This window comes from Marmota monax, unplaced genomic scaffold (assembly GCF_021218885.2).
Source record: "Marmota monax isolate L192 unplaced genomic scaffold, Marmota_monax_Labrador192_F-V1.1 WCK01_AAM20220418_F8-fsc00008, whole genome shotgun sequence".
NCBI lineage: Eukaryota > Metazoa > Chordata > Mammalia > Rodentia > Sciuridae > Marmota > Marmota monax.
In genome coordinates, this window is record NW_026694432.1 from 10,753,272 (window position 1) to 10,897,450 (window position 144,179).

Consider the following 144,179-nt stretch of genomic DNA (forward strand, 5'->3'; position numbering starts at 1 on the left):
ATGAAGATGTAACAGAAGGCTATGTTCTTGAGGAACTCATAATCCCAGGGCAAGTCCTTTGGAAAAGAAAGAGATAAGTTGTGACGGCTGTTAAGACAGTGACAAACTCAGAGTGCCAGAAGGGTGAACTTACTGGGCAGTTCCCTGAATTAGTATCTTTAGTTTTGTTTATAAGAATTGATAAAATATAGTTTTTCTGTCCCAGTTGCAGGTTTTTAGGTAAGAAACGAATTGGTCCATCCTGGGTCAAATATTTTCCCCTCATCTAATTACTGTGACTATTGCTGACCACACAATACACTGGCAGTATTCAGTCCTGAAGGGTGGTGTGGATAGGGGCAGCTCTCAGAGAAAGGGGCTTGTGGTGAGCTAGAAGGATCCCTGGCCTTGGCCTTTCTAGCACCCAAACTTAACCAATCCTACCACCTCCCTTCTCTTAGTTGCTCATGTCTTTGCCCTGAATCCCACAGAAATTTCAGAGGAAATTTAAAGGCTCTCTGGGCTTTATTCAGTGGGCTGGATGGACAGAGATGGTGTGGAAGAAGACTGGTTTGCTTATTCCAAAGAAATATGATCTCCTTGAAATCACAAGTCCAAGGTCAACCTCTGAATTCTGCAAGACTAGTAACACAACTCTGTTAATGTCTCAGAACTAATCTGATTTGTAGGTCCTGATTCACATGAATGAGGTTTATAAGAAAATGCTGTACAGAAGCTTGGCGTGGAGTTCTGTGCAGTGGCGTCTGTAGCGGGTTGCGCAGCAAGTCTAGTGCTGGAGGTGATCCGCAGAGGGATGCTGAGAGAAGGGGTATTGCTGCTGCCACTGGCTCATTCAGCTTCAGCCCGGAAATAGGGGACACCGGGTGTCTCCATGCAGAGTTTGCGGCGGACGGGACTGGGATCAGTTCCACCAGCCTGGGAACCTCCTACTGGCCTTGGTCAGTGAAGTGGGAGAGCTGGTGAAAAACCAGCCTCTACCTCAGAGCAAAGCCTGTCCAAGGAAGGGACATCACCTTTGTCCTTGGAAAAACCCACAGAGCACTCCTAGGCACATTCCCACCCTGCTAAGTTGTTTATCTACAAATAACAGGAGAGATCTGCTGCGCCAGGTGTCCCTGACTCAGTCAGGCTAGGTGGGGATCCATAGTAACCCCCTGGCAGCCACCAATCAGCATGAGACAGGGAAATACCCGGGATGCCAGATGACCCTCCCAGTAGTTTATGGTGCTGGGAAACCCTGTAGTTCAGCACGTACACCCCTTTTGGCTTAAACCAATCAGTTCAAATGAATTCCCCTCTTGTAGTAACCAATCACCCCTACCCAACTTGTTCCCGCCAGTGAATGTGCTAATCATGTTTTAGAGTTGTTATTTGATTTTCCCGCGGTGTGTGATGATTTGCTAAGAGATGCTATGATGTATGTGAAGTCCCTGCCTTCTCCAAAGAATGTATAAAACTGCTGCAAACCCTGGGTTCGGGGCCTCTCAGCATCACCAGTTGCTGTGTGTGTGCGCGCGGAGGACCGAGCTAGCTTGCAATAAACACCTCTTTGCTGCTTACATCGATCTTGGGTCTCTGGTGGTCTTTGGGGGTCCCAAATTTGAGCATAACACTGGCAAAACTCTTTCAATGGAAGTCTGATGCAGAGCCTGGTCTCAAAGCCTGGCCCCTGAGGGAACAGGCAGCCCTTCAGGAAGAGCTTAGTGATGTCCTCATCTATCTGGTGGCATTAGCAGCCCATTGCCATGTGGATCTGCCCCAAGCAGTGCTCTCCAAAATGGATACCAACCAGCGATGTTACCCCGTTCATCTGTCACGTGGCTCAGCCCGCAAGTATACAGACTTGTCCCATGGGGCCATCTCTGAAGACCAGACTATGGGTCCTGCAGACCTTGACCATGAGTCCTCAAGCCAGCAACATAGAAACATGGGATTAGAACCTGCAACTCAGCATGGCATCTGAGAAGCAGAGGGTGGCCTAGCTACAGAACTTATTATAGTCCTTTCCTAACAAATCAGGACTTAAAGGTCCCATTTCCCAGTTTTCAAGGCCCAAGAGCCTCCAGAAGATAGCCTTCTGGTGTTTTCTCCCCCAATAAAATGGTTTTAATTTCTAGATTCTTCTGAGGTGGCTAGGTAGGCTATCAGTAGCATTGCAGAAGGGCACCAGGAGTGTCTCTGAGCCCAGTCCTCACAGTTCTCTATTTTATCTTCTATCTGCAGGGCAGTGATCCAGTTGTTGGTAAATTCCTACTGGAATTTCATGCAAGTCTCTTCCCACTTCTGGACCTATAGAGGACATCAGAGGCTGTATACGGTGTCAGTTAACAGTTCATATTCAGAACCAAGTTCTCTGGGTTCAGATACTTAGGGGCTGGATGATAGTCATCATTTTTCTTCATCTCTTGTAAAATGAAAATAATAGCCTGGCACATAGTTTAAATAACTGTTAGTTTGTAGTTCTATTTTGCCTTTTCAACTCAAAAGTTTTCAGGGGTCCATCAGGGACACAAATCAGGGCCAGATCTCTGATGTAGAGCAGAAGGAAGCTGCTGCTTCTCATGGGCACCTTCATAAAATTGAAGACCACATATCAATTAGGTCAATTTCTTGTTCTTCCTCTCCAAGTAAATTACATTGTTGAATTTGTACAGTTTATCTGTTGTGTAACCTTGGCACATCACTTTCCTATCTGAAACACCTATGGCCTGCCTCTCACAGAGCAGGGTAATACCAAGAAAAGCACCTTTAAAAAAGAAAGAAAGAAAGAAAGAAAGAAAGAAAGAAAAAAAGAGAGAAAATGCTGTACAAACTTTAAATGAAAATGTATTAGTTTACAAATTTTCCAACTTTTCCCAGATCTGTTTTGCAAATACTTTTTTGAATAATAATAATAATAATAATAATAATAATAATAATAATAAAGCCAAGTCCTGTTCTGACTGCTGGGTATAGAGAGATAAATAAGATGTGGGCTTTGCTGTCAAAAGAGGATGTGCATTGGGTGTGGGAAGACATATTTTCTGTCTGAAATCATACAACTTAGGAAGCCAAATCACAATTAGGAAGTTGCTTATTGAGCATGATCCTAACAAGAAAGGTTGGTGGAGAGTTGGAATAGCAATGAGTGGTATGTCTGTGAGCCAGAGATATCTGGATACAAGAGTAGGTATTGGCATAACCACCTTCCCCAGCACAGTTCTATAAGGAGGCCCTGCCAGTGTTTGCCTCCTGATGCTCTTTGCATATCGATGGTTGCTGATAGCCCTTCTGAACAGTCCCTTTCTCTCTCTTTTTTTCTGTATACCTTCTTTCCATAGACATTTTTCATCTTACATAACAGCACAGCTTGTAGTCTGGAAGTGGAATGAGTTGGTAATTTTCACTTTGGGTCTTACCCACATTGTACTGACCTTACTAACACATTACTCAGGACAGGATATCCTCACTCCTTGAGTGTCCCTGAGTCTTTCATTCTTAATTGTGCCACTCCGATTAGGTTCTCAGCATCTCTTTGTGGTCCGGTATCTTGCACAGGTTCCTTTTCTTTGCCCTCTCGGCTGTTTTTTCAAAGTTGGCAAATGCCTTCAAGCTTCCACCCAGCCTCTCTTCCTCTGATCCCTAGTAGGTAATCTTGTCGCTTACTTTAAATTTTATTTTATTTTATTTTTAGAGTACTAGGGGTTGAACCTAGGCGTTCTGAACCACTGAACTACATTTCCAGCCTTTTTAATTTTATTTTGAGACAAGGTTTTGCTAAATTGCTAAGGCTTGCCTCAAACTTGCCTCCTCCTGTATCAGCCTCCTGAGTAGCTGAGATAATAGGCACGTGCCACTGTGCCTGGCTTCTTGCCGCCTACTTTAGCTAGAAATGGAAGTAGAGTGCAACTTCTTCATATGTAGATATAAGCTCCCTGCCAAAAGCCTCAGCTGTCCATCTCTAGTGCCCCAGGTCATATCCTGGGCTCCCCCTGCAGCCCACTACTGTCCCCGCAGTTCTCATCTACTTTGGTGCCATCTGAGTCTGGGAATAGGAAAGTTGTAGGAGAGAGTGGCTGAGTATTTCTTCTTGTTCCCCTCTGATCCACCAGTGGTCACTTCCCTCTTCAGTGGAAGCCATGTCAGGACCCTTGTCCACAATGCCAGCTCCCAATGGGTTCTGTCTACACTGTTTCTTTTTCTTGTCCCTTTAGACCCAGGGGTGGTAAGGGCTTCCCACTGTTGCTAGTTCCTGGATATTCAACATCTCTTTGTGGCTTCCTTTACCCTTCCCAGATCTCTGTAAATAGTTACTCCATTAACTTTTTTTTTTCCGTTTATTGGAATAGACTTTCTTCTTCTTGTTGGGTCCCTGAGTGATACATAATTCGTATGTCTCCCTGGAGAAACTGCTTCCTGAACATCCCCATAGGTGTCCCTGACTCAACAAGTTCAGAACACAATTTATTTTTTCTCAAATTCTCAAACTGCTTTTCCTCTTGACATTCCCACTTTGGTTAACTATAACCTAGTCAATTATTTAAGTTGAAAACCTGGTATTCATCCCAGACTTCTTACTTATTTTATTTTATTTTATTTTGTGGGGGAGGGTGTACTAGGGATTGAAGACAGGAGTATTCTACCATGGAGCTACATTCCCAGTCCTTTACATTTTTTTTTTTTTTTTAATTTTGAGACAGGGTCTCAAGTTGCTTAGTCTGGTCTTGAACTTGGAATCCTCCTGCTTCAGCCTCCAGAGTCGCTTTGATTACAGGTGTGCATCATGGCATGCTGCTGAATTCCTTATTCTTCAAATCCATCAGTGCTACTCCCTAAGCATCCTTTGAATCCATCCCTTCTTTTCACTCCCATCCAGTGCCCTGGGTTAGGCCCACATCATCCATTATCATTGCTTTAACTTTTGTAACAATCCGATTGGTATTCTTACTTCACTCTTGTGTCCCTCAAACCCTTCTTTATGTGGCATTTAAAAATGCAATCCGAGGAGGGGATGTAGCTCAGGGTAGAGCACTTGCTTGGCATCCACAAAGCCATCACCACACACAAAAAATGCAACCTGAGAATTTGTTTCCTGTGTTTAAAACCTCTCTATGATTCTCTAATACCTAGATGATAAAGTCTGAGCTCTTTAGCAAGGAATACCAGGTCCTTCTGGATCTGACACTCCTCACTCACACTCTGAACTTTTAATAGTCTATTTTGTATGTTATCTACTCTAAGAACTTTTCCAGAACCCTCCTCCACAGGGGAGTCCTCCTTGGTCCCTGCTGTGCCTCATTCTTTGCCTTCCCAGTAGAGTAGGAGGGCAGCAAACACATTAATCCACCTCTTCATTCTCAGGGCCTGGCACAAGGCAAACCAGTCTCAAAATGCATTGAATGAATAACCAGAAATTGGGTCCGTGTGCCAGGGACCAAGGCACAACAAGGCACAACCTTTGGTGGACAGAGCTCAGGGGGTTTGTGACTAAGCTTTGACTCTGTGTGTGTGTCTCTGTGTGTGTATGTGTGTGTATGTGTGTGTGTGATCAAGTCACCCCAGTCCAGTGCCCAGTACCAGGCCAGGCTTCACACCAGAGAACAACTCAGTGCAGAGTGACAGAGACCACCCATGAGGCCCTCCCCCGAGGGTTGAGAGTGCAAGGCAAGGGGCCAAGACACACAACTGGACTGTGGGACTTGGAGGAGGCGTGGAGAGGGTGCAGCGCCCTGGAGAAGGCACAGGGAGGCGTCACAGGTTCCCTGACACAGATCTAAGCAGGCGGAGGGGGAGGATTCATTCATCCAAAGCCAGCCTGAGGCCCGGCCCAGGCCCGGGAGGGGATTTCCTCAGACTCCCTCCCCCTGGGCTGGGTCCTGGGGAACCTGTCTGGACGGTAGAGGGGAGGGAACTGGGAGAGCCTGGCAGGGCGGGAGCTTGGGGCTGCTGGCAGCCCCGGTGGCCCGGGTCGTCTCAAACTCGGTGACCGGACTGTGCTGCCAGAGACGCCCCTACCTCGGCCACCCGAGGTAAGGTCCTGGCTGGGGCGGTGAGGGAGTCCGGGTGTCCACTGGAGGCGGCGCAGGAAGCCCCTGGACTCTGTAGTCCAAGTCTGGCTGGGTGCTCCCTCCTAACCCCGCTTCCGGAGCAGCCTGGAGTGGCCGCTTGGGGTCCTGCAACTTTCGTTTTAAAAGTTGGCAGCAGTTGGGCCAGGAGTCAGGGGACTGTTTCCTCCAGGGACATGAGGATGGGAGAGATGACCAGGTAATGTAATGCCCCTTCCTTGTCCTATTCAATCGCTGGCTTTCTCTCCTTCCATCAGTTCTTCCCAGCATCCCTGAACCCCCAATTTTGGGGAGGAGTGCTGGGGATGAATCTAGGGCCTCAAGCATGCTAGAAGGGTCTACTGCTGAGCACCATCCTCAGTTATAACTCCATTTTTTTTCTACCTTCAATTGAGCAGATTCCCAGCCTTCCCACTTGGCAGACCTCTGCTCCCGCCTGGGCACTGGCGACCACAGGGTCTGCTGTGCTGCTTCCAGCAGGGCAGCTCTCGGGCTTATTTGTTTCCTCCTTCCTGGTCTGAGCATCTGAGGGATTTCACTACCTCATTCATTTATTATTATTCATTTGTTTCTTCCTCCTCTGTGAGTGTGTACTTGGATTCTCTAGGGACCAGGAAACACTATTTCTGCTTCTCTGGGATTAAGAAAACTGAAATTTATCCATAAACATTTAAAGATCATCTACAAGCTGGTAGGCAGTGTGGCAGGGTAGAAAATTATTTTGGAGTCACAGGGAGACTTGCCATATCCCACAACTCCCACTTACTTCCTGGACCTCAGTTTCCTTGTCTGTAAAATGGTATTTTTACAAAGGTGACAAGAAACAAAACATGCCAAGTACTAAGGCTGGGCATATCATGGAGCCTGGATAAACATCTGCTCTTTCCTTCTTCTTTGAACCCCTTCCTGCCACACCCCTCATTGGCACCTCCCTTGTCTTAGGCTTGTAAGATACCTGCGACAACCCCTGGCCTTGAAAGCACCTAGGTGGACTTGTAAACACAGAACTGGGCAATGCAGGGAGCTGGTGGAGGAAGAGGGAGGCCAGAAGGTATGGAAATGTCACCGAAGAGGGAAAGCACTGGCAGCGGGTTGGAGGTAAAAACACTGAACCAGGGCTGGGTCCAGACCTTCCTGTGTGTCTGAACTTGCACATTAAATCTTTAAAACCAACTCTGCCTGGCTGCAGGGCAAAGGCTTTGAAATACATTATCTCACAAAATCATAAACCTGTTATGATGTTATCCCAGTTTTTCAGATGAAGAAATGGAGTAACACTGGTTAAGGAATTTATTTACCTAAAGTCACATGGCTAGTAAGTAATGGATCTAGAATTCAGTCTTGTAGATCAGACTCTAAATTCCATGCTCTTTGCCTGACTCTTTCCTGTCTTAAGTTTCTTGGTACTAGAAAGGTTGAAAGTGAGGCCATCATGATCCCTCAACTACTTAAGACACTAGTCTTTTCACTTCCTGTGCATCTTCAGCTTTGGGCTGCCTCAGCCAGGTGGGGAGGAGCACATTCTCTGATTCATTAATTTATTCACTCATTCATTCAATCAAGTGCCCTGTTCATCCCACGAGACTGCAAGGTTCCAAGAGGGTGAGTTCATGTCTGTTAATTCACAGTTATGTTACCAGCACCTTGTATGTCTCTAGGGTAAAACTGTTGGGCAAATCTTTTGTGAATAAATGAAGCTGACAGATATTTATTGATGGATTCCATTGATTGGGATAATAGAGATTCAAAGATAAGTAAGACAAAAGTTCTGTTTGGGGATGTTCACATCTCGTGACAGTTATAATACAAAGAATATACTTTAGACATGAGCAGAGGCTGCTGAGGGGCCTAAGAGGGGCATTTAATTCTACCATGCCTGCTTTCTTTCACATAGTTTCTGCCGGGCCTAGCACAGCACCAGGTATGAGATAGATGCCCACTAAGGCTTTGCAGAGGAGGTGTAAAGGTCAGAGGGGTACTCAGACTTCCCCAGGAGAACAAACTGGGAAGGGAAGATGTTTTAACAGAGGGAGAAGCTTATGAAGAGGCTTAGTGGAAAGTGGGAGCTGGAACTGCTCAGGGTTCAGTAGGCTGGAATATAGGGTGTATTGCAGGGAATGGCAAGAAATGAAAGTGGAAAAATAGGTCTCAGGTCAGGAAGCCTTTGTGAACCTTGTTAATGAACTTGGACTTTATACCAAAGGCCCTGATTTGCATTTCAAAAGTGTGACCAATGCACAGGGTCTAGGTGTTGACAGAGGTTTTCAGGCTAGTGGGGTCCTCTCCTTAATGAGGAAATAAGATTTTCTTTTAGGACCTTGTGATGGTTTGCTCATGAACAGCCTCTTGAGTTGTCCCATGTCCTGGTCAATTAACATTTTGTCCTTAGTTGTACACTGGATCACTGCTAACTGTTCCTTCTAATAAAAGCGCTGAAATTTATGAATAATTTACATTTGTATAACTTGGAGCAGATTCAAAGATGTTCTTCTTGCTAACTTGCAGTCCCATGTGCTTTCTTATGTAAGAGACAGAGTTGTAGATGGGTGGCCAGGAATTCCACCTAGCTCTGCATGTGCCTGGGGAGGGTGTGTGGAATATGCCAGTCATCCTGCAACTGATGGCTTTGAAGGAGCCAGTTTCCAGATCCTCAACCTCCACAGGTACTGCTTCTTAAATGCTTTCTTCTTCTCTGGATTCTTTTAAGTTCTCCTTTCAATTTTGCTCTCATTGTTTCTCTTCTTTGGCTTTTCAAAAAAAGGCACACCTCTATCCATCTTCAATCTTTCTGTGACATACTGTTCAAAAGGACAATTGGAGAAGCTCTGTTCCTGAGAGAGAGCAAGCAAAAGAGTAAAATAAAATAGAAAGGGTCACTCCTCACTACAGACTCATAGTATTTATTTATTCAGTTTAGTTTAATTCAATTTGCAGTACTGGTGATTGAACCCAGGGGTGCTCTATCATTAAGCTACATTCCCAGCCCTTGTTATTTTATTTGGAGATGGGGTTTTACTAAGTTGCCAAAACTGCCCTTGGAATTGTGATCCTCCTGCCCCAGCCTCCTGAGTCATTGAGATTACATGCTGTGCCACCAGGCCCAGCTCATAGTATTTATTTTATTTTAAAATACTTGTTTGATGCTATTTATGTGCTAGACAGTGTTTGAAGAATTTTACAGAAAAGGAACCAAGTCTATAGATACTTTGATCTTTTTTTTTTTTTTTAAACAGATGAATTTCCTGAGGCATGGAGAGGTTTGGTGAATTGCTTGAAGTCACAGAGCTATTAAGTGATAAAATCAGGATTTGAACTCAGGCACTTTGAACTCCTCTATAATTGGGGCTCTTAACCGTGATGTCTTTCTATTAACCTTAAGTTATTTAGCTCTTTATGTATTGTACAATTAGAGTTGCGATAAGCCTGTTGTCATGGGAATGCAAATGAACACATTTATAAAACTTTTTTAAAAATGCTGTGTATTTTCTTACAGATAGAAAAAAATCCATCTAATTTGGCTGGTTGGTTTGACAGTGAGGAGTGGCTTTGCCAGCGGGATTATATGGTAGATATTTCCTGTAAACTGAACAAGCTAAATCTGTAGCTCCAAGGTTTGGGTGAAGATATATTTAAAGCATGTCTCTAACAAAGACTATGCCAGAGAACTTGGTCTTGGAAACTATTTTAGCTTGCGAAAAATAATTTTAGTTATTAACTTAAAAATGTGTGACGGGGCTGGTGGTGTTGCTCAGAGGTAGAGCTCTTGTTTACCATGCATGAGGCCCTGGGTTAGCTACCCAGTTTAAAGAAGGGACATAACATTTTCAAAATACTTATGGGGACTCATAAACAAAAATATGTAAAAAACTTCCAAAGCGCAGCACATGTAGACAGCACTGGCCATGTGTACTTAGTGGGGATAAGGTTCCTGATGAGGTGAAGTCAAGTGGCTTGCTCACAGGAAGGCAGGGGCAGAGTTACAGTAGGAACCAGGTTTTTCTGGCTCCTACAATGTCAGTGTTCTTTCCATACTCCATATTTCTTTCTTTTCTTTTAATTTTAAATACATTTTTTAGCTGTAGATGTACACAGTACCTTTATTTTATTTATTTATGTGGTGCTGAGGTTCAAACCCAGTGCCTCACACATGCTAGGCAAGTGCTCTACTACTGAGCCCCAGCCCCAGCGCCCCATACTCCATATTTCCTCTTTTCTTCCTTTTTTTTCATTTGATGGATAATTCAGCAAACTCTTAGCCCCATTCTGTGCTAGGTGGGGTACGGATGGAATAGAAAAACAAACATTTCTGTCTTTTCTGGAGCCAGTAAAGAATCAGACAATAAATATACCAGATATTTTTAGATATGATAAATGCTGGGTACAAATAAGCAGGAGAATGTGCTGGAGGATGTGGAGGTGGGGGAAGGCGTGTCTGGGGGAGACTTCCTAGGGAGGCACTACTTGTTATGAAGAAAGGTGTGTGTGTGTGTGTGTGTGTGTGTTAGAGCGAGAAGGAGGGAGTAGAAAAAGCTACACCAAATGAATGGCAAGTGCAAAGACCCTGAGGCAAGAGTTTGATGTGTTCTAGGAACAGAAAGAATCCCTGTGGCTGCAACTCAGAGTTGTTGGGAGAGAGCGGTAGAAGCTGAACTCAATAAAGGCAGGAGCTGAGGTCAAACTGGGACCTTATCAGTATTTATCCTGAAGACAATGGGTAACCATGGAAGGCTTTTTTTAAATTTTTTTTTATTTTTGGCAGTTCTAGGAATAGAACCCAGGGTCTTGTATGTGCTTGGCAAGTGGTGTACCACTGAGCTACACCTCCAGCCCTTTTTATTTTATTTGAAGACCAGCTGGCCTTGAACTTGCAACCCTCCTGTCTCAGTCTTCCAAGCAGATGGGATTATAGGTGAGCACCTTGGGGGCACAGCCCTTTTTGAAGGTTTTAAAGGAGAATTAATATACTCTGATTTATGGGGGTTTTTTTGGGGGGAGGAGGGTAAGTAGGAGTGGAAATGGAGGTGGAGACTGATTTGGGAGGCTATTTCAGGTAAGATATCTGTAGTCTGATCCCTGGAGGGATCCAAAGATGGTCAAGGTTAATGAAAGGCAGAATGGTATGAAATGTCGTTCTGTCTCTGGCTCAGATGAGGGACGTTGGTAGCTATTGCTGTATAATAAACCACTCCAAGATTTAGTGATTGAAAACAATTACCATGTTATTTTGTCTTTTGCTGTTTTCCGCATGGGTAGCTTGGGCTTCCTCATAGCACGGTGGCTTCAGGGTAGCCAACCTTCTTACATGGTGTCAGGCTTCAAGGAGGGAGCTTTCCAAGAGGAGCCACATCTCTTAAGGCGTGGCCCTGGACACACTCTTTCTGCCATGTAGTATTGGCCAAAACCAGTCACAGGGTTGGCCTAGATTGAAAGAAAGTGGAAACAAACCTGATCTTTCAGAGGGAGGAATGGCAAATAATAGGCTCCATTTTTAGTCTGCATGCTAGGCTTATGGAAACTGAGCACTGTAACCACTCAGATGGGGCTGACCCATTTTTTTAGTCTAAATCATAGCACATTGTGTTGGAACAATTTATAGGTCTTTATTCCCTACTGAATTTGGGAGCCTGGAGAAATGAAAAGTTTTTTTTTTGTTGTTGTTGTTTTGTTTTGTTTTTTCCCTATGTGTTTCCAGAGCCCATCTCATATAAGGCATTCAGAGAAAGTGTGTCCAATGAATGTCCACATAAGCATTCAGTGGTTATCAAAACATGGTGTGCAAAAGACTCCCTGGGAAACCTGTTAAAAATGCCTACAGATTCCCAGCATGACCCAAGCCCAGAATCTCTGAATCTTAATCCCAAGGGCAGGATTTTATTCTTTGATGCTCATTAAAAAAAAATTCCCAGAACCAGGTTTAGTGGTACACGCTTATAATCCCAGTAAATCCAGAAGCTGAGGCAAGAGGATCACAAGTTCAAGGTCAGCTACTTAGCAAGATCCTATCTCAAAATAATAAAAAAATCTGGGGATGTAGCTCAGTGGTAGAGAGCCCCTGGGATCAACCCCCAGTGCCAATAAAAAAATCCCAAAGCACAGGTCCCAGCCAAAAAGACTCTGATTCCATTGATCTGGAGTGAGTCCAGATAAATAGGCTCATTGGAGGATTCTGATATGAGGCCAGGGTTAAGAACAATAGCCTGAGGTATAAAACCAAGTATCTTTGCCTAGCCTCCTTGGATGATTCTGAGGTGGTTGATCTGGGACAGGGTGATCAAACACCCTTGGTTTGCCCAGGTCTGACCTGATTTTATCATCCCAAGAAACTCACAGTCCTGTGCAAACTGGGATGATTGGTCACTATTAATGGATCACTGAAATGTTTAAGAAATATTTCATTGAGGTAGCAAAAGTCTTTTTTGGAGAAAACACCTACAAATTTCTAATAAAAGCAATGATTTTTAATCTCATTACTTGAGAGATTGAGGTAGTATCATGATGCTCTCAAACAGCCAATTGCTTGAATTAGGGAGGAAATGTCTCAGGGTCAGGATCCCATCAGCCCTGTGTGCTGGTGTGCTAGGTCTTTTGGCTCACTTAGTGTGTCCATTTGGGGGGATTCTTCCAGACCGTATTTCTTAGTGTACATGAGGAAGCTTCTAAAGCTCAATCAATAAGGATGATGATGGGTTGAGGACAGTATAAGATGCAGGAGGGATTTCCCTATGTCTCCTACAGCAATGTGTGTTATTATTACTATTCTTAACATTATAACGGGGTACATAAATCTCTGTAATATATGAAACAGTTCTGTGAGAAGGCAGACCATATAGTGGAGAGGCCTAGGATCTGGCCTCTCCTGGATGAGTGGATTTGTTCTCCTGCTGCGCTGTCATGAGATAAGTAATCCTGGGTGCCTGTTTTTGCCTTAGTTGTTCATCTGTAAAGTGGAAATAACAATGATTTCGCCTTCATAGATAAGGAAGATGGGAGGAGCCACCAAAATAAACTAGGGGAAAATGGTCCCCAGACTGGAAAGGGTGAAGTGTTATGATGGTCTTATGGGAAGGACACGAAGAAGCTATTCTGTGTGTGATCAAGGCTCTGGTCCCTCCACCCTGAACTACAGTCAGAGCTGTGGGGGGGTCCAAGGAAGAAGCCTTTAAACCATGATGAGCTCTGTTGAGACCTCAGGAAGCAGAGTGGCCCTACCTTAGTTGCCCTCACTGGGGAGGGTATGTGTGCTTTGCCTCAGAAAAACTGTTGAAAGCCTGGGTTTGTGAAGCATTTTTTTGTTTTTAAATCTTTTCCCTATTTATTCCAAATATGCCTTCAGAGATGGAGCAAAAGGCAAACAACCACAACCACAAGCCCATAATATTGAAAAGCCAGTTTCTGAATTTATGCAGCTAAAAATGCATCGTTTCAGGCTGTGACCACAGAGAGATTGCTGGACTCCTGGAATTGGGCATAATGATGGTTTGCTGTATGATGAGGGAGGCTGTTAATCTCTGTGGCCCCAAAGCCCAATCTGTGGCCTCTCCAGTTACCCAGGTTGCCTAGCAACGCCACCAAAAGCCTCCCCACCAGGCAGCAACTGGGCACGCCCAGCCAGCCAGCTGCTTGCCTTCTGGGCCCCCGGGCCACATCAAGGCTGGACTCAGCCCGGGAAGGGGCCCCGCCTGGTACCAATGAATGGGTGGAGCCAGCTGTTTAGAACAACAATCCAGATATTTTAAACCTACTCGTTTCAATGCAGCTAGGAAACAGCACAAACTACTGACCATGAGTGTCTTCCACCAAAGAGGAGTTGTCCTAAGGGTATTGGCCTTGCCAGTGCCCTTCTGGGCCAGGTGAAGGAGGTAAGGTGAGCCTGACTTAGTCTTTCTGGTTCTCAGAACGGCAGATCCTTTTCCTGTCCTGGGTACTTGACTCCATCCAGATCCCTGTGGTAGCAGTAGGGGTTGGGGGATTCCCAGCCCCAGGTGACCTGCCAGTTCTTCAACAGTTTTCCTTTGGGAATTCCCAGAGTTTGGTCTGGGTCTGTCTGTGCAGCCAGACTATGAAGAGAATATGAGGGTGGAGGGAGAGGGATGGGATGGAAATAATCAAAATGCGCAGCAGAACACTTAGGGCTGTGGAGTTAGAAGCATGGGCTCTCCTCGCACCCTCCCCTTGCTTGCTGTAGGGCCTCTGGAGCCTGAGTTTCCTTATAAGATGGGGATGTTACTACCCTGCCTCCCAAGGTGGCTGTGAACTATGATGAAGAGGAAGCTCACAGGGTGCATAATGTGGAAGCTGGCACACAGTGCTCACTACCGTGGCCATTAGGCCACTTGATTCTTACAATTCCCTAAGACGCTGAGCTCTGTTAGGTGAGCTCTGTTACAGCCGGGGAAACTGAGGCCCAGTGACATGAGGACACCGGGAGTAGACGGTAGGCATTCACGGTGCCACACAAGCCGTGCTGTTCCTCAAGGGCAGTCATCACAACACAGTGGCTCTACTGGTCTCCTCTGAGGACTCAGAGAGGACAGGATGGCAGTGGGCCATGCAAATCCAGAGGAAAAGGCGCTTTGCAACAGAAAGTGACACAAGATCTAGTCCATGTGGTGTGGATGTAGTTCCTTCTTCCTTTCCTTTTTCTCTCCATACCTCTTTCCCTCCTCCTTTCCAATAGCATTCTTTTATTTTTTTTTTATTTTATTTTTTTTTTTAATATTTATTTTTTAGTTATCGGCGGATACAACATCTTCGTTTTGTATGTGGTGCTGAGGATCGAACCCGGGCCGCACGCATGCCAGGCGAGCGCGCTACCGCTTGAGCCACATCCCCAGCCCAATAGCATTCTTTTAAATAAACTTTTTTGGGGGGAGAAGGGTAATTTTAGATTTATAGAAAATTTGCAAAGGTAGTGCCGAGTTTCCATATACCCTTTATTCAAATACAAAGTTATTTTTAGTTTTTAATTTTTTTGGTGCTAGGGAGTAAACCCAGGGCCTCATAAATGCTAAGCAAGGGCTCTACCATTGAGCAACATCCCGGCCCACAAATATTTTTTTGAACACCTACTATGTGCCAGGAATGGTGCTGGGCACAAAGAATATAGCAGGGAACAGGTCTCTGCCCTCCATGACAGCATAAGTATAGTATGTGAGCTGGAGTAGACTTGGAGACCCTTATTCTGGTTCTTTATTATTATTTTTTTTGGTACCAAGGATTGAACTCACTGAGCCACACCTCAGACCCTTTTTATTTTTTATTTTGAGACAGACTTGCTAAGTTGCTTCAGACCTTGCTAAGTTGCTGAGTCTGGTCTCCAACTTGAGATCTTCCTGCCTCAGCCTCCTGAGCCACTGGGATTACAGGCATGTACCGTCATGACCAGCTCAGTCTGGTTCTTAAAGGGGCTGCTGCCTCCACTTCATCTGGTATACTTGTCAGAGATCTACTAAATCTATTCAATAACTCTTTGGCAGTGGGTCCTGGGAATCTGCATGAAAACAAGTGCTACAGGGGATTGTAAAGCCTAGTCAGTATCTTGAGAAACTTCTAGTCTAGTGAAGACTATTCACTGTGCAGGTAAGATAGCTGTGACTCAGAGACAGAAGGAACTTGTCCCTGGTCACAGGAAGTGGCAGAATCTAGATCAGATCACAACTTTCCTGAATCTGTGCAACTTATACTATGTCTCCTAAACACAGAGAAATGAATTTCACTTGTAAGAAAAGACTCCAAGCTATATATACTTAATCCAAGGCCAGTATCATTCTAAATGGAGAACAATTGAAAGCATTCCCTCTGAAAACTGGAACAAGACAATGATGTCCTCTTTCACCACTTCTATTCAACATCATCCTTGAAACTCTAGCCAGAGCAATTAGATAGAAGAAAGAAATTAAAGGGATATAAATAGGTAAAGAAGAACTCAAACTATCACTATTTGCTGATGACATGATTTTATATGGAGAAGATCTGAAAAATTCCACCAGAAAACTTCTAAAACTAAGAAATGAATTCAGCAAAGTAGCAGGATATAAAATCAACACCCAAAAATCAAATGCATTCCTATACATCGGCAATGAATCCACTGAAAGAGAAATTAGGAAAACTACCCCATTCACAATAGCCTTAAAAAAATAAAATACCTGGGAATCAATCTAACAAAAGAGGTGAAAGACTTCTACAATAAAAAAACTACAGAAAACCAAAGGAAGAAATTGAAGAAAACCCCAGAAAATGGAAAGATCTCCCATGCTCCTGGATAGGCAGAATTAATATTGTCAAAATGGCCACACTGCCAAAAGTGTTATACAGATTTAATGCAATTCCTATTAAAATACTAATGACATTCTTAATAGAAATAAAAAGGCAATCATGAAATTTATTTGAAAAAATAAGAGACCCAGAATAGCTAAAGCAATCCTCAGCAAGAAAAGTGAAGCAGGAGGCATCACAATACCAGACCTTAAACTACACTACAGTCATAGTAACAAAAATGGCATGGGATTGGCTCCAAAATATTCTTGTAGACCAATGGTACGGAATAGAGGACACAGAGACAAACCCACATAAATATGGTTATGATATACTAGACAAAGGTGCCAAAAACATTCCCTGGAGAAAAGATAGCCTGTTCAACAAATGGTGCTGGCAAAACTGGAAATCCATATGTAACAAAATGAAATTAAACCTCTATCTTTCACCTTGCTCAAAAATCAACTCAAAGTAGATTCAAAGATTTAGGCACTAGAACAGAGACCCTGCACCTAATAGAAGAAAAAGTAGGCCCAAATCTTCATCACGTCAGCCTAGGATCTGATTTCCTTAACAAGACTTCTAAAGTACAAGAAGTAAAATCAAGAATCAATAAATGGGATGGATTCCAATAGAAAAGCTGCTTTTCAGCAAAGGAAACAATCAATAATGTGAGGAGAGAGCCTACAAATTGGGAGAAAATCTTTACCACATGCACCTCTGATAAAGCATTAATCTCTAGGATATATAAAGAACTGAAAAAACTTAACACCAAAAAACCCCAAATAACCCAATCAATAAATGGGCTAAGGAACTGAACAGGCACCTCACAGAAGAAGAAATACAATTGATCAACAAATATATGAAAAAGTGTTCAACATCTCTAGCAATTAGAGAAATGCAAATCAAAACTACTCTAAGATTTCATCTCACTCCTGAAACCTTATTACAAAATGAAGCAAATGTCAATCATCAAGAATACAGGCAACAGTAAATGTTGGTGAGGATATCAGGGAAAAGGCACACTCATACATTGCTGGTGGGCCTGCAAATTGGTACAACCACTATGGAAAGCAGTATGGAGATTCCTTAGAAAACTTGAAATGGAACCACCATTTCACCTAGCTCTGTTTCTATCCAAAAGACTTAAAATCAGCATACTACAGTAATGCAGCCACGTCAATGTTTATAGCAGCTCAATTTACAATAGCTAAACTGTGGAACCAAACTAGGTGTCCTTCAATAGATGAATGGATAAAGAAACTTTGGTACATATATATTCAATGGAATATTACTCAGCATAAAGAAGAACGAAATTATGACATGTGCCAGTAGATGGATTGAGTTGGAGAATATCATACTAAGTGAAATAAGCCAATCCCCAAAAACCAAAGGGCAAATGTTTTCTCTAATATGCAGATGCTAATTCATGATAAGGGGGAGGGGCACAAGAGAAGAATAGTGTTACCTGAGATTAGTAAAGGGAAGTGAAGTGAGGGGAGGGGAGGGGATGTGGGGATAGGAAAGATAGTAGAATGAAACAGACATTATTACTTTATGCACATGTGTGACTGCATGACCAATATGATTCTACAACATGTACACTCAGAAAAATAAGAAATTATATCCCATTATTTATGATATATCAAAGTGCATAAATGCATTCTACTATCAGGTAAAACTAATTAAAACAAATAAAAAAGAAAAAAAAAAAAAAAAAAAACTCCAGATGGAGTTTAGAAGAATGTTCTGACCATTCAGCTAAATCAGTTAGGTTCCTGGTCACAAGGGACTGAAACTGATCCTGACTGATAAAATCAGAAAATGAATTTAATTGAAAGCACATTTGGGTGGGTTAGAGCCTGCAGGAGATGGAAGATGGCTTGGGACTTGAGCAGAAAGAAAGGGTGACAAGGCAGCGAGCACTCCACCCCAGTCCCCTCAGAGACAGTGCAGAGCCTCTGCATGCTCAGTGCTGCTGCCCTTGTTGCAGTCCAGTGGTGTCGGATGCCAGATGCCACACCGACCCCAATGGCAAGGTGTCTGGACACCAGATGCTGCGGCCATTGTTGTAACCACTGAAAAGATTTTCCCCATTCCCAGCTCCATCCTCGACCCTCCTAAGCAAATGTGACTGACTGGTTAAGCTGAGGTCACCAACCAGAGCCCTTCCTGCCTAGGGACCTGGAAATGTGAGTTTTAGGCATTTTAGCTTCTGTAGTGGGATGTAGTCCCTGCTGCCCACCAAGATGAGATGAAGAATTTCCCAAGAAAACTGACCACACGACCACAACCTAAGTGTTATCAAAAGAATAGACTGAGCTGGGCAGGTGGGCACATGCCTGTAATCCCAGCTACTTGGGAGACTGAGGCAGAAGGATGACAAGTTTGAGGCCAGCCTCAGCAACTTAGTGAGACCCTATCTCCCCACCACCACCCCTAAAAGGGCTTGGAATGTAGCTCAGTGGTACAGGGTTTGTCTACCACTTGTGAGGCCCTGGGTTCAATCCCTAGTACCCCCAAAACAAGTAAGAAATAAGTAAATAAAGATTGAAAGTCCTTGACATTTGCAGACTGAACACATACAGTCTGGGCGTTTTATTAACTACCCTCGGAGGCCCATTGTGAATGACTGAGCTGAATGATCGGCTTTGCCCAAGCCAGCCATTTACTGTGCCTGGACAGCTCACGCAACTTCATTATTCTCTACTGGTTATAGCCTGTGTGTGTTATGTATTTTATGTAACTGCAGTGATTGAAATCTTTGTTTCTTGTCTGGGGAGTAGAAAAGACTCATAAAATAAGTCACTTGATAGTGACAGTGGGAGAAATGAAGAGAAAGTGAAGAGACCTGGGAAAGTGACATCATCATCATCATCATCATCATCATCATCATTTTTGCCACCAATAGAAGTTTTGAGTAAAGTGGAGTGGGATATCAAGTGATATCTAGGGTCTTGATGTCAATACAGCCACTGTGTGTGTGTGTGTGTGTCACAGACAGAAGGGCTTTGGGGAGTTGCTCTAGTGGGCATCAGCCAGTGTGGAAACTGCTCTTCAAGAAAAAGCTGAAGCCTTATTACAAGATGAAGAGACACACAGACTGAGTTTCTTTTTTCTTCTTTGGGAATTTAGGTGCCAGGTATTAAATATGACTAATGCTCCTCAAACAATACATTTTTATAAGTAATTTACTTCTATGCTTACAGAGCATTTAGAGACTAAAATAAAACCAAACTTTTTCTGACTATAATTTACAATGTAATTTTGGGAGATACTATGTAATGTATAGTGAATCAGGCCAAAGGTCTTTGAAAAAAAAAAAAATCCCTTGCTAATGTCAAGGGTCTCCTATGGAAATCTCTTTCTACTATTTTGTTTGCTTTTTAAAGATAGACAACCATTTTGAGTAAACAAGCACAGGCCTACCCCCCCCCCCCCCCAGTCTTTGGCCACATACTGGCTCTGTGATTCTTTTTTTTTTTTTTTTTTTTGAGAATTTTTAAAATATTTTAAAAATTTTTTTAGTTTTTTAGTTATCGGCGGGCACAACATCTTTGTTTGTATGTGGTGCTGAGGATCGAACCCGGGCCGCACGCATGCCAGGCGAGCGTGCTACCGCTTGAGCCACATCCACAGCCCTGTGATTCTTTTTTTTTTAATTTTTATTTTTTATTATTTTTTTTAGTTGTTGATGGACCTTTATTTTATTTGCTTATTTATATGTGGTGCTAGGAATCAAACTCAGTGCCTCACACATATCAGGCAAGCGCTCTACTGCCGAGCTACAACTCCAGCCCTTTTTTAAAAAAAAATATTTATTTTTTAGTTTTAGGTTTAGGTTTACACAATATCTTTATTTTACATTTATGTGGTGCTGAGGATGGAACCCAGTGCCTCCTGCATGCTAGGTGAGCACTGTACCACTGAGCCCCCACCCCAGACCCCTGGCTCTGTGATTCTTGACACATGCAGTGCTTATACCAGGCAAGGTCAGGAGGCAGGGGAGTTCTTTCCACCTTGTCTCTTCTTAAGAGAACTTGTCAACCATGAAGGGAAGGGTTTTGGTGTGCAGGAGGGATATGCCCTTTTTAAAGTCAGAAGACTAGAGGCATTCTAACAATCTAGTCTAGTTTTCCTACTGGCAGGGTGAGAAGATTTCACAGTAGTGCCAACCAGTTTTGATTTGCATGTGTGTGGCCCTGCAACAAAGAGCAGCAGAGCAACTTGCTCAGATAAGAGGTGGGAGGGGCCGCCTAACATCACGCCCACGGTAAAGAGTCTTAGTAAGAAAGCACAGTTAGTAAATATCCATTTAATGAGTGACATCGTGACCAAGAGTCACCAAATAAATAATTGGATAGCTGTGGATGCTTTTATATCCTGGTAAGTTGATACTGTGTGTGATCATTGAGAGTCATGCTCTATTCTCTTGGGCCTCCTATAATGCTGGTATAGTGTGCTTTCAGACATTATCCCACTTTGACCTAGAGAACTCTTGGAGTTCATATGCAGGCCACACCCAAACAAGGACAAAATTAATAACCTTAGATTAGAGTTGGCTTTGTGAGATCCTAGGGAAGGAAACTTTGGACCCAGGAACAGATATCCTAGTGAGCAGGTTTCAGTGCAGGGTAAGGAGGTGCTACCTAAGAATTAGAAAATGCAACATCAGAAAATGCAACAGCCTCACTGAAGTACATTTATGTCATTTACGAATTTTCATTACTATAAGTAGTTCTTCACTGAACATCCTTGGAATATAGTTTTGTGTGTTTGCTCAGACACATTGCTGGATAGTATTCTAGAAGTTGGCTGTTCAGTTGAAAGATATATGCTTTTTATGTATTGTACAGGCTGCCTAATTGTCTTCCAAAAGGCTGTGTCAATTTGTCCCTCACACCCTGCACTCATTTCCAACAGCCTCGTAAGTATGGGATAGTATCAGTCTTTTGCACTGTTGCCAATCTGATCGGTAATATAGTTAACTATACTGGGAAATTCAGGCATGGGACAGGAGAGAAACAGGAGTGGGAGGGATGGGGAATGTTAGGAGGAGCACCTGGCAACATCGCAGGCCCAGGTGTTAGGGAGAAGATGAATCAGGGAGAGGCCCCTGTGCCCAAGGAACAAAGGGTCAGCCAGGTAGGGAAGTTGGAGTGTGATCTTGACTGAAGAGAAGTAAAAACCAAAGCTGCAAAATCACTCCCCATGAGCTTGCCTGACACTCTAGCTCCAAGTAGCTGGAACTTTATATCAGATCTCTTTACTGCTCATACCAAGGGACAAAGCAGACACACAACAACTTCTGTCTGGTCCCAGTAGGTCAGATACCTTTTCAACACAGGAAATATGTTTAGGTATTTATATGTGTAAAAAGGTAAGCTTGAAGTTGTAATATTTCTGGAAATCTTGAAATCTAAAGTAAAAGAAAAATCTAGAGGAAAATGTAATCTTTATTTTTCTAGCTCCTTTTATGAGTTTAAAGTTATATTGTTAACAATGTGGAATTTTATTTCCTCATGAAGTGATCATGTACAGTATTTAAATTTATAACATGGCTTATTCACACAATGTTAATACTTCCCAATTAAGCTTATTATTATATTTGTTATTTTTTGAGGGGAGGGTAATGGTGGTGGTACTGGGACTGACTCCAGATGCTCTCTACCACTGACCCACATCCCCAGTCATTGATTATTTATTTATTTTTTTTAAATTTTGATACAGGGTCTCACTAAGTTGCCAAGACTGGCCTTGAACTTGCCATCCTCCTGCCTCCGCCTCTGGAGTTGCTGGGAGTACAGGTGTGTATGCCAATGTACCCTGCTGGGTATTTTATTTTATCTTATTTTTTGCAGTACTGGGAATCAAATCCAGGGACTCACCAAATGCTAGGTAAGTACTCTATCAATAAGCCACATTCCCAGCCTGAACTTATTTTTAAATGTTTTAATATTTACAGTTAAAGGTTGCTGATCTTAAATGCACACTCTAGTTTTCTCAACTATAAGAAAGGGGTTAAAAACTAGAAATAATTATCAATGTTCAAGAAAAATCAATGAAGTGGCTATAGGTCTACAGATTTAATGTCTGACCCCATGGGAGGGTTGAAGATGCCAGGGAGGGACGAATTCTTTATTTAGAAAAACTGCTGCAGAAAGAGAAAATTAAAAGAATTCTTTTCCTCCCTAGAGTCGTTGAATATAACCTACTGTAAATTGGACACTTGCCTAATAAGATTCATTTGGAAATAAATTAAATTTGATCTGATTTCCAATAACTTGCTTTTGAAAACAGGCCCCAGGCTTAGTTCTGTCCATTCCATCCACCCACCCTTCCATTGCCAATAACTAATAATTATGCAGTGTTTACTATATGCCAGCTACTGTTCCAAGTGCTTTACAAGCATTATCTCAAATAGTTTTCCAACAGTGCTATGGGGGTGACTAATATCATCTCCACGTTAAAATGGAATCTGAGATTTCCCAGTAAGTTAGGTAGAGAATTACCATATGTGCCAGTAATTCCACTTGTAGGTAACTGTCCCAAAGAATTGGAGCAGGTATTCAAATAAAAACGGGTACAAGGATGCTCACAGCAGTTCGTTCACAATGGGCAAAAGGTGGAAACAACTCAATGTCCATCAACAAATGCATGGATATTGCATTATATAGATTTGATACAAAATGTGGCATCAAATCTATATAATGCAATATTATCCACAAAGAGAAAGGAAATTCTGACCCACGTGACAACATAGATAAACCTTGAAATAGTATGCTAGGTGAAAGAAGTCAGACACAAAGGACCACATATTGTATGACTCCATTTATGTAAAATATCCAGAATAGGTGAATTCATTGAGACAGGAAGCAGATTAGTGGCTGCCAGGGGCTGGGTGAGGAGGGTATGGGGTTTTTGTGTGGGGAGATAAAAATCTTTGGAATTAGATAGTGGTATAGTTACACAACATTGTAAATGTACCTAATGCCATTTAGTAGTATGGTTTAAACAGTTAAAATGGCATAATTTATGTGTGTGTATTGTACCATGATTAAGAAAAATTTAACTTGAGGTTAGGAAAATTTAAGTGACTTACCTAAGGGAACCTTATAGGTGACATGGGTAGGACTGTGTTTTAAACCCAGTTGTCAGGCTCCATGGCTCATCTTTTTATTTTAAAATCTTTATTTATTTATTTACTTATTGGGAAAATAACACACAAGATTTATTACACGCCTAAGACATGGGAGATTAGATTCCATGCTTTTCAAACCAAGTACAAGAGAGTATAGTGAAAACTTAATTCGGGAGGTTTAGACCATTTTGATCATCTTTAGCTGCCTCCTATCAACACACAGGAAAGAGGAGGGACACCAATTCTTGTACCAGACAACCAAGGAAAAGAGCCTCAGCCTGAGGACCAAAGGGTCCCTTTGGTGACCTGACGTTCTTATCCCTTTCAGGTGGAGGGAGGACTCCAGACAATGGCTGCTGCTCATGATTTGGAGATGGAGAGTGTGAATTTGAATATGGAGAGAGAGAACAAAGAGCTGGAAGAAGAGAAAACTTGGGTGGATGGGGGAGGAAAAGACCCCCCCAAGGGTCGAAAGGTCCACAGGATCGTCTCAAAGTGGATGCTTCCGGAACCAGTCCGAAAAACTTACCTGGAGAGAGCTAACTGCCTCCCGCCCCCAGTGTTCATCATCTCCATCAGCCTGGCCGAGGTAAGCGCGGTGGGTGGTGGGCGCCCGCGCACTCACCAGTGGGCAGATGGGAACACAGTGGGTAAGACTTGGACCTGGAGTGGAGGCCGGGACTGACGCAGCATGCTCCCCACACCGGGCCCTTCCCTAGAGCTGCCTTTCCTGGCTTCCTGTGCTCTTCATCCCTCCAACCAAGGGGGCAGTTTAATTGGTCAGACAATTTTCTTGAGTTTCTGAGGAAAACAGCGGGATCCTCTAAAGATGTCTCCTCTGGCAGCGTGGGGTGTGTGCTCAGTTTCTGATCTGGTCAGTCCTTTTGAGTTCTATAAGAGTGCAGGGTTCAGAAGGGTGGGACAACTCGCCTGAGGGCATGTCTTAGTGACTGGGCAGAACTAGGCTCTTCCTGAGAACTCCTCTCATCTTTGTGGTCTCATAAAGAAATTGGCAGAGCATAGCTACATGTGGGGTGTGACTTCAGGGACATAATCCTCTTAATTCCCATTGGTGTTAATCAGAAAAACAGACTCAATGGGGCATGAGTGAATGTACAGTACACACACACACACACACACACACAGAGATTTATTTTAAGAAATCAGCTCAAATGATTATGAAGACTTGGGAAGTTTAAAATCTTGAAATCTAGCTGCTGGCAGGTGGAGACCCAGGGAATAGCTGCAGTTTGAGTCCAGTGCTGTCTACTGAGTGAATTCCTTTTTTTTTTTGGTGCTGGGGATTGAACCCAGGGCCTCGTGCGTATGAGGCAAACACTCTACCCACTGACCTATATATATGGATTCTGTTTTCCTAATGGAGGGCAGTCTTTTCTATTTAGGCCTTCAAATAACTGGTTGGGTGAGGCTCACCCACATTATGGAGGAAAATCTGCTTTACTGATTTAAATGTTGATCTCAGCTTTAGAAAAACTAGCTGGGTACTGTATTCACCTTGGAAGGTGACACATAAATTTAGCTATCATGGGAGCCAAGTTTCTTATGGCTTATAATGATAAAAACGAATGTGTAAGAATTCCCAGGAGACCCTTTGTCAAGGTTTTGGTTGAAGGCAGGTAGCTCTCTGTTTTCTCATGGGGTTTTATTGTGAGACTTAACCTGTGACTGGGAAGTTATTAGGCTGTGTATGTGGATTCTATCTGCTTCTCCCTTCATGTTATCCTTTCATCTTACAGGTTTTCTGGTGTGATCATGTTCCCATCAGCTGTGTGTGTGGGTGGGAGGAGGGTTGGAGAAGAATGGGGTAAGGATGCATGGTACAAATACGACTGCTGGACTGTGAGTGCTACCTAGAGTGTGCAGCTTCCTGCAATAAGTCAGGGGGCAGGTGCTAAGATTTCTAACACTTACAGAAAGATCTGCTTTTAAAATTACTTTAAGTGAATTTTTTGTTGTTGTTTGGTGGTGCTGGTGATGGAACCCACAGCCTTGTACATGCTAGGCAAGTGTTCTACCTCTGAGCTATATGCCCAGGCCTTAGTAAACTTTTTTGTTTTGGAATAATTTTAGCTTTATAGAAAAGGTGCAAAGGTAGAACAGTGAGTTCCCCTATACTCACGGAATTTCTCCCATTTGTTAAATGTACTAACATTCCATAGAATATTACATAGTACATTTATGGAAACTAAGAAGCTGATGTTTGGTGTGGTACAGGTTGAGTATCCCCTTTCTAAAATGCTGGGAATCAGAAATATTCTAGATTTTAGTTTTTCTGATTTTGGAATATTTGCATAGACTTTCCAGGTTGAGTAGATCTAATCTGAAAATCTAAAATACAAAATGCTAAGGTCCTACTTTATTTTATTTTTTGGTACTGGGGACTGAACCCTGAACCCAGCAATGCTTAACTATGAGCCACATCCCCATCTTTTTTTATTTTGAGACAGGTCCTGCTAAATTGCTTAGGACCCTCTAATTTGCTGAGGTTGGCTTTGAATTTGCCATCCTCCTGCCTCAGTCTCCTGAGTTGCTGGGATCATAGGCGTGTACTACCACGCCTGGCTGATCCAAAACTTTACAAGTGTCATGTTGGTGCTCAAAAAGTTTCAGATTCTGGAACAATCAGATTCTCAGATCAGAGATGCTTAACCTAGGCTGGGGATGCAGCTCAGTGATAGAGCAGTTTCTTAGCATGCGCAGGACCCTGGGTTCCATCTCCAGTAACGCAAAGAAAAAAGGTGTAGAGATGTCTAACCCATACTATTAATAAAACTCCCGACTTTATTTGGATTTTACCACTTCTCCCATTAATGTCTTCTTTTTGTGTTCCTAGTACTCTCCAAACCAGGGAATCAAATTGCATTTAGTAGTCACATCTCCCTAGCCTCCTTTGATCCCTGACGGTTTCTATTATTTTTCCATGAGCTTGGCAGTCTTGGGGTGTACTGGGGTACAATGTCCCCCACCCTGTTTGATGTTTTTCTCATAATTAGACTAGAGTTATGGGTTTGCGGGGAGAATACCACAAAGGTGAAGTGCAACCTTCTCTTCCCATCACATCAGGGAGTAGGGGATATCACATAATGTTACAGGGACATTACTTTTCACCATTTGGTGGAGGGAGTGTTTTCCAGATTTTGCCACTGTGGAGTTAACTACTTTTCCCTTTCCTTACTGGATTCCTGGAAGCCAGCACTGACTGACTTTTATATTAATTGTAAATGAAGGGTCAAATAGTGGGGGTGGGAATGTGAGGGCAGTGGGTATTTAAGGGGATGGAAGAGAACCTAGTACTAGATAGCAGGGGTCAAAGGCAGGGGAAAGGGGATTCTTGATAACAGCTGGTCTAGTGCAGCCCTTGACCATGGGAGGAAGGAGTTGACCACAGTGGGGGATGGTTGGGAAACGTAATTGCTGTCATCTTCTGAGCCCACTCAGAGCTGATGATTTAAACATAGTTACTGCCTGTGGGCTTAATGGGGCACTCTCTGGCGACTGGTGTGGTTAACATTCATGTCTGCCCCTCCCTATCAGCTGGCAGTGTTTATTTACTATGCTGTGTGGAAGCCTCAAAAACAGTGGATCACCTTGGACACAGGCATCCTGGAGAGTCCCTTAATCTACAGTCCTGAGAAGAGAGAGGAAGCCTGGAGGTTTATCTCCTACATGCTGGTCCATGCGGGGTAAGGAGTGACAGTTAAGTCATTGGTGTCAGAGGTGATTATAAGTAATGTAAGAAATTGTCACTTCTCACTGTGTGTGTATGTGTGTTACTGGGAATTGAGCCCAGGGCCCCACACCTGCTAGGCTAGCACTTTAGCCCTGAGCTATACCCCCAGCCCTTTTTAGATTTTGGGACAGGGACTCGTTAAATTGCTCAGGTTGGCCTCCTGCTTTAGCCTTCTGTGTAGCTGGAATTAAAGATGTGTGTCACCCTGCTTTCTGTCACCCCTAACTTGTGTTTAGAGCTTTATTATCATAAATAAGGTACTTTCATGTCCATTTTCTTGTTTGAGCCTCACAGCAGCCTAGGAGGTGAGTATTTCTCCCATTCTTATGTCTGAGGATGTAATCACTTGCTGCACATCCCACAGCTGATTCAGAAAGAGACCTTACCCCACAAATGCTGACAATATAAACTACTTTACATTGCATTATAACTATCTAATGTTTGTTTTGATATAGGAATTTTAATAAACAGATGCCAAATAATTAGCAAGTCAGCCGTAGGTCTCCCTAGTTGATGGATGTTGTTAAATGTTTTCTAATTTAGGTTATGAAATGGTAGAACCAAAGGACCATCAGCACCCCCCACCCAATAATCCTACACCACACTCTTTAAAAAAATTAATTCATTTTCATCAGTGTGAAATACTGTTTTGCATCTGATATGTTACAGGCAATAGGAGGTGCGGTGCTGCATTTTAGTTGTATCATTTCCTAAAAGCAGATAGTCTTTCATGTCCCTCAGCATCCACCATCTCCCATACGTGCTGCAGTCCGTCAGCAGCTTGCTGCCAGATCCACCTCTTTGGTGGACTCCTATGGTGTCCAGTAAGGCCAATTCTGTCTATGCGGCCTACCCAGTTCTGGTGTAAAAGATGACTCTTTTGGTCAGTGGCTAAAAAAACAACTATTACAGGACGCAGAGGTTTGACAATCCCCAATTGCTGAGTTTCTGTCCATACTTCCATACTTTCATTTTCCATTTTACAAATCTTTTCTAAGCAAATGTGGCTTCTGCTCTCAAGGACATTAAAATTATAAGAAGAATAAACCAATAGTAATGTTGGCAATATAGTATTAGAGTATACAGTAGGTACTTCTTTAAAATGGGGTTTTAGTACCACCTCTTAAGGTGGTTGTGATTAAATGAGACACTGCTACAATTTTCACAGTGTCTGATATATATAGTAAGACACTCAGAAAGAATTTGCATGTCTGTGTAGGACATGTCACATATGGGGTTGTATTAGAGATGTTTTGGGATGTGAATTAACAAATAGAGACCTTTTTTGGGGTTGTGTGTGTGGGGGTATATGGTGCTGGGGATTAAACCCAGGGCCTTAAGCATGCTAAGAAAGTGCTCTACCACTGACCTACAGCTCAGGTCAAGAGGCTAATTTTTTTCTAATATGAAAAGTACAAGGTAGGTGATCGGTTCATCAGCTTATTGAAACCAAGGCTCTAGGTTCTGTGCTGGTGTCTCTGCTATTCTTTTGGCCTTTTTTGCTTTCAGGTTGGCTGCTACAACTCTGCATTCAAAGCCAAAAGAAGGGGAAGGGGGCACCAGGTACAGGTGCATCCAGCCCTTTAGTCAAGACGGAGCTCTCTTAACAGTGCTCTTACTTGCTCACTGGTCAGAACTATGTGACTGGACCTGGCAACTCCTAGCTAAGAGAGGTTGGGAAAGTCAGCATTAGATCTTCTAGCCTGACTGGAGGAGGCTGGGTAGGGAGAAGAGAAATGGATGTTGGAATTGTTATAGTGTAAGATAAACAGAGAGAGGGAAAGACCAGGGTGGGGATGGCTTCTCAGATGACAGATTGAAGTTGGATCTTGAAAGTAGGGAAAATTTGGGTGAAAAAAATTAGTAATTCCATTTAAGGTAGATGACACATTGTAATTTTAATGCCACTTTTAGTCTTACTGTTGAGCAGCAGAAAGTTTGTATGGGGTTTGGAGTTTTTATGATATTGGTCACCTTGTCCTCAAAGGGTTCTCAGAGGACAGGATGGCTTTCTTTGAACTTCTCATTTAAATTCAGGAGCAGATATTTCTTTTCTTTTTTTTTTTAATATTTATTTTTTAGTTTTAGATGGACACAATATCTTCATTTTATTTGTATGTGGTGCTAAGAATCGAACCCAGTGCCTCACGCATGCCAGGCGAGCGCGCTATCACTTGAGCCACATCCCCAGCCCAGGAGCAGATATTTCTAATCTCCTTTATGCTTGAGATATCCAGAACAATAGTATAACTGTCCTTGCTAGACTATTCTGTGCTGAATGACACATACCTCTTGTATGTCTTGTGTGTGTGTGTGTGTGTGTGTGTGTACACTGCAATTTAACTCAGGGGCACTCAACCATTGAGCCACATCCCCAGCCCTATTTTGCATTTTATTTAGAGACAGGGTGTCACTGAGTTGCTTAGCACCTTGCCGTTGCTGAGGCTGGCTTTGAACTTGTGACCCTCCTGTCTCAGCCTCCTGAGCTTCTGGGATTACAGGTGTGAGCCACTGTGCCTGGCTCTCATATGTCTTTGAAGATGTCTTGGGCACTCATAGTTATAGCTGGGAGCACAGGCACCATAAAAGTAAGTAATCCATTCTGCAGGATGTATCTAGAGAACCTCTTCAGTGACCTGTTGGATATCTGTAAAGTACATGATGATGCAAAAACATAGTCTCTAAAACTAACATGAGAACTGCTGCACTGTGGAATATTGATATATCTATTTTGTTTTGGAACTTTTGGTACAATCTGAAATCTCCTTAAAAAACAAACAAACAAACAAAAACACTGTACTGCATAGCAACTAAATTAAGAGTTACTTTAATGTGGGAATTTTTCAAATTATGTTCAGATTCTCCAGAGATGCTTTGTGGGTTCAATAAGCAAGATAATAAAAACTTTGTTTAAAAATATTTTTACTGAGCTGAGGACGTAGCTATTGGTACATTTGCCTACCATGTGTAAGGCCCTATATTCAATTCCCAGCATTGAAAAAAACCTGTATGTGTGTGTGTGTGTGTATAAATATATTCCCATATGTTTACACACACACACACACACACACAGATAGATAGATAGATAGATAGATTTTTAACATATTTAAAGACTATAATAAAAACACCCACATTCATTGTGTTATATGCCAAGTTGTAGTATGTGGGAATTACTTTAGCAAGTCTTAAAGGTACTTTTTAAATGTAGAAACAGCAGTGAAATTTCTCTTGCCTTCTCTGTTTTATTAAATATCCAGAGGTTGCAAGATAGACTGTTTAAAAATCTGTCGAAATTTAAACTCATTGTGAGTGAGTCAGGATTTTTTTTAAAACTACAATGGAAACAAAATCAGATGCTGAGACTGCCATGATTGTAGTTGTCATCCAAACCCCTAATTTCAAGTTTATGTTCCTTAAGCCTGCCCCTCTGGTGTTTCCTGTTATAATTGTTATAAAATGGACTTATAGAATATATTTATACTTTTAAAATGTTGTTGTATCTGTTTTACATATTGAAGTGCCTTGCAAGATTTTATTAAAAAAAAAAAAAGAAAGACTTGCCTGCTAAAAAAATTAGAAAATGGAATTCTAGCAAGTCCAAGTCCTTAACTAGAAACAACATCTCAGAGCCTACTAAAGAAATAACTGCTTTAATATTTGACAACTGTGTTTGTCTTTGCAGAGTTCAGCACATTGTGGGGAATCTTCTTATGCAGCTGGTTTTGGGAATTCCCTTGGAAATGGTCCACAAAGGCCTCCGAGTGGGGCTGGTATACCTGGCAGGAGTGATTGCAGGTCAGTGTTCTGAAAGTAGCAGAATCAACAATTCTGGGCTCTTAAGATTAAAAGCGAAAATAATAGATATTTATAGTGGATTTCCTTTTTCTTTTATGCCTTACTTTTCTTGTTTTGTAGTACTAGGGATTGAACTCAGGGCCTTGCTCATGTAGTTTTACCACTGATCTACATTCCCAGCCTTTTTATAAATTTCATTTTGAGAAAGGGTCTGGAAGTTGCCCGGCTAGACTTAAACTTGTGATCCTCCTGCCTTAACCTCCTGAGAGGCTGGGAGCATAGATGTGTATCACCATGCATGGCTATAGTTTCTTATTTAAGTCAAAGTTTATTGTGCTCCTAATATATGTTAGGGACACACTAAGCATTAGAGATAATTTAATTGGAGATGAGATATTAGAGATAATATGAGCACATGAAAAAGAAGTCCTGGTGCCTTTATTCAGGAATCTCACATAATTGGAAACTGCAAGCATTTTGGTGTATAGGATGCTTATATTGGGTAAAGGCCTAAAGCCAGGTCATGAAGACTCTTAAGTGTCAGGCTAATGATTTTTAGAAGTAATATGATTGGGTTTGCATTTTAGAAAGACAAATTTGGGCTAGGGATGTAGCTCAGTGGTACAGTGTGTGCCTAGCATGTGCAAGATCATAGGTTTGATCCCCACACATCATCACACACACAAAGGGACACAAAGACACAAAGACTAGTAGAATGTGGCAGTAATTTCTAAAATTGTGCCTAAGTTGATTAATTATGGTGTGAGAAGAAAATATTAGAACTCCTGTCCATTTATATAAACATTTTAAAATATTAAAAATTTAATTTTAGATAATTGTAGACATACCAGCAGAGGTTAAGAAATATTGCCTAATGATCCCATGTACCCTTTGACCAAAGTTGCAAGATAGACTGTTTAAAAATCTGTCGAAATTTAATGGTAACATCTTGCAAAACCTTAGCACAGTATCATGACCAGGACACTCATATGGGTTTAGTCAAGTTCCAAAACATTCCCAGCACCCCAATGATTCATCATCATGCCTTTTATAGCTCTGGGTTCATCCCTGTCAGCCTACCACACTCCTATATCATGGGCAGTCACTAATCTGTTCTCCATTTCCATAATTTTGTCATTATTAAATGAAATAATCTAGTTTATCGTGTTTGGGATGGCTTTCCTCTAGGATTGTATTCCTCTAGGTTGTTTCATGTATCAATAATTAATTCCTTTATATTGCTGAATAGGACTCCGTAGTATGGATGTACAACTACTTGTTAAATGATTTGCTCACTGAAGGGCATCTGGGTTGTTTAGAGTTTTGGGCTATTTGTAAATAATGCTGCTACAAACATTTATGTACATATTCTTATGAATCTTAAATTCAGGGTTTTGTGAACATAAGATTTCATTAGACTACAATAAATGTCAAAGAGCACACCTGCTGGATCATACATATGATGGTAGCATGTTTTATTTTTTAAACAAAAATTCCAGAAGGTTTTCCAGAATATCTATCCTTTTATATTCCTCCTAGTAAAGGACAAGTGATTCCATTTCTCCATATTCTCAATAGCATTAAGATTTGTTGTTGTTGTTGTTGTTATTATTATTTTTTTTTACTTTTTCTGAGAAGAGGGCAGTGATATCTTATCATGGTCCTAATTTACCTAATGGCTAATGATGCTGAAATCTTCTTATGTGTTTATTTGCCATCTGTCCATCACCTTCAGTGACATGTCTGTTAATGTTTTTTGCCCATTTTCTAATTGAAATTTTTTAATTATTGAATTTATAAATTCTGGATACTAGTTTTTCTTTAAAAATATAGTTTATAAGTATTTTCTCCCAATCTATAGCTTGTCCTTCCATTATCTTAACATGGTCTCTCACACAGCATGAATTTTAAAATTTTTGATGAAGTCAATCAAGGTTGTCCTCCCTCCCTCTGCCAGTACTAGGGATTGAATGCAGGGCCTCACACTTGCCGGGTAAGCACTCTACCACTGAGCTACATCCCTGGCCCAATCAAGTTTTTTCCAGTTTTCTTTTTATGAATTAAGTTCTTGGGGTTCGCCTTAAACACTCTTTACTGAGTCCTAGTTCTGAAGATTTTTTCCCTACATTATCTTCTTAAAAGTTATAGTTTTTTGCCTTACATTTAAATATGTGATCAGTTTTGATTTGGTTAATTTTTCTATGATGTATAAGGTTCAGATTGAGGTTGTGTTTGTTTCTTTGACCTATGAATATCCAACTATGCCAGAACAATTTGTTAAAAGAACTGTTCTTCCTTTACTGAACTGCTTCTGCACTTTTGTCAAAAATCATTTGCCTATAGTTGTATAAGGGCTACTCTGGCTTCTTTTTATTCCATTGATCTGTGTGTCTCTCAACTGATACTATATAGCATTGGTTACTGTAGCTATATAATAACTCTTGAATTCAATAAGAATGATTCCTATTTTAGTTTTCATTTAAAAAATATTTTTGCTGTTGTAGTTCCTTTATCTTTCCATATATATTTTTACAACAATCCTATGTATAACTTTGAAAATTCTTTCTGGGATTTTGATAGGAGCTCATTAAACCTGTACATTAATTTGGGGGAGAACCAAAATCTTTACTGTGTTGTCTTTCAATCCATGAGCACAGCATGTCTCTTATTTAGATCTCCTGGATGCTACTATATTTTTAATCAGTGTCTGTGTGTTCATTGCTGGCATAGAGCAATACAACTATTTTTTATATGCTTATCTTATATCTGTGACTTTCTTATTAGTTCTAGAGTTTAGTTTTTTTTTTTTTAGATTCCTTGGGATTTTCCATGTCGTCTGTGACTCATCATGATTAGTGACAGTTTTATTCTTTGCTTTTCAATCTGCATGGCTTTTTTTTTTTAATATTTATTTTTTAGGTGTAGATAGACACAACACAATGCCTTTATTTTTATGTGGTGCTGAGGATCGAACTCAGGGCCTCACATGTGGTAGACAAGTGCTCTATCACTGGGCTCCAGCCCCAGCCCGAGCATGGCTTGTCTTTTTATGCCTTGTCATGGTGGCCAGCACCTCCACCACTATGTTCAGTAAGAGTGGGGAGAACAGATATCCTTGCCTTGTTCTTGCTCATCTATAGAAAGCAATGAGTCTTTTACTACTAAGTAGAATGTTAGCTATTAGCTGTAGGCTTTCTGTAGATGCACTTTACCAATGCATTTCTTTCTTTGTTTTTCTTACAAGTGTCTCCTTTGGTTGCCCAGGTGGCTTCAAACTCCTGGACTCCATCCCAGCCTCTTGAGTACTGGGATTACAGGCATGTGCAAGCATCTGGGTTACCAATACATTTATTTCTAAAAAATGAGCAAGAAATTGAGTATAGCAAGTATGTACTGCACAGGTTGAGATGGGCCCCACTGTCTTTATGTGTTGTAAGAGGACATGCAGTTTCTTGGGCGTAGGGTGGGAGTTCCACAGCACACAGGGACAGAAAGCTGTACCTGACTTGCTGTCCTTCATGTTGCAGGATTTATTGCAGTCTGTGTGGGCCTGGTTAAATAAGTAGGGTAATCTTCCTAAGGAATAAAGGACATCCTGTGTAAGGAGTTGTCGAAAGGATCTTTTATTATTTCCCAGAGATTCATTGATTACTTAATGGTAAATTACTTAGATTAGTTTATATGTTTTTCTTTTACAAAAAAGATGGATGTCCAATTTGCTGACTTTTTCTGTGATAATAAAAGGATTTTTTTAAATTTTTATTTTTTAGTAGCATGCTACTTAACAGATGTTAGGAAAACAAATATGCAATATGTCCCTTTGAGGACATGATTACATTTTTCCCTCAAAGGAGTGAGAAAATAACTACTTTTCTAAAATACTCATGCTATGCAAAAGGTATTTTGAAAATTGGAAATTGTTTCATTATTATGTGATTTTGCTGCTGAAAATGATGCAACATCTCATAAATTCACATTTAGAAGGCAGGGAAACAATTCTTTAATTGGTTTTAAAATTTCTCAGTGAAGAGTTTTGGTGAGCTTTAAATTTTAATATAGCATTTTGATTATTTTGCAATAACAAATTACTGACATTGGGGAAAGTGGGAATTAGCCAAATTGCAACAAAATTTTTGCATAACTGGAGTTAAGCACAGTCAGTGATACAATTCTATTTGAAACTACATATCATTTTTTAATTTTAAATTTGGCCATGATAGTCATTTCTATAGAAAATAATTGAATTTCGAATTACATCTTTGTATTTCTGTGTCATGATATTTAACCAAGAATTTCAAACTATAATATGAAGCCTACTTAAGAAACACTACTCATTGAAAGATTTTTTTATACCATTAATGAAGTAAAAATAATTTTAAAATACTGTTTTTAAATTCTATTTTTATTTTAAAGACATATTAGTATAGTAGTACATATATATGTAACTTATAAATATGTAAATACACCTATATTTCAAAAGGTAGTTGTGTTAGTTTCCTAGCTGCTATAACAAAGTGCCATAAATTGGGTGGCTAAAAACAACAGGATTGAGCCAGGCACAGTGGCACACCCCTGTAATTCCATTGACTTGGGAGGCTGAGAAAGGAGGATCACAAGTTCAAGGCTGGCCTCAGCAACTTAACAAGACCTTGTCTCAAAACAAAAAAATGAAAAGGGGATGTAGTGGTAGAATGCCCCTGAGTTCAATCCCCGGTACCACAAAATAAGTGAATAAATAAGGCAATAAATAAATAAATGAAAACAAATAGATTAAAGAGAAAAAAAAAAAAACAGGAATGTGTTGTTTCACAGCTCTGGAGGCTAGAAGTCTGAAATTAAGCCATCAGTAGTACTCTGCTCCCTCTGAAACCTGTAGGTGAATCCATCCTTGCCTTCTCCTAGTTTCTGGTGGTAGCTATGAGTCTTGGTGTCCTTTTCTTTTAAGGTACTGGGGATTGAATCTGGGGTCTTGCACATGCTAGGCAAGTGCTATACCCTCCCAGCTACATCCCCAGCCCATGTTTTCTCTCCTAGGACACCAGCCATTGTGGTTTGGAGACCCACCTTGCTTCAGAATGACCTCACCTTAACTAGTCACATCAGCAACAACCTTATTTCCAAATATGGTCACTTATGTCCAAATAAGGTACTGGGGGTTAGGACTTTAACAAATCTTTTTTGTTTTGGGAGGTACATAATTCAACCTATTATTAGTTCTTACCATTTTTTTTTTAACTGATCAAAAGTTTGCCAGCCTCTTACAGCTAAGTGTTTCAATAAGAACTGTGATGACCAAAAAGGGCAGGATGAAGTGGCAGATAAAATTGAATGTGGAAAAAAAAAAAGATAATTGACAAGGCTTAGTGACATAACTCCCCATCCTGCCTCCCTCCTACTTTTTTTGGATCCTGTTTTTCCACCTCCTCCTTCTGTTTCTGCACACACCTCTTTTGTCCTGCTCTTGAAGGTCCTTTGGGATGGTCAAGCCTTGCCTGATTCCAGCTTCTACATCCCTGTTTCCCCCATGGCTTGATTTCAGCCCTGCCCCAGTCACAGAGAGCCAAAGGAGAACATGAATAACCTGTTCATATCCTCTGCCTAATTTTGCAATAGCTTCTTGGCAGGTGTCTCTTTGCCAGTCCGGTCTATCCTTCACATACTGCTGTTTGGATCATCTTCCTCCAACAATGATTAGATCATATTGTATACCCTTCCTAAGAAATTTATAGTAGCCAAAAGAAAGCCAAAACATCCAAGAATGCTCTTCATTCCCCTCTGCTGCTTGGCTTCACTGCCTATCTTGCTTTGTTTTTTAGCTTCTTTCACATGTAATATAATTCCTTATCCTTGACTCCTGACAAAATGTGTCCAGGTCTGTGGATCAGAAGCATCAGCTTCACCTGGGAGCTTGTTAAAATGAAGCATGTTGGGCCCCAGATCAGACCTGCTAATCAGACTCCTCCTTTTAACAAGTTCACAGGAGACTCAGACATAGATTAAAGATTGAGAAATGCTGGTGTGCTCTCCAGCAAGTGTCCCTCAGGCTTACAGATGGTCAGAATCATCTGGGGAGCTTGTTGCAAACAAAGCCATCCAGATCCCAACAGATCTACTGAATCTGAATCTCTGGTGATGTGGCCCTGGGATCTATAGCTTTTTTTGTTTGTTTGTGCAGTGAATACAAACTGATAACTACAAACTGTATACCTTTAAATTGTGTAATTTGATAAGTTTTGATATGTGTATATAACCATCATCATAATCTAGTCACCTCCCAGAACATTATCTTGTGACCTCCCCTCCCCAGCATATATTTTCTGGAATTATAGTTTGTGTTTTCTAGAATTTTATTTAAGTGGGATCCTAGAGTATATACTCTGTATTGTCTGGCTTCTTTCACTCAGTGTAAATATTTTTGAGATTTTTCCATGTTGTGTGTGTCAATACTTGATTCCACTTTATGGCTGGATAACATTTCATTTTAGGAATATACTACAGTGTGTTTATTCATTCCTGTCTTGTTGATGGACATTTGGGTTGTTTTCAGTTTGAGGCTATTACAAATGAAGCTGCTATGAATATTGAGTTCAAATGTTTGTATGGACAAGTGTTTTCATTTCTCTTAGGTAAATATCTAGGATTGGAATGACTTGATTCTATGGTAGGGTATCTTTTAATTAAAAAAAAATACACACACGTTAGTTGTAGTTGGACACAGTACCTTTATTTTTTTAAAAAATTTTATATTTATTTTTTAGTTGTAATTGGATGCAATACCTTTGTTTCACTTATTTATTTTTATGTGGTGCTGAGGATCGAACCCAGGGTCTCACATGTGCGAGGCGAGTACCCTTCCGCTGAGCCACAACCTCAGTCCCCTTTATTTTATTTATTTATATGTGGTGCTGAGGATCGAACCTGGTGCCTCACACATGCCAGGCAAGCACTCTACCACTGAGCCCAAACCCAGCCCATCTTTTGTCTTTTTAAGGAACAAACTTTTTAACAGCATCACTGAGATATAACTCACATATTATACAGTTCACCCATTTAAAGTGTATAATTCAATGTTTCTTAGTTAAATTCACAGGTTATTTACTCATTATCACAATCTAATTTTAGAACATTTTTATCCTCTAAAGAAATTCTGTACCCATCGGTAGTCATCCCCCACTCTACCCGACTTTACCCCATCCACCTGCCCCAGGTACAAGCTACTGTTGGTTCATTCTAGACATTTCATGTAAATAGAATTATACAATATGTGGTCTTTTGTGACTGGATTTTTTTCACTCAGCAGAACATTTTCAATATTCATTCATGTACCATACATCACATTTTATTATTTTTTATTTCAGGACAACATACTACTGTATGGATATTTTCTTTATCCATTTGTCAGTTCATGTACATTTGGCTTTTTTCCACTTTTTGGCTCTTATGAATAATTATGCTGTGAACATTTGTATACAAACTTTTGTGTGGATATATGATTTCATTTCTTTTGGGTATTCAATTAGGAGTAGAACCGTCAGGCCATATTGTAGCAAAGTTCCTGTTCCTCCACGTCCTCACCATTTGGTTTGGTCACTCTTAATTTAGCCAATCTATTAAGTGTGTAATATCTTAGTGGGTTTTAATTTTAATGTGCATTTCTTCTGAGCTTCTCTTGTGCATGCTAGGAAGCCCTCTACTGCTGAGCTGTAGCCCCAGCCCTAATTTGCATTTACTAATGACTAATGACCGTGAGCATCTTTTCATGTGCTTATTTGTCATGCATGTTAAAGGTCTGTTTAAACTATCTGCCTATTTAAAAAACTGGGTTAGCTAGGAATGGTTATATATATATATATATATATATATATATATATATATATACACACATACATATATATACATACACACACATATACATATATATTCGTTTCTTTAAAAAAATGGTTATATATACATATATATACACACACATACATATACACACACACATATGTGCGTACACACATAATACATATGTGTATGTAATAACAAGTCCTTCATTAGATATATGGTATGCAAATATTTTCTCCTGAGCCATGTCTTGTTTTGCTTTCTCTTAATGGCATCTTTTGTAGAGTAGAAGTTTTAAATTTTTATTGTCTGATTTATCAGTTTCCTAAATTTAGGAATTGTGCTTTTTATCATCATATCAAAGAAATTTAGTTTAATATAAGGTCACTATGCTTCTTCTAGAAGTTTTATAATTTTAGCTTTACATTATGTCTTTGATGTTTTTATATGTTTTATATAAAAGTATGCTGCAAAGTATGAACTGAAGTATTTTTTGCACATAAATGCCTGGTCCATACCATTTGTTGAAAAGAATCTTTTTTCCACTGAATTGCTTTTGTTTCTTTGTTGAAATCAGTTGTCCATATGTATGTTTGTGTTTATGTGTGGACTTTCTATTCTGTTTCTCTTATATGTCTATATATCTTCACATCACACTGCTTTGATTATTGTAGATTTCTAGTAAGTCTTGAAATCAGAAGGGCTAGCACTCCAATACTGTTCTATTTCAAAGTTTTTATATTTTGGCTATTATAGATACTTTGCATTTCTATATTAATCATCTTGATAATTTCTACAAAAAGAATCTGCTGGGATTTGGATTTCAATTGTATTGAATCTATAGATCTATTTGGAGAGAACTGACATTTTGTTTTTCAGTAATGGGGATTGAACTTGGGGCTTCATGCATGCTAGATGATCATTCTACCACTGAGGTATATCCACAACCCTTTTTAAAATTTTGAGAAAGGGTTTTGATAAGTGGCCCAGGCTGGCCTAGAACTTGTGATCCTCCTGCCTCAGCCCCTGAAGTAGCGGAGATTATGGGCCTGCACACTACACCTGGCTAGAATTGAAAGTTTAACAATTTTAAGACTTTCAACCAATGAACACAATATATCCTTCCATTTATTGGGTTTCTCAGAATTCTTCTGATCATGTTTTAAAATTTTCAGTGTTTAGATCTTGTACATTTCTGGTCAGATTTATCTCTGTGTATCTCTCTCTCTCTTTTTTGCAGTGCTGGGGATTGAACCTAGGGCCCTGCACATGCTAGGCAAGCTTGTATTTTTAATGAATTGTAAATGGTTTTATTTAAAACATTTCCTTCCTTCCTTTCTTCCCTGGAGATTGAACCCAGGAGTGCTCTACTACTGAGCTACATCCCCAACCCTTTACAATTTTTTTTTTTTTTTAATTTGGGGGTAGGGTCTTGCTAAATTGTCCAAGGTGACCTCAGACTTTTGAACTTATAATCCTCCTGCCTCATCTTTCTGAGTAGCTGGTATTATAGGCATGTACCACCATACATATCTATTTTTAAAATTCCTATTTCTGATTCTTCCTTGCTATTGCCCAGGAATATAGTTGATTTTTTTTTGTATGTGTGTGTGTGTACTATATTGACTTTACTAGACTCATCTATTATTTCTAGTAGGTTTTTTTTTTTTTTGGTGGTGTTAATTCCATTAGATTTCCAACACAAATTGCTATGTCTGTGAACAGAGTCAGTTTTACTCCTTCCTTTTTAATCTGGATGCCTTTGATTGATTGATAGGTTGATTGATTGCCTAGAATCTCCAGCATAATGCCAAAATAGGAGACTGAATCTCTTTGTTCTTGATCGTAAAGGGAAAGATTCCATTTTTCTTAGATGTTGATGAACCTTTATTTTATTCATTTATTTGTATGTGGTGCTGTGAATTGAACCCAGTGCCTCACACATACTAGGTAAGCGCTCTACTTTTGAGCCACAACCCCAGCCCACGATCCAGTTTTTTTGTTGTTAAGAGTGATGTTAGCTGTGGATTTTTCATACTTGCTCTTTATTAGGCTGAGGAAATTCCCTTACATTCCTAGTTTGTTTAGCGTTTTTAATCACAGAAGGGTATTGGATTTTGTTGAATGCCTTTTCTGTGTCTATTATCATGATCATTTCTTTTTTTTGTCTGAATTACATTGACTAATTTTGAAATGTTAAATCAGTCTTGCTTTTTTTGGGATAAATACCACTTGGTCATGATGTATTATCCTTTCTTAATATTGCTGGATTTTACCTGCTACAATTTTGCTTAGAAATTTTGCATTTATTTATTCATGAGAAATACTGGACTATAGTTTTCTTGTAAAGTCTTTGACTGATTTTGGTAACAGGCTAATGCTTTGCCTCACAGAATAAAACAGGAAGTATTTCATGCTCCTCAATTTTATGGAACAGTTTGTATACAACTATTAGTCCTTCCTTAAATGTTTGTTATAATTCAGCAGTGAAGCCATCTGGCCCTGGAGTTCTTTTCTTTGTTGGGAGATTTTAAACTACAACTTGATTCCTTTATTAGACACAAGGCTATTTGGGCTATTTCTTCTGAGTAAGCTTTGGTAGTTTGTTTTTCAAGAGATTTGTTCTTTTCATCTAAGATGTCATCTTTATTGGCATAAAATTGCTTATAGTATTCTATTATTATTATTACTCCTATTTTTGTGGCCTTGGGGACTAAATCCAGGCATACTGTATTACTGAGCTACATCCCCAGCGCCCTGCCCCCAACATTTTAATATCTTTTTTTAGTTGTGTATGGACTCAATGCCTTTATTTGTTTTTATGTGGTGCTAGGATTGAACCCAGTGCCTCACAGTTGCAGGGTAAGTGCTCTACCACTGAGCCACAACTCCAGCCCATCCCCAGCCTTTTTTATTTTTTATTTTCATAGATGGTTTTGCTAAATTGCCCAGGCTGGTCTCAAACTTGGAATCCTACTTTCTCAGCCTCCTGAGTTGCTGAATTATAGGTGTATACCACCACATGTGGCCCCCCATTACATATATATATTTAGTACTGGGAATTGAACCCAGGTATGCTTATCCACTGAGCTATATCCCAGGCCTTCTTATTTTTGAGTTAGGGTCTCACTAAGTTGTGTAGGACCTCACTAATTTGCTGAGGCTGGCTTTGAACTTGTATCCTCTTGCCTCAGCCTCCTGAGCTGCTGGGATTACAGGTATGTGCCATCTTTTAATAGCTAATGAATTTGTAGTGGTATAATATTTTTCATTCCAGATATTAGAATAAAATATTTGCATTTTTTCCTTATTCTTTGATTAGTTTGATTAGAGGTTATCATATTTATTGATCTTCTCAATGAAAGAACAGCATTTGCTGGGCATGGTGGCCCACACCTATAATTCCAGTGGCTCAAGAGGCTGAGGCAGGAGGATTGCTAGTTCAAAGCCAGACTCAGCAACAGCGAGGAACTGAGCAACTTAGTGAGATCCTGTTTCTAAATGAAACACAAAATAGGGTTGGGGATATGGCTCAGTGGTTGAGTGCCCCCAAGTTCCATCCCCAGTACCCATCCCACCCCCCCACCCCCCAAAAAAAAAGAAATACCAGCTTTTGGTTTCATTATTTTTTCTCTACTGATCCTTTTTGTTTTTCATTTCACTGATTTCTATTCTGGTCTTTATTGTTTCCTTTCCTCTATTTACTTGGTGTTTCACTTGCTATTTCTAGTTTGCTTAAGATGGACTGTAAGGCTACCAACTGGAACTTGCTTCTTTTAGAACACCGGTGTTTAATGCTATACATTTTCCCCAAAGTATTGCACAACGGCAATATGCCTCAAACTTTGATATGTTGTTTACTTGCTAGTTTTCCTTTTGGTTTCTTCTTTCCACATGGGTTATTTACTGTGTGCCATTCAGTTTCCAAATATTTGCAGATTTTTTAGAGATGTTCTGCTATTGACTTCTAGTTTAATTATGGTCAAAGAACAAACTTTGTATAACTTGAATCCTTTCAGGTGTATTAAGGCTTGTCCTATGGTCCAGAATATGGCCTGTTGGTTAAGTATTCTGTGTATCTGAAAAGAATGTGTGTTCTACTGTTCCTGGATGGAATATTGTGTAAATGTCATTTATGTCAGTTTTATTATGTTTATTCTATAGATTTACTGGTTTTCTGTCTATTTTTTCTATAGTTTAAGAAGGGGATGTTGAATCTCTGATTATAATGATAGATTTGTCTGTTTATCATGTGGTTCTTTCATTTTTTGCTTCATTTATTTTGAAGTTCTATTATTAGGTATGTAAACATTTAGGATTGTTATGTTTTCCTGATGAATTGATCCATTTGTCAGTATGAAATTAAATTATTTGTGATAACACTGTATGTTCTAAAATTTACTTTAAAACCTAACATCTTCTTTTAAATTAGTGTGAGTATATCTTCTCTATCATTTTATTTTTAACCTAATTTATATCTTTATCTTTAAACATTTCTTGTAGGCAGCATATAGTTGGATCCTATTTTTTTAATCCAATTTCATAAACCCTTAATTTAATTTGGGTGTTTAAACCATTTGCATTTATTGTGATTAATGATATTACTAGGTTTGAGCTCAATATGTTGCTATTCGTTCTGTGTTCCTTTTTTCCTGTTTTTATTTTCTCTTTTTGCCTTTTTTGGGTTGTGTATTTTTTTTTTCCAGCAGGAAACTGTTTTATTTGGCTGCAGCCAGGTTCAGAGGGTACAGCTTTTGTTGTAATCAATCAATCCCCTGAACCCCAAGTTCAGGGAGTTTCAGAGGGGTTGTGTATTTTTTATGATCTTATTTTATCTTCTTTGTTGGCTTATGAACTATAATTCTCTGATTTGCTAGTTCAGTGTTTGCTTTAGGGTTTATGGTATTTGTCTTTAGTTTATCACACAGCTCACTTTCAAGTGATATTATATCACTTTGAATATAATGATAACTTTATAAACTAGATACTTCCATTTATCCTCTTTAGCCTGGTATTATCATACATTTAATTTTTACATGTTATAAATCTCACATTACATTATTACTATTATTTTTGATTTTAATTTTTGAGACAGAGTCTTGCTAAGTTGCTGAGGCTGGCCTCAAACTTGTGATCCTTCTGTCACAGCCTTCCAAGTAGTTGGGATTACAGGTGTGCACCACCATGTCTGGCCACATTATTATTTTTGCTTACATAATTATCTCTTTTTAAATTTTTTTATATTTGTATATGGACACAATACCTTTATTTTATTTATTCATTTTTATGTGGTGCTGAGGATTGAACCCAGTAGTCATATGTGGTAGGTAAGTGGTCTACCACTGAGCTATGACCCCAGCCTGCATTATTATCTCTTAAAGAGATTTAAATGATAAGAACAAAAGTTGTAGTGTTTGCTCATGTTCTTATCATTTGCAGTGCTCATCATTCTTTTGTGCAGCTTGATATTTCCTTTGGAGATCTTTCTGCCGCATGACCAGCACGACCAGCACGCTAGCTTCAAACTAGAGGTTCCAAACATAGAAGTTAACTAGTGAGATCAAAATAAAGACACATTTTACCTTTTTCTTGCCCAGCTAAGAGACAGTTTCTCCGGGCTCCTGCCTCGAGCCACCTGGCGGTAGCAAGGTTTACACAAGAGACCAGCAGGAGAGAGAGAGGTATGCCAGAGAGTGAGCTTTTATTGGGGAACAAAAAATTCAGGGGAAAATTCCATCCAATGAAGGTCAATGGGGACAGCATTCCAAGGTCAGGGTCAGTGACTGGTTTTCAGGTCAATGGTCAGTCACATCCCCACACAGACAGGCCCTCGCACCTGGAAAGCGTGGGGAAAGCTCTGACTCAGCTGGTCTGAGTACCTCACACCCAGTCAGGGAGGTACCCAATCACGTGTGAGAACAGCTTCCCACAGATCTTTTTCCATCTGCCTGAGACTTCCCTTAACACTTCTAATGGTATGGTCTGTAGGTCAATTCTCTCAGGTTTTCTATATCTGGAAAAAATAGTGAGCCTTATCTCTTCTTTTGGAGGATGGGAGGGTTAGAGACTGAATTCAGGGTCTCAGGAATGCTAAGCATGTGCTCTATCTCTAAATCTGGTGCTGGAGATAAAACCTAGGCAAATGCTCTTCCACTAAACTACCCCACCAGCCCCGTCCTTCACTATTTTTTGTGGGGTACCGGGGATTGAACTAAGGGACACTCAATCACTGAGCCACATCCCCAGCCCTGTTTTGTATTTTATTTAGAGACAGGGTCTCAGTTGCTTAGCATTTCACTGTTGCTGAGGCTGGCTTTGAGATCCTCCTGCCTCAGCCTCCCGAGCCACTGGGATTAGAGGTGTGCACCACCACGTCTGGCCCCACCTTCATTTTTGCAAGATATTTTTAAGAGGTATAGAATCCAAACTTGACACTACTTTTCTTTCAGTAGTTTAAATATATTGCTTTACTGTCTTCTCGCCGTGTGTTTTCCAATGAGGAATCCATTATGATTCTTATCTTTGTTCCCTAATATAAAAGATGTGTTTTTACTTTGGATTTGAAAATTTTCACTGGTTTTGAGCAACTTGATTTTGTTTTTTAGTATAATTGTCTTCATGTTTCTTGTGCTCGGGATTTGTTGAGCTTCTTGAATCTGTGGGTTTATAGTTTTCATCAGACTTTGGAAAAAAACCTTAATTTTTTCAAATAGTTTTTCTGTATTTGACTTCTCTCTTCTTTATTGGGGACTTCAATTATATATTTGTTAGACTGCTTGAAATTTTCCTATAGCTTACTAATGCTATATTTATTTTTAAAATATTCTGTGTGTTTTGTTTGGGATAGTTTCCATTTCTGTGTCTGTTCATTAAATATTTCTTCTGCAATGTCTAATTTGCCATCAAACCTACTTAGTTTACTTTTTATAATTTTTGACATTACAGTTTTCATCCTTAGAGAGTTGATTTGAATCTGTTTTATATCTTACATGTCTTTAACTTTTGAACACAAAGGATACAGTTGAATAATTGTTTACTGCTTTTATAGCCTAAATTTAACACGAGTTATTTCTGGGTAAGTTTAATTTGGTTGACTTTTCTCTTGTGTCTCATCATTTCTGCCTCTTCACATGTCTGATCATTTTTGACTGGAGGCCATACATTTTATCTTGTTAGATGATACTTGAAGGTAGTTTGATCTTTTCTGGTAGGATTTGTTATGTGAAATTATGTTTCAAGTCAGGTTGAATGCTAATTATTCTCACTACTGGTCAGGCTCCTTTTGTGTACTCTAACCAATGTTCCATGAATTATGAAGTTTTTGTTTAGAAGTTATCTAGCCTTTTTGGTGCTTGCTGTGTGAGCAACAGGTGGTGTTCCCACATGCTTTTTGGTGGTTCTTTCCTTGGCTTTGGTAATTTCCTCACATGCTTCTTTCTTTGTGTGCAGCTCTCTTTTCTCTAGTACCCTGTCTTATGAACTCAAGTTGCCTAGATCTATTCTGTACCTTAAATTCCATCTTAACAACTTCTGGCTTGGTGGGATCAGCCTGGGTTCTCTCTTCATGAACTGCAGGCTGTAATCTTGCTTAAGGTAATAAGTACCTCAGCAATAAATACCTCACCTAAATTATTTCCTGTCTCTGAGGGTACACTGGTCTTTGTTGTCTGAGGCCCAACTTGTTTGTTTTTGGTACTGGGGTTGGATCCAGGGATGCTCTACTATTGAGTTTCATCTCCAGTACTTTTTATGTTTTTATTTTGAGACAGGATCTTGCTAAATTGCCCAAGCTGGCCTTGAACTTGTGATCCTCCTATCTCAGCCTCCTGAGTTGCTGGGATCATAGGTGTGCACCACTTTGTCTGGCTCAAAACATTGTATTAGAGTTTGCATGAGTTGGTTTGTAAAGCATTGTTTGGTCCAGGGATCAAGGATTGGGTTAGGAAATAAATTCATCTTGCTTAGGGGAATCTGATTAAATAGTATGTTAATAAGGATTCTGAGGCTACATCTTGATTCCATAAGAAACATAGCCTTGAGGGCTGGGATTGTGGCTCAGCTGCAGAGTGCCCGCCTAGCATCTTTGAGGCCCTGGGTTTGATCCTCAGCACCAAATAAAAATAAATAAATTAAATAAAGATATTGTGTCCAACTAAAAAATAAATATTAAGAAAAAAGAAACACAGCCTTCAGATAATACTGGAATGTTAGGTATTTTGACAGTTTGATTAAATATATGGAGTATTTTGAAATAATAGTTCACAAGTTTATAACATTTCATGTAGTATTATAAGTACTATATATGTGTGTCCAACTCATTTACATCCCCAATAACTCATTGAATCTATTAATATCCTTATTCCGTAGGTAGAAAAACAGCATAGAAGGGTTAAATAACTTCTTCATATCACACATTTGGTAAATTTAGCTCCAGAGTTTATGCTCTTGTTTCTGTAATACTACTTTTCTAATAAACACTTAATGTTTCAGAAAAATTAAGGATAAACTATGTATCTCTACTTATATAGTATACAAGTGATAAAATGAATTTGTTGCTTGTTAATGTGAAAATGGCCCAAACTTACCAAACTTTTACCTTAGATTGGAAAGATTTGTATCTCATGTTTCTCATCATGTCTGATCCTTTGCGTTTTATTTCTTTAGGTTCCCTTGCCAGTTCCATTTTTGATCCACTCAGGTCTCTCGTGGGTGCTTCAGGAGGAGTCTATGCCCTGATGGGAGGTTATTTTATGAATGTTCTAGTGGTAAGAACTTTGGGAACAGAATCTATGGAGGAGGAGGATGATGATGATGATGATGATGATTTTTGCAGTGCTGTGAATTGATCCCAGGGCCTTGGGCATGCTAGGCAGGTGGTCTACCATTGAGCTATCTCCTTTGCTTCCGCTTTTTTCCAAAACAATAACTGTTACTTGGTTCAGAGAATCTTCATTTAACAATATTTAGGGAATACTCATCTTTCTGAGAATCATATGGCCCTCAGAGTTTATCCTTCATATTTTATATTTTCTTGTTATCTCAAAAGTAATGTGGATTAGCCAGGCAAGGTGGCACATACCTGTAATTCCAGTGACTCAAGAGGCTGAGGCAGGAGGATTGCAAATTTGAGGCGAATTTAAGCAATTTAGTTGAGGCCCTATCTCAAAATATAAAATAAAAAGAGTTGGGATGTAGTTCAGTGGAAGAACACCTCTGGGTTCTGTTCTAGTAGCAAGGGAAGGGGGAAGGACAAAGTAATGTGAATAAATAAAATTTTAAGTTTAAAAAAAGAAAGTCAAGGTTCCCAGTATAATGTCTTTTTAACAGTCTGACATGCATGTATAAACATTTTTCTATATGTATTTAAACTCCACCAATATTATACAGAAATGGCCTCCCCTTGTACTGTTCTGCATCTTCATGGGGCATCCTGGCCATCCACCCATGTCAGTACACAGAGAGCTCCCTCTGCCTTTGCAGGGCTCTAGAGCATCCTTTGTATATTTGTATCATGATTTTTTTTTTTTTAACAGAATCTCATTGAAAAAAAAGTGGGGTGGGCTGGGGTTGTGGCTCAGCGGTAGAGCTCTCACCTAGCATGTGCGAGGCCCTGGGTTCAATCCTCAGCACCACATAAAAATAAATAAATAAAACAAGGTATTGTGTCCAACTACAATTAAAAAAATAAATATTAAAGAAATGTGGGGCCATTTTGCTTTTCACATTATAAATAATGCTGTAGGGAACGTTCCTTTACATTTATGTTTTGCATTTGTGGTTTTTTTCTTTTTGATAGGATAAAATCCTAGAAGTGAACTTACTAGGTGAAAACTTAACATTTCAATATGCAAATTCCAAATTGCCCTCCAAAACTGGCATATAATTTTACATTCCCATGATAGTATGTGAGTGCCAACCATTTCTTAACACAGGAAAAAAATCCTGACTTGGCTTCAACCTTTTACCCATTTTAGGTATACTATAAAATCACTCTAGTAGGACAAATACCAAGCAATTCTAAAACTGTTCCAGAGGTATAAGTTACTTCTTAGAAAAATATTTTTCAAACGTTGGATTACAACCCATTAGTGGTTGTGAACTCAGTTGAAGGTCCTGGGCTCCAAAATCAAACAAACAAAAATTTCAGCGTGTGTCACATGGACTAGGAGAAGGCACTCTTTGATTTATGTGTGCAGTGGGTTGTTACATTATTTCTTACTGTAGGTCATGTTCACAGAAGCTTGAAAATAGAATTAACACCCCTGGTGCAGCATCTTCACTTCATAGGAAGGGAGTTAATAACTTGAAGGGGAGGGAGAAGCAACTCAGTAAATTAAAGTGGAGTATGTGACTCAGCAGTTTTTTAAGTGACACCAAGGCTATCACAGGCAGGCACATTTTTTCAAAGCTAAAATAGAACAATGTATTTTGATCAACATTTTCCTTTATTTTGAAATTACTTTAAAAAAAATTGAATTGATACTCAAATTTTAGTTAAGTCTTTGCTAGCTACTATGGGAAAAGAGAGTAAAGAAGTAGTGAATAGACGAGATCGGGCGCGTTTAGGGTGGTATGGCCGTAGACAGAAGTAGCGAATAAGTATTTCCAAAAAAAGCTTGGAACTACTGCATCAGTCTTAGGTTAATGGCATTTATTTATCTAACTATCCACCCATATATTCATTTTTTGACATATTCAGTGTAGACTTTTTATTATCTATATTTAGATAATTTCCAGCTAATAAAATTTCCCCCTTCCCCCTCAGTTCTGGGGATTGAACCCAGGGCCTTGTACATGCTAGGCAAATGCTTTACCACTTAGCTGTACCCACAGCCCCCTAAATTGAGTCATAAATCATAGAATTAAATGCCATGCTTCATTTTATTGTCCAAAGTGCACTAGCATTGTATTTCTTAAAAACTTTTTTAAAAAACTTGGCTGTTACAACAATGCTTTGTTTGGCAAATATCTGATGCTTAAACATAGGTTTCAATCACAGAGCTGGTGAAGAGGGGGTAGAGCTGAGGTTTCCTTTGCCAACAGATTGCTTACATTATTGTGACTTATCTCTTTGCAAGAATTTTCGAGAAATGATTCCTGTCTTAGGAATTTTCAGACTACTGATCATCATCCTTATAGGTAAGTGAGTTCGGGGAATATTTTACACCTTTGGTTTAATTGGATCCACCTTCAAAAGGCCTTTTCACATTTCCCAAACACTGCCTAGGGTCAGAAAGAATTGTTGGCTTCATAGGATTAGGCATGAAGGGAGGAATTTCACAGGAACCACTTCAGGGTGGTTCTTAGAGGGGCCTGGTGAAGTGTTTGGGCTTGTTGTTTCTTTCTAGAGTGGGGAAAGCCAACAAAGCAGAGCTCTAGGTGCCCCCTCTACTTCAACCATAATGTTTTATAAACTGGACTTTCTCTTTCAAATGTTGGAGACTGTATGTGACTTTTGTCTGCAAAGGAAAAGCCTGGAAACCACTGAGATATTCTGCTGCCTTCTCAAGTTTTACATTTTCAGATTAAAAAAAAAAAAAAAAAAACTGATCTAGGATATAAACTCTGAGTGGCAGCTGAGGACTGAGGACAAGAGAGTGGAGGTCAAGGAACCGAGAAGCTCAAGAGCTAAGAGAGTGACTAAGGTGGCTTTTGAAATCTCTATGAATTCTACAATTACACGCTAGAGGAGTTTTGGTTTGGAAGAACACGCCATCTGGGTGGGGGGGGGGGCTGGATTTTTTTTCTTTTTGGTGTTGGGGATGGAACCCAGGACCTGGTGTTTGACAGGGAAGTGCTTCACCACTGAGCCACATCCCCTGTCCTGAGAGGCTGGGATTTTAACTGAGTCTGAAAGTAAGGATAGATTTGGGTACTAGCAGGACATACAAGGTAGAAGAAAACAAGGGCAGAGGCATGGGTGGTAAGTTTTCAGGGGCCTGCTTCCGGTGGAGCTATACCCATTGGGGGAATTGGGGGAGGAGGACAGACCCTGGGGTCAGACTTGAAAGCCAAGGTAGAGGTCACACTTGGTAAAATTTCGGGTTTTTGGTATCAAGGTTTCCATATTCCACATATAGGAACAGGGGCAACTGCCTCTGTGGAAAGATCCTAAATTTAGTTTATGAACCACTTAACTATAAAAATATCAATATTTCATTCTGAGTTCACTTGTTTATAGCTTATACCATACTGTAGATAATTTCTTTTCATAAAAAATAAAAAAGTTAAGGAAAAATTGTTGGAAGAGAAGGGAAAAGCAAATATCTGGCCCCTATGGGAGCTTCTCAGTTGTTAAGAGTCACCATCAGAACCCATGAACCAGTCATTTGAGCAAACAAATGTTGTCATACAAGTGACCTGGGTCTTTAGTCAATCTGCATGAAGTCTTTGTAGAATAAGCCTCACATCCTTAGTGGGGAAATGATTTTCATGCTTTTCAAAGTTGAAGTGAAAACCCTTGCTTCATGTGCAGTGTATCTCCAAAGGTGGTTTCTGTGATGTTCTGTCATTATTATTATTATTATATTATTATGCATTATTAGTGCATACTAAAATCACCACATGACCTGCGTCGCTTTGTAGGATCTGCTATTGTCAACCTTCCCTGATCCTGACATATCATTTCTAAAAGTTTTTTGGCTTGAAAATGAGAATAAAAACACATACCAGATTCGTAAAATTACAAATTAAGGAATATAAATATATTTTAATTTGAAACACATTTCTTGAAAACATGTACATTGTTTGGTTTTCTTTTAATTGGTAAACATTACCCTTAATTGTGAAGGATAATTAGATTAAGGACCACATTCATGGGATATGTTATTTAACTAAGAAACTGAGCTTACCTTGGGCAAAAGTTAAGAAAAATCTCACATTTTCATCCTTAAAAAAAAAAAATCCACATAAAGCCAACTCCTTTAAAATAGTGTCAATAACTGGGTGTAGGAATACATTCCTGCAATCCCAGTGACTTGGGAGGCTGAGGCAGGAGGATCACAAAGTTTGAGTCCAACCTTAGCAACTGTGCAAGAGCCTGTGTCAAAATAAAAAATAAAGGGCTACAGATGTAGCTCAGTGATAAATACCCCTGGGTACAACCCCCAGGAACCCCCACCCCCGCAAAAAAATTATAAAAAAGTGCCAACTTTTTAATGAGGCAGCAATTAGGTTTATTGGAATTAGGGCCTCTTTTCAGGTGGGAAGACATGTTTCAGTTTAAAGGCTGCAGCAACCCAGGAGCAGACTCCTCTAGGAGGCAGAAAGAGCTAGGCAGTGATATAAGAAGGGGAAGATAAACAAGAGAGAAATGGGATGGAGAAATTGAGATGGTCACAGAGACTTTTTTTTTTTTTTTGAGGCTGTCCCCTGCTGTGGAAGACTAAAGTGAAGGTTTCCTGTTGGCTGCCCTGGTCTTTGGCAGAGTTCTTTCATAGTCCTCCCTGCATGTTATTTATGCTGGATCAGGAAATGCAAATGATGAATGAAAATATGATGCAGAAAAAAAAAAAAAAAAGATGCAGCCCCATTTACCCAGCACTTTGTGTAACAGCCATTTACAATTAAATCACAATCAAAGTTGGGCACAGTGGCATGCATCTGTAATCCCAGTAATTAGGGAGACTGAGGCAGGAAGATCATAAATTCAAGGCCAGCATAGGCAATTTAGCTAGACCCTGTCACACAATAAAAAATAAAAAAGGGCTGGGGGGAAAAAAGGGCTGGGAATGTAGCTCAGTAATAAAGTGCCCTGGATTCAATCCCTAGTAGTGGGGAAAAAAAATTAACATTGAGTTAATGTTAATTTCGCCCTCAATCTCTGTCCCGTGACTTCAACATCAATATGATATTGAATGGGAAACCAGCCAGAACACATGGTCCTGATGCTGTTTTCCCAAAGGCAAGGACTAGGCCTTTCCATCTCCTAGGACACGGTGGCTCACTAAATAGAGCGCAGGGAACTGGGGGATGGGTGTGGAATGTGATAGCTACAAGAGATGTTTCCAAGCTCACATGTAGGGCAGAGTTCTTCAAGGCAAAGCAACCCAGAAACTCCTCTGTCAGCACAGACCTGACTTAGGAAGAAAGTCTAAGTTCTGGCTCTCATTTCTGTTGAGGAATGTGGACTCCTTTCCTTTCATGGTCCATTTTCAGTACTCTTGATGGTAAATAAAGGCAATTAGTATGGTGCATAAGAGTGGAGTCTTGGTTTCTTTATGTATAAAATGCCACCATTGTTCTTCACTTGGATTGCCACAAGTAATCCTCTAGTTGGTTTCCCTGCTCCTATTCTTGCTGTCTTATCATCTTTTTCCTATATAGTGGCCAGAATGATCTTTGTAAAAACAAGTCAGATCATGTCACTCCTATGATCAGAAGCTTTCACAGGCTTCCAATTACTCAGAGTAAAAATTAAAGTCTTTATAGTGCTTCACAAGGCTCTTATGAAATGTATCTTCTGCTGTGTGATCTCATCACCTACCACTTTGTCCTTAACTCTAGTCCAGAATCACCTGGAAGTCTTTTTAAAACAGAATGTGAACTTCATCCTCGGTTTCTTGTTCATAGGTTTAGGTGCAGCCTAAGAATTTTTATTTTTAAGAACTTCCCAGGTAATGCTGGTGTTGCTGGTTTTGGGAAAACACATTTTGAAAACCACTGATCCAGCCATATCAACTGCACTGGAACTCCCCAAACACACCAGGCACATTCCTGTCAAAGGGACTTTGTGCTTGCTCTTTTTCCTGCTTGGAACAGATTATTACTTCACATATCAGCATGGCCTGCTCCCTCATGTCATATTCTCAGGAGATCTTCCCTCCTATTAAAAGTCACATCCTATCCTTGGCATTCTTGACTTTCCTCTGTTATTTCCTTCACAATACTTAGCACTGTTTGATATAATGTATGTTTTGCTTGTTTGCTCCTCTAGATCATCAGCTCTATGGGGCTGTCTCTGAACTGTTCACTGCTGCATGTATACCAACTAGAATTGTGCCTGCTACACAGAGAAAAATCAATAAATCCTTGTTGGATGAATAAATATAAAATGGAATAATGATAGTACCTACTTCATAGGGTTGTTGAGAGGATTACTGAATTAATGCATGTAGACTGTTTAGAATGGAACCTGGAATAGAATAAAAATCAGGAATTGTTATATATCATTATTAGAGGGGAACCAAAAACAGTTGGTGCAATATTGTGGAGATCCTGGGCCTTCATCAGGGTGTTTTTCCTTCTAGTTGTGTCAGATATGGGATTTGCTCTCTACAGAAGGTTCTTTGTCCCTGAAAATGGGTCTCCGGTGAGTTGCTTTTTTTTTTTTTTTTTAATTAAAATTTTTTTATCAAAAGGGTCATTGAATAAGGGATACAACTCTATGATTTAGGGCAGTCAAATATCCATTTGGAAGTTTTAGAAAACTCGTAAGGAAATCAGACTTTTGGATTGTCCTCACTTACCTCACTGATCGCTGCACTTGCCATGTTGACAGCCATTCCAAAACAGGAGAGAAAGGATTTCCCTGTCCACAGAGAATAAAAAGCAGATTGAAATACAGTAATGAAAATTTGGCTCCATATGAATTTATAACACAAAGAGAACTGACTTTAAGTTTTGCTGGGATTAATCTTTAAGTCTGGAGTTTCTATTTGAGTATTTGTGTATATACTATTATTTTTTCAACTCTGCATCCCATTTCAATAGGATGTTCTCATAGAGATCCCTCATGGCCACTCAGTTCCTAGTCTCTTGGTTGGCATTATATAGAATCATCCTAAATGTAATGATGATCAAGAAGAATGAGAAACAATGGCCCCTGTTTTATGTACTCAGAATGGTTAAAAATGACATTTTTTAGCTTTGCATGTTTTAGAACATCTTTTCTCTGTGTACATGGGATTTTGTGTCTCTTCTGTTTTACCCGTAGTTCTCCAGACTTAGACTCTTGTTTGTTTATGATGGTATTTGTGTTTCACTAAGAGAGATACAGCCAAAACATGCAATTAGCATTTTCTTATTTCCACTTTTCTTCTTTTCTCCAAAGGTGTCCTTTGCAGCTCACATCGCAGGTGGATTTGCTGGAATGTCCATAGGTTATACTGTGTTTAGCTGCTTTGATAAAGCACTGCTGAAAGATCCAAGGTTTTGGATAGCAATTGCTGCTTATTTAGCTTGTGTCTTATTTGCTGTATTTTTCAACATTTTCCTGTCCCCAGCAAACTGACCTGCCCCTAATTTAAGCCCAATAATAAAAAGAGCCATATGAGGGAGAAATGGAAAACTTTATGAAGAAACAGAGTTCCAGCAAATGCTAACAGTTTTATAAAGAGTATAAAACAACACCTAACTCATCAGTTGCAAGCAAGGACTACTTACCAAAGGGCCTTCTGATTAGAGGAAGAACCTTCTGAATGCCAAGAGCAGGAAGAGAAAGAAAAAACACTAGTAGTAAAAGCCAGAGATTGGGTCTTCCAGGCACATGGTATGCATGGATATATTCTATAAAAGAGAACTGGCTTTACTTGGAGGACATACTTTGGAGACTGTTTCATAGAATCCATGGATACTGTACTATGTGAAAAATAAAAACTTCTCATATCTGTGTTATACTCTTGATATACTTTTTTTTTTTTTTTGTACTAGGAACTGAACCCTGGGATTACCCAGACCTTGGGCATACTAGGCAAATGTTCTACCACTGAGTTACATCCCCAGCACTTTTAATTTTGAGACAAGAGTCTCACTAAGTTGCCCAGGGTGGCCTTGAACTTGTGATCCTCCTGCCTCAGCCTCCTGAGAAGCTGGCATTATAAGCATGTACCATTGTGCCCAGATAAAGTATAGGTTTTAACAAGATTAAGATACATGTATTGCTCTGTAACTTGCTTTACAATATGACAGCGATCTTTCTGTATCAGTTCATAGAGACCTTTGTTCTCTGAGTTGAATGATACAGATAGTCCATAGTTAAACCATTTCTTTATTGGACTTTTAAATTGTGCTAGTTTTGTATGGTTACCAAGAGTGAATGTCCTAGTATATGCAGTATATTTTTAAGTGTTTGCTGAATGAATATTTCAAGTATCCAGTAGAAATGTTAATTGTGATAGATTTAAATTGCTCTTTGAGTATTTGTATCCAATTATATTCTTACCTAACATATACAAGTTTTCCTCTACTTTGAAAAAAGATGATATTTGAAATCTTGAAATTTTTGCATTTTGATAGTTAGAATATAATGCTTTATTTGAATTTATCTCTGACTACTGAGGATGAGTATTTTAAAGTTACCAATAATTATATATTACACAGCATATATGTTTTATAATATATAAACATTAATATACACATAATGTAAACAAGAATATATGTATATAATTGTTCCCTTGATGAAATGTTTCTGTTTAATCTAAAAAGTAGCTTTTCAGGGGAGGAATATTTATCTGCCATGGCCAATGCACCAGGTCACTAGCTCTGAAGAGACCTGTTTAATGACCTGAAGTACAATGTAATTGTTAGTAGAAAACTAGAGAGAGCAACAGAATTTATCTAACCATAAAATCGAGCATAACCCATTGATTATGGGCTGATGATGAAGTTATTATCTATTAAGAAAGAAAGATTCTTTTGGTACTAGAAATATGGGTTACATAACCAAAAATAGTGATGTTTTATTGGCAAAAATTACAGTAAAAACACATACAAACATCTCCTGATGTCTTAAATTTGACATCTCTGAATTACAGAGGAACCATTTATTTAGTTTAATTTGGAGCTCATAATGCTCTTCTAGATTGTATTTTACTATTAGGAATTCTTTAATAATTTTTTATCAGTGCATAATAATTAGACATATTAGTGGGATTTGTTGTTACATGTTCACATATGTATACAACATAATGTGGTTAGTTTCATTCCCTGGAAGCATTCTTTATCTGTGATGTCCAACAAAGTAGCCACTATGTACATGTAGCTCTTTAAGTTTCTATTAAACAAAATTAAAACTTCAGTTGCTGTCATACACAAACTAGACTGCAAGTGTTCAATTGCTGCATGTAGCTGGTGACTACCTTATTGGACAAAGCAGAAAGAGAATATTTCCAATGTTGCAGAAGTTAGTTCTATTGGCTAGTGCTGTTGTAGAATGAGCAGAAAGGGAAATGGATTTTAGTTGCTAGCTGACTCATCCATGGCGCTGAACTGACCAGAATCTGCTGTATACCTCAAAGGGATGCTTTCAGAGAAGCTGAAGACAGCCATGGTATAACTTCTAAGCATGATGTGCTTCTCAGATTTATCAAAGCTTAAAAAGGTTTGTGTTAATCTCTCTCTTAGCTAATTAAGAAATAATTGTTTGAAATGTTTTTAACTTTTGCTTTGAATTCTGTGGAACTGTATGTATGTGTACTAGTTTTCATATCATTTGTCATGAAAGTTTTAATTTATAATTAAATTATACCATTCCTTCTTTTAGGAAATACTATGTTTTATACTTTAAGGGGAAAAAATATTTCCTTTTATGATTATAATAGTAAAGGGCTCATGGTAAAACATTAAAAAACAAAAATATAAAAAAATTAAGTCAATTTTAATTCCATTATCCAGAGATAATCTGTTAATATTTTGACAGATATCCTTCTAGAGTTTTTTATATGCATTACTCTACATATAAATAAATTTATAATAGTGGACTATACTATTTTGAATTGCACTGAAACAAAATGTTAAATGTCTTTTTATGTTAGTATACATTTATCATTTCTACTGGCTGCCTGATATCACACTGTGGATGTATCATTATTTATTTAACCAATCTTTCTTGGATGGATAATTATTTTGGATGTTTTTAATTCATACTATTATAAATAACAATAATAACATCCCAATTTACATTTTAAAAGTCAGAGAATACTATTATTAATATAATACAGTCAATATAAAATTTTTCTATCAGGAATATGGCTAAATTTTAGACAACTGCTGCTTTTGTAAGTTTTATTAACTGTACAAATCTTTAAAAAACTAGAGACTCTAGAACCAGAAAGCTAAAACTATCACTATTCAACATTCCTAAACTTAAATGACCTTTTTTAAAAGATGAGGTTGAATTACCTTTTTTTCAAATATTTTTTTTAGTTGTAGATGGACACAATACCTTTATTTATTTTTATGTGGTGCTGAGGATCAAACCCAGTGCCTCACACGTGCAAGGCATGGGCTCTACCAGTGAGCCACAACCCCAGCCCCTTAAATGAACTTTTAAGAGAAAACATGATCTCTTGATGTTTCTTTCATGAAAATTTCAAGTATGTTTAAGAGGAAAAATAGTGGTTAGGAAAGATAGTTAAGAACTGACTCTAGAGCCACACTGATGGGTTTGAATGCCAGCTTCAGCTGTGTGACCTTGGCAAATTAAGGCATGCCTCAGTTTCTGCATCATATAGATAAAATGGGATAAATAACAAATGGGTGAAATAGCCACCTCATAAGATCTTTGTGATGAATCTATCAGGATTTTTGTGATGAATGTATCTTGGAACTATAGTATCCTAGTATTTTCTTTGATTGTGTATTATTTCCCTTTATATAAAGGACACAGGACATACATTTATATGTTTTAAATGAAAGGGAATGAAAACATTCATTATTTCTATCTTTCCTTTGTGGAAAGCCTAAGATAGCCTTCATAAATATTATATGGAATTTATTGGCCAATAATCCAAGTAGCTAAATTCTAATTTGTCCCACTGTTCTCTCCAAGAAAGAAGCTACATCTTAAAGAGATAAGACATTGTTACAATATTTTCTATAATACCATCACCACCCCAGTGATGAATTTATTTTATCCCATTCCTAATAATATTTTAGTACCATACAACAGCTGAGAAATTTTAGAGTGCATTTTAATATGATAAAAATTTATAAATTTTTTATAGCAAAGTGTAAGAATTTTATAAATATTCATAAATATTACTGGAATTGATTTCTAAAAATGCTCAACAACTGCCAGAAAGAAACCAGAATTTAGATATTCAAATGTGTATTAAAAAACTAATCTAAATTCAGGCTAGGGATGTGACTCAGTGGTAGAGTGTCTGCCTAGCACGTGTGAGGACCTGTGTTCAATCCCCAGCACCACAAACTAAATAAAACAAGACAAAACACAAACAAAACAAAACAAAAAAACATTAATCTAAATTCTTATAGCAAGAGCCAGGTTATTTCCTCTGGTTTCATTAAATGCTGTATTGTATTGAATTATCAGATGAAGCACATTCATTTTTCCTGATGAAAATTTACAATCACTTAGGTTGTAAACTCTTATGTAAAATAATCTTAATAGGTTTGTTTGTAAGATCAAGTCAGTATTTTTAGGACTGTCTCTAAGAGTTCCCAGTTAAAGAAAATTAAACAAGATACTTAAGCTAAGTAAGATGACTTATGATGGGAATCTCAGAATTCTATTTTTACTTTTTATTTATTTTTTGGTGGGGCTGGGGATTGAACCCAGGGCCTCATGCATGTTAGGCACACATTCTACCACTAAGCTACATCACTAGCCCAACAATTCTGTTTATAATATATACATGCTTCCGCTAGGTATCACCTTTTTTTTTTTTTGCACTGTAATATCTAAACAAAATTCTTTTAAACGCCTCACATCTAAAATACATTCTTTGTGGCAGATTGTTACTGCTATCTAGGGAAAAAAAGTAAAAAATCAGCACATGGAAAGAGTGATGATTTGTTCATATTTTGGCCATAGGTTTGCTTTAAGAAACAGTGCTCCCTTCAGAATGGAAGAATTTATCTGCCTCCTGTTTGATGGGGTTCAGAGCTAAGATGGCTGAATAAATAAGCATGGGGGACTGGAATCTCCTTGGAGGCATTCTGGAGGAAGTTCATATTCACTCCACCATGATTGGAAAGATCTGGCTCACCATATTATTCATATTTCGAATGCTTGTTCTGGGAGTAGCAGCTGAAGATGTCTGGAATGATGAGCAGTCTGGCTTCATCTGCAATACACAACAACCAGGTTGCAGAAATGTATGCTATGACCAGGCCTTTCCTATTTCCCTCATTAGATACTGGGTTCTGCAGGTGATATTTGTGTCTTCACCATCTCTGGTCTACATGGGCCATGCTTTATACCGACTGAGAGTTCTAGAGAAAGAGAGGGAGAAGATGAAAGCTCAATTAAGGAGAGAACTGGATGGGATAGAGTTTGAAATGCCTGCAAATCAGAGGAGATTAGAGCAAGAGCTCTGTCAGCTGGAACAAAGGAAACTAAATAAAGCTCCGCTCAGAGGAACCTTGCTTTGCACTTACGTGATACACATTTTCACTCGTTCTGTAGTTGAAGTTGGGTTCATGATTGGACAGTACCTTTTATATGGATTTCACTTAGAGCCTCTATTTAAATGCCATGGTCACCCATGTCCAAATATAATCGATTGTTTTGTTTCAAGACCAACAGAAAAGACAATATTTCTATTTTTTATGCAATCCATAGCCACTGTTTCACTTTTCTTAAACATTTTAGAAATTTTCCACCTAGGTTTTAAAAAGATTAAAAGAGGGCTCTTGGGACAATATAAATCGAAGAATGAACACAATGAATTCTGTGCAAAGTCAAAACAAAGTCTAGCCAAATATCAGAGCACATCTGCAAATTCACTGAAACGACTCCCTTCAGCACCTGATTATAATCTGATAGTGGAAAAACAAACACACAGAGTAGCATACCCAAGTTTAAATTCATCTTCTGTATTTCAGGCAGATCCTGACAATCATGACATAAATGATGAGAAAAGCATTTTGGATGAACAGGAAACTAATGAGATGTACACACTTAGTACTACTTGCAGTCACCCTCAACACATCAGCTCAAAAAATAACAAAGACACTCATAAAATATTTAGAAAAGAAGTTAATGGTAACCACTTGCAGGAAAAAAAAGAAGTTGATGGCAAAGAGAGCAAAAAGAACCATTATTCTAGAGATCACTGTTCTATTCCAGGTATTGCTATAGATACAGACAACCACATGGGGCAGTCACCCCACACAACTTTCTCCCTGGCAACAGACTCCTGCACCTGGAAACCTCGGTGGCTCAGTACTACGTGGGGTCCCTCTACAGAAGATGCAAACCAAGGGTCATCTCCTATAGATAACCTCCAGGGCCAGTTCAGAGAGGGCACTATCAGAAACCTTCCTCCTTCACAGAGAGACTTCCAACCACTTGACATTCCAAACACTTCTGATTCTTTGGGAGAGTGGTCCTTTGAGTCAAAGTTTATTAGAACCTGCAACAATTCTACGGATTGTCCTCCAAATCATTTAATGTCCTTGACAAACAACTTCATTGGTAGGAGGGTTCCAACAGACCTTCAGATCTGAACCGTTGTTGCTTTTAGATATTCTGCATATTATGTCATCAGAGTAGTAACAGTGGTGGTGGAACATGGAGAAAATAGATAAGGATATTTCTAAAGACCAGCTGTTGTGATAGACAACTGCAAACTCATTTCAGAAATGAAAAACAGCTCTAATTCTGAACTGTGAAGGGGGAAGTTCTAAATTCAAAGACGTAGGGTAGCCAAATTAGGATGTATTTTTTAGCCTCCCTTAAAAATATGCGATACTGACTTGGGAAAATCACATGCTCTGATTCGATCCTAAATGGTTTGGGATCAGGTTTTTCTCACAGCCTTAGAAAATTGTTCTTGATCTATGTAATTACTCCTTTTAGTTACTAATCCTTTATTTTGGATACTAGGTTAATGTTGTTTGCCCTGGGATTTAATAACTTAGTTTCTTTATAAACTGCAAACTGATGTGTGTTGAATATAACCATAATATTGCTATCTAGTAAATAAAATATTGAAAAAGATGCAAGACTTTCTCTCACCAGTACATAGCATCGTGATTCACATTCTGGATTGGAGTCTTTCCTGGCTCTCCTATTCACTGGTCACGTAACCTAGTCATGTCATTTTACTACCATACTTACCTACAAAGATGTTGTGAGAATTAAAATAAAAAAAAAAAGAAGGAAAGAAAGAAAAAAGAACTATGTTTAAAACGCACTGTACCTCCTGCACAGTAAGCGCTCAAAAGGTTTTATTAGCACATTAGTGCTGATCCTCCAGAGGGCTACTTCAAGTCAGCCACAAAACAAGGAGACTCCAAATGTAAAACTGGAGCCAAAACATACGATTTAAAAATTGGAAATCCAAGAGTCGTCCTGCTTTGGTCGTGCGTACTTTTTCCAGATGAGAGCCAAAAAGTCCAACACACACAGGTCACCACAGCTTCGAAGACCTGGGTTCGAAGGGCGCGCCCACTACAAGTAGGGCGATCTATCCTCCTCCGAGGGTGTTAAGCTCCAGGACCCCGAAGGCCCCGCCCTCGGGCACCACGCCCACTCCGGGCTCCACCTGGACGCTTACAACGAGTTGCCAAACCCTCGCCTCTTCGCTAAGCAACCGAACCGCCCTGGGGACCGGAAGAGGAAGGAAAGGCGCTACTCCGACAGCCAGAGGGGCGGGCGTACGCAGTCTCCCTCAGTTCTGCCGGCGCCTGGGGATGCTGAGCGTCCTGGTCGCCATGAAAACAGGCCACACCCCGGTGATGCCGGCCCGTGGTTCGCAAGTGCGCAAGCGCGCGCGCCCTCCGCGCATGAGCAGTGCTCCTCCAAGCCCGCCAGCCACGGTCTCCGGCGCCAGCTACGCCGCGGCCGCTGTCACTATGGCCCATTACAAAGTGAGGGGGGCGCGGCGTGGCTGGGGGAGTGCGGGCGGTAGCCAGCCGCTGGTCGGCTCCGGGTGGGAGATGGGGGCGCGTGCAGGTTTCGGGGGCCTGAGGCAGCGAGGCGGAGGTGGGGTTGCCAGACTCTAAGCGCCTTCTTCCTGCTCTGGCCCCCGGACTCAGGTCACTGACCTGCGGTGTCTCCTCAGGCCGCCGACTCGAAGCGCGAGCAGTTCCGGAGGTACTTGGAGAAGTCGGGGGTGCTGGACACGCTGACCAAAGGTAAGCATGGCTAGGAGAGGGTTTCACGTGCCCTCGGCACGGTGCCCCTGACGGGCCACGGCGTGGGGAAGGAGGGGGAACAGGTGGGGCCCGTCTAGGGTCCAGAGAAGAGTGCTTGGGAATGAGCGGGACCGGCTCGCTCTGGCTGCCAGACGCTGCTTGGTGGGGTAGCCTAGTTCACGCTATCGCTCTCAGCGCGGGGAGTGAAACTCTTGCAGCTGTTGCAAAGTCTCTCCAACTTCCGTTGCTTTGCCTCGAGCAGCCGCAGTGAATATGTTTATTGAAGACCGTGAGGTCCCAATTCCTTCCGCTTTACCGAGTTTGCAGAGTCCTCAGAATCTTAAGAAATATTTTCCCTCGAACAAAGAGCAACTTGAGAAATTAGCAGATTTGAAAGTGGGCTATAAAGTAGTTGAGTGAGGCTTATCCCGAAGTAAGTGATTCATAGATACTGTGGCTTTTCAATTCCCTATTTCTTAGTCTATAGCAATTCCTATTTTGTGTATAGGACGCTTCATAAATAGTTATATTGTTTACGCTTTTAAAAATGGAAGTTTACTGTTACACTGTTACATCTCTTTCTTCCTGGATTCAAGATCTAAGTAGACAAGGAAGGTGCTTGAAACAGGAGGATTCCAAGAGATAGTGAAGTACTGCTTACTTAATTAGCTCAGCTGTAATCTGAATGCCTGTTATATATTGCTCTATGCATTGACTGGGATTTTCAAAGATGATGGAATCCTGGCAGGGGTGCAGACATGGATCCATAAGAAAATGAGAAATGACTGGATAATAATATCTGCATTTTGTGCAGAAATAAAGGTTAAGGGAAAATTCTGGGAGAACTCCTGGGTCTAGCAGAAAGCAGGCCTTTTCATTCCCATGCATGGATATGTTGGCAATTTTGAATTGCTTCTTGTCTAGGTTCAATTAGTAGTTTCCCTCCATTTTTGCAAATAATAAGGAGATACTCTGAAAATGCTGTGCTATGTTGTCTCCCCAAGTATCATAGATGCTTGGAATTTCATTCCTTAGGAAACCCCATACAGTCCCTTTTTTCATTTAAGCAATTAATAGGTGTCTATTCTAGACAGTGGGGCTAGCAATGGAAAAGAAAGAGTTCTTGCCCTCATGAGCTTGCATCCTGGTTGGGGAGACAGATAATCAAGAAATACAGAGTGTCAGCTAGTGGTAGTGTTATAATTTAAAACTGATACCAATGTTAGAAGATAAAAAGGTGAAGGGTAGGATTTGTGTGCCATTTTACACAAGGTAATGGGGGAAAGGCCTTTCTTATGAAGTAACTTTTGAGCAGAGATCTGAATGAGCTAAGTATGTTGTCAAGAGTTCCAGGAAATACAGGTTGAGCATCTCTAATCAGGATATCTAAAATTCAAAATACTACAAGATTTGAAAAATTTTGAGCACTGACTTGATGCTGCAAGTGGAAAAATCCACTCCTGACTGCATGTGACATGTATATACATACCTTCAGGCTATGTATATGAGGTGTGCATGAAGTATAAATGAATTTTGTGTTTACTCTTGGGTCCTACTCCCCAAATATCTTATTATGTATATGAAAATATTCCAAAATCTGAAAATATCAGGTATTTGGTGCCAAGCATTTTGGATAAAGAATACTGAAACTGTACATGGTGGCTAAAGTGAGTGAAAGACAGATGGTAAAAGGCAAAAAAGTGACAGTTGTAGAAGATGACTGACCAGAGAGAAGATGCACAGCCTTGTGACTATACAAGGATTTTCCTTCATGAGAGAGATCCCTGGAGGCTTCTTATCCCTGTTCACACCCACAGAAATGTAACCCTTCAATCTCCTTAGATAGCCAGTCTTCTAAATAAACATCAGAAAACATAGTATCTATTGACAAGATTTATGTAAAAATGTATTTTCATCTTTAAACAGATATTTCACACACAAACATTTATTTATTTATTTTTGAGGTAATACTGGGGATTGAACCCAGTGCCTTGTGCATGTGAGGCAAGCATTTTACTGACTGGGCTATATACCCAGCCCCTCAAATTTATATTTTTTACCCCATTATTTCCAAGAAGATTTGAAATTGCTTATGACATTAAAACACTATAAGAAAATCATTTAGAAGAGGTGGCATTTTAGATGTTTTGAGCACTATTTTAACCTCCAAAAAATCCTGGTTAAGGGGCTGGGGTTGTGGCTCAGTGGTAGAGCACTTGCCTAGCATGTGTGAGGCGCTGGGTTTGATTCTCAGCACCACATAAAAATAAATGAGTAAAATAAAGGTCCATCAACATCTAAAAAATATATATTTTTTAAAAAATCCTGGTTAAGGCAAAAGGGGAACATGATTTGATATAGACTTGTCTGAATAGAAGGATGTGTATTAATTCATAGGAAAACTCAGGAAACTTAGCATTTACATTATGTTTTGCATTTATCAACCTTGTAAATATCACTGACGGAAATTTAGAAACTGAAAGAAATGGAGTGGGAGAAGAAATGGGGAAGGGTAGGAGCACTGATATTCATGTCTTGTAAAGTTAGGAATTCAATAGAGATCAGTAGAAATGAATGGAAGAAGAATTAGGTTTGAGCATTTAATTTAAAGAAAAAGGTAATAAACAGGAATTAGAGTACTGTAAAAGACAATGAAAGGAGAGAGGAGAAGCTGAGAGGACAGTAGTGTAAATATACCAACTTCCCAAAAAATACAGTGTATTTCAGCGTTGTTAAAAGTAGTTGCACGTTTGAATTTTTCATACTGTTATTTTAAATTAATAAAGCTGTAAAAACTAAAAGGAACACATACAAATTAGTTTAGAACAGGACTTATTAACTTAGAGTTTATATATGTATATTTTTCTTTTTGTATGGAGTTATGTTTTTTGCTTTCATCGAATTTTTCAAAGGGTTCCATGCACAAAACAGTTAACCACTGGTTTAGAGATTTTTTTTTTTTAATCTGAATACAAAATTCCAGGAGGTACTCATTCAATACAAGATGATCAACATAGTCCTAATATGAGTTATTAGATATGAAACTACTGTAGTATATATTTTAATGCTGATTTGAGCAAGTGGTTACTGGCAACGTTTTTGGTTGGTGTTTTTTAGCATATTGTGTATGATACTTCATTCTTGAACATTTTGAAATGAAAGCTTCTTCAAGTAATTACCACAGCCTTACTCTTTCCTAAAGTTTTCTTAAATTTATTTTTTCCCCATAATTCTATCTAGTGCAGGTTACTGCGTTTAATTGGATTACTACATCTACCTCTTAACTGTTGTTCTTTCTGCCATTATCCTTGACCCACTTCAGTCGGTCTTCCACTGAAGTGGATCCTGTAACTAAAGGCCAACAAAACTTACATGACCCTCTGTAGTCTGGCCCCTGACCACCTTTCCAGCCACATTACCCATAACTCCATCCAGCTGTACTTGATATGTCAGTTTTAGGTCTATCCTTCCCTTAGGATGCCTTCTTTGTTTGATGCCCAATTCTTTCAGTGTGCTCCCAAATGTACTATTTAGCATTGCTGCTTGATACTCTTTCTTGTCTAATTCCTTACTTTAGCATTGAACTGTAAATTAGTTGGGAGCAGGGACTTTGTTCACCACTGTATGGACAGTCTTAGCAGTGTGCTTGGCACTTAGATATGGAATATAATTTCTGCCATTCAAATTTAAGACTTTAATTGTTGCTCTTTCTGCTTTTTGATTTGCAGTGTTGGTAGCCTTATATGAAGAACCAGAGAAACCTAATAGTGCTTTGGAGTATCCTTTTCATCTTTGAAGTCAGAAAAAGGCCTTATTATTGAAATTCTTATTTTTTCACATACATAATAACCTTTAAAATACTTTTGCTTATTGAAAAGGTTATTTTCCTTTTTGTTTTTTTTTTAAATATTTATTTTTTAGTTATAGTTGGACACAATATCTTTATTTTATTTACTTGTGTTTATGTGGTGCTGAGGGTTGAACCCAAGGCCTCGCACGTGCTGGGTGAGCACTCTACTGCTGAGCCACAACCCCAGCCTTCCATTCTGTTTTTTGACAATGATATCTTGGTAAATCTTGGTGGGTGGTTGATTATGGCCTTGGATATTGATTCTATTCTGGGTTAGTTCATTAATTCCATTCAGCTTTAAGAAGTAAAGTTCTTAACATTGATATTAGTTTTTTAAAGCATCACTTAGGAGCTGCTACCCCAGAAAATCCAGAAATAGAGTTGCTCCGCTTAGAACTGGCAGAAATGAAAGAAAAATATGAAGCTACTGTAGAAGAAAATAAAAAACTGAAAGCAAAGGTAAATTTTTAAGGAATTCATGTTAAAAATACATTTTCCTCTAGTGATTATATGATCATAACCTCACTAAAATGCACAACTGGGGAAGGAGGAGGGTGAATATCAATGTGAATCAAATGCAAGGCAAACTTATGCCCATCTAGAAAAGTCACCAGACAGACTGTACATAGAATAAGCAAAGTGTGGTCAAGAAGAGGTTCTTGGGAACCTGCATCAACAGAAAGATAGAAACATTGTTTAAGGCTGCTTTTAAGCAAATGGATAATTCTAAAATTCTTAGTTTAGGTCAGTTTAGGGGCATTGCTTGTAAATGGTACTTCCTAGAGTTGTGCAGTGCATAATCTGCACTGTCATTTGGTAGCCCCTGTGTTAACAAATTTACAGAAGTAAATTGCACTTAATTTTATCTAGGCTTATATTATTTTCTTTGTTCCAACTCCCACAAGAACTTGCAAAAACTTCAAATCATCAACTAAGCCTTTGAGATTTTACTGCATTCTGAATCACATAGTACATTTTATGTTACTCTAGGTATTTCTCATAATGTGTTTTATGATCTCAATAACTCTGAGATAAGTAAAACAGGTACTCAGGCCATTTTATAGGTGAGGGAATTTAAAGCACAGTGAAGTTAACAAACTTTTCAAGTATGACACCTAATTGGAAGAGTACAAAACTTAACCAGGTTAAGGAAGCACAACTTAATATATTAAAGAAAATGCAGTATCTTAAATTATCTGAGATTCCATACTAGGCAAGTGCTAGTAAATTCTGGCACCTTTTAAATCAAAGACATTAGTTACTTTTTTTTTTTTTTGTAAGTCAAAGACATAGACTAGCCATATTAATACTCATTACATAACTCTTTCCCCTCTACTTTTTTTTGTTGTTGTTTTGAACCCAGAGGTGCTTTACCATTGAGCCACATCCCTAGCCCTTTTTTTGTTTTTGGACAGGGACTGGCTTAGTTGCTGAGACTAGTCTTGAAATAGAGATCCTCCTGTCTTAGCCTCCCAGATCACTGGGATTACAGGCATGCATGACCACACTGGCTTCCTCTACTTTTTAGGGGAAATTTCAGTAAATTTTTGGTGGAGTGGAAGAAAGTTCCTTATTATAAGGCATAGTATCTTTATGAAGACTTAGATTATTGTATAACAAGTACTTGAACAGTTCAGTCATGAACTGAAATTGTAGTTTCTCAGGAACATTAAATGTTTAAATGAAAAGGGCTTTCATTAGGTTTGATTATATTAAATCTTAAATTACTGTTTTAGAAATCATAGTTTCTATAAACTTATTACTGATTCAGAAGCTAAATTGAATATAATAAACTCATTTTGTTTTATTAACTTTTTACCCAATTTAGAATAAAATTCACCTAAACTCCTCTGTCTTTACCCCATAGCTTGCTCAGTATGAACCACCTCAGGAGGAGAAGCGTGCTGAATAGGATTCTTCTCAGTTGAAAAGACACTGAAAAAATGGTTTTGTATGACTTGAATAGTTTGTATAGTATATAATCTTTTCTGAACAGATGCTATAAAACTCTTTTAATATGTTAAATTCACACTTCAACTGTTATAAACACATATACTTAGAATCACCAATAAAAACTCAATATAACTTGCTTTGGGTCTTAAAGCAGAAGAATCCAAAGTGAATCCTGAAAAAAAAAAATTAGAGCCATCTAATTCATTAAAAGATTTCTATTTATTAGTCTGATTAGGAATAATGGTACTAGTTGTATTTTAGCCAAGGAAGATTAGCATGGAGGTATTCCTTGGTTTAGTTCAGGATATAAGAATAGATAGAATCATTCTCGACAATGAAGATGACAGAGTTTATATTCTCTTTAGGCAACTGGAGAGATCTGTGTGACAAGATGCTTTTGCATGGGTTCCCACGAATCATCTTCTCTTATTTATATAATGCAGAACAAATAACTCTTCTTTGCCACCACTTTGCCTTAGATAACTGTGTGTGTGTCAGTTTAACTCTGACACCACGTTTTCCTTCTATGCAATCATGCCCTATCTGATAATGTTGCCTTGTTTTGCTGTGTGCTTTATTGGGTCCTAGTTGCACATTAGCCTGTCTGTTTTTCAATTTGATTAATAATGCAGTTACCCTGATTGTAATTTATATAATTTTAAACAGGATCACACTATTACCCTGCCTTACTTAGTTGCTTAGTTGAGCACAGAAGTAATATAAAATTCTGGTTCATGCACAAACTGGAATGAGAAGAGGAATGAGCCATATATCATGGGCAATGTTGGGTATAATTATATAGTGGTTTTTCCCTCAAAGTATTTTTCTAATTTTCAGTTCATTTTATCTTCATTATTCCTGTGAAGTAGGTAGGGCAAGTATGAGGGGAGGTTGGGCACTGAATTTTTAGGCCAAAGACTGATATTACAAAACTATTTGCTAACTACAGAACCTTGGGCACATCAGTTAACTGCTCTTAGATTCACTTTCCTTATCTGTTAATTGAGAAGAATGTCTGTGCTGCCTACCTCACAGGGTTGTTGTGAGGGTCAAATGAGAATGTATGTGAAAGATTTGTAAATGGTAAACCACTATATTCTTGTTTGTTAGTCTTTTTCCTTTTCTTTTGGAAGACTTACAGTCTTTTTGTTTTGTTGTATTAATCACTTATTTTCCTCACTGATAGACTGGCATTTTGAAGAAGTGTTCCTATTTCATGTATTCCATCCCTATTGTTAGAGAACCTGTCTTTATTCAAAACACATCCAAAGCAAGCTGGTTTAACTAGCAAAGACACTGACACCTGCTGAAAACTGACCAGGCCAATTATATGGGCATTTAAATCAGTTGTGTTGACAGCAATGTGGCTGATTTGTCTCTTCTAGTCACAAGTTTGTTTTTGGAGAATGCCAGATACTACTGGAAGAATATTTACTTGGACAGATTTCTCTTCTTCTTTTTGGAGTGCCTTCTACGTGGACAGTAGCAGCTAAGGGCTGGGTGTAATAAAAATGAATGACTTGAAGTAGTTTATAAAACAGGTACATAAACAAGCAGTTGATATGGCAGCAGTCCCTTTGTGGATACAGACAAAAACATTTTTTTTTTTTTTTTTCTGGCAGCAAACCCTCTTGTTTTTTTAGTATTACTATTTATGTCAACAAATTAGTGATACTTTCTTGTACCATCCCTTTGGACAGAATGGCAACATATGGGTTGGATAATCACACCTTAAGTGGAAATGACCTGCTTTTAACTGCTGTACCATCCAGTGATGTTTCAGAATTTGGGGTCAGCCTGGCTTCTGGAGAGCCTCTTCAACATTTCTATCAAGGATTTGGATGAAGACTGTGTATATACTCAATGGATTAGAAAATGGATCTCTTCAGTCCTGCTATACTTCAGCTGACTTATCTATAAAATATAGATTTCACATCTTGCCTACCTCACAAGGTTATTGTTAGGATCAAATTAAATATCATGAATGTAACAAGTGCCTTCAAAACTGCAAAAGAATTACATACAGATCAGGAGGTAATAATGCCAAATGTGTGAGTGCCGCAAAATTGGAAGGGCTGGTTGGTAGACAATATTGGAACAAATTTTAAAATGGTTATCTATCTAGAGTACCCAAATGCTGGGCCCAAACCACAAGTTGAATATCAAATCTTAGAAATGTAGTTATACTAGTTTAGGCAATAAGATTGCCAACAAAATAGTTCCAGTGATGGCCAGTGTGAACTACTTATATTCTGTAGATACTTAAAAAAAAAAAAATCCATTCTGGAAAGGATTAGGGGAAAGAATACTGTGTGGGTCAGTACTGCTCTGTAAGTGCCAGACATTGGAAACTTGAATGCATATAAAGGAAGAACAGCCAATAGGGAAAGGGGATTTGAAAATATAAGGCTGTGCTGTTCAATATGGTTGCTATTAGCTGCATGTGGCAGTTAAAATTAAATAAAAATAATTCAGTTCCTTAGTCACACTGGCAATGGGTCTAGTGCTCAATCCACATGTGGCCAGTGGCTACCATATTGAACAGCAGAAATTCAGAACATTTCTATCATTACAGAAAGTTCTATGGAACAGTTCCATAGAAGGAATAGTTGAGAGAACTTAAGATGTTTAGTGTGGAACAGAGAAGACTGTCTTGGTGGGTTAATGAAGACTGCAGTTTAATATTTGAAGGGCCGTTATGAAAACATATTGTGTTCCATTTTAGGCTTCAGAGTATGATTATTGACTTGAATAAGAAAGTTTTAAGCAAAACTCTACCCCAATGGAATAGCTGCCTTTTGAGAAAGTGAGCTCTCCTCCTTTGGAATATAGTCCTAGATGTGCATGAAGTGTACTCTGCCTTCATAATCTGCCTTGGAAAACCACCCCAACCTTTTAAAAACGTGTATGGCTGTACTTTGTTGTCAAATTTCCTTCTAGAGACTGAAAAGCAACAATTATTGTATTTTTTCTCAAACATTCTTGGTAACCAACATTTGCTTTAGTGTGCTTCCGTTATTCTTTCCCTGGGTCTCTAATCCGAAAAGATCAGAGAAGCAGCGTTCTACGGTGGTGGTGGTGGTGGAATTACTGGAGAAGTAAAGTTTTGACTATGTGGGAAGGACAGGAAATTGAGTCCTGCTGAGTTTGAAGTGGTAGCAGCTTTCACTACCAGCTATTTGCTGAAGAAAGAAAGTCTACCTTGGTTGCATTTGCTTTCCTATCACGGTCCTACTACTTGCTAAATGAAGCTATCACACCCACCCATGACTGCCTTGGTTGAGGCTTTGCCTTGCAGCTGGCTCATCCTTCACACTTCTGCTCACCCCAACTGCATCCATCCGTCTAGACCTACTCAGACGCCAATTCTCCCGCATTTCATCTGTGCCTAAGGCATTCCCACACAATATCTCGTGCCGAGGCTACTTACACAGAGGTCCGATCTCTTAAATCTTCAAGCAGTTGTGAGGGCAGGCAGGTCCAAGTCGGTTCCAGTTTCAAGCCCCTTGTTAGATACTCAGGACGTCACAGGCATCAATAAGTATCGGTTCCGCGAGTACAATTGGAGGAGGAGGACAATCGGTTCTTCCCCTAAAGCAGAGCATCTCCCCTTGTGGTGCTCTGGAGAGCTCGGAAGAAGGTAGAGAAACTGAGGAGCACTGTGCGTGCAGGGCAGGACCAAGGTGCGTGCGGGCTGGGCCCCGGGCAGAGAGACAGAGCCCGGCGAGAGGCGCGGCCGGGCCGCCCTCCTCGTGACTCCTCCTCCCCCCTCTGCTGCTGGGAGTCAGGTGATTCTGGGCACGTGACGGGCACCACCTACCCTGCTGCTTCCGAGTGGCGGCTCGGGCAGCCAATGAGGGGTTGGACCCCAGCTCGGGGCCTATGAGAGTCGGGCTGTGCGGAGGGGCGGGCCGGACGGCGGCGGCTGCCGGGGGCGGGGGCGGTGGCAGCGGCGGCGGCGGCGGCGGCCTGGGGAGGCGGCGGCCTGGCCTGGCCTGTCAGGGCGCGGGCGGCGGCGGTCCAGCACCATGTCCCTGCAGTACGGGGCGGAGGAGACGCCCCTCGCCGGTAGTTACGGCGCGGCGGATTCGTTCCCAAAGGACTTCGGCTACGGCGTGGAGGAGGAAGAAGAGGAGGCGGCGGCGGCGGGCGGCGGGGTTGGGGCGGGGGCCGGCGGCGGCTGTGGCCCGGGGGGCGCTGACAGCTCCAAGCCGAGGATTCTGCTCATGGGGCTGCGGCGCAGCGGCAAGTCCTCCATCCAGAAGGTGAGTGGAGCCGTGCCGGGTCCTCCCGCCCTCCCTCCGCTCCCCTCCAGGAGCTCAGGTGGCCGCAGGCGTGGAGGCCCGGAGGAGGGCGGCGGCTGCGCTGGCCTAGCGCTGGGTCCCAGCGCACTTTCTCTTGCACTTCTGCGAGCGAGCGCGGAGCCAGAGGCGCGGCGGGACCCCCACCTCTGCGTCCACACCCAAGTCAGCTGAGGCCGAGTGGGTCGCCGAAGGCGAAACTGACTGGAGAGAGGCAGGTGCGCGGTGGCACCGCCCTAGACCTCCGCCACTGGGACACAGCCCCTGTGGCATTGACGGGGAGAGACGTATTCTCCAGATCTCACTTGGAGAGCTTGTTGGATTCCCTCGCCTGCCTCATCTCTCTTCAGGTGATCCGAGTTTGCAGGGATTCCCAGCGGAGCCCTAAGGAGCAGCGTCAAAAAGAGTTGTGACTAAGGCACTGGACATTTAAATACTTTGTTACTAGCCTGCAGGAGTCTTGGCTGTAACAGTTTTGGGAATTGGGTACTACCACTGTACCTACTTTAGTACTTGTGACCTGGTGAGTGTAGTTACTCGTGGTATTCTCCCTGTAGGTGTGTACTTAGAAAAATCTTTGGAAACTTTGAAAATGTTTTACAGATATCAGTCCATTTGTTTTCACATTAGATTTGTCGAGAACGAATGGAGGACTGGATACTGTTTGGTAAAGGGGAAAATAGAGGCAGAGTTGACATTTTCCATCCTCATTACACACAAAACGAACTTATAAACTAATGTCGCACACACCTAGTCTTTCCCTCTTTCCGCTTGTTGCAGAGGTCTGTCCAAAACAAATGTCTTTGTGGTATTTCGTAGATGTGATGTTTTTAAAATGTAGTCTTCTGAATTAACTTTATTACTGTGTTTTATTTACTTTGCTGCTTACCTCTACAGCGACTTGGGTGTACTTACTGTAGGTTTTTAGCAAACTGATTTTAGCTCTTCTCATTTGTTACAAAACCTTGGAAGTAAACTGTTTTTTCTCTTCTAGGCTGTAACAGTGAGGCAAATTAGTTTTATATTAGGATTGTATGGATCGTGAATACTGTGATTCTTGACAATTGCATTTACCTTTTCATTTCTCGTGGGAGCTACCTATCACCTGTCAGCTCTGGCAGCCCCCCCCCCCCCTTGGGTATAATTACTCCCTTTGTTGTATTTCTTCCACAAGACTGCAAACTCAGTGAGGGCAGGATCTGGTATGTTTCATGTTTTTTATTCCTCAGAGCCTGTGGTAGGCATTGGAGTAATTTTTGAATGAATGAAACTTCTTAAATTTTAGCTACAAAACTTTTGTAATTTTAAAGGAGATTGTGGTGAGTATAGATCCCTACAAAAGCAAGCAAACAAAACCAAAAAACAGTCCCCCCAAAAAAACAAAACAACAACAATGTAGGCACCACAGAGTGCTACTTCTAGTGCTGAGTATGGTGCAGAGGAAATAGAAAAAAAAAAGTTTCAGCTTCAAAATAGATTGAATGGAAATTGGTTTGGTGTTTTCTTTAGTCATAATTAAAAAGGTAATGAGCACCAATGCATTTATTAACGTTTAGTTTTTACCTTAAGTTTTTTTTGCTACAAGATCAAATTTTTTAATATTAATCCAGGATGGAGTTTTAAATTTAAATTCTGAAGTTGAACAGCCATAAAATTGTCTTGTTTTTCCTAACAGGTGGTGTTCCATAAGATGTCACCCAATGAGACCCTCTTTTTGGAAAGTACCAACAAGATTTATAAAGACGACATTTCCAATAGCTCCTTTGTGAATTTCCAGATTTGGGATTTTCCTGGGCAGATGGACTTTTTTGACCCAACCTTTGACTACGAGATGATCTTCAGGGGAACAGGAGCATTGATATATGTCATTGATGCACAGGTAGTTAGAAATAATGATGTTTACTTCTCTTCCCTGGTGGCAAAAAGATGTAGAAACAACAGAAAGTTGTTTATCTTCTTTGTCATTTGTGTACAGCTCTTTTCTTTGCTAGTAGATTCCATGACACTGTGATATGCAATTGCAGAGGTGCTTTGGGAACAGGCACGTCATTGCAGTTTGAAAGAATCAGTTGGTTAGGAGATGTAGTTTACATTGTGAGACCTAGTTAATGAGCAGTTAACATTGGCTTTCTGGTAAATTTTGTTACACATTATAATTAGCTACTATAATAGTGCTATAACTCATCAAAAATATCCTGTCAGTGCCCATAGTATAAGATGGACTGTGAGAACTGAGTCAGTATATATTAGAGTGATTAGTTTTCTTAATTGTGCAAATTGAATTTAGTCCAACAAGCATTTATTGAAGACCTAACCTGTGGCAGGCAGTCAGATGAAAGGTACATGTCCCTATTCTTAGGAAGCTAGCTTTCTATAAGCTTAAATATTAGTTAGGAATGAGTTCTGAGTGATGGACCCTATAATGGATGCTTTCACATGCATGATCTTATTTAATCATCACAACATTGTGAGGTTGGTATTGTAATTCCAGTGTTACAGATGAATAAACTGAAATCACAGAGTTGAAGCAACTTGCTTTAAGTCACACACCTAATAAATGGCAGAGCTGGGATTACTTTAAAAAACGTTGGGAAGAATTGTCCATGTCCCTTTTCCTTTATACTATCAGTATTAAAAATTACAGGCATTAATTTGGGAATTGAATTTTTTATCTTAAGTTGAAGAACTACTTATTAGTATGTTTGAGTGCTTGAATATTTATGAATAATTTAGGATAATATATTTTCTGTGGTTGGGGAAAGAGGTGGTTTGAGGCTTTCTTAACTCATTACTTGCCTTTTGTAAGATTCTTTTTAAAAAATATTTTGTTCTGACTTACAGGATGACTACATGGAGGCTTTAACAAGACTTCACATTACTGTTTCTAAAGCCTACAAAGTTAACCCAGACATGAATTTTGAGGTTTTTATTCACAAAGTTGATGGTCTGTCTGATGATCACAAAATAGAAACACAGAGGGACATTCATCAGAGGGCCAATGATGACCTTGCAGATGCTGGGCTAGAAAAACTCCATCTTAGGTAACAATATGTGTGTTTGATATGAGAGCCCTGAAAAAACAACATGTGTGTTTGATATGAGAGCCCTGTAGATGTATTCCCATCTCTGTCATTACAGGCACCATAGTTTTCTGTTACTGGTATGCCCATTCCCAGTTCTGAAATGTTTTTGGTCTTCTCTTTGTTGAATTCCAAGCTATCCTGGGAGCCTGGTGTTATTAAGGAGTTACTTTTTACATTTTCCTGGTAATTGAATCCATGTGAAATGTTTCCATTGGTGCTTTTGCAGATTCATCTCAAGAGGCTCTGTTTAGGGATTTCCCCACTCTTGGTTTTTCTCAAACTCTGGCCACCCCCAGCCCCCCTCCAGTTGCCCCAGGCAGGGAATCTCTTGTCATATTTGTTGTGGAAGTCTAGCTTGAGTTTCCATAGTATCTTTCTTAGTAGGAAGAGTCTTTTATAAATGGGGTATGCTTTAAAGTCTGGACTGATTCTAATGTATCTTAGATTTTAAAACACTTCATACTTATATGAAACTCTAAAGTTTGGGTTAAGTGGATTTATTCTATAAGTTTGCATACTATTGCTATTAAATAGTTTAAAGGACTGCTGATTTATAATTAAACTACTGTTAGAGAACACCAACTATTTAGGTCTGATGACTTTGTGTTTGCTTTCTAGAAGTATATAAGGAATATTTTTGTACATTTTATTTTTTTGTGATATAGGTAGAAATGAGCATTTAAAAATACCAAGAAAATGTTCTTTTAATGATAGAAACAGCTTAAAGGGAGAGCAGAGGAGAGACACAAGTGTAGTAATTTCCTTATCCCAGATCTGTTATGGTGACTTCCCTATAGGCTCAAGGCATCCCTCCTACTACTCGTAATATTTTCTGGGCCCCAGGGTCCAAAATGTTTCAGTTACCCCTAGGAAACCACGTAGAAAAGTCTCACTGACTTCTGTTTTGCCTGGATTAAAATTTTAAAATATTTTATAGGCAGTTCATACTTAAAAAAATTAAATTCAGCGGTGTTTGTAAGAGAAACTAAAACTGTCTTCATGTAAAAATCCCTCAACCTTATATTTTAGGAATCCACTATTAATATTTTTTATTTGAATTTTAAGTCATGCTTATCCTGTCTAAGGTATTCATGGGGATCTTTCTGATTGCCTTTACTCCATGTGTCTGTCCCTTTTAATGGCAATGCACCCCTTGGTAACACTACCCCTTACCCTGGGCCTAGGAGGGCCCTAGGCCTTGTTAACCTAAGTAGAATTTTGCAGCAGATTTTTACTATTTATCTGTTTATTTTTGTGGCACTGGGGATTGGAACAGGATCTCTTTCATGATAGGCAAACATTCTACTACTGAGCTATATCCTAAGGCCCCATCAGGCTATTTAGTACTAGCAGATCTATGGATGAAGCTCTATTTGATTTCCAGTTTCTAGATGCTCAGCTTAACTAAAATGATGTATATTTTGCAGATTCTTCTGTCCCCATCCACCTCAAAGAGGGCCCTCTTATTTGCTAACCTTTTTTACTGAGAGGAATCACTGAAATATTTCTTTCTCCCTAATATCTCTGAGGTCATTTGACTTTGTGTGCTCTGGTGCTCCAGTGCTCTCATATCTAGAGTCTAGTCCCTTACATAGGATTAGGTTCTTACATCAGCTTCTTGAAAGTTTTTAAATTATTTATAAAGTGGTGAACTATTATTAAAGCTATATAATTCTCCATATTTCATATTCCTTTTTTGTTAAATATATTTGTGTTTTCAGAGTCTCAAAAAGAGGTTTGAATTAGCCTAAAGACTACTGACACACTTAACATAGGTCAAAGTAAAGTATAAGAGCATAAAATATGGCTTGAGGTGTTATTTTCTGAATTCTTCTTACTCTTTTTGTCTAAAATGACTCTGTACTATGTACATATAAATATATTGTGGATACAATTATATAATGAAGGGTATACTTCTGTGTGAAAAAGCAGGTGGAATCACCCAGTGTTTAAATTGTTAAAGGCCTTTCAGTTACATGTTTTGCTAAATCTGTGTATGTTACTTCTTTATACCCTTTTAGGCCTCTGGACCCCCGTTCTGTTCTCTACATGGCCCCAGCTTCCATCCTCCTTACTATGCTGTTTACCTAAATTCTAAGCACCAATTGTATTTGTTGAGGCAATGGGCTTGTAGCTATGAGTAAGATTGTCTCTTTTCTCGTGGAGCTTATGTTCTGACAAATGACACAGCTCAAAAACACCTATAAATAAATAATGTGGTATAATTTTAAGTACTTACCAATGCTATGAGGAAAAATTATGGCAAAGGGATAGAAAGCATCAGGTATAGGAATATTGTTTTAGGTAGGCTGGTCAAGACAGAACTTTTATTTGTTGTTAGAAACTTGATTATTATTTAATAAACGAGACACATCGCTTCTAGTTTTTTCTTGGGTTTGAATCTTGGATTTTGTTATAGTTATGTGCTTAGGAGACCAAGATTTACGGATCAGGTTGCAAAGACTTAGGGAAACATTCAAGTTTCTCCATCTGAACACTCTTTCCTGGTTGCTCCTGCAGTTGCTCTCTATAAATGGTGTAAAGGGAGTGATAGCCTCAGACCAGGTGGGAGACTGTGTTTGTCATATGAAATGATGGGGATGGTAGACAAGTTTATTTGAACTTATTGAAATCAAATGCTTAGAAACTTAAAATTTTATATACTATGATAGTTGTCACTAAATTTTTAGGTATTTTCTACTTTAATCATAACCATATTATGTTTTTCAGCTTTTATTTGACTAGTATCTATGACCACTCAATATTTGAAGCCTTTAGTAAGGTGGTGCAGAAACTCATTCCACAACTGCCAACCTTGGAAAACCTATTAAATATCTTTATATCAGTAAGTGAGCTCTTTAATTCTCCATAGTTTCTGATTCCATTTTTGTTAAATGTATTTGTTTTCACATTCTCTAAAAATTGGAACTAGAATTAGCTAAAAGACTACTGACACACTTAACATATAAAATAAGAGCAGTAAATATGGGTTGAAGTGTTATTTTCTGGAATTCTTAGTTTCCTCCCCATTTTGTCTTTAAGGTGAACTACTAAAAAACTTCTAAATGCTTTTTTTTTGGTGGTACTCGGGACTGAACTTAGGGTTACTCTACCCCTGAGCCATCTCCCCACCCCTTTTTATTTTTTGAGACAAGACCTCACTAAGTTGCTGAGGCTGGCCTTGAACTTGCAATCTTCCTGACTCGGCTGCCAAGTTGCTGGGATTATAGGCAAGCACACTGTGCCTGGCTTTTTATACTTCCTTTAAAAATATCTTTGGATGCTTGTTTCCTAAAGAAAGAGTAGTAACTAGAAAAGACTGGGTGTTGGAACTGTGACTCAATATCATTTTATTCTCTGCCTCCTTAGAAGTCACATTAAGAAATTGATCATTTCCTCACCCACGGTAGTCTATTTTTTTTGTAGGAAGGGTTACCCAGAATTGAACCCAGGGGCACTTAACCACTGAGCCACACACATCCTCAGTTCTTTAGAGACAGGGTCTTGTTGAGTTGCTTAGCATCTCCCTTTTTGCTGAGGCTGATTTTGAACTCTTGATCTTCCTGCCTCAGCTAGGATTACAGGCATGGGCCACTGTGCCCAGCCACCAACTGTAATCTTAGCTTTATATTTTGTATTCTTATTCTGAGGTGTCATCTTAAGAAAAAAAGGATTGCTCCCTCACCCCAATAAATTTAACATATAGCTGTTATATTTTCCAAACATTACTTTGAAAGGATTCAGTGTGTGGTGGTCTCTTGGGCTTTTGGGTTATGCCAGATGTTGACATCAAACTGTAATTATTTTGTGTTTTACTGTTTGCCCACATAAGGACTTTCTGGTAGCAAGATCACTCAAATTGGAGATGGATTATAATTACTAGAAAGGTTTATAGACAATGTAGCATAGCTTGATTTTTAGAGAAATTTTTTGTTAAATTTTTTAGTGATCTCTTAGAAAAGTCATTTAAATAAAGAGGAATAAAAAAATTTGACAATCATGTCAGTAAATCAAAGTAGAGATATAATTCAACTTTTATTCCTTGATAATAGGAGTGTTTCTCAAACAGGTACTATTTGTGTTTTGGTATTGAGTTGTACAATTAGAAATGACCTTGTATGTTATTTAATAATTTAAAGTCTTTGATTAGTTGCAAAATATGATTCTTAAAAGAAACTGAACACTTCCCCAATTTTGTTTTTTCAAGAATTCAGGTATTGAAAAAGCTTTTCTCTTTGATGTTGTCAGCAAAATCTACATTGCAACAGACAGTTCCCCCGTGGATATGCAGTCTTATGAACTTTGCTGTGACATGATTGATGTTGTAATTGATGTGTCTTGTATATATGGGTAAGTTTTATACATAATTCTGCAAGACTTCAGACAGGTGGGAAACTAACAGCTCTACTTGTTGAGGGAATTCTGAGGCCTCTGGCAAGTACTGTGTGAAACAGGATTGTTTTGATGGTAGTGCTTCAACTTGGAGCAAGACTTCTCTTAAAGAGGGCTGCTGGCTTTTACTCCTTCAGAGGGCATGGAAAAGAGCAGTTGGAAAATGTGATGAGTGCTGATTTATTTATCTCTGAAAGTTTCTTCTGCCATTACTTGAGGAATTTGCACTGTGTCTTCTCACTACTTGGACTTAGCTAGATCAAAAACCTTTAATTTATTTAAATTTCTGAATGATAAAGTGCTGGTCCTAATTTAACCTCAGGCTTTATGAAATGATGGATTCTAAATCTTTCAGAGAGCAAAGAAATAAAGTAATCAGAATCTTAGATGTAGAAGGACTTATGCATATAAAAATTTAGCGTATACATCTGAGTTTCCAAAACAAATCTCTAAAATGTGAGCTTTTCCCATATGTAAATTCAAAAAATTATGTAGAAATTTATGAAAGATAGCAAATAGTGATTTTGTAGAATAGGTACCAAGAAGAATGAAAATTTGGGGGAATTATTGGTGTTTCAAAAGCCAGTAACATTCTGTGTATCCTCTGATAGTCCTGATTCCTTTTTATTAACATCTTAATTCCCAAGAAGCTTTCATTTGCTCTTTACCTTCTAATACCTGTATATTCTGTTTCTCTTCTCTGCTTCACCTCTGACCACATCCTTCATCTTGGTCTGTCTGATTTGTCAGTGTTTTTCTCCAGCTGCCTCTGGACAGGAGAGTGCATTTGTCTCCCCCCACCCCACCCCCCAGTGTTGGGATTAGAACTCAATTCCTTGTGTAAACTACATACACCTCCAAACCTGTCTTATCCATTCATGACCTGTCTATTTCCATTTCTTATTCCTTTTTCACTTTTTTTGATTACATGTTCTCCCTTGTTTTATTTCTGTAGTGAAAATGAGACTCGTTATCTCTTGTATTTCTCAATAAAGTATTATGTTCCTCACTTCTCATTTTTTGTGTGAGTATGTGGTGCTGGGGATTGAACCCAGGGCCTTGTGCATCAAGGCAAGCACTCTAGCAGCGGAGCTATATCCCCAGCACCCCCACTCCTAATTTTAAAAATGGATAAGTAGAATGTTTGCTTTTTCTTTAAGACAAATCAGAATTTCATAAACTAATCATTTTGCAATTTAAAAGTCACATTTAGATTTAAAATTTATTTTATAAAGTACATAATGAAGTACAGACATTATAATGTACCTGTAAAAATAAGTTCATTATAAGAAAATAAGTTCATTATCTCACTATTCGCAACATAATCTATGCATGCAATTTGATGTGCTTAATTATAGTTAATTTGTTTTTTACTTGACTCTTGATTTACATTTTTTGAATGGGGACTACTTATAATTCTGGCAATGCTGGTTTAATAAATGAAGTAGTTTTTAGCCCCTTTAAGTCTCACTTTGCAAGTATCAGCATGCCACAGTATATTTAGTAGACTATATTTCTTTTAGTTTTTATATTTAATCACTTTCTACTAATAGCAGTTTTCGTATCTTAGATCCTTTTTTTATAGACTATGTCAGTGCATATTTATATGAGGGAAGATTTAAAGCCTGCAGTATTCCATGCATCCTGTGTGACAAGGGGAAGGTGTCTGAATGCATGGAATACTGCTGGTCACAGAAGGGGAAAGAGTGTATTGTGGACACTTGGTATGCATTTTATCGCACGTATCTTCTACAAGCTTTTCACTTCATGGTTTGAGTACTAACCAGGTTCCTTTTCCCTCCCCTCTCATTTGCAGCCCTTAGGGTGTGCTGCTTCTAAGTCTTGTTCCTCATGGCTATGACCTTTCAGCTTCTGCTTTGGTAATTTCTGACTTAAGCTTCAGATAATCATATTTGCCTAAAGGTCATAAAAACTATCAAAATAGGAAAACATAGAAACTAAATATTGTGCTTTAAACACACTGTTTGAGCAAGCTTTGTCTAAGGCCATTAGCATATTTTTCTTAATTTTATTAATTACCAAAATAAAATCTGACTAATCCCTGGACTTTGAGTAGAATATGCCTCTTTTTTTTTTTTTTGAAGTGCTGGGGATTGAACTTGGGGCCTCCATGTGCTAGGCAAGTGCTCTATTACTGAGCTACATCCCAAGTCCAGAATGTGCCTTTCTTCTTTCATCATAGTATGAAATTCAAGATCATATGCTCGCCTGACATGAGAAACTTTGAAGCTTCTTTCAGCTGCTGACTGTGGGTACATAGGGTTTAAGGAGTCATTGTCAGGGTTGTCTGTGTCAGAGCCTGTTGTCAGAGTTAGCTCCTGCTCTCATTTTCCATGCAGCACAGAGAAGGATCTACTCAGGTCTAACTATAAGCTGAGAACACATAGCTTTTATGACTTCCTCTTTTCCATCAGAAGGAAGTAGATTTCTTTTATGTTCTTGCAGCAAATGACACTTAACTTCCTCATTGGTCTACCTTCCCAAATCAACTTTATTTTTACTAGCTAGGAAAGATACTGGAAACGGCATGGAATTGAGTTAAATACTTTTAAGTTTGAATCCTGACATTGCTAAGAGGTCACTTTACTTTTAATGAACTTGAGTTTTTACATCTTTAAAATGGGTATAGTTTTCTTACTTATTGAGCTTATTTTGACTTGTTTCAGAAAGGACTAGAAGTGGTTAGATATAGATATATTAATTCTTGTTCTCTGGGTGTTATGAGGATCAAATTAACATATAAGAAGGTAAGTTGTAAGGTTCAGAAGAGTTTAAAAAAGAAGCCCTCACTCATGAAAAACATACATAGAAAATACATGTAGCCCCAGTTCTTGGAAGGCTGAGGCAGGAGGATCACTAAGAACCACAAGTTTGAAATGAGCATGGGTAACATAATGAGACCCTCATCTCCAAAACAGGTGAAAGAGAAAAATCAGTGTTCTATCAATGAAAACTATTAATAGTTTCTTTTAAATATATTTCCTTCAATTTCTTTCTTTCTTTTTTTTTTTGAGGAAAAGTACTTGTTTTAAAAAGGCAATTTTGAAAACTCTTTAATTCCTAGCAATTTCTAGAAATTAATTCCTAGCAATTGCTAGATTTTCGCTAAACAAGTACATCAGAGAATATGTCAGAGCCCATCTCCAAAAATGGTTGATTTCAACATAATTCCTCCTGGACGTTAGCTGGGGCTGTTCTTATTTTCTTGCTTTTGTCAGAAGGGGGGTGGGGGGTGGGGGGTGGGGGGGGGAAAGGCTTACTAAGAAAAGGTGTGATTGGCCTGGCACTTAAAGGTGCCTTGAAGAAACTTGCTGAGGTGGTGGTAGGTCCCAGAGGAGCCCTGTGGCTTGAGGGAAGTAAGGAGAGGAGACCTCTTAGCTGTGCCCACAACATACAACCTGAGCAAGTAAGTAACTCCTAGAGCACAGAGGTGGAATGTTGTAATTTCCCTGGTTAACATCTACCTGTATCTTCACTTTTTCATCCAAATGCCTGATTATTTGTAATAGTATGGCTAGGTATGGAGCTTTTTATTGCTGCTGAGAATCCCTGAGGCTCTGTGTTTGGGAGCTCTATACCTAAATGTGAGCTCTGTTTCAATATAGTTAAGCCACTGTTATTCCTCATCAAAACGTTTAGGAACCCGGATGGATTGACTTGTCATTGTACAAATCAATTGTGATAAAATAAGCCGGAAAACCTGTAATGAGTAGTACTTTCTTTTAAAATAGGTTAAAGGAAGATGGAAGTGGAAGTGCTTATGACAAAGAATCTATGGCAATTATCAAGCTGAATAATACAACTGTCCTTTATTTAAAGGAGGTGACTAAATTTTTGGCACTGGTCTGCATTCTTAGGGAAGAGAGCTTTGAACGAAAAGGTAATGATATTTTAAAAAACTGTTTTTATGTTACATTGTCATATTTCTCAGGTTTTTGAAAATATATTGTGTTAGAAAAATGGTTATCTTAAAAATATGTGTGTGTCTATACATATATGTGTATATATATGTGTGTGTGTATGTGTGTATGTATACATAAAATCAGCTCAAACTATTTTTATTGCTTCCCTTCTATACATTACTCATACTCACCTTCCTTCTTTTGATCTTATAAGTCAGTTTTTATTTTTAAATAGTTGGACACAATACCTTTATTTCACTTATTTATTTTTATATGGTGCTAAGGATCGAACCCAGGGTCCTGCGTGTGCGAGCTCTACCACTGAGCCACAACCCCAGCCCACAAGTCAGGTTTTTTTATCCAGCCTCTGTTACTACGGATACTTCATTAACTGCCCACAGTTTGCTTCCATCGGAACAGTCTACTAAAACTATTTCAGGTTACCTTCTTGCTGCATTCAGTGGCATTTTCTCATTCTACAGTCTCTTCAGCCTTCTGAAGATGTGATCCTGTCAGTCCCTCTTTTGGAACTTTCTTCTCCCTAATAAGTCTAATGTTTCAAGTCATATTGTGTGTGTGTGTGTGTGTGTGTGTATTCTCTGACTGCCTTTCCTGTTTCCTCTGCCTACTTTTTGCAATCCTGTGTTCTTCAAAATTTTCTGCTTGCTTCTTTACTCATTCTCCAGGTGAACTCATCCAGTTTATGGCTTTGGTTGATCTTCTGTATGTGACTGATTCAGTTTTACATCTCCAGCTCTTCCTTGAGCTCATGTTCCAGTCCTATGTTTGGAATTATTAGTAAGATATCTTCAGTTGAACATTTGACTGGTTTCTTGGCCATTGAGTTAATCATGGCTGATGATTATTTTTCCCTGTGTTTCATGATTCTTTTGGCTGCCCTCTTTCTGTCACTAGTTAAGCCATTTTTCTTAAGCCAGCCTTAGATATATTGTGGTCAGATCAAGTGTTGTTTTGCTGAAGAGGCCCTTGCAGCTTGGTTCACAGAGGGAATTTCAACATTTTTTATGTTGTTTGCACGACTTTTCACCAGATCTTATCACTTGTTTCTTGGAACTCCTTTCCATTTCTTCTGTCATTGACTCCAGTTCAGGTCCTTAACCCTCCAGGCCTGTAGTGCTACAGTGACCTTCTACTGGATAATATACATTTGACATATATTGTGAAGATCTCATGTATATCACATTTTATCCAAAGGTAGACTAGTTTTCAGAATTTTTTTTTTTTTTTTTTTTTTTTGATGCTGGGAATCAAACCCAGGACCTCATGCACTAAGCTGCTAAGCAGGTGTCCTATCACTGAGCTGTACCCCCAGCCAGAAAATGTTTTGTCATGTTCACTACTCAAGGATCTATAATAGCACTGTATCATTTTCTGCAACAAGTCCCAATCTTTTTCCTGACCTCTTAAAAGAAATATTTCAGATATACATTAATTTTTTGATAAAGCCAAAATGAGTATAATATTCACTTTTGAGCTTAAGAACAGAAATGTAACACACAGTTGAAGTCTTTTGTATTTCTTTCAGTTGAGGTCTCTTTGTGCTATGTGTATTTTATTTTTCCTATACGTGATTTAGTCTTTTATGTAATACTGATCCCAAAACAATATATTGTGTGTGTTTGTGTGAATGACTTCTTCCTAGATATAGGTTGTTTTCTGAAACTTGCCTGTTTCTTCACATTCAGTATTGTTTTTTGACATTTATCCAGATATTGATAACACACAGCTCTAGTTCATTTTCATTGCCGTGTAGCATTCTATAGGTTAAATAGACTTCAAATTTTCTTGTTGGACACTTAGATTATTTAAAAAATTATGAATAGTTCATGACAAATGCTCATGAACAGGTTTGTCTTTTTATACATGTGGAGAATTTCTCTAGAGTATGTATTTAGGAATGGTATTTGAGAAAAAAATCCATTTTTAACATTCTAGACATTACCAAATTGCTCTCCAGGTGACTTTGACATTTTTACTACTGGCAGTACCATATGGGAGTTCCCATCACTTCTTATCCTTGATAATATTTGATATTGTCAGACTGTTACAATCATTTTCACTCTGGTAGATATGAAATGCTATCTCATTTAGTTCTCACCTTATTACTGATAGGGCAGGTGTCTTCTCATGGCTGTTCAGGTTTCTTTGGTAATTTTCTAGTTCATATACTTTAATTTTTATTATTTTTTGTTGTGCTGAGGATTGAACCCAGGGCCTTGTAATTGTAGCTTGGCAAGCACTCCACTACTAACTATATTCCCTGCCCCTTCTTTATTATTTTTAATACTGATTCTTAGTCTTTATTTTTTCCCATTCTACTCTTAAAAAAAATTTTTTTTAACTTGTGGAAAATTTTAAGTGTGTGCAAAAGTACACTAGCCAACAAATCTTCTCTTGGCTGCCTGCTTCAGCATTCATTCAGATGTATTCAATCCAGTTTCCTCTGTATGTTCCCCTCCCCCATTTGATTATTATTGTTTTTTTCACTCTTTTTTGGTGAAAACTGTTAAACAGATACAGGATTAAAGAAAAATAGTAAAATAAGCCTCTTTTTTTTTCTGAAAATGGGTTTGATACATTTATTTTTTTATTTTTATTTTTAAAATTCTGCATAATTTTTTTCCATTTTAATTTTTTAGTTTGTTTTAATTATACATGACAGTAGAATGCATTTATGCACTCTGATATATCATACATAGATGGGATATTGAGTGTACGTGTATGATATATCATACATAGATGGGATATTGAGTGTATGTAGAATCATATTGGTCATGCAGTCACGTGTGTGTGTGTGTGTGTGTATATATATATATATATATATATATATATATATAAAGTAATAATAAACCTCTTAAAAAAAATCTATCGCCAACATTCATCAATTATAAAAATCATAGCTTGTCTGGTTTCATATGTGTTTCTTTTTTGACTCTTGATTATTTTGAAGCAAATCTCCTATATTAAATCATTTTGTCTATATAGGTTTCAGAAGGTAGTATGCTTTTAAAAACAATGATATTAGTATTAATAAGCATAAAAAATTAAGAGTGATTTAATATTATGTTTTTCCCCATTGAGTAGGAAGGACCACCTCAATTTGATTTCAATCTACTCATTTAGACCTGATTCTCAGCACTTTATGCCAAGAGTTCTCTGATGCTCCTCTCTCCAGTCAGCCCGGTTTCTTTCCTGTCTTCCAGTTGTACTGTGTTCTCATTGCCAACTCCCTGCAATTTTCTTTAATTTTTCTCCCCTTTCCTGTGTAATTAAATCTCACCCATTTGCCCAAAGTTCTGCCTCAGCCCTAAAGCTTCCAGGGCTGTTGATTACATTGCCCTGCACTTGGCTCTGTCTTCCTTGGGTTCTTTCACATTTATAGTCAGTTGACATCACGTTGATTTGATTTGTTTCTTGTGTGTTGGCTTTATGCCTCAGCTAGCATTCCTTGACGACATGGGCCATATCTGCTGCTGCTTTTGACACATTGATACCCTGTAAGATGCTGTTCAGTGAGTGTTTAATAATTTTCAATAAATCAAATATAAATTACTGAAAGGTTATATACTATATTCAGGCAGGCCACACAGTGTATTTTAATATTTTACTGCTCCTGAATGTGAGTTGAAACTTTGATGTTGAAGATGTTAATTTGGCCATGGTGATGGTCAAATTGCATGTTTGTTGTGTTCACAATAGAATTTTGTGACCGTGAATACATATGATGACCAGCTGGTTTTTCAGATTGAGAGGTTGCTCTCTGGCTTGGAGGTTTAAGAACTTCAAGTAGTGTTTATGGGTCAGGGTTAGGCTTGGCTACAAAGCCATATAACAGATGGACCAAGGTACACTAGATGGAAGTTTAAGTCCCTCTCAAATTTAAAGAAGTTTGGAGGTAGGAAAGTTCCTGGTAACCTCTTAAGTGCTGCTTTTCCTGCTCTGCCTTTTCTTAGTTCTTGCTTTTCTTCTCATGGTTGCGTTATAATCCAGCCATCTTATCCATATTCCAGACATTAATAAAGAAGAGCTGGGACAGGGGAAAAATACATTGTTTTCCTTTTAAGGGGAGTTCATAAAACTCCCACACACTTTATTTATCTCAGTGACCAGAATTGGTCATGTTGCTATATCTGATTGCAAAGAAAACTGGGAAATGTGATGTTTTAGCTTATCAACAGAGTGCTCATACACTGTTGTATGAGCACTTCTCTTAGTGCTTCTAAGAGAAGAAGGGGAAAAATGGTTAGTTGATAGGCAGCTAGCCATTTCTGTCACAAAATAGTATCTTTTGTTCAACTAAAATCCTGTATGAAAGCCCGGTTCCTGAAATAGGTTAGAGAGGAAGCTGCCTGCTTGAAAAGGGGGTTCAGGCTGCCTGGAGCTCTGCCTGATGTGCCCTGAGCCCTTCCCAGACTCCAGAAATCCATTGAGCAGTTTGCTTGCATACCCATTTCCTTAAGGCCTTCTTTGGCTGCCCCAAAGACTTGTAAAAGGAGAAGCTTGGTAATTCAAAAAGTATTTACCTTTATATTTCATTGTAAATTTTTTAAAGCAAATTTACCTCCCTAGTTGCTATATTAATTGCTCTCATGTTTACTGTCAGGCCCTAGAAGTAATTATTGTTAACATTTTGAGTCTATGCTTTATTGTGTTTTCTCAGTCGGTGTTTTTTTTTTTTCCTTACACATCAATTTTTCTCTGTCACAAATGTTTTGTAGTGGATAATTTCACACTTGACATTCAGGAAGCATGATCTTTTTTTCTCTTGCAGGTTTAATAGACTACAACTTCCACTGTTTCCGAAAAGCTATTCATGAGGTTTTTGAGGTGGGTGTGACTTCTCATAGGAGCTGTAGTCACCAGACCAGTGCCCCTAGCCTGAAAGCATTGGCACACAATGGCACGCCACGAAATGCCATCTAGTCTGAATTACAGCATCAGGGCTCGATGCCAGCTTACTCTTCACTCGAGGGTCAGATGCCACGTGCTGCAGGACATGGGAGCTGCTGCTTGTGGGAATCTGGTGCCTGTTCCACTAGAGACGAGGGGTAGAGTTTCTCATTTGGATGAAAACCCCTTCAACCAGCGGTATACAACTGAAGTTACTATTTCTTTTTTTAAAAATGGCAAAAAAAGGAATTCTAGACACCACAGAACTCAAGTGTGTCTTTCTCTTCTTTTGGGTCCTACTCTAAATAGTTGGGATATTTTGGACCTGGAGATCACACCATTTATTCATCATACCAGGGAATGTTGCCATCAATTCCAGCTGAAAATAATAGAAAAAAACTGAATTTTTATATGCTTCCTTTAGGCTTTTGTTTGAGTAGTCTCTAAAACCCTGCTTTGCTTAAGTTCTAACACTGCCTCTCCGATCTCAGTTTTGGACATTGCACCTCTAAGACCTTTGAAATGCACTCGCTTGCTAACTCAGAGGACGCCTCGTCTGATCGCAGCAAAAGACATTCCTGTGATTGTTATTGAAGAAATGAGAGAAAATTTTGTGCTGCATCAGGTGGAGAGCAAGGCTCAACAGTGGCTGCACCCATTCCCTTGGAAGTATTGAGGAAAAAACTTTGAAGCGGAAGAAAATTTTTACACCTGTGTGTTGAATACCAGATATATGAGTTTTTTCCTCCTGCGTTTGATAAATGATCATGCTAAATGTAACAAAGGAGTTTAATTTTTTCCCAACAATCCCCTTCTAGGGGAGAAACTCATTATGTCACTGAAATATTTAGTCCACTTTTCTTTAATCTTGATATCAGCCTCCCCATACCTTTTATTCTAAGCTATCTAGATTCTTTAAGAATTGATGTTTGTTGACCACGAATGACTCTAAGGCACTAGTGAACTCCACTGGATGTTGGAGAGAGCATGCTGTGCCACATGTGTTGTTTAACATACCTTGTCTCCAGTATTCTGACACCAAGTGTCAACTGTGGTACTTACTTCACCTGGGATATTAATTTGTAATTGTTTCTTTTTGTCAGTGGTTGATACCCTTTCTGTTGACTTAAATTTACACATTATTTTTACTCCACATGCCTGGTAGTCATATGTCCCAAAGCCACTGGACCACTTGAGTACTTAAGTGCCACTGTTTAATGGAATATATATATTCAGGTCTGTAAACCTAACAGTGTGACTTGGAGTGCTTCCTTCAGGTGATTTTGACTGTTGAGTATTTACATGGACCATGGTGATATCCAAAAGAAAATGCTTTTATATTTATAGATTATTTCATTGAACTATATATAAAATGGGTATCAATAAATGTATTTACTCCAAAATCAGTTTTTCTACTTGCCTAAGGTATGAGAGGGTGGGGTGATGGAACCTTGGGTTGTCCCACTCTGTCCTCTTCCCATCCATCATCCATTTTCTTTTCTTGTCTGCCTTATTTGGTTAATGTTTCAGGACTTAGAGTTCTATCTTGATATGGGAATTGTGTGCAGACATCTTCCCTGGCCCATTTCTCCTGTGGGATAGGAGGTATAGACTCAGATGCAATGTGTTTTGGTTGGAAGTTGGACATCAGTAAACGTTACTAGTGGGGAATGTCCAAGGTCTGGCATGACTGATACATTGTATCCAAGCTAAGGAATCAGAGATGAGTGACATAGAATACTGTTAGCTGGAATTGGTACCATCTTCCTTTCTTTTTTTCCCCCCCAAGTTCTCGAGATACTCATTATTGACTCTTAAGTGTCTTAAGCCATTTATCTGCATACACGCAGAGCTTAACACAGGGGTTAAGCTGATGAGAGAAAAGTATACGTTAGTTTATCAACAGGATGGAGATAGAGGTTGAAAGATCTTTACTCTCGTATTTGGAATACTTAAGAAGTTAGTTTTAAAACTAAAATGGAAATCAAAACAGTTTGCAAAAAACCTCTTACAATACTGTCTAATCCTGTGTCATTTTTTTAGGTGATAGAAACTGAGGCCCAGAGGGGTAAAGAGCCTTGTTGAGGGTTATAAATAAATGATTATATAATTTAAACCCCAAACCAAGACACTGTTGAAAGAGGAAGAGAGACTGTTCATAATTATGTCTGAGCAATGGGTGTAAACTGGCTCTTTCCCAGGTAAACCAAGGGTGGCCAAACTAGTCACAGATGTAGTTAGTGGCAAAGTAGGGCTTGTACTCCAGAATTGGCAGCCCCACACTGCCTATCTTTACCTCCTTCCTCAGACCCTTGTTGATTAAATAGAGATACTACTTCAAGATGTATATGGTACAGCTCTGTGTGGTGGTGTATGCTGGTAGTTCCAGCTACTCAGGAGGCTTGGGGCCAGCCTGGGCTATACAGACCCTCTCTGTAAAAAAAAATTGTATTGCATAGATGCCCCTTAAATATTGCTTTTAGCTATGACTACTGAAAAATTTAAATTCAGGGAGCAATTAAAGAAAATAGTGAAATAGAATTTAATTGAATGTGAAACGCAGAATAATATAAAAATGTTAAAGGGGGTTTAGGTGAAATGTTTTGCATCCCGGTGGACGTTATTATTTCACAGGAAAGGCAGTGAGTGAGTAGCTCCTCCAGCTTTTCAGTTTGGCTGTGTCCATTTACTAAGCATTTGGCCTCTAGGTGGCGGTGTTGTATTACATAAACACATGGCTAGCTTTCTGACTTCTGTTCTGAAAGTTGATTTTTGACCAACCCAAGTAGAGATTTAAAGAATTTCTGAATTTATTTCCCCTAAGATAATATTCAGGACTGATATGAGTCATTATATTGGAAATGGAGCAATTTGCAACATTTTTAAAGAAAAGACTGGATAGGAACAGCCAACAATAAAAAATTAAAAAAAAAAAAAAAAGACTGGATAGGGACGAAGATCATAACATCATTTGCTTTATGAATTATGAGTTAGAGGCTTTAGGAAGATAGCTCTATATGCATTCCTATAATAGGCAGAACTTCTTGCTCCTTCAGCCATCTGTTGTAGATATGTGTGTCCTTAAAGACTTCCATGGAAGGAAATGCAACATATCTGAATTAAAATACATCTTTCATCATTTTCCTTTGCCTTAAATGAGGTTTGTTGAAATTATTTCACATGTGGGTTTGAGAGAGGGTATTACAAAAAAAAAAAAAAAAGCTGCATCACATTACCTTTTCATGGGCACTTGTTTTTCTTTTAGAACCTCATCTCTGTAACCCCCAGCTATGACTTTGTTCTGCAGAGATAAATTTTAATGTAAAAGTTATTGGATTCATGGATGCATGTTCATATCTGTTTGAAATATTGCAAATAGTTACAATGAGGAACTGAATGGCAGGAAATCAGCCCCTCCCCAACTTCAGTGAGCCATTTTTACCAAATGTGCTGCCCTCAAGGTGTTGCAATTTCCACCTGAAGATTCTTAGACTTTAAAATGCACCTTCTAAACTGAGTGATCAAATATCAGAAGGAATGTGGGAGATGATTAATTTGGTTCATTACACCATAACCTGCAGAGCTTGGATTATACAAATGGAATATTAATCTTATGCAGTGTTCTTTTTGTTTTTCTTTTAAAAGGAGGTGCTGTTACACAGTTTTAGTAAATTGTGCATATCTTGTCGTTTCTTTTGATGTCCTCTCCTGTCTTTATTCAGATTAGCAGAGTATACTGAGAATTCCAGTGCTGCTTTTTTTGTGTTGCAGTTAATGAGTCAGCTAGGAAGGGAATGTTAGTTTTTTTTAAATTATTTTGTATTTGTACACAAAAACATAAGTGTGTATGTTACGGGGGTACCATGTAATGTTTGACACATGTATACACCACATAATGTTTAAATCAGATTAAACATGTTTTTCTCCTCAAACATTTACTATTTCTTGGTGGTGAAACTTTCAAATTCTCCTAGCTTTTTGGAATGTACAATGCATAATTGTTATCTGTAGTCTCTATGTTATGCAGTGGCACACCAGATCGTCTTGCTCCTAAGCACCCATTGGTCAACCTTTCTCATCTGTGCCTGGGAATGTTGTTTATTTGAGCAGACCAGGCCTATATTATTCCAAAAAAGCAGTACTGGAATTCTCTGTGTTGACTTTGTTCCAGCAAAGGCACTGGCTTTACAACTTTGGAAGATGGACTTAGAGGTATTCTATAGCCCTACAAACCATTTTTATGGTACTTGTCTTGACATTGGAAATGGAGCTGTTGATCATTTCCATGTGTGGAGATTGTTTTTGTGCTGCAGTGTAGTCCTCACTGGTTAGATGTTTAAGACTGAGGCTCTTGGGCTCTTTCTTTACCACATGGTTCCTATGGCAGTCTGTTGGTGGAAACAGGATGGTTGAGACAGGCCATTTGGCAAAAAGGAACTCTCATAATTATGAGTCAGGTGTGGCAGGACCTCAGTAGAATGTCCCCTGACAGTTTGGTTATGGAGCTGGATGGAGGGGAAGGAGCTGAGCTGCAGAAGGGGCCAGAACTCTAGGGAGGGCCATGGTGAATCTGTGGAAGGAGGATGATGAGACAGAATTTGGAATGGTCCTTATATCAAGAAGGAAATCAGAGGGCTGGGATTGTGGCTCATTGGTAGAGCACTTGCCTAGCATGTGTGAGCACTGGGTTTGATCCTCGACAAAAAAAGGTCTATATTCTTAAAAAAAAAAAAAAAAGAAGAAGGAAATCAGAAAGGAAAGAATGCTCACTACCAAAATGGAGCACAGAGACCTGAAGATGAGAACAAATGGGAGGACTTTTTCCTACGAATATTGGTGTCCTTGAAAGACCTTCAAACTAGAAATCTGGGCTACTATACCTCTGTAAGTAGTTGACTCACCTTGTCCAAGGTAGCATTAAATCCTTAAATTATTTATTCTTTTTTTTTTTTTTGGTGGTGCTGGGGATTGAACCCAGGGTCTTATGCATGCAAGGCAAGCACTCCACCAATTGAGCTATATCCTCAGCCCAAATTATTTATTCTTGATTTCTTTCAGATCTAAGATAATGGTTGGAAAAGAACTTGTTTAACTGGTATTAGTTTTCATTTTACTCCAGTGTAGGCCTTTCCCACATTCTGTCTCAATTTTAATGGAAGTTTCAATGATTATCTTTTTTGTTTTTCTTCTAGTTACAAGGTTTTTATTAAGAAAATGAAGAATCATGCCTTTCCGTTAATCCTACTTTCCCACCACCTTTGGAGATTTTTATATTAGTCCCATCTAGTCCTCAACTAAATTTTCCTTTACATAAGAGTTCCATTAGACTTCAAGAAATGAACTCTCTACAAGGAAAGCATTGTTTCTAAGAAGTCAAGATTCATAATTGGGATATTAATACCTTTATTATATAACACAAGGTCCCAAATGAAAATCCTGCAACGATGTACATATGTAAATATTACCGTAATTATTTTTAACTAAATGATTTGTCTTTTAGATTCTTTAAAAAAATCTGGACTAGCCTATAATGATAATAATATTATTTATCATCATCATTATTAGCAGTAGCATTAGTATCTTAATGATTCAAATGTTTATAACTTGCCAGCCCTTATTCTGAGAGCTGTACTTGTACCTTTTCACCTGATCCACCCAATGTCATGAGGTGGTTGTGGCCCATTTTACAGATGAGAAAACTGAGCATCGAGAGGAAGGAATTCCCAAGAACATATTTACTAGTTTTCTTAGTAGTGCTTGGACTTGAAGTCCCGTCTAGCTGAGGTTAAAACAAAGTTCAGCCTTCTTGGTGATAAAATTCCTTATAGGTCAAATCTACAAAAAGAAGAAAGGTAAATAGCTACAGGAGGACCCCAAACAATTCTACCTGGAGATCCTTGAGAGGAACTACATCACTCATTGTGGCAGAGGCATGGTACCTGTTCACCAAACACTCTTCCTCTTCTTCTTAGGCACAGGGATGATATTTCTATCCTCCCTTGAAGTTGGGGATGGTGGTGTCAGTTCTAGCGATAGAATGTTAATAGAAGTGATGTACACTGCTTTAAGGTCCAGCCCATACATCCTCTCCTGCATTTAGTGCTCCATGCTCTTTCTCTTCATGATAGATCACTTCAGATGAGTTCATTAACATTGGGTGTTGACTTAGAAAGAACCTGGATTCCTGGGACACATTGTGGAAGCCTCATCTGCTGACCAGAAATACTTGCATTGAACTGATACATAAGCAGCCTAGAGATGGCTCTGTTTAAGCCTTTGAGATTATGGGCTTTATTTGTTATAGCAGCTGATCTTATCCTAACGTATACACCTAAACAACATTTGGGTCATTATTTTTGGTTAAGAGCTCAGACAGTGAGTGAAGAAGGAAATATCTTTGTAAAAAATGAACTAGAGAGATCCAGTTTTTGTGACCAGTTGCTAATGAATAGCAACGATGATGATAACAACAAGTGTTTTTCAGGAGAAGGTGATTATAATGATTACAGAATTTGAAGTCTGGGGTTTGTTGGCTGCTCTTCAGGCAAAATTCTAATGCAGGGAGTTCACTGAATGAACTAGAGGCATTCCAAGAGCTACTGAGCTTGTGTGCAAAATGGATGTAGGGAACTGGACCTTTCACTGCATTCGAGAAAGTGAAGAACTGGTTGTGAAACTGAGCACAAGCCACTTATAAGGCTTATTTGGAACAAAAATGCAAAACGGAACTTGGCTGCATGTTCTGGATTTCACATTTTTTCCTCTGGGGTTTCCAGTTCTGCCCCTTATACATGTAAAAACTATAAAAGGAGCTCTTTTCTTGAAGCTGATGCATTAGCATGTGGCACAAGTGTCAACGAGCAAGTGAAACAGTCTGGGCAACAGAATCATGAATTTAAAGTGTACCTGTCTTGTGGTCAAGTAGAAGGCAATAGTTTTAGGAATAAAAGTAAGCCTGGATCATTGGTTTACCCATTTGGCCTACTGCCCTCTTTTCTCTGTGTCCAGGTATCTCCATTGCTTGGCTCAGGGGTGGGGGGTTCGCTCCTCCTCTAGCAAGCCTTCCTTTCCTTGCTCTCTTCTTAATCTCACTTCTCCATAGATCTCCTGGCCCTCATTTTAGTCCACCTCGTTGCTTCCTTTGCTTTTGCTGTATGTTTAATAAAGTCCTGTCAGGGCCATCACTAGGCCAAAGGCCAGGGCCAGGGCATTGGATCCCTTCCGTATCCAGCTGGGCTTTCACTGCACACTCAGTATGGACTTGGCTGAGCTGGGGAACAATGGGAACAAGGTAACAACAGGATAGGGAGCTGTAAATGCTGACCCACTGGAGGCTGTTAGAAGCAGTGATTTTTTTTTTTGGGGGGGGGGCTTGCTGTGAACAGCACATGATGTGCTAATTGTCTCCTCTGGGCTGGGGTTCAAGCCAGCGGCTTATTCACTCAGTCACAGATTTATTAAATGCTTACTGGGTGCAAAGCTCTATTTTAGGTTTTAGGTTCTATCAGTGAACAAGACAGCAGAATTCTTGCCATCATAGTATTACTGAATTTCATCTTGACAAAAGTTAGGATGCAGATAGGGAAAAATGGGCTCTGTAGAAGTGAAGTGTTTCCCCTGAAGATTCCCAGATGGTGAGTGAGTGTTGATCATCTGACACCAGGTCGCACAGGCTTGTCACCATACCATGAGGGTGAGAGGAGAGATGAGAGGCAATTTAAGGATTCTGTTTAGTGTTTGTGTTTACATAAGAATGGAAAGCTTGCCAGGCTACATGCTACATGCTTGTAATCCCAGCGGCTTGATTCCCAGGCAGATGAATCACAAGTTCAAAGCCAGCCTCAGAAACTTAGGCCCTAAGCAACTTGGGGAGATCCTGTCTCACAACAAAAAAATTAAAAAGGGCTGGGGAAGTGGCTCAGTGGTTAAGCACCCCTGGGTTTAATCCCTGGTACCAATAAAACAAAAACAAAAGAAAAGAAAAAAATGAAAGCTTGAGGTCAAAATTTACTATAAATAAAACAAGAAATAGGAAAAACATGTAATAGACAAAGTTAATATTTTTAAATACAATTTTACAAATCAGTAAGAAATGCATTCCAAAAATAAAACGAGGAAAAGACATTAGTTATGCATATAAGCACAAAGTAGAAGAGGCCAAAAACATAAAAAATCCTAACACCTCACTAATAATAAGAGAAACACAAATTAAAATAATGAGCTTCCTTTTCTCTTTATCAAACGGGCATCTTTTCAAAGGATGAAACTCCATGTTGATGAGAGTACAAGAACAGGATCTTTTACATGCTTCAGCGACCAATTTTAGGATGTTCTTAAATAGATCGATTCTTGTACTTCTTTAAAATAACATAGATTTGAAAAGTCTCATTACTTTTTTTTTACCATATTAACAGTGTCTTCCAATTTTTCTAGAGTAAATGAATATGTATTCTTTTTATAATTAACAATATCCATATATGCATTTTTTAAAATCCCATAAAAGTTGAAAATAAACTAATGAGGGGATGTTTACTGGTTTTTAACACGTAGAAGAACATGATCCTAGACTCAGAACAGGAGATGGAGTTATTGTCTGCAGTTTTCATGGTGTCAAATTGCCTTTCCTTCGTACGTACCTCTGTCCTGTGTCTGTTTCCTTTCAGCTCCTGTTAGATCATCAGAGTCTCCAGTATTTTGAGTATGGGCTGTACAGTTTCTGTTTTATTTCATGTTTGTATCAGCCGTCCTCAGCCTTAGCTGCACTCTACAAGCTCTTGGGGGTGAGCTTAGGAAATAGTGATAGTGGACATCCCAAACCAGTTCAGTATGGCTGCCCCACTGTGACTTACTGGTCTCTGGGCCCAATCAAACTGTATTTTCTGTGCCTAGGCCTCAGTTGTGTGACAGAGTGCAGATCTGATGAACTAAATGGGTTTGGTTTCCCAGCTCCTCAAATATAAAGGTTTTTGACTTTGCTGTTGCTTTTTGTGTGTGTGCTAACCCAAAATGTCAAACAGAGACACACACGAGGTGTCAGATGTGTATCTGTTAGTGCATTGTTCTGTTTTCTTCTAAATTCCTGGGCTGTGACAGCTCAGTGTATCTGCAGTTAGTACATGGTTTATTGTGAGAATTTCAAAGCAAGATAAATTTTGATTCACTTGGTTAAACAAAGAAATATGTTGCATTGCACTATTTGACAAGAGTAATAATTAGCCACCAAAGAGTAGTGCATTTATCCATCCCCGGCACTCCATAGGTACCCAATAAATAAAGGCTGAATGAACGATAACATTGAACCAGGGCAGTACAACATCTTTCACTTTACACTTGTTTCTTATAATAGTATCTTGTAAAGGTAGTACAAGGCAGGAAACACTAGGCCTTTCAGTACCTCCTGTTCTACCTGTCGTGACACTCAATTCTTATTTGGGACTTAAGTTGAATATCACTGTTTTTGGTGATGCTGCATTCAAAACAGCTTGTAAGCAATACATCACCTTCAGAGTCAATCATTTCATGGACTGGGACAATGTTCTAGAGTAACCACTCCAGAACTTGGGCCCAGGTAGATGGGTTGTCATTTTCTCCCATTGGTTTCACGCCAGCATTCGCTCTCCTGTGAAACTCCTCCTTCTTTACCCCTCGGACTGAAAACCCTAAAACCAGGTAGGGACCTCCCAAAACGTCTCTGGTTCCATCTGCTCTGTAGGCAGGCGTGGCAGCGTGAAAGCAAATGACACTGCAGCAGCCGTAATTTAAGACGTCCTTTTAAAAAATTCCAATTTCATCATTTCACAGAAGAATAGATCAATATTTCTACAGTTAAGAGTTTAGTTAAAAACCCTGCTGTGCAATGAAATAATGCATCTGCTATTGGCGTAGAGCGACTGGGATGTTAATTCCCTGGTTTTGTGTCAGTTAAGGGCAAATTAGCCTTCCAGCACTAGTCATGACTCATTATGTCATTATGTAGAAGGCACTTACTGTACCTCCACTACTATGCAATTTAGATCCAATAAAAATTGTGACAGCGTTTTTATCCACTTCATTAAGCTACTAATTTCTTGTAAAAAAATGTACATTAATCTTTTTATAGCTTCATGCAGAGTGGCATATTTTTAGACTCTAACATTGATTAGGTCCTGGTTAAGAATAATTTTCACAGTACTTTTAAGAAATGTAAATAAAGTTACAATAATTTAATTTTTCAACATAGTTATGACAGTATTGATCTTAAAATGAACATGTTGGCTGAATTAAATGTGTAGCCCAAATGAAATACAGACTGAATATTTAAGCATGCAACAAATTACAAAGCAAGGCTTAACAATACCCTGCAAACAGTGGAGAGAGGGAGCTTGAACCTCTGTGGAAAATATCAATTGCTCATATTTTAAAAGATGTAAATGGGGATTTTTTTTTTGACATCTGACTTTTCCTACCCAAATGTTTTAAAAATACAGCTTTAAAAAAAAGTCTTCCCCCTTTGATTTTCCATTTCTTGTGAAGTATTAATGACACTTCTGCTTGAATGTGTTAGGGAAAAGCAGAAAAGGAAAAAGTTCCCTCTGCCTGTTAGCAGGCTGGAGTCAGAGCAGACGGTGCTCAGGGTTTTCAGAGGGCACTGCAGGTGGTGAAGGGCAGGCTGCTGGCATCTGTGCGCTCGGTGGCAGGAGCTGCTGCCCTCACTCCAGGTACACCCCCAGCCCCCCGCCCCCACCCCCAGCTATGAGTCACATTCTCACTGGCCGGAAAAGTGAGCTCTGAAAGCCACTGGCATTTGGTGCACTCTGATCTCCTTGGCTGAACCTCACCTTGCTGGACCCTTTTCCTTGCTCAGGACTGTAAGCTGTGCTTGGAGTTTGCTCCCTTCTGGCAGTGATGTCTTCTGCTTTCTCAGACAAGGGAGCCCCAGTTCTGCCCTGGCCTCCAAACCTACCCGTGGTAGCCCCTTAGCCTGTATCCACCATGCCAACCCCAAGGGCTAGCAGGTTGCTAGAGGGGGTTGGATGGTTTGACTTTATCACAGGTGACACAGAGTGGGAACAGTTCTGCATTGGAGTCAAGCACTTAGCTTCCCCCAGGAGATACTGTCTCTCTCTCCAGGTCTGTTCCTGTCTCCTGTAAGAAGGTATGCTTGGTGATTACAGAGGGCCACTACAGAACTGAAGTCCTCCAGTATGGAGACCTCCTTCTTACTGTAGAAATTCCTCCCTGAGACATCCCTGGCAGGTTAAGCATGATGATTTCAGCATTGGGAAATGCACTTTTGATTTTTTAAAATTTATTGAATCCTGTCTTTCCAGAGAACATTTTTAAAGCAGGAGTAAACTGCTTCCTGATATATAATATCTTCACGGCCACTGGGACTGTGCAAGTCGGAGCAGTTCTCAGTGAGAAGGTTGCTGCAGCTGTGGCTAAGAGTAATTGTGATCCCATGACCTTGTCCAGGTCCTCGGGTCTGGGGATGTGGTTGTTCCCAAACATGCTTGTGGGGGGTTAAAGTCCTGTCCTGAGCTCATAGTCCAAGCAGCATCTCTCTGTTCCTCGGTTGCTCCCTGAGGAGCCCATAAGGCTGGAAATGGACCCTCTGCTTTATGGCTGCCCGAGAACTTTGGCTCACAGAGTCTTCTTTCCTGGCATTTCCCCAAAGTCTCTTCTCTTTGCATTGATGCTGCTGCTTCCAGCTGTTTACAGATGTGCCATATTCCTAGGAGTGAAACTTGTGATTGCTAGTTTCATTTGTACATTCTTTATCCATTAGGAAGAGCTGTCAGCTTCAGTTTTCATCTCATAAGAGCACCACCACTGTTAGGCACGCAGATGACCCAGAGAGGCAAAACAACTAACCCAAGATCACACTGGAGGAAGTGGTACAGCCAGGACTCAAGATCCTGTGCTCAGGACATCAGAGCTTACAAAATGCAATCGGTGGTGGGACAGAACTAGGGCGAAGAGCTCAGGCACTAGAATTAGGTAGATTTGGACTCAAATTCCGGCTCTCCCACTTACTGGTATCCTTATCTTGAGTCGATTACCTAATTTTTCTGAACCTCTGCTTCATCCTGTCTAAAATGAGGATTAATGCATTTTTTTTAACCTCATGTGGTTATGATGAAGACTGAATGAGAAAATGTGAATCACTCAGTCTCATGCCTGGAATGAAGTAGCTATTATTATTTTTTATTATTATCATTATCATTAGTACTAATTCATTCAGATCTCACCATAACCCCACGTGGCAGGTATGCACTTATTCATTTATAGATATTTATCACCCTAATAAGTAAAATCGACGCAAGGAGAAATGGGGCTCAGCATGGTTTGGGAGGATCTCCCTGAGGCTTGCTGCTGTACTGCTTCCTGCCTGCCCAGCGGCACTGTCAAGTCAAGCTCCAGACCCACAAGTTTCCTGTGTTCTTCCTGCAGAGGCTCAGGGATGCCTGGCCTCAGGGCTGTGCCGGTGACCTCTGGTTCTCAGGGGATCACAGGCATGACACCGATGCAGTGACTAGGGAAGCAGGATCCAGTCAGAGGAGGAGCTGAGCTGTGCCCTAAGCACCCAGCCTCTCTCCCCAGGAAGAACTCGTGTTCTGGGGTCACATAATTACTCTCCACAAAAAGCTCTTCCGACTTAAGTATAGGGTTTAGTATGTGACACTGTCTGTAAGACAACCCTGGGGACTGGCAGGAGGGTAGGTTCTATTTCTCTTCAAAACAAAGATTCCTCTGAGGTTTATATAAATACTCAATCAGTTTCCTATTATGACAATGTGAAGAAGCAGTTGGTTGCATCTTCATAATTAAGACTTGAAGAGAAGTCAATGACAGTGAATAAATTAGACTTAGATGTCTTTCACCCTCCCCGGCCTTCTTTTCCCTCTAAACCTTAGTGTTCTGTCAGGGTGCACCTGCTGGTTTGGCAGGGGATTCTCAGGCAGGCCAGGCCTCCTTATCCCCTATGCATCAGGAGGGAGGAGGTGGCCACGGGCTGGAAAATCCCAGAGTCGGTGAGGTTTCTGTCTGCAGGCTCTTTTGCCAGATGGTATTCATACGAATACTGATGTTAATGGCGTTTGGATAATGACACAGTCTGTGGCAGGGGTTTATTACTGTTATGAATAGCACGGTCTTGGAGGGAACCATTTCATTTAGTTACCTTTGTGTGTGTGTGTGTTGCAAATGTTTAAGAGACAAGTTTCTTCAGGAGATGGTGTTCTAGAGGTTGGGGTTCTCCCTGGATTTCCTGGCAGGTCCTGAAACCAGCCTGTACCCATGGGGCTGAGGCACCTTGGAGGGGACCGCCTGGGACTGCTTACTTTCCTTTTGTGCAGAGATTGGTTACCCTAGCCTTTCCTGCTTGTCCCCAACCGGACATCCTCACTCTTGGAGGATCTACTTGGTTGAAACCTTTCTCCATCACCTGATACATCAAAACCCTAACTTTTACACTTCCTGAGGGAGTTTGAGCTTCTTCCTATTAAAAACGAATAATAAAATCCTCCGCTTTCATCCTAATGGGGTTGTGGGAGGTGTTTAGCTTTTTATAGCTACCTAGATGATGGAAAAAGGCAGATGAAGCCATCACAAAATTAAGGAAGAGGTCATCATCAGAAGACCATGCACTGAAGTCTTTTTAAAAGCATTTCTGGTCTTAATTCAAAGGGCCTCTCTGGAGAGTTTCAGCCAGCAGAGCCTGTGGGTTTCCTCTGCTGAAGCAGAGCTTTGGCAAGGTGGGACCATGTGGCAGGCTTCTCTGCAAGTCCTGGAAGGACTGGTCCCTTCTGAGCAAATATGACACTTTCAAAATGGATTATCTGGCAGATAGTTAGGCCTGTTCCCCCACATCAGGCAAAATCCTCTGCCCTTGTGAGAAATGAACGAACGAATGAACGGGACCTCAGGTGTTTTCAAAGCTTTGTAAAATGGCTTCAGAGACGGAGCTGGCGGTTGCAACAGACCAAATGCTCCTGGGATCTTAGATTTCAGGCAAAATGGGAAATCAGGAGGCTGGTCCGAACTTCTGGAAACAGCTTACAAATGGATTGTTGGGTGTGCTCCTGGCTTGGACAGCGCAGCTCTGAATCTGAATACAAAACAGAGAAGATGCTCTTTTGCTTCTTTCAGACTAATGATTTTGTCCTTTTTCCCTCTCCTCCTCATTTTATTTCTTCATCTATAACATCTGCAAGAGGGCAGCCAGACTAATAAAACTGCGCTAAGCTCGACTAATGCCAGCCATTGATCTGAGGGTGGGACCCGATTAATCAATGGGATTTTAGCAGTGTTCACAGCCCCAAGGGACATGGGGCCCAAAGACAGCTCTGGCCTCTGCAGAGGAGAGGAATCTGAGAACTGATGGAGTGAATCTCTGTCTGCAGATTCTGAAAGGAGGTGAGAGGAAGGGTGCCCACCCCCCCACCAGGAGCAGTCTTTGTGGCAGTTTCAGAGGCCACCTTGGGTGTTTGATGGCCTGTGTTTGGGGATGCTCGCTTGCTGTGGGAGTGTAACATCACTGCAGGATTTGCTGAGGTCTAGGGAAAACCTCATCTGACACACAAGGTACCTCTCACATAACTAGCAGTCTGGGAAATCATCTCCCCTCTCAAACTAAAAAATTCAGTTTGAGAAGATTGCAATACATTTTAAAAATAGGCTGGATATTTTTCTTCCCTTTTCTTTAGCATGTTTTTTTACTCTGAGCTAAAACATACATAGAGATGTCCATAAAACACAGTTACAATTTGACAAATAATTTATAAGCAGATATCTTTGTAACTACCACCCAGGTTAAAAAAAAAAATTGAGCTGTTGCGGGCCCCACAAAAACCCACTGTGTGAGATAAGCCTTCCTTATCTCAACCCTCTCCCTTCTAGAGGAAATCACCATCTTGACCTCAGTGATGACCACTTTTCTTTTTTCTCATGGTGTTGAGGATTGAACTCAGGTCTCATATGTGCTAGGCAAGTGCTTTACCACTGAGCTACACCCCCCAGCCGTGGTTATGACCATTTCTCTGATTGTCTTCATAATTTTACAGCCAATTAACTTATTCCTGCCTGCTTTTAAACTTACATTAATAGAATCATATTGTATGCTTATGCTTTTTTATATCTGGTTTGTTTGATCCAGCATTGTGAAATTCATCCATGTTGTAGCAGGTAGTTGAATTTGATTAATTTTCATTGCTAATGTATTTACTGTATTTTTAAGAACTATGCTAGAAGCCTGCCCTGTGAAATAAAGTGTGATACTTGATATAATTCAGTTTAGGGGTGGGCATTTGGAATAAGGGTGTCCCAAAGAGGTTAATGTTTGAAGTTTGATCCTGGCTGCCCTGACCAAATGCTATTTTTTTCTTTTTTTAACTGCAGGGATCTCCCCCCCCCCCCCCCCGCCCCGAATTCCTTCAAAAATTCTGGGACCCAGGATTGTGCCTGGGGTCTGCATCTTCATTCTGGTGGGCAGGGAGGAGGAATCCCAGAATTCCTTGCTTTACAAAGGAGACCAGACCTAGGCTATGAGCCCCCTGGGGGCAGGATTGTTTTACCTGCTTGATATCCCCAATGCTCCCCCATAGGAGTCAGTTCATAGGAAAAGATCAATAAGTTTTTCCAAGGAACAAAAGAATAAAGGTCACTTAGTACAGGCTTCTTCTACAGGACCCTGAATTTCCTCAACAGTTCAGACACAGATCTACCAGTGGCTGAGGAACGTTTCCTTAGTGGTCTGATGGAGGGTCACCAAATGCAAAAAACCAGCTTGTTGGTGGAGTTAGGTATCATGATCATATTTGAATTTTATATTCAAAAGGAACTTAGAAAAGTCATTATTAATCAGAGACTCAACATTCCTCAAGAAATTGCATAAAAGAAGTGCGGGCAAGAGAAGCTCTTAATAAAAACCAACAAAGACTGCAATGTGCTTCTGCCAGGAGGTGTTGGCTGGACAGCTGGGTGGAGCAGTTCTGTGTGTCCTGGCCTGGAGGAGGAAGACTGGGTCTACTGAAACCTTTCCAGGGAGCTCTGAACCAAGAACTAGGGTCTCTTGAGCACCTTTGGCTGTGTGGGGAGAGGACGCTAAGTGAGGCCATCTCTGCTGCTCTGGACTGCAGTCAGCTGGGCCCTGTTTTCTTGGTGAACCTGATCCAGCAGGTTCAGGCATCAGGCTACCCTGGTAGCTGAAGATGCAAATGCACAGGGCTTGAATAGTTTTAAGTTTAATTAATTTATTTTAAGGCTCACCCTTTAAAGAAATACCTTAACATATGGAAGGTGGCCAAGACTTATGAAGAAATTTGGATTCCATTTCCAAGGAGGCCCCTGGAGATTCTCAGAATTGTCATAGAGCTCATCTTCCAAGTTAAAGTCCAAGTTAAAGACTTTTCTCCTCCAGGCACTCCCTGTCTTTAGTTGTGGGATTGTTAAGTCAACCTTTTCCAAGGTATGTGAACCCTAAGACTGTTTTGAATACCTGTATTCCACTAAGGGCTTCGTGAATGAATGAAGGAGGGGTGAGGGCTAAAGGGTTTGATGCAGTTTCACATAGGTGAAAAAAGACTGGTCCTCCTCTGACCCCATCCAGAGGGCAGGTTCCCTGGCCTCCACCAGGAGCCACTTGGGTCCCGCCACATCCCTGGCAAGTTGGGAGGACCCCTGCAGAGTCTTGGAAGGCGCTGTAGGGAGGCCTGCCTTCCTGGAAAGTCATGCTTGGAATTGTCTTCAAAAGCTGCGACGCAGCCCCCGGAGTTTGAGCACGAATAAATCATTAGCATTTTATTTACAATTCTGGGTTTACAATTCCTAGAAAAGGATCCTGCTGTTCAGCGCGGATTCCTGCTTTGCGGGCTTTCCCCAGCGCCTCCTTCCACCTCCTGTCTTTGGGGTACCGGGGTAGCTCATTACTTCGTTGGACAAGAGTAAGGTGTGGAGCGGATACAGCAGGTGGTCTCGAGAAGGAGGGTGCGACATCCCCTGGGTCTCGCGTTTCCCGACGACCCTGTGTGGAGGAGTCGTTAGCTTCTCAGTTTTACAGGGAGAAGACGTTTGATTTAAAGAAGGTTGGGGACTTGCCAAGGTCACACAGCAGTTTGAGCCCTAGTTCCTGCTTCCAATCGCGGCGGAGCTGCAGAAAACCCCAGAGTCCTCTCCTCGGGCTCGGGCTCTGGTCCCCGACGGCGCCCGCCCGCGGTGCCCGCTAGATGGCAGCCTTGGTCTCTGCGGCGCAGGGCGGCCGGCGGGCAGGAGGGGTCTCTGCGGGGACGCTGCGGGTGCGGTGGCCGCGCTCAGGAGGGTCTGACTGGAGACCCGTGGGCTGCTCAATGGGTGGCGCTCCCGTTGGTACCCAAGCTCGGTCTTGCAGGGTACAAATGACCAAAGGAAGAAGAGCGTTGCCGAAAACAGCTCCCCGTCCCCCGCAGGCATTGAGCGGGGCCCTCTTTCTGGTTTTCTCACATGGGGTCGGAAAATGCAGCGGTTCTGGCCTTGGAGATCTCTGCTCAGTGACTGGCACCTTCAGCCCTGCCTGGGCAGTGCGGGACGCGATGTGGACGAGGCTACGAATGGGGTATCCGAGGCGGGAGGCCTCCTGGCAATATTTTGGCCTAATCCCTTTAGAACTAACCCAAGATCAAGACTTCCTCCCACCCAGGACCCACGATGGCAGGTGGAGTCACTCCTGCCTAGTTCTATGGTCACACCTTTGGGTGTGCAGCTACTGGCTGGTAGCTGAGATGACCATGCTTTGGGACCTGGCCCAGTCACTGTGCAAGAGCCTTCAGAATGTGTAGAGAAGGCTGTGGTGGAGTGAAACCTGTTTTTCCTACAACAGAGAGGAGGTGGGACCCAGGAGGCTGGGGTCAGTGACTTCATCCATTCACCTTACTGCCTCTTTCTTTTGTGCACAGAGACTTAGAGTCTGTTCCTTCAAGGGCCTTTCTTCCTGTACTGGAATCTACCTCCTGGGCAGATGGGGTCTAGAAAGTCCCTCTCATCTCTGTTCTCGGTTTAGTTCCTCCCCAGGAAGTGGTGCCTCTCCTTTCTACAAGAAAAAGGTCTTACCCTGCATTTGGCCTGGCCTACTGGCCTTCTTTAACTGTACCCTAGGCAGCGTGGCAGAAGGGCTTGGTCCTGGCCCTCCAAGGTGAGGATGCTCAGCCCTAGGTAGTGCAGGCCTTTGCCAAGGTCACTAGTGGCATCCAGGTCTCCTACTCCAGTGCTCTTACTGCTGCAAGACCTGCTCAAAAGACTTTCCTACTTTAATTTTAATTTTGAAAAGCACTTCAAAGTTTGTTCAGAGTCCATGGACCATTATTAGGCCCTTGGAGTGGGGTTGGGCATCTAAGGGGCATGATTTTCCCTTGGGGGGTTCTCTAGGCCATGCCTACACCGTTTTGAGTCCTATAGGGCAGGTCCTATGAGGGCAGCAGGGAAAGGTGTTGTGAATATCTCCTGATCCTGTGTCACCCCCAGGGGAAGTAGCCTAACACATAGCGCAAGGAGGTGTGCAGAATTGCTTTTTACCAAATGCCACTCTGTTAAGATCACAATTTCCATGACAGAGCCACCCTCCCAATGGAGCCTATCAACTTTGGCTTAGGCTGTGAAAAACCCGGATGTGGGATCGCAGGCTTTAACTGGGACTTGAGCACAGAGGATGCATAGGGTGGCAGAATTCGATTTCAGAGGCACTCGAACCGGGCACCCATCAGGTCTGCCATCAAATTACTTAGTAATTACACCCCAGGGCTGTTGCACGGGTCGGTTGTCCTCCAGCCAAGAGAGGGGGAAGTGGGTTTCTCCTGGAGCGCTGGCTCTGGGCGGAGGAGCTTTCCTAGCGGCTCAGGGAAGTCCCCCCTTGACAGTGCGTTAAGGCCTAGAGCAGCGGTCCTTATTGGCAGCAGGAGAGGCTGTTAGAAGAAAGGGAAAAACTTCTGTCTGCGGCGTCATCCTGCAGAGGGGTAGCCAACCAGTGTGCAACGCGTTCGGCTCCTCGGAGCCTGCTGGGGAGGGGACTGGGGGAGGAGGTGACCGAGTTCACGTCCCCACCGCTGCCGCTCGGGAGTGATGGATGGCTGTCTGCTGAGGCGGGGGAGCTCCTGCACAGCTCCCTCTGCAGGGAGCGGCGCTCAGCCTCCCACACCCGGCGCGGCGCAGCGGCTTCTGCAAACTCCCATTGCACGACACGCCTGGGAACGTGGGCTCTGGGTCAGTTAACTTGCCCGGTTATTTTGGGCTGAGACCATCCTTTTCGTTTTCTCCCTGATCTGTGGCAATCTTGCACAAAAACGTATCGCCTCCTCTGGGCTCGGTTGGACCCTTTTGCAACAAACCCAACTCATCTTCCTTCCTGGGATGCCTGAGGCTCAGGATGTACCAGGGCTCACCTGAGTTTCCTTAGGGTGGCAGTTAGATTAGGGGTCCATTTACCCCTGGGAAAAGACAGAGATGAGTAGTGGGCCCTCCTTCCTTTTAAAGGCAACACAGTTTAAATCCATTAATTGAGGGCTCCAGTTAATTAATTACAGGAATTAGATTCTATTTTTTTTATGTACTCCAGAATGTTATTAGTAAGTCTTTTGTAGCTGGGAATTCTGAAATTAAAATCTAGGGATGAGGATGAGAACTGAGAAGGGAATCTGGGGACAAGTGCCATTCATTGGAAGGGGGCTGTATTCTGCACTTAGCCTATCGTCAGGGGTCTAGCTGGATCTAGCTAATGATGAAACAAAGTCCCAGCTGTGCTTTTAGGACAGGACGTGGGGATGCTACTAATTCTGGGGCCAATCTACTTAAAATGACCTAACAATAATGATGATGATGAAAACAATAATGTATAGCAGACCGAATTTATTGGGCACCTACTATGTGCCAGATATTGTGCCTTTTATATCTATTCTCTCACTTAATCTTCAGAGCAGTCCTGTTGTTATTCCCATTTTGTAGCAGAGGAAAGTGAGGGTCAGGCAGGTTAATTAACTTGCTTAAAGTGACATGGCTGAGAAACAGAACCCAGATCAAGTAACTTCTGTCTTCAAAGCCCTGGACTTAAGCACTCTGCTCTACTGCAGATGTCTCGTTTCAAGGCACGTTTGTATGTTTGGAAAACACCCTTTACAACTATGGCATAATTTTGCAGTCAGTAGATATTTGGTTTTGCTGCTTCTCTCCTTTTTTTTTCCAAAACAGAGGAAAAAAACAAAACACCCCCCCCACCACCAAATCTCTCACTTTCCAATGGGTCAGCCAGATCAGAGAAAGAAGCAACTGCTGTTTCATTGCTGACTTCTATAAAAGAGAAGTTGTCTTAGAATGGCTTTTCTTCAAAAAATTATCCATTAATTTAGCTAAGATCTGATGCAACTTACTACGAAGCAACCTTGAGCATTTTCCCCATATTACTGTGCCCTGTTCCTGGGATGCCCCAGAGTCCAGCTGGAGCTGGACAAATCTGCCCTCCCTTGGTACCCCCAAATACTTGCCTTTCTTTCACCTTCCACGAGGATGGAAAGAAGACTTCCAGATGAGAAGGCTCTGCACTGGCTGCTCAGCTGAGGCGGCCAAGAGTTGGCCCAGAGCCATGGAGTATGAGAAACTTTCAAATTTCAAAACTGCCCTGGGCCAATTTAATAAACTTCTGCCACCTCCATCCTTCCACATTTTTGAATTCTCAAATATTCACTCCCATCTAAGATGCACACAAGAGTGGAAGGATTTTGGAATGTTAATAATGCAGAATTTTACAGCATAGCAAGGTGAATTCTCAAGGGGTAATGGTTAACATCTGCTTTCTCTTTTCCCAAGATAACAATGGGAAACCAGTGCTCAGCACATGCACACTCCGAGCCAGGATTTGCAAAAGCTGTCTCTCTGTTTCTCACTCATGCACATACACATTTTTTTCTTTCTCTCCTTCTCTCTCTCTCTCTCTCTCTCTTTCTCTCTCACACACACACACACACACACACACACCCAGCAAAAGGGTAAATTGTCCCTAGATCCAACACTAGGCACATAGGCACAATAACCAGAAAACTTGAATGTAGCATGAGTGACAGCAACAGGAAAAAAAAAAAAGTCAATTTCTCAGGGGGCACTTTCCAGGCTGTGAACAAGACCCTTTCTTCCAGGAGGTCTGAAAGATGGCAAGAAGCACTCTGCTTCTTCCCAGTGGGGCAATTCAGAGCAATCAGCATCAGAGCTTTGGTCCTGACATGTCCCCTGGGAAGTGGAAGGGTGTTTTGTACTAGCAGACAAACTAGAGCTCAGCCTCTAGTTCTAGATGCAGGCTCTGGAGCACCCAGAGGGTCTTTGGCTTATCCTCTTTGAGAGTTTCTGTGCTTCCACTATCCTATGTGCCCTCTGGTAAGGTTTGTGAACCATGGAAGCAGAGGAACCTAGGTCCCAGACCCCAAATCTGGAGAAAATAATTCAGGCCTGGTGGGTTGTGGGTTGCTGAGCACAGAGGCCGTCTCAATATATAGTAAGTTAAATATTTCAAAAACCACACATAAAGAGTTAGAGTCTACACCCATTTTAGGGAATATAATGTTTGGTGACTTGAAACCAATTGATACTGAATATGATTTCTGATCTAGCCTTGCCCTCTAGATTCACTTGAATAGTCTTATAGAAATGATCCAGATTCAAATCTTGGAGCAGCACAGACGTCTTTTTAAAGAGACTCTCTTTGTTGTTATTATTATTATTATTATTAATTTATTTTTTTTGTAAAAACTGACCCAGAAGTTATTTTTAAAAATGAAGGGTACAGGGGCTGGGGTTGTGGCTCAGTAGTAGCGCTCTTGCCTGGCATGCGTGAGGCACTGGGTTCAATTCTCAGCACCACATACAAATAAATAAAATAAAGGTCCATCAACAACTTTAAAATATTTTTAAAAAAATGAAGGGTGCAGGTTTGAGGTTGTGGCTCAGTGGTAGAGCACTTGCCTAGCATGTGTGAGGCACTGGGTTTGACTCTCAGCACCACATATAGGTAAATAAATAAATAAATGTCTATCAACAACAACAAAATATTAAAAAAAAAGAAGGGTGCCAATCTTTTTTTTTTTTAATTTTTTATTGTTGGCTGTTCAAAACATTACATAGTTCTTGATATATCATATTTCACAATTTGATTCAAGTGGGTTTTTTTTTTTTTTTTTTTTAATTTTTTATTGGAAGGGTGCCAATCTTGTGTTTGTGGCTGCCTAGGGATCTTTATTACGGGGTTTTTGTGCAGAAGCAAATGTTCCTATATGTTTATAGCAACTTCTTGCAAATCGGAGAAATGTGAAGAAATGGCCAAGCTGTATTGTACAGATGCCATCCTAGCCGAATATCGGAAGCCCCGAACCGGTGCTCCGGCTTCTCTCTTTAGCTTGCATAATGCAATTTAAATCCCTTGTTAATTTCCAGGTCGAGTTTCATTCATGAGGATAATCTTTAATTGATGTTAAATATAGGGATCAAGTTAAGTGCATTATTTCTTTTTTTACAAAGTGCTAATTGTTCATGTTCTCATAAATTATTTTCTCTTCTCATGTAGCAGGTTTTATGAAAGAACTTTTCAGCCAGTGCTTTTAACCTCATTGTATGAATATTATCCTGTAATCAGTGGGTCGTTCAGATCCTTCCTGTGCAGATGATCTCTATGTCACCCTTCAGAGCACTAAGGAAAAGAAAAATGAGCTCGTTTGGAGTACGTGTATATATGGGTAGGCTCACAGACATTAAAAAATATTTATATCTAAATATTTTAAACTTTAAGCAGACTTTTTTTTCAGCTGCTTCTGTTCCAACCAAGAGCCTTGAAGTGACTCCTTTTATTTTTAATTGTTTCAATATATAATGTATGTAACATGTTAATATATAACATAAAGGGTAGTATTTTAACCATTTTTAAATGTACTGATCAGTAGCATTAAATACACTTATATTGGTTTGTAACCATCACCAACATCCATTTCCAAAATTCTTTTCATCTGATAAAACTGAAACTCTGTACCTATTAAACAACAACCAATTGCCTTTCCCCACAGACCGAGGAAATGATCATCGTTTTGTCTGTGAAGTTGACCATTCTAAGTACCTCATCTAAGTGGAATCATACCATTATTATTATGATTATTATTATTTTCAAAGATGGGGTCTCTCCAAGTTGCGCAGTCTGGTCTTCAAATTCTGGGCTCAAGCCATCCTCCTGCCCCAGCCCCCTGAATAGCTGGGACTACAGGCATGTGTCACCATGCATGTGTCACCTTGTCTTTTTTGTGACTGGCTTATTTCACTTATCATAATTTCCTCAAATTTTATCTGTGTTTTAGTAGGTAACAGGATTTTCTTCCTTTTAAAGCCTAATGGTATTCCATTTTTTGTGTGTGAATTAGATTTTGTTTATTCATTCATCTATGGATGGACACTTGAATTATTTCTACCATTTGACTATTGTGAGTAATATTGCTTGAACATAGATGTACAGCCTGAAATTACTTTTTTTTCAGTGCTGGGGGATCAAACCCAGGTCCTCATGCATGCTAGGCAAGTGCTCTGTCACCCCTAGCCCTGAAACTACTTTTGATTGTTTCTTTTATTCTAAAAATGTCTAGCCATGTTCAGGATGGACCCAGTGCTATGCTCCTATAAGGAGATGAGAAAGATATTTTTTCTACCCTCAGGGAGTTTGCATAAGAAATAACAAGAGTAATACATACTATTTACTGAGCTCTTTCATGCATCATTTTATTTAATATTTACTAAGACCCTGTGTGGGAGATGTTGTGTTATTCTGACTTATGCAAGAGTTAGGTGAAGTTCAGAACTGATAATCATTTGTCCAAGATTATCACAGTCAGTGGACCTGGGATTTAAACCTAGTCTGTTTGACTTGAAACCTTTGTCTCTGATAAAGAAGACACAAAACCCCTAAAAACAAGGAAGGATCAGGGCTCCTTGGGAGAGCCACACGTGTTGTGCCAGGGATGTTCAGGGGAAAGATGAGATGGTTGCTCTTGGGATCAGAGCAGGCTTTTTGGAAGAAGTGATATTTGGGCAGGATCTGGGAGGGCGAGTTGGATTTGGGTGGGCAGAGATGGTAGGGAAGAAGATCTCACAGGAAGGGGCATCGTGAACAAAGGCCCAGGGAGAAAAAGTATGAGAGGGGTCTGGGGTCAGGCAAGCAGTTTGGGTAGAGTCTGGGGCCATGGTGGGAGATAAGGCTGCAGAGGCAGATCAGGAGGTCAATCATAGGAGCTGGATGAGAGCTACAGACTGCTTTTACAGATAAGGAGGCCACACAACAGGGGGACTGAGAGATTCACCAAGGTCAGAGAAAAAGAAAACTCGGGTCTCCAGCACAGACTCCAGCGCAGACCTTGCTGCTCAGCAGGTCAGAAGAGGCAGAGGACCTGGTTGTGCTGGTGATGGAAAAGCACTGAGGTGTTTGACAGAGAGAAGACGCAGGGGAGACTGCCTGAGCATCTGACCTTGCACTCAGAGCCCGGAGCTCCGGGCCTAGACTCTTAGAAGGGAAGGGGTGTTGGTAGCAACATGACATACAAACAAGAGCTGTGAAGACTCGGGAAATCTATTGATTCTGGTTGTGAGCCTGTGCTGAGTGGACAGTGCTTGGGCTTCTTCCATAAGGGATTTATTTCCAGACTACTACTATTACTTCTTCCTCCTCCTCCTCCTCTTTTTCTTGTTCTTCTTTTTTAAACAACTGGCAGTGGTATGTACGAGGATGGTTGTGAATACATGCTCTGGAGTCAGACAAATGTAGGTTGGAATAATAACTCACTATGCACAGTTTTCTTTGTGTAAAAAGAAGAAAGCAATAGGGCTTTTGTGCAGATTAAATAAAATTTTGCATGGAAGGGAGGAAGGTGCCTTGCATTCACTAGTCCAGTGTTCGAAGCAACTGTGGTGGTCCCAAGATGGCAGAGGAGGATGTTTAGTCCTATGTAGCGGCCAGACAGGAGCAGTCAGGACAGTCTCATAGCACTGGTTCTTGTGCTGTAGATCCTGCCCCTAGTCTAGAACAGCAGAGAACCCAAAGAGGGTGCAAAGGCTGATGTCAAGCACTGAGTCTTTAATTTTGGGATTTTGTCTTTCTGCAGTACCGAGGATTGAATCCAGGGGCTCCTTCATGCTATGCAAGTACTCTACCACGGAGCTGCATCCTGGACCCTTCTTATTTTATTTTGAGACAGGGTCTGGCTGCATTGCCCAAGGTGGCACAATTCTCAGCTTCCTGAGTAGCTAGGATTACAGGATTAAGTGGAACCCTGTTAGAGTCTGTAAACAAGTCTGGATGGCGCCTGGCAAAATGCCAGAGGGAGTGGTTTGTGAAGTAACACCAGCGAGCCATTAAGTGTGGAGATTTCTTATTGGTTGACTGATGTATCTAGTTTATGCTAATTAAGATAAGCTGTGTGGAATGTATAAATACCTCTGCTGTCCTGCAATAAACGGCTTCCACTCCTGCTGTATCAATCTACACAAGTCGTTCGTCACCCCCCGGTTATTTTGCTGCAGCTGGGCTGCAGCAGAACCCAGTTTAAGTTTTGGATTTTTTATGGTTATGATTCAATCAGAAAAGTTTGTTACTTGGAACTGAGACAGCCAGATCTTTCCGTTCTTTCATCCATTCTGTAATTATTTATGAATGGCCTACTATGTCCAGGCTTTTCTGGAAGGATGTTGTCTGCATGTGGAGATAATGGAAGCTCTGCTTGAGGGGGACCTGGTATTGTGTAACTTCTATCCAAGGCACCACCTTTCACAATCTATTAAAGCTTTTTGGTGAATGCTTGTGGCGGGATCTATTTTTGACAATATGAATGTATTTTTATTTTTTCTATTCCCCAATCCCTGTGCTCCAAGCCCACAGCCTGCTGTTTGGATTCCTGTGCCTCTAGGGTTCTTGCAGGGGGCAAAGCAGGAATTGATTGGAGAGATGGTCTCTTCTTCTGTAAGGCCAAGCTCCTTGAATAAAAGATGCTTGGAAATTCCTTCTCCAGGGAGAGAAGATGGAAACGCATAAACCTGAAATGGGACAGCATGGTGGATTCCTCCAAGGGAGTTGCAGGGACCCATATCCAGGGGTGATAACGTGACTTTAGAGTGCTGGCATGTAGAGAGCAGAGCTCTCTGACTGGAGGGGCTGTGGTGATGGGACCTGCAGGTGTCTCTCTCCTCAGGAACCAGGGGGGCAGATGATGGATGGTGACTGGAGCCCTCTCTTAGGCTTGAAGCTCCATAAGATCCTAGCATCCTGGAGCAGCTCTGGGGCAGAGAAGAGTCCTCATGGCTGATTAAATTTCCCATGGTTTAGAGGTCTGGGTCCTCAGAGCTGGACTTAAGCTTAGAGAAAATTAAAGTATTTACTGGACAATTGAATTTGATATGGCTTTATGACATTTCCAGGAAGGACTGATGGGTCAGGACACAGGCCAGAGCCTACCCTGCGGGGGATCACTTTCCCATACTGTGTGGGGCAGCTGCAGTCATTCCTTACCTTTCTATGTAGTCACGTGTTCAACAGGTGCAGACCACTTACTAGGCATGTGGACAGTACTGGGTCTTTGAGCAAGTGGCTCTCCCTTGCCCTTAGGTGACTCATAGTTCACAGCCCAGCAAGAGAAACTTGAGAATAGAGGGGTCTCCACAGGCTCTGAGAGCCCTGCGGAGGGAGGAGCTGAGCATATCCTGGGGTGGGGCAAAGGTGAGAGGTTGGAGGGATTATTTCAGAGGCTGTGACATCTGAGTCCCAGCTTGAAGGACAGGTAAGAGTGGCCTGGTGGATGAAGGATTTTGGGGGGCTCAGGGCAGAAGACAAACCATGTGTACAGGTGGGAGACAGTGGTGTGTGGAGGGATCCCAGGAGATCAGGTCAAGGTAGCGTCATAGGTGGAGGGAAGCCAGGATGTGGCAAGGTAAAGGAGGACATGAGTGGGGATGGAGGTGCACGTCCGCCGGAGGGACGGTGGGACTGCCTAGTGAGCTCAGAGGACAGCCTCAATTCCTTACCATGGTCCACAAGACCTTTCCTGATTCCATCCCTGCAATCTGCCTTCTGACCCATCACCAGCCTCTGCACCCCTTACACTCTATTTCCAGGCCTTCTGACCTTCTCCGGGCCCCCCTCTTTTTAGATCTTCAATTCACCCATGCTTTCCCTCTGCCTGGAACCCAGGACCTTGTATATGCTAGCCAAGTGCTCTACCACGGAGCTACAATTCCAGCTAGCTTAATGTATTGGTTCATGGTAGCGTGTATACCAGTACTTCATCCCCTTTTATGAGTGTATAATATTCTATTGTGTGACTCTCTCCTGTTTGACTTATCCATTCACCACCCAGCTCACATTTTGGCTCTCGTGAATGATGCTGCCTATGGGATTCACGTACAAATTTTGGGGTGGATGTTTTCAATTCTCTTGGGCATACACCTAGGAGTAGATTGCTGGATCATACAGTAAGTGTTTCACTTTTTGAGGAGCCACCAAATTGTTTTCTAATGACCGCCATTTTGCATTCCCACCAGCAGTGTCTGAGGGCTCCAATTTCTCCACATCCTGACTGTTTGGTTATAGCCATCCTAGTGGGTTTGAAGTGGCTTGGAACACTCATATGAAAGTAAGATCATGTGGCACTTGTCTTTCTGTGCCTGATCTCACTTACCTCCAATTCCAACCGTGTTGTTGCAAATGACAGGATTTTATTCTTTTTTATGACTGAATAGTATTTAATTGTACCACATTTTCTCTATTCATTTATTAGCTTATGGACTCATAGGTTTTTTCCATTCCTTGCTTATTGTGAATAGTGCTGCAATCAGCATAGTGTGCAGATATGTCTTCAACATGCCAATTTTATTGCTTTTGAATATATATTCAAGAGTGGGAATGCTGGATCATATGGTCATTCTATTTTTAATTTTTCGAGAAACCTCCACCAATCTCATTCAAGTCTTCCTTTCTCTCCACATCCTGACCAGCACTTGTTATTTTTCATCTTTCTAGTAGTAGCCATGCACACAAAAAGTGCTTCCCTGACAATTATTGATGTTGAGCATTTTTTCACATATCTGTTGACCATTTGTATGTCTTTTTGAAAACTGTCTATTTGAATTATTTGGATCTATTGCTCATTATTATTACTAATTTATTTTGCTGTTGAGTTTTTAGAGTTCCTTATATATTCTGGATATTAACCTGTCATCAGATGTGTGTACTTTGCAAATATTTTGTCCCATTTTTCAGGTTGTCTTTTCACTTTGGTGACTTTTTCCTTTGCTGTGTAGAAACTTTTTAGTTTTGTCTGTTTGCTTTTGTTTTCTGTGTTTTGGGATCTTCTCCAAAAATACTCAGTAATCTATCTTTTTACTATTGAGTTGTAAAAGTTCTTTATATACTCTGGATATAAATCCCTTACAACATATATAATTCATAATTTTTTAACCACGTTTGGGGTTGTCTTTTCATTTTTTTTGGTAGCACAAAGGGTTTTTTCTTAATATTTATTTTTTTAGTTGTAGGCGGACACAATACCTTTATTTTACTTATTTATTTTTGTGTGGTGCTGAGGATTGAACCCAGCGCCTCACAAGTGCTAGGTAAGCACTCTACTGCTGAGCCACAACCCCAGCCCCAAAGGTTTTATTTTTTTTTTTTAATTTTTTTTTTAATGAGAGAATGAGAGAGGGGGAGGGGGGGGGAGAGAGAGAGAGAGAGAATTTTAATATTTATTTTTTAGTTATCGGCGGACACAACATCTTTGTTTGTATGTGGTGCTGAGGATCGAACCCGGGCCGCACGCATGCCAGGCGAGCGCGCTACCACTTGAGCCACATCCCCAGCCCAAAAAGGTTTTAATTTTGACTTAGTTTAATTTCTTTTTTAAAATTTTTTGGTGCTTTTGGTGGCATAGCTAAAAAACCACTAGTAAGCTGAAGGTCACAAAGATTGACTCCTGTATTTCTTCTAAGAATGCTATACTTTTAGCCTTATGTTTAGGTATATAATCCATTTTGAATTAATTATTTTTTTTTTCTCATGGTGCTGGGGATCAAACCCAGGGCCTTTTGCATACTAATTAAGTGATCTACCACTGAACTGTATCCTCAGCTCTTGAGTTAATTTTTGTATATAATCATGTGGCCATTCAGTTATCCCAGCATCGTTTGTTGAAAAGATTATTCTTTTCCCATTGAGTTATCTTGCCCTTTGTCAAAATTCAATTGACCATAAAAGGAGGGGTTTATTTCTGGACTCCTAATTAATATTCCACTGATCTACATGACTATCCTATGCCACTGTCACACGGTCTTGAGCACTATAGCTTTTTACTAGGTTTTGGTCCTCTCCCTTCCAGGCAATTGCAGGTGCATGAATGTCTAGGTGTCAGGATTTGGGGAGTTTGTCGGGGTGGAAAGAGGCAGCCACTCGCTTTGACCCGGGCAGCAAGTTCATGCTCATCCCCCGAACTTCAGGGCTCCTGGATCTCCTCTTAGACGCGTCTCTCCGCAAGCACAATTCTTGAGATATCCTTTCCTGGGCCAGAAAACTTGCCTTCTGCAAAGGGCTCTCCTCAGTCCACCTTGGAGATAAATGCCGCTGCTCTTGGCTGCTTCCTCCCCGAGTGGAGTCTCTTCCTAGCTGTCGAGACTTCAGCCAAGTCACTTCGCCCCCGTTACACCATTTCCTTTGACAGTACTAATACCCACCTCTCAGGGTTACTGAAGAATAAATTAGATAATGTGTCAAGCACTCAGGTAAGTGCCTTGCAAGCATCCAATCCCACGAGATGTGTAGTCTTGGCCTCGCTGATAAAGGATGGGAAACTGAGGCCCCCATGGATGAGGCTGTAGACCAGGGTCCCCTCCCCCTCCCCGCAGAGCCAGGTCTTAAGCCCGCCGCCGTCTGGGTCACAGTTGCAGGGACAAAGAAGAAGGCCTGGGAGAAGGCCTCGCTCGGGGCGAATTCTGGGGCGAAGCCTGCGCTCTTCCCTTCCCTTGCCGGCCTCCCCTCCCCCGGCTTGGTGACCCCGCAGAGGCTCTGCTGTCAAGGCGGAAGGCAGAGGTCTCCGGGGGCAGCCAGGCCCGCGGCCCGCAGCAGTTTCTAAAACCAGGACAGCTGCGTTCTGCCTCGGTGGCCCCGCTGCTCAGTACGCGGCCGGGGATGTGCCGAGCATTCGGGCTGGAAAATGAGCACAAAAGAACAAACAAGGAGGCCTCGAAAATGCTAATGCGGCTGGCGCGGCGCAGCCGAGGGCCGCGGTCACGGCGCTGTGCCTCATTATTACCGCCGGGGGCCGGCGGCCGCGAGCAGCGGGGCGCGGGGCCGCACGCGGCGCGGCTGATGGCGGCGCTGATGGCGCGGTGGCGCGGCCCGCGGGCTCAGCGGGCGCCCGGGCTGCGGGGCTGCGCGCTCCGGCCCGCGCCCCGCGGCCGCCGCCCGAGCGCGGGTGGGGAGTGGGCGCCTGGCCCCCAGCAGGCCCGCTGCGCTGGTTCCTAATTTCCATTAAATTTAGAATTAAAAAGTATTTACTTCTTTTAAGAGTTAAAAAGATAAAAAAAAGTGACCAATGCTGGTCTAAAAAGTTCAAACAATACCGCGATGAGTGCAGTGAAAAGCCCGGGTCCCTCCGGCCCCGCCTTCCTGAAAACTCTCCAGAGGTACCCTCTGTTTGCAGATTGGTCTAACCTGCCAGAAATTTTAATACTCATAGCAATTTGATTTTTTTAAAAAAATCAAAATCGAAACGTAATAGTTTTATTTTTTCCACCCCCAAACGCAATCAATCCTGGTATGCATTCTGGCCTCTCACTTGCTTTTTTTTCATGTAGGAATGTGCCTGGAGATCTTTCCATATTAGTAGGCAGAGCCCTATCTAATTCTTTCCAAAAGCCATGCAATAGTCCAGAGTTCCAGGGTAAAATAATTAATTTAACCTTTCTCCAACTACTAATTAAATGCTTGCTGCACTCCAGACCTTTAAGCACTTTACCTGTATTGTGTCATTTTAATCATCATAAGGCAGGAGTAATAATTCCCTTTTTAAGGAATGAAGAAACAGGCACAGAGAGGGGAAGGAATTTATTTCAGGCCACACAGTTTATAAGCAGCAAAGGCAGGATTCAAGACCAGGTGGACTTGACTTTGAAGTCTTTCCCTTTCCCCAAAGCTCAGGGCCCAGCCAAATATGTCATTCAGGTCACTGACTATTAGCAGGCAGGTACTTTTCCCTTCCTAGCAGGCTTCTAATCCCATAGACAAGCTCAATGTGTGTATTTCAGTGGGATTCTACTGATTTCACCCTGGAGATTCCAGCCCAATGGTTTTGATCTAGGGATTGAAGAAGTGAAATTGTATTGTATTTATGTGGTGCAAAACAAGACATACTAGAGGGTATGAAATGAAGTGATTCTTTCACTCTAGATTTCTGGTTACTCCGGTTAGCAGAGTAACATTTTCAGTGCAGATATTTTCCCAATTAAATGGTAGCATGTGTATCCTGCTTTTTCCAATGAACAGTATATCGGGAGGTCATCCTCAATTGGTACAGATAGATGAATCTTTCTTTTTCTTCTTGTTATTTTTAAATTCAATTTTGTTTTTTGAACAGGTAAGGCACTCAGTCAAAAATCAAAAGTTGAGCCAGGTGCAGTGGCACATGCCTGTAATCCCAGCAGCTCTCAAGGCTGAGACAGGAAGATCATGAGTTCAAAGTCAGCCTCAGCAATTTATTGAGGTGCTAAGCAACTCAATGAGACCCAGTCTCTAAATAAAATACAAAATAGGACTGGGGATGTGGCTCAGTGGCTGAGCCCTGAGTTCAATCTCTGGTACCCAACAGATTAAAAAAAAAATCAAAAAGTTGAATCAGGAATACACTGAGAAATGTTTTTCTTATCCCTGCCTCTCCTGTGCCCTTCCTGCCCCCACCTTGGGCATCTGCTTTTATTTATGTATCTTTTCAGGGTCTCTTTATACTCCATTCATTACATCCGGTCTATATTTAACTATCCTATTGATGAATGTTTTGGTGTTTCAGGTTTTCTTTCTTTTCTTTTCCATTTATTTATTTATTTTGATGATTACATAACACAGCTGCAGCAAGCATCCTTGTACTTTCGGCAGACGGATGTGAGTGGATCTGTAGGAAATATTCTTAAAAGCAAAATTGCTGGGTTGAAGGACATGTAAGTTGAAAACCTGAAACTTATTGTCAATTTGTCCTTCCAAGAAGTCACATCAAGTTTTCCTCCTATTAACAGTATCTCCCTATATTCACCTGTATTAGATATTAATACATTTAAAAATCTTTGCCAGTCAGATGAATGAAAATAATCATTTATTGTTTTAGTTTTGACAGAGGATGAGCAGTTTTTCACATGTTTAGAAGTCATTGGATTTTTCTGGTTACTGTGTTTTTTTATTGGGTTGTTGGAATTTTTCTTCTTGTTTTATGAAAGTTCTTCTGTAATATTCTGGGTATCATTCTTTCCAGTTTGCCATCATCTTTAAAAAAATTTTTTTTGTTGCATATGGACAGATACTTTTATTTGTTTATTTTTATTTATGAGGTGCTGAGGATCGAACCCAGTGTTTCACACATGCTAGGCAAGTGCACTACCACTGAGCCACAACCCCAGCCATCATCTTTTGATTTTGTCTGGCAATTTTTTTTAGAGTAGTTAAATTTAAAATAATTCTTGAGATATGCATTTAATTACAAGTCATTAGAAAACAGGAAGGAAAGAACTTCAAGCATTTTTTCAAAATTTCAAAAACATTTTTCGTGTTTTCTTTTATATTGTTATAAATTTGTTTTTAATGTTTAAATCTTTCATCTGTCCAGAATATGTTTTAGTGTGAGAAGATGAATAGGAATTCAGCTCCCCACTACCAGGACTAGCTCATTTTCCCAATAATACTTATTAAATGATCAAAAATTTCTCTTCATTTTGAAATGTCCTCTAACTTTATAAAAATTTCTGATTGCAGATGGAATATGATACCTTTATTTTATTTGTATATTTTTATGTAGTGCTGAGCATTGAACCCAATGCCCCACAAGTGCTAGGCAAACGCTGTACCACTGAACCACAACCCCAGCCCCACCATCTCACTTTTACATCAAATTTTGTACACAGGTTTGTATCTCTTTCTATACCCTTTATTCTTTCCACTTTTATAATTTATTTATTTGTTTACTTTGTTGTCCTGGGGATGGAACCCAGGGGCACTGCCGCAGTCCGGCTGCAGCAAAATAACGGGTGGGGGGTGTGTGACGAACGACTTGTGTAGATTGATACAGCAGGAGTGGAAGCCGTTTATTGTAGGACAGGAGTGGTATTTATACATTCCACACAGCTTATCTTAATTAGCATAAACTAGATACATCAGTCAACCAATAAGGAATCTCCACACTTAATGGCTTGCTGGTGTTACTTAACAAACCACTCCCTCTGGCATTTTGCCAGGCGCCATCCAGACTTGTTTACAAACCCTAACAGGGCACTCTATCTCTTAGCTACATCTCCAGCCCTTTTGATTTTTTATTTTGAGACAGGGGTTTCAATAAATTGCCAAGCCTGGCCTCAAACTTGGGATACTCCTGCCTCAGCCTCCTGAGTCTGTGGCTCAGTGGCTGAGTGCTCCTGAGTTCAATCCCTGCTACTCAACAGATTTAAAAAAAAAAAAAATCAAAAGTTGAAACAGGAATACACTATCCCTGCCTCCCTTGGACATCTGCTTTTGTATACTACTGAGTTGGTGTGCCGCTGTGCCTGGCTTATTCTTTCCATTCCTTGGACTTTCGATTCATTTTCCTACCAAATTGTTTTAATTCTTTATGATTTGTAATGTGTTTTTAAATGTAGTAGGACTAATCCTCATGCTCAACACCGTGCACCCCCCCCCCCAATTCTTCTGGCTATACTTACATGTTTAGTTTTGCATATGAACTGTTGATTTAGTACTTGTTTTGTTCCAAGCTATCTAACTGGTACTTTAATGGGGATCATACTGAATTATAACATAGGACTGGGGGTGTAACTCAGTGGTAGAGTGCTAGCCTGGCATTCATGAGGCCCTGGGTTCAGTTCCCAGCACCCCCCACCACCACCATTATGGTGTAATTTAGGGAAAATCGATATCTTCTTTGAGTCTTCTTAATCAGGATCACAATATGGCTTTAAATTACTCTGGGCAGAGGCAGTAAATGCTCATCATTTCATTTGTTCCCCTACATTTGGCAGCTTCTTGCAGTCAGGCAGGGCTCTAGAACTGGTTCTAGTCAGTGAAATGTGAGCAGAAGTGACATATGACATTTTGGGACTGAGGCACAGGGTCAAAACAAGTCTACTGCTGAGTGTGGAAGACTGAGCCGTTGTATCACTACACAACTGACTTCAGGCATGTAGTTAAATAAAATGAATAAAATAAGTCACCAAGATTTTGGTGTCAATTGTTTCTGTAGCAACATTGAGCCTACATGGCCAGCTATACACTCAGTCGCATTTTAAACTTTTACTCAAATAGTCCTGCACATTTCTTACTAGCTGCTGCTGCTTCTTCTTCTTCTTCTTCTTCTTTGCTATTATGAATGGGATTTTGAAATTTTATATGTATCTTCTAGTGGCTTATAATTTATATACAGGAAAATGATCCATTTTTGCATTGTAAATGTGTAATCAGTTAGCTTACTGAAACTCTTAGATTTTTCTGATAGACTTTCAGTAGATTGTCTTGGATTTAACTTTTTTTCTTTTTTTAAAGAGAGAGAGAGGATTTTTTTTTAATATTTATTTTTTATTTTTCGGCAGTCACAACATCTTTGTTTGTACATGGTGCTGAGGATCCAACCCGGGCCGCACGCATGCCAGGGGAGCGTGCTACTGCTTGAGCCACATCCCCAGCCCTGGATTTAACTTTTACTTGTTTTCTTTTCCTTCTCATCTATTTGTTTGTAAGGAGGTTGAAATTGAACTGCTTTGGCACAAGCTGTATTTTCAAAACAAACTATCCTTTAAAAAAAGGGTGTATTGTGTATTTTCATGCCTATACCAAAACCAGACTTCTTAGCTTCTGTTGAATTTTTCTTTTTTAATATTGTTTTAGTTGTAGTTGGACACAATACCTTTATTTTATTCATAAAATGACACAATACCTTTATTTTATTCATTTACCTTTATGTGGTGCTGAGGATTGAACCCAGCACCTTTGCATGTGCTAGGTGAGCCCCCTACCGCTGAGCCACAGCCCCTTCTGTTGAAATTTTAGGTGATTTGACAACTCTTTTGAGTCCCCATTCCTGAGGGTGAGAATACCCTGGAGCGCATGAGCTCTGGGCTCAAGTTTAACCAGTCCCTATTTTTTAAAAACCCAACTCTCTTCACTTTTTAACCTTCCCATATGTCCCTGAAGGCATTGGAGTTTGAGATCTGGCTGGTACTTTCTAGGTGACATTATATAATATTGGCAGTTGTAGGTAGCCTGGCCTTGTTTCTGACTTTAGTGGAAATGCTTCTGGTATTTTATTAAGTATGAGTCTGGCTCTTCCCTTTAATATTTTATTATGAAAAATTTCAAATATACAGAAAAGCTGAAAGAATTGTACAGTGAACACCCACATGCCTAGCACCTCGCTGCTACCATTAACATTTCACTCACTATACTTGTTTTTATGCGAGTCTGTCGTCTAGCCTTTCCTTCATCCATCCCTCAATTCATCTTAATTTTTGATGCATTTCAAAGTAAATTGAAGACATCAGTACATTGCCTGCAACTTATCGTTAAACAGAGTTCAATATTTTTTCCAAGGTAAAGTTGACACACAAGTCAATGTACAAATCTTAAGTACACCCTTCTTTGAGTTTTGGCAAATTAATACACTTACATAACCCAACCCCATACAGGAAGCAGAATAGTGCTATCATTCCAGAAACTTTGTTGAATTCCTTCCCAGTTTAGTCCCTGTCCCCCACTCTCACCTAAACCAACCACAGTTTGGGGGTTTTTGTTTTTTTCACTACAGATTACTTCGTCCTATTCTAGAGCTTCATATGAAATGAATCGTTCTCTGTGTGACCTCCTTCATGAAGAATTTAGTCTTTGAGATTCATCCATATTGATGCAGGTATCCTTGTGTGGACTATGTATTTGTGTATTCTCCAAATTCATAGTTAAAAGCCCTAGTCCCCAGGGTGATGGTATTTGGAGCTGGGCCCTTTAGGAGGTTCTCAGGTCAAAGGAGGTCATGGGAATGAAACCCTGGTTTGATGGTTTAGTGTCCTTATTAAAAATAGACACAGAGAGCTTGTTCTTTATCTCCCTACCATGTGAGGACACAGTGAGAAGGCAGCTGTCAGAAGCCCAAGGAAAGACCCCTCGCCAGAACCTGACCATGCTGGCCCTTTGATCTTGGGCTTCCCAGCCTCCAGAACTGTGAGAACATAAATCTCGGTTGTTTACGCCACACAGTCTATGGTATTTTGTTATGGCAACCTAAGCAGACCAAAACACTCAGCATATGAATAAACTACAATTTGTTTAGCCATTATGCTGTTGATAGATACCTGTCTTTTGGCTAATAAGAATAAAGGTGTTATGAACACTTGTGTACAGGTCTCTTTAGGGACATTTTTTCATTTCTCTTGGGAAAATACCTAAGAATACATTTGCCCAGTTGTAGTTTTTTCCACTACAGATTACTTCGTAGGTATATATCAGGTTTTATAAGAAAGTACCAGAACTTTTCCTAAAATGTTTTATATGTCTATTAACAATTCATAAGAGCTCTAGTTACTCTACATCCTCACCAAGACTCAGTGTTTGTCTGGCTTTATTTTGATGTTTAAATGTGCATAAGCCATGTTAAGGAAGTATCTATCCTTATTTTATTGAGAGTTTTTCTTTCCTGACTTAAAATCTACTGTGTCAGTCAGTTTTCTGTTACTATAACAAAATAATTGAGATAGTCAACTTAAAAAGAGGAAAGATTTATTTTAGCTTACAGTTTGGAGGTTTGAATCCATGGTCAGTTGGCCTAGTTGCTTTTGGACTCACAGTAGGGCAGCACATCATGGTGGGAAGCATGTGGCGGAATAAGCAGCTCCCTGATGTCAACTAGAATTCAGAAGAAAGAGGAGGAGCCAGGGTCCTAATATCCCCTTCAATGGCATGATACCATATGACCCGAAGACTTCTAACAGGACCCACATCTTTAAAGGTTCCACAATTCCCTGTAGCACCATAGACTAGGAATCAGGCCTTCAATACATGGGCCTTTGGTAGAAACTTACGCAAACTACAGCATCTGGATGGAATGTAAAAATTTATAAATTATTTCACATCTATATAATGATCATATGGTCTCTATTTGTTATTACAGTGATTGAGAGTAACCACACATGTAAAATTGAATAATCCTTGCGTTTCCATGAAGAACTCTATTTAGTCAAAGTATTTTGGTCATTTAACATGTAGTAAGAAACTGGCTGCTAATAATCTGTTTAGGTTATTACTCACTATTCATAAATAAGCAAAACTCTTCATTTTGAATTTTTTTTAAGGTTTGGTATCAGATGCTATACTGGTTTTGAAAGTAAATTTGGAGCCAGGTATGATGGCATATCCTTGTAATGATAGCAATATGGTAGAGGCAAAGGCAGGAGGATTGCAATTTTGAGGCCAGCCTCAGGAACTTAGTGAGGCCTTAAGCAACTTAGCAAGACCATGTCTCAAGAAAATAAATTTGGAATCTTCGAAATTGAATTTTGAAAGCTTGCAATGCCTGTATGATTTTGTTCAGCCTGTTGGTTGGTTGATTTTGTCCTTGTTTAAATGGCAGTCATGCTGTCTGCTGCCATGTGAACTCTATGTCTACCGCCACAGTTTACTGAAGCAGTTAGCTAGTGATTAAGGGCACAGACCCTGAAAACCACAGGGTCAAATTCCAGCTCCTCCTCTTGCTAGCAGCCCAAGGCAACTGAGGATCAGAGAAGCAAATGAGTTGTTTAGAACATAGAGATAACAAAGGTTCTCAAATCTGCTATAAAAAAGGGACAATAATAGAATCTTCCTTTAGGAGCAGTTAGGACAGAGAGATGCATAGCTCAGAGCCTGGCAGACAATAAGCATGGGAGACACTGCCGCAAACCAGGCTGCAACCTCTCAGTGGAGTAGAATCGGTCCAACTGTTGTCGCTCTTTGCCAATCCATAAAATTGATGTCCTTTCCTGATGGTAATCATTTTATCTAGATGCAGTGTAAGGAGGTGAGAAGTGTCGACCTAAGTCTCCCTGGAAGTTCAGCTGGGTTGGATATAGGAACACAGGATCCCATGTGGATCCATCCTGACCCACTTGGACCTACTCAGATTGGTTTCCAGGAGAGATGTCTTCTGCATCACCCATTCCCTTTGCTTGCTCCCATTTTTTTATTAAAAGAAGTGAAATTGAACGTTTGGAGCAGGCTAGGTTCCTGATTGTTGCTACAGTTTCTGTCTTTTTTAAAAATGAGATTAAATGAATCCAATTAAAAAATAATTAACAACCTGGTTCTAAGTCTTCCTTTTTAACATTCTACCTCAGTGTGGGTAGAAGGCTCCCTGGCTGTCTCCAGTGGAGAGGTAAGAAGGGGTAGGGGTGGGTGTTGATGGGAGACAGAGGTTTCTTCAGAAGGGAGTGACCCCTGTCCCTGCAGGTGTTGGAGCAGAGGTAGGATGGCCACTAGAATTGGAGGCTGCAGCAAGGATTCAGGCATTGGGTGATGGGGTCAGGTGGGGGGATTTGGGCTGTGAGTAACTATTGGGAAGATATCTTCCCAATATATATCTTTCTTTCTTTCTTTCCTTCTTTCTTTCTTCCCTCCCTCCCTCCCTCCCTCCCTCCTTTCTTCCTTCCTTCCTTCCTTCCTTCCTTTCTTTCTTCCTTTCTTTCTTTCTTTCCTTCTTTCTTTCTTTCTCCTGGGGATTGAGCCCACAGCCTCAAGCACGCTAGATGCTAACCAAGTGCTTACCACTGAGCTACATCCCTACCGAGTATGAACTCACTTCAGCAATTTCCTAACAGTGTAATTTCCAACAAATTACTGCATTTCAGAGTCTCAGTTTCCCTGTCTATGAAATGGCATATTAAGACCTGCCTCACAATAAGTTGAGTAGAGCAGTTGGGATAAAGAGATTAAATGCCACTTCTTTCCCTGGGAGCTTCTGTGAAGTGGGGATGGTTTTGCCATTGTTCACTAAGATGAGTTCTGCTGTTTTTAGCCCCTCCCCTTCTGCAGAGCCCACCCCATCTTCCCACAAAGTGCAGACCTTGCTGGTGTTAGAGCATTTATTTCAAATGGGGACTGTGTCTGCAGGACCAGGGACAGATGTCAGGAAATGTGTAGAAATTGCTGTGTCCTTGGGTGGTTTCTGTTATATTTGGTCTCACTGGCTACTTTTATCAAATTTGGTAAGTTAGAAATGTTGCCATCACTGGAATGTTTGCTTTGACAAAATGATCTTCCTTGGGCTAGAAATGTGGCTGTCTTGTGATCTTCTGTGGACCTAAGAAGAGTCAGGTTGGAGTGTTAATTCCATTGTGCTGGGCGGAATAAAAAGAATCTAGTTGAACGCCAGTGCAAACCATTTTTGGATGTTCAGCTAACAACTTACAATGCAGAATTTCCAAGAGAGGAAAGATTTGGAGTTTGAAGTACAGGCCTGTCTTGAGGCTTGATGGTTAAACATTATATTCTAGAACTACAAGATGTAATAACAACAAAAAAAAAATTGGGAAAATTTCCCTATAATGGCAGATGGAGATTAAAATGCATTTGGGGAAATTTCCAACATACATGAACATAATGGATGAAAGCAAGTCCTAAACGTGCTAACCTGGGGGAAGCAGGCTCGGCCCTCATTTCTCCAACTGCGGGAGTGTTCAAGAGACCCATGGCTGCCTCTCGGGCTTTTGGATAATTAGATTACGGGGAGAAAGGGTAAGAGTTAAACAGATGCAGCAGGAGCTTAGTGAGATAAAGAGGTTCTGGAACAGGAAAGTAGTTTTGGCTTGGAGTTTCAGATTATAAAACAGGCCAGCACTGGCTAAGATTTAACCAGTACCATGTGGACACAGGAAAATACCCATTCTGCAATGGTGGTAAACTAAGGCTTGGAAACAAAGATCTCTAGAGGTTATCCATGGAGTTGGGTATACTTCAGACAATAATTCACGTTCCTTCCCTCCCAGTCTTGCATGCAGGTCCTCTCCATTTGGGGACCAGCCATAACCTGTTGTTAGGCTGCCCTGGCATGCACACTACCAGGATTACAGACTCATCTTCTGTGGGTGCTAATTAGCAATGTGGAGGAGAGAAACTTCAACCCCCAGACAAAGGCTGTATCCCATGGATCGCATGGGGGGTGGGGCTGGTCATTTACATGATGCCTGCAGCTGGTCTCTCAGGAAGCAGAAAGCGGGGATGATTCAGAGTGAACTTCCCTCCCTCCCACCCTCCAGGTAGAAACAATTCAAAAAGACAAGGTCACCTGGTAGAGGAAATGTCCCTAGAGCGTGACACACCCATTGCTACTTATCAGCTGCGGGATTCTCAGTAAATTAGAACAGAGGGACAGGTGGTTTGATATGACCTCTCTCTTGTCCCCTCCTTCCTTCCCATGCCAATCCCAAATCTTCATATGTTCTATTGGAACTTGCTGCAAGCTCGGTAGGAATGAATTTCCAGCAGACACACAGATCAAAAGGCTGAGTTTTGCACCTAGGGTGATGTGAGGCGGGACAGAGACATCATGGGGGAGCAGAGGAGCAGAACTGAGGTCACAGGTGTGTGAGTCTGGGGCCTTGACATCCTGGGGGTAGCCCCATTTCTAGCTGCAGTTATATCTGAGTTACATCATCAACATCCCTGATTTGCAGTGGGGGAATCTGAGTTCAGTCCTTTCCCCCCTGGAGCTTTAGATCCCCACAAGCATACTCCAGCCTGCTTCTCCTGAACTCTGTTATGCCTGGAGAGAGAATGGTCTACTGTTGAGACCAACTGGTGACCTGAGGGGAGAGAAGCTGTGGAGGAGAGAACAAGGCAGCCAGGAAGCTGTACTTTGCTTGGTCAGGGCCACTCAATCCAAGATCTCTGTAGATTTTGGAGGCTGCTTTCTGGCCCTCTTTGTTCCTGACTGGCCGGGGGCCAGAGTGCTCCCTGCAGTGGTCTTTGCCTGGCTCCTCTGCTCTGCCTTGGGTCCCAGGCTCTGGATGGACAGCTCCCCATCCTGGCATCCTCACTGGCTTCGAGTGCATGCATTTCAGCACCACCAAAAAAAGCACTGGCGAAGGGGGGGGGCTCTTTTCTCTAGAGCTCTTATTATTAGGGGCCAGTGGTACCCAGGGAAAAAAAAACACTGACTTCCAAATTCTGCTCTGGAAACCAAACCTAATTTAGGGAAGTACAATGTGCTGAAGAAAGATTGCCTCTTAATTTTAGATTCATGCGGAATGCAGGCAGGAAGGCAGAATCCCTTAACATAACGCAGGCTTTTTGGTGGTGGAACAGAATAATAAATCCTGGAGGAATTCCCCAAGCAAGGTAAAGTCGGATAATATACATTTCTTAATATTGCAGAAGTTTCCTTAATCTTATTGTTTAAACTTTTCAATAAACCGTAATGTTTATTAGTAGTTTTTCATTTCCAACTGTCAGATAATTCCTTTTGCTAAGTTGGGATAAACAGGGTCCCCCCAGTGCCTCTGGTTTCAGTTTCATGTGATATATATCTGACCAGACACTTGATGTAATAGAGAAGTATTGTGTTTTCCTCTGTGTTGAACTTAGAGGTTCAAACGTGTTAATGCAATTGAATTGATTGTAATATTTTATAAAAGTTTCTCTGGTGGAAATATTGTTAGCGATTCGAGTTGTCAGGGGTTTGAGAGCACATATGAAGGCTTGCTGGAAGCTTCTGGCCAAGATTGGGGTGCAGGCAAGGAGGTGGGGTGCTGGGGATGCCTGAAGGTTTCTTCAGTTCCTAGAAGGAATTCATCAGGAGCAAGCACAGCCAGGTTTTCTGCCAGGAGAATCTGCAGAAAAGGCAAAATCCATTTTCATTTTGTGAAGGGTTTGCCGTGGTCCACCGAGAGGACCTCTTGGCAGGTTCCATGCAGGAATTCCTTTGTGGAGAACTCCAAATTTTGAATGCCCCCACTCTGGGGAAGTAGGGGAAGCTATACACAAAGCTGAAGGTTGTATTGAATTCCAAGCCCCTTTTGCAGGAAAAGAGTGGCAAAGTTAATCACCTCTGAGAGAGGACTTTTTCTTTATCAAATGTCCTAGAACTACTGTTCTTCCTCTCAGGATCCTTGCATGGTGGAGGGAAAAGGGGGCGGGGAGGGTTTCTTATCTTAAATGATCATCACAGGTGATAAAGAAATTCATTTTTACTCTCTTTGATTCATTTTTAATTGATCACCCTCTACCCCGTCCCACCTGGAAGTGGCAAATAACATTGTGTTGCAAAATTTCTTTGACTCAGTAGCAGAAGAGGGAAATAACCACCACAATAAGGAAAGGGGTAAAATCCCACTCGGCTAATGAGGTATGTAACTGCGCCATTAGTTCTGCTTGAAGCCCCTGTCAGCCCCAGATTAAGCTTATGGCCCTTCCTGGTGTTCTCAGCTTCCATGGTAGCACACTCTATCTGCTATCACCACCTGCAGCGTGGCTCCAGCATTCTGGTTTTTTAGAATTAGAAGAAAAAAAAATGGCTTGGGATGTTTTCTGCTTTCTGTGCAGGTGCTGGGATGATGGAGAGGGCGCTCCGGGCAGAAGCCTGTTGGTTTTCTGATGCTGAATTCCAGCTCCCTGGCCTTCTAATATTTAGTGAGAGGAACCATCTGAATATAATTTTCAGAAGAGACTCGATTGAATGGAGCAATCAGTAGAGAAGGGCTCAGAACTCACCTTTTATAATCTCTTCTTTCCTTTTCTTTAATCGATACTCAAAGCCGGTCAGGACCCATGGGCCCTAGAGGCACAAAGGTGAGCCTATCTTCTGTAGGGTTGTCCTTGAGCGAAGTCACTTTTCTGCCTCAGGATTCAGAATTGCACTTAGATCTGAGGATGGAATCTGCTCCTGTCCAGTCCAGTAGCCTCCAGCCACATGCAGCAATTTAAATTTAAGGTAATTAAACAAAATTGAAATTGAAATTTAACTCCTCAGTTGCCTTAGCCTCATTTTAGGAGCTTGATGACCCATGTGGCTAGTGGCTATTGAACTGAGTAGTGCAAATATGGTATATTTCTGCCATCGCAGAACATTCTGTTGGCCCTGGGGCTGGGTATCCAAACTGGAGGGCTTGAATACACCTGAGGCACAAAACTGGAAAATCTACACAATCCCTGTGGTTTCAACAGCAAGACTGAAAGTGGCAAATAACATTGCCACTCAGTGGCAGAGAGCAGGAAGAAGCCTGCGTCTAGCTCGTAGGGGAAAGAACAAATGACCCTGGGTTCCCTTTGAGCAAAGCTGCTGGCCACCACAGGTTGGGGTAACAAGGAGCCCTATCCTGAGATTCTGCCTGGTGACCATGATGATGTTGTGATTCAATTCATCACAGCTGATTCTCAGATTCAGCAGTAAGACACACCCTGTCCTTGTCCTCATGGAGTCTCAACTCTTACGGGAAGGCCAACATTAAGGCAATAATTACACTATTGGTTACTAACTTAATCATGTTTTTACTTTCTGTGTTTATAATGCATTGATGTCTTGGGGGCCTTGCTAATCCTGGAGAGAATGCCCCTCCCTGGGCTCATTAATTCCTAGAGATGGTAAACGATTTGCCTGAGAGCATGCGTTTTATATGCAAACCAGCTGTTCAACCCAAGGGCTGCAAATGCCCCAAGCAAATTGTTTATGGATCCCTAAGAAAGAACTTGGAGAACTCAATGGAGAGGTTTTGGACTTTTTTTTTTAATTACTTACTCCTCATTGGCAGCAGGCTGGGTGCCATGCAGGGGGACTATATGGGATAGGCTGCATGCTGGTTGCACAGGTGGATTTCCTCAAGTGTTTTATGAGTACATTCCTTTACTTTACAACCAGGGTCACTGTGTTTAGATCCTCTCCTAAAGATTGGAGATAAGGAAAGGGGCCAGCTCTCCCTCCTCATTTCCTTCATTATCACATTCTTTAGAGACCATCTTACCTCACTGCAAGTTTTCCTAGGCATTGATCAATGTTTAACCCAACACCAGCCAATCCAAATCTCCTATCTCCAGCCTCCTTATTTATCCAACTCTCAAACACTAAAGCAATAGTTCCCTTGCCCTAAATCACCCCAGGACCAGGGACTATGAACTGGGGGCCACCCCTATATTCTAGAATCTGTGGAAACTATTCACACTATCCATTCCTGAATTTGCCAAGCGTATCTATCCTGCCTCACCTGTTCCTTCCTGGAGAAATCACAATAAGGGCTCTGGACCACACTCTTCCCTCTATCCTTCTTCCTCTAGAGGGAACCTGTTGCTTCACCATGTGGCCCTGTGTAGTGTTCTGTACCCTTCCCCTCGGAACTATAAGAAACTCTTCTTTCAAGGTTGTCCCCATGTCTGTGATCTTACTAAACCTGATTAAAACAAAATCCGGGGGACATTTTAAAGCAATTATTTAATTACAGTGATAGAAGTGCTATAAGAGAGAGATGTAGGGTGTCAGAGAGTGAAAAACCAGGAGGTGTGACCTAAGCTGGGGAGGGAGTGTAAAAGGAAGTGGCAAGAGAACTAAAGATTGAGTGGAGTTTTTTGAGTATGGGGCAGGGGACAGAGAAAGTTCCCTGCAGAGGCAATGGGATATGCTAAGACTTCAAGGCAGGAAAAAGAATGGTATATTGCAGGAATTGAAGGGCATCACTTATCTAAAGGAACTGGTGGGGTTAATGCTGGGCAAAGAAACTCATTGGCTGAAATTGAACCCACTGAGTGCAGAGGTCAAGCATCATGTCAAGGTAATACCTTCGAGACCTCTTCCCACGCAGGGCTTGGGAGGGTCTGTCTTATGTGTGTTTTTTAGTTGAGGCCTCAGGTTTCTATCTTTTTGCTTTTCTTTCATGGTACTGGTGCTGGAACCTGGGGACACTCTATCATTGAGCTACATCTCCAGACCTATTTTTAAAATATATATATATTTAGTTGTAGGTGGACACAATACCTGTATTTTATTTTTATGTGGTTCTGAGAATTGAACACAGTGCCTCACACATGCTAGGCGAGTACTCTACCACTGAGCCACAACCCCAACCCCCAGAGCTTTTTAATTTTGAGACAGGGTCTTGCTAAATTGCCCAGTCTGGCCTCAGAATTGCCATCCTCCTGCCTCAGCCTCCCAGTAGCTGGGATTACAGGTGTGCACCACTGCATCCTGTAATGCCAGATTCATGGGACTCCAATAAACCTCCAGGAGCCGAATCCGATGCAATCACACAAGAGTCTTAATTGCAAACTCGAGCCTGGACTCACAACCGTTCCCGATGCAGGGGTCCCAGGGAGTGAGTCCCGGTCTTTTGTTCAGTGAGATTTTATAGGTTTTGGGGGGATACTCTATGTGTCCCAACATCACACAGCAAATCATTCCATACCACGGGAAAATCAAACAACAACTCTTAACAATGATTAGCACATTCATTGGCGGGAACAAGTTGGGTAGGGGTGATTGGTTAGTACAAGAGGGGGATTCGTTTAACTGATTGGTTTAGGCCACGAGGGGTGCTAAACTATATGGTTTCCCAACATGTTATCAACCACCATAAACTACTAGGGGGATCATCTGGCATCCCAGGTATTTTCCCTGTCTCATACTGATTGGTGGTTGCTAGGGGAGTTGCTATGGGTCCTCACCTAGCCTAACTGAGTCAGATCTCTCCTGTTATTTGCAGACAAACAACTCAGCAGGGTGGGTATGTGCCTAGGAGTGCTCTGTGGGTTTTTCCAAGGACAAGGGCATCACCCTTCCTTAGGACAGGCCTTGAGATAGAAGCTACTGTTATTTATTATTTTCAAAAATAGAGCCACATCAGTTTCTCACATCCAGCTATAAGACCCTAGGTTTTTTCATCCTTTCCCAGAGCTGGAGTCACGAGGTTCCCTAAAGATGGTGTCATTCCGGCTCCCAACTTCTAGGAGAGTGTCCATGGAGGGTGTTTTATGTGGATCACATCTTCTAAAGATAGCTGCACCAACATGTGCCTGACTCATGCTGTTCTTGCAATGTGAGGTTGACCCCTCAAACCTGGGCAGATGTCTGTAAATGCTTTGACTAAGAGAAAATGGAGGAGGTGAGGCTGCGTGACTTTGGAGATTAAGACAAGTTTTAGTCATTTTGTTGTGGAGACCAAAAGACCTTATGAAAACAATTTTAGAGGAGGAAAAATTTATTTGGGGCTCATGGTTTCATAGGTCTCAGTCCACAGATGGCTGACTCCATTGCTCTGTGCAGGAGGAGAGGCAGAACAGCAGGGCAGAGGACGTGACAGAGGAAAGCAGCTCAGGACATGTCAATCAGGAAGCAGAGAGAGAGCTCTGCTTACCAGGGACAAATTATATACCCCAAACCCCCCCCCCCCCCATAACTTCCTCTAGCCATATCCTACAGTCCACAGGGACTACCCAGTTATCCCTATCAGCAGATTAAAGCACTGATTAGGTTAAAACTCTCATAACCCAATCATTCCACCTTGAACTTTCTTTCATACATCCTTACATGAACTTTTGGGGAACACTGCATATCTAAACCATAACAGAGTATAAAAGGTAGTAGTTGCTCCCTCTCCTCTCCATGGGCCCCAGGAGCCCTGGATATATCCAGGAAATCTGACTACTATACAACTGACATGCTGGAGAGATTCTGAGAAGAACCAAAGTAGATAAAGAGAGAAATGCCCAAGGATACTCATTGGGCCCCACAGTGGTCATGTAACAGAGAGAAGCCTCCCCTGCGGTATTCTATTGGAATTCCCATGAGCACAATAAACAAATACTTACGCCTTGTAGGTTTTAGGATAACTTATTTGCTCACTGCCTAACTGGACTGTGAGTTGGGTGGGCCAAGCTTTTCATCTTGGGTGGCCTAGAGCCTCCCAGGCTGGACGCAGCAGGGTGCAGTCAGACCCTGTGATTTCAGGATTTGGAATTTGGTTTCTAATCAGGCTTGGGCTAGAACTCCCTGGAGCACTTTCCATCAAGAGAAGGGTTCGCAAAAGCAAATAGGAGACTGGAACTGAGGGAGGGGTGCTTTCATCACCTAAGAGCACACCACTGATTTTGAGGAGACCCAACTGAGTGTGCATCACTATTTACACATAGACAATTGATATGCTTAACACAAATCCTGGTCGATTCACCGAAGCAGGCCCCTGAGGACCTAGTTTTAGAGCTTGGCTAACGATGGTCTCATCACTTGTATTTAAAAAATAACAATAACTGATGAACATTTCCCAAGAGTTCTTTTCTTTTTAGTTGTAGTTGGACACAATAACTTTATTTTATTTATTGATATGTGGTGCTGAGGATCGAACCCAGGGCCTTGCACATTCGAGGCGAGTGCTCTACCACTGAGCCACAAGCCCAGCCCCCCCCAATAGTTCTTAAAAATGCAACTTTTTCTTTTTATTTTTATGTATTGGGGATTGAACCCCAGCATATACAGGAACACTTCACCACTGAGCCACATCCCCTTGTCCTCTTTATTTTTTGAGACAGGGTCTCACTAAGTTGCTGAGGCTGACCTGAAACTTGTGATCCTCCTGCCTCAGCTTCCAGAGTTACTGGGATTACAGGGGTATGCCATTGTACCCAGCATCATTTTTTACCTTGTGCTGGACTGGTATGGACTCTTCCTTGAGAGCATGGAATGTGCTACGTGGGTGCTTTCACCTGGAATATTCTCATTTAACCATTGAAGGAGGTTCTGTAATTATCTTTGTTTTGTGGACGAGGAGATCATGGGTCAAAGAGGGAAAGTCAATTGTCCAAGGGCTCCCAGCAACCTTCCACTGGACAGGAGTGGGTGATCATGCTGACTCTGCCTCTCAAAGGGGCCTTGCTGACCTTTCCAAACCATCTGGTGGAGGGCAGCTGGCCAAGAACCCAGAGTTTTCAAGCTGCCCAGCTTTGAAGATGCTTCATGTATTTGTGGAAGTCTCCTTAAGGTGTCAGAGTCGTGGCCTCTGTGACCTTAGGCAAGTCACGTCCTCTCTGGGGGAAGTTGGACCTGAAGATCCCTAAGCCCCCTTCCCAGTCTTGTCACAAAGAAGCTCTCTGAGCCCATGGTAGCAAATATCCCCTTAGGTTATAGCTCCTGTTTGCAAAGCATGCTACACAGATGCCTTAATTAATTATTCAGGCTGACATCTCCAGCTCCCAAATCAGAAGGTTGAGAAAAGATCATAGGAATATAATCAATGTGAACTTGACTGATAATTGCTGGTCCCAGGGTGGTGCAAGGAGAAGAAAACCCTCTAAATTGGTCTTCTCTTACACTTTGGCCCTGGTTCTGCCAGCGGCCAAGATAAAACCGTCCTCCTTTAATAATTAATGAGCAGGAACCGTTGCCCCTGGCCTGGGCTCCCGAGGAGGCCCCTAGTGGCGCTGCGCCTCCGGAAGCTCGCAGGCGTGTGCACACCCACGTGTGCCCGCCCGGTCGGGGGGCGCGAACACTGAGTCATGGCGGCTGACCCAGCAAAGTGCTGCGAGTGTGACCGGAATGAAGGGTTGCTCCGTCTGTCTCCGAGGTGGCGTGGCAGATCAAATCACAGCGGATCAGGCGCCGAGATGTTGCCTTGCTCTGAGTGACAGAAGTTAATAATTAGTGACAATGATTGACAGATACACTCCATCTGCTGCTCCGACGCCTAGGAGCAGTTATTCCACAACTGTCTGCGGGCACAATGAACTCCCCCGGGAGCACGGGCTGGCCCGTGATTGACAGCTGCCTCCAAGAGAGACAGGCCACTGACGGGAAAGTCGCTGTCAGCAGAAGCGCTCCAGTCCCCCCGTGTTCCCGAGGAGGCTCACTCGCTGTATACATTTATTCTGTTTCATTTATCATGTCAGTCGTGGTTTTAAATAGATTACTAGCTAGCCTGTTTTTTAACTGGAGAGTTTTCTCTCCGTAAATTAGAAATATCCACGTGTGTGGGGGACTACTTCCTGGGACTCAAGTTTTCCTCTCGTTTAGTCTCTGGGTAGATCCAGGAGAGGAGGCAGGAAGGAACTTGGCTTGGGTTGCAGATGTAACTGATCGTTCCATTAAAATCAAAATGGAATCTTTAACCAGAAGCCCTGCAAAATGGTGCTGAGCGTACACGGCAAGCTTGGGCTCCAAAGTCCAAACTAAACTATGAAAGCCATATATATATATATATATATATATATATATATATATATATATATATATTTTTTTTTTTTTTTTTTCTCTTCTGTAAGAAACAAACATATCTCTGAGCATGCCTTTAGATGACGTAACTTGCAACAATTGCTCCCGAAACAATACGTGCATTTTCAGACAATGAGAATTCCTTGATGAATCAGAACCCGGTTGCTCACGAGGAACTGTTTATTCTCTTGTGGTTTCATGTTCAAAATCAGTACTAACTAGCTGCATAGTCTTAAGTGTGGGTTACACTTCCATTTAGACCAAAGTCCCTGCCCCCTGTTTTTTCCTGGGTTATTTTCATCTTCAGTTGAAGCCTAGCTTCAAACCAGCGCACATGGAACTGGGGGACTCTGACACCTTCTAGCTCTGTTATAAATAGGAAAGCAGAAATATATGTAAATATTTCTACTAGAGGAATTGTCGTCACCTAATTGTTCCTACTTATAATTTGTTTGGTTTTCTGGAAAAAATGCATTTGTAATTTTGCATCGTTTAGGATCCCACAGATATGCTTTTGGACCATCACTTACTCCTCTCTCTCCCTTTGTCCCCCTGATGTCTCAGCATAATGTAAGGGACTGTTCATCGTGTTATGAATCAAAGCCTACTTAAATCCCGCTATTTAAAATACAGTGAACCCTGTTGATATTGATCTCATTCGGAATGTTTTCCCGCATATGATGTCCATCTCTTAAAGTATGGGTCATGTTTCCTCTTAAGATGTTTTCTTATCTTATTCCCCTAAAATGATATAAACGGTTTCAGTATTCTTGATAATTAGGTATGCGGGTAAAGAAAAGACATCCTGTTCTTTTTCAAGTTTTTAAATGATCAGGATACCAGAAAATGAAGTCATAGGGAGCACAAATGTTTGCTTCTCATCCAGGGATCTGCTTTCTTTCTTGATTCTATAAAAAGGAAATTTATGAAGACACAAGATGGTAGCGGCACCTTAGCTCACCCCTTGGTGAGCTAGTGTTAAAGGCATACCTCTGTGTCCTGCGTGAAATTTGTGTGCAAGTTGTCTGATAGGTGTCTCTCATGTCTCTTCTAGAAAGACTTGGAAGAAGGCATGTTGATAGAGCTTGTTTGTTTGTTTGTTGTTATTGTTTTGATACTGGGGATGGAACCCAGGGGTACTGTACCACTGAACTACATCCCCAGCCCTTTTTATTTTATTTTTTATTTTGAGACAGGGTCTTGCTAAGTTGCTTAAGGCTTCTCTAAGTGACTGAGGCTGGCCTGGAATATGCCATCCTCCTGCCTCAGCCTCCTGAGTTGCTGGGATTACAGGTGTGTGTCACCATGCCTGGCACTGTGGTTTGGTTTTGGTCCACTGATGGTTGGAAGGTCACCATTCTCCCTTTTCCTACCCAGAACCTGCCCTAGTCAGGCAATACAGGCCTACGTAGCCAGGCACTGTGCCAGTCCCAGGAATGCAGTGGGAAGCAGACGGGCTCCCTGGGTAGCTTCTTAACTGTTGAGGGATTGGTACCACTTTGTGAATGATGCTGTGACAGGGGAAGAAGGGAAGTTGAGGGAGTCCACAGGAGTGACACTCAGGGTGGGGGTCAAGGAAGCCTTTCAGAGGGAAGATGATGAGAGGAACAGGGGGGCAAGGAAAAGCTACCAGCATGGCAGGTGGCAGGCACCGCAAGAAAGTTCAGGGTGGTTGGTGTTAACCGTAAGGCTGGGGAGAGAGCAGAAGTCACACCACTTGGGCCTCAGATCCGTGTTGAGGACTCTGGAGCTAAGGGTTTGCACTTCAGAAGTCACTGTGGCCCCCGTGTGGGGAATGGTTTGGAGTGGGTGTGAGGCAGGAGGCAGGGTGGGTTAGGAGGCTGCTGCAAGAATGACCTTGGCCTGGGTTAAGGGAACAGAGGGAAGGGGAGGTGTGGGCAACCGTGACGGGGAGGGAAGAAGGACTGCTCTCTCACCAGAGCTACTGGGCAGATAGTGAGCTATTTTTTAAGATGAAACTCTCATGAGGGGAACATGCTAGGGTTAAATTTTGGACATGTGGAGGTGGATACATCTGCAGTCAGGGCCAGCTTCATGGGTGTGGGACCCGGGTGGTTGCCCTGTGCTCAGTCAGACAGGCTCTGTGCTTGTTGAGTGTTCTGTTGTCACTGAAATCTTAATTGATGTTGAATGTTGCATTTTTCATTTCGTACAGGGCCTGTAATGCAGTTCATCCAAGTGGAAAAGTCAAGTAAACAGTCAACAGCTTGATTTCCGGTTCAAGTCAGGGCTGGAGGTAGAGGTCTGGAAGCAGCATAAGGAGAGGTACTTCAAAGTTGGGAGAGGATGGCCTCACTGAGGGAGGACACGGGGAGCAAGAATAGAATTAAGACTAGGACCCAGAGACACCCAGAATCGTAGTGGCTGATGCCAAAAAGGCAGAACCTCCAAACACAATGGCCCTGTTGCCACATTTACCTTCTGAGAAGAGGCCCTGACGGTTGGTAGGCACTGTCTTAGATTTGAGGAGGGTCTGGCTCATCTCAGGCTATTAACTAAAGGGCAAATCCAATCAGCAGATGAGAAAAACGTCTTATGAAAAATCATCTGTAAATTATGATTTATGGACATTTGCAACATTCTCCAGATTTCAGAGTCTTCACCATCCACCCAACAGGTACATATTGAACATACACTATGTGCTGGGCACTTTGCTGGGTCTAGGGACAAACCAATAAGCAACAGGGACAAAAATCCTACCCCATAGAGCTTATATTGTAGTGGGGACAGATAATAAATAATAAGCAAATAGGTAAATTACATATTAGAAAGTCATAACTGCTTCAGAAGAAATAAAACAAATCTCAATTTTTCATGGCTAAGGAAGAAAAGGTGTTTTGTCTTTCGTAACAGGGGGCATGGGGATGGGCACTGGGGCTCCGTTGTCAACCTCAGAGCTGGCTTCTTCCTCTGTTTCCTCTGTGCTAACTCTGTGATCAGGTGGCTCCCCTCTCTTGGGGGGGCCAGAGGTGCTGGACAACCCTCCACGTGCAACCCAGCAGGAGAGAGTGAGGTTCTGTGCCCACCTTGCTGGCAAAAGCCCTGAGAGAACCTGTCCTCTCCCCTGTCCTTTTGCAATGGTCCAGTGGACTGCAGCCCTGATTCTTGTGACACAGTAGAGGAAAACCCAGGCCAGGAAGGGCCAGTGACTTCCCTGGGGTTGCACGCTGACACAGTGTCAGACCTCAAAGTAGGACACATGCTCTCTCTGTCCCTAGAGCTTGTGTTGTGTCCACAAGAAATCTCAAGGCAGAGCATAGAGAAATTTAAGGATATCATCTCCCCAAACCTACACTACAGCCTAAAGGTGGCAAATTTGGATAACCCTGAAAGAGTCAACAGGGACCCGCTTCTGCAACCAGATGAATACACAGACGATGAGTTCAGTGCAATCCTAAAATTATGGGGAGTTAGACATTTCAAGGCCCTCCGGCTCAATCCTCACCTCTGACAAGCAAGGAAAAGGACCCTCAGAGAAGGGCAGGAGCTTGCATGGTTACTCAACGTGTGTCAAGGGCAGGGCTGGGAGAGGGGCTGGGACTCTGACAATCTGGACCAGGGAAAGTGACAGCATCATATCTCTGGTGTGTCTGAGCCATTCAGTGGTCACTTAGCCATTCAGTAGTCAGGTGGTCTGTGCTTGGCTGGTGCCTTCCAACTGGTTAAACACTCAGCTGTTTTTTTTAATTAAATTCTTTTTTTGTAGTTGTAGATGGACAGAATGCCTTTATTTATCTTATATGGTGCTAAGGATTGACCCCAGTGCCTCACACATGCTAGGCAAGCGCTCTGCCACTGAGCCACAGCCCCACCTTATTTGATGAGCATTCATGGTATTTTAAACACCTTCTCATCTGCTGATTTAACTTCCTACCAGTTTTTCTTGGGAATAACAAAGTTATAATAATGTGGCAATCTTACCAAGTCCCTACTGTGTGCTAGATGCTGTGCTGAGCTTTATTTGTGATGTCACATTTAAGCCCATCAGTAACTCCAAGAGATGGGTGCTGTTTCTAATCTCCGTTTTACTAACGAGACAACACAGCTTTGATGGGATGAAATAACTTGCCCTTGGACTTGGATAGTAGCCTGATACTTGCCCTTGAAGGGGGAGTGTAGAGAGCCCAGGTTGAAGATCAAGTCTGTTTGATTCTCTAGCCCATCTTTTGAACCATTGACAGGGCACAAGGTTTTTAAAAAACCCTTAAAGGCGTTGCGGCTGTGGCTCAGTGGTAGAGCACTTGTCTAGCACTTGTGAAGCACTGGGTTAGATCCTCAGCACCACATAGAAATAAATGAATAATATAAAGGTCCATACATATAAGAAATATTTTTTAAAAAGACTGCCTTCTTAAAAAAAAAAGAGAGAGAGAGAGGAAGGGCTTAAAAACTAAGAGCAGATACAAAGTGCAACTTGCCACTTTCCCAACACTAAGAGCTCTCTCTCTCTCTCTCTCTCTCTCTTTTTTTTTTTTTTTTTCTGTTTTGAGGTTGAATCAGTTTCTGCCGGGGATAGCAACTGTCAGTAGGTAGCAAAGCACACCTAATGTGACTGGGGGGCTTCGAGCCCAGGACCTTGTAAGAGCCTGACTGTTTCACAGGGCCTTCAAGGCTGAATGAAGCCCTGGGATGGAAGCCCTTCCTCTCTTTGGGCTGTGATGTGCTTCTTTGGAGGGGATTTTCGCATCTCTGTCAAGTGCACTGTCTGTATGAGCCTTCCCAAGGTTATGCTGTCACCAAAAGTGCCAAGAGACTTATTGAATCAGAATCAGCACAACAGCTACCACTTATTAAATGCTCTTGTGCCAGAACTGGCTAGGAGCTTTGTGTAATTACTTCCTCTAATCCCCAGAAGAGCTGGTAAGAGATCAGGGGTAGGCAGGTCCCGGGAAGTGGGAACAATTAAAATTCCCAGTTCTAATGCAATAAGCTTGAGGGCTGCTCACAGGGGCTGCCGGCTTGCTGAGGAATACAGTTTCTAAGGGAAGAGCTGGCATTGAACTCACATCGGTTGGGGCGCCCATAACCTCTGCCGCAGAGCTCAGAGGCATTTTTTTTTTCCTTTTTCTTTTTTAATTTTTTGGGACCAGGGATCGAACTCAGGGGCGCTTAACCACTGAGCCACATCCCCAGGCCTTTTTGTATTTTAGTTAGAGACAGGGTCTCACTGAGTTGCGTAGGGCCTTGTTAAATTGCTGAGGGTGGCTTTGAACTGAGATCCTCCTGCCTCAGCCTTCTGAGCCGCTGGGATTACAGGCACCCCAGGCTCAGAGGCACTTTTGAGGTCTCCGAGCTCCCCTGAGGCTAGAGCAGGGTGGAGAACTATTCAAGGTCCTGAAGCAAGCCATCCTAGCAGATCTGGGACAAGAATCCAAGTGTCCCCCCGCTCCTGGCCTAGCCTGCTTTCTCACACTCTGGAGTGATAGAGCATTGTATTCTGCAGTGATTT

The 144,179-nt window shown here is 40.8% G+C and overlaps 4 protein-coding genes and 1 long non-coding RNA gene across 14 annotated transcripts; 4 read left to right on the forward strand and 1 right to left on the reverse strand.

Annotated features, from left to right (window-relative positions):
• The first annotated feature begins 5,798 nt into the window (after positions 1–5,798).
• Positions 5,799–56,846, forward strand: Rhbdl2 (rhomboid like 2). 4 transcript variants are annotated; one of them, XM_046468784.2, is made up of 9 exons: positions 5,821–6,008; positions 22,029–22,105; positions 23,768–24,028; positions 26,995–27,143; positions 30,873–30,985; positions 47,477–47,577; positions 49,891–49,951; positions 54,061–54,122; positions 54,864–56,846. In XM_046468784.2, the coding sequence occupies exons 3-9, from the start codon at positions 23,789–23,791 to the stop codon at positions 55,041–55,043; spliced, it is 906 nt and encodes a 301-aa protein (XP_046324740.1). In that variant the 5' UTR covers positions 5,821–6,008; positions 22,029–22,105; positions 23,768–23,788; the 3' UTR covers positions 55,044–56,846. The 4 variants fall into 4 exon arrangements, with proteins under 4 accessions (XP_058426873.1, XP_046324740.1, XP_058426871.1 ...); XM_058570888.1 differs by lacking the exon at positions 5,821–6,008 and adding an exon at positions 6,037–6,243; XM_058570889.1 differs by lacking the exon at positions 5,821–6,008 and adding an exon at positions 13,259–13,903.
• Positions 7,317–72,431, reverse strand: LOC124109886 (uncharacterized). Of its 6 annotated transcripts, XR_009224315.1 has the most exons (5): positions 72,088–72,431; positions 54,280–54,341; positions 53,887–53,945; positions 47,398–47,544; positions 7,317–8,875 (listed from the first exon to the last, which is right to left on the reverse strand). It is a non-coding gene; the product is annotated as an uncharacterized LOC124109886 (long non-coding RNA). The 6 variants fall into 6 exon arrangements; XR_006857122.2 differs by lacking the exon at positions 47,398–47,544; XR_006857120.2 differs by having other exon boundaries at positions 47,409–53,945.
• On the forward strand, positions 58,849–61,612 carry Gja9 (gap junction protein alpha 9). The gene has a single exon (XM_046468783.2). The coding sequence runs from the start codon at positions 59,681–59,683 to the stop codon at positions 61,220–61,222; it is 1,542 nt and encodes a 513-aa protein (XP_046324739.1). The 5' UTR covers positions 58,849–59,680; the 3' UTR covers positions 61,223–61,612.
• On the forward strand, positions 62,439–71,559 carry Mycbp (MYC binding protein). 2 transcript variants are annotated; one of them, XM_058570891.1, is made up of 5 exons: positions 62,439–62,587; positions 62,782–62,854; positions 66,583–66,631; positions 67,034–67,163; positions 70,358–71,559. In XM_058570891.1, the coding sequence occupies exons 1-5, from the start codon at positions 62,456–62,458 to the stop codon at positions 70,379–70,381; spliced, it is 408 nt and encodes a 135-aa protein (XP_058426874.1). In that variant the 5' UTR covers positions 62,439–62,455; the 3' UTR covers positions 70,382–71,559. The 2 variants fall into 2 exon arrangements, with proteins under 2 accessions (XP_058426874.1, XP_046324743.2); XM_046468787.2 differs by lacking the exon at positions 70,358–71,559 and adding an exon at positions 68,572–69,751.
• A 190-nt stretch (positions 72,432–72,621) lies between the features above and the next one.
• On the forward strand, positions 72,622–93,634 carry Rragc (Ras related GTP binding C). The gene is made up of 7 exons (XM_046469249.2): positions 72,622–72,922; positions 74,634–74,837; positions 75,800–75,999; positions 78,772–78,886; positions 80,249–80,391; positions 84,186–84,334; positions 89,149–93,634. Exons 1-7 carry the CDS (start codon positions 72,686–72,688, stop codon positions 89,298–89,300), a joined length of 1,200 nt encoding a protein of 399 aa, XP_046325205.1. The 5' UTR covers positions 72,622–72,685; the 3' UTR covers positions 89,301–93,634.
• The last annotated feature ends 50,545 nt before the right edge of the window (positions 93,635–144,179 follow it).

Coding starts and splice junctions, on each gene's coding strand:
- Gja9 (XM_046468783.2), top strand. CDS start 59,681: ATGGGGGACTGGAATCTCCTTGGAGGCATTCTGGAGGAAGTTCATATT.
- Rragc (XM_046469249.2), top strand. CDS start 72,686: ATGTCCCTGCAGTACGGGGCGGAGGAGACGCCCCTCGCCGGTAGTTAC. Junction 76,000..78,771: donor CTAGAAAAACTCCATCTTAG/GTAACAATATGT, acceptor TATGTTTTTCAG/CTTTTATTTGACTAGTATCT. Junction 78,887..80,248: donor TATTAAATATCTTTATATCA/GTAAGTGAGCTC, acceptor TGTTTTTTCAAG/AATTCAGGTATTGAAAAAGC.
- Rhbdl2 (XM_046468784.2), top strand. CDS start 23,789: ATGGCTGCTGCTCATGATTTGGAGATGGAGAGTGTGAATTTGAATATG. Junction 24,029..26,994: donor TCTCCATCAGCCTGGCCGAG/GTAAGCGCGGTG, acceptor CCTCCCTATCAG/CTGGCAGTGTTTATTTACTA. Junction 30,986..47,476: donor CCTGGCAGGAGTGATTGCAG/GTCAGTGTTCTG, acceptor TTATTTCTTTAG/GTTCCCTTGCCAGTTCCATT.
- Mycbp (XM_046468787.2), top strand. CDS start 62,456: ATGCCGGCCCGTGGTTCGCAAGTGCGCAAGCGCGCGCGCCCTCCGCGC. Junction 62,855..66,582: donor GCTGGACACGCTGACCAAAG/GTAAGCATGGCT, acceptor TTTGATTTGCAG/TGTTGGTAGCCTTATATGAA. Junction 67,164..68,571: donor ATAAAAAACTGAAAGCAAAG/GTAAATTTTTAA, acceptor TTTACCCCATAG/CTTGCTCAGTATGAACCACC.